The sequence below is a fragment of the Trichomycterus rosablanca genome, chromosome 2 (assembly GCF_030014385.1).
Source record: "Trichomycterus rosablanca isolate fTriRos1 chromosome 2, fTriRos1.hap1, whole genome shotgun sequence".
Lineage (NCBI taxonomy): Eukaryota > Metazoa > Chordata > Actinopteri > Siluriformes > Trichomycteridae > Trichomycterus > Trichomycterus rosablanca.
In genome coordinates this window covers 23,116,883-23,243,220 of record NC_085989.1, presented here as the reverse complement: position 1 = coordinate 23,243,220, position 126,338 = coordinate 23,116,883, and the positions used below count along the sequence as shown (strand labels likewise).

The 126,338-nt window shown below is 38.5% G+C and overlaps 1 protein-coding gene across 4 annotated transcripts; it reads left to right on the top strand.

The window, feature by feature from the left end:
- Window positions 1-27,763: 27,763 nt before the first annotated feature.
- Window positions 27,764-108,931, top strand: tnrc18 (trinucleotide repeat containing 18). Of its 4 annotated transcripts, none has more exons than XM_063012775.1 (30): window positions 27,764-27,926; window positions 30,517-30,842; window positions 46,317-46,475; window positions 56,648-56,752; window positions 57,686-59,287; window positions 62,884-62,977; window positions 67,050-67,255; window positions 67,707-67,853; window positions 68,106-68,293; window positions 69,764-70,181; window positions 71,407-72,342; window positions 75,271-75,419; window positions 75,796-75,929; window positions 76,700-76,843; window positions 76,931-77,114; window positions 77,208-77,574; window positions 78,305-78,559; window positions 81,322-81,555; window positions 85,065-85,444; window positions 85,768-85,884; window positions 89,562-89,703; window positions 90,255-90,372; window positions 93,191-93,266; window positions 95,806-95,914; window positions 96,464-96,580; window positions 96,807-96,965; window positions 100,460-101,721; window positions 103,248-103,484; window positions 103,598-103,672; window positions 104,338-108,931. In XM_063012775.1, the coding sequence occupies exons 2-30, from the start codon at window positions 30,632-30,634 to the stop codon at window positions 104,542-104,544; spliced, it is 8,532 nt and encodes a 2,843-aa protein (XP_062868845.1). In that variant the 5' UTR covers window positions 27,764-27,926; window positions 30,517-30,631; the 3' UTR covers window positions 104,545-108,931. The 4 variants fall into 4 exon arrangements, with proteins under 4 accessions (XP_062868845.1, XP_062868836.1, XP_062868829.1 ...); XM_063012766.1 differs by having other exon boundaries at window positions 89,559-89,703; XM_063012759.1 differs by having other exon boundaries at window positions 56,648-56,764.
- Window positions 108,932-126,338: the final 17,407 nt, after the last annotated feature.

The window sequence follows — 126,338 nt, the reverse complement described above, 5'->3', positions numbered from 1 at the left end:
TATTATTAGTTTGCTTCAGATCAGACAGAAAATATTTAATTTATTTATTTAATTATAGGGTATAAGCATTATGAAAATACAGAAAAAATTTTCTTGATAATTTGGAGTAAGATAAAAGAAAAAAAAAAAAAAAAAAAAAAAGGGTGTGACCTATCTAAATGAGGCAATAACTATAAAATAAGCAACACAGCTAAAATATTTAGAACAATTAATATAAGTTTACCACAATCAGAACTGTAAATTTCAAAATGAACCGGACGGCTCAGTGGGTAGCACTGTTGCCTCACAGCAAGAAGGTTCTGGATTTGATCCCCAGGTGGGGCGGTCCGGGTCCTTTCTGTGTGGAGTTTGCATGTTCTCCCCGTGTCTGCGTGGGTTTTTCCCGGGAGCTTCGGTTTCCTCCCACAGTCTAAAGACATGCAAGTGTGGTGAATTGGAAATACAAAATTGTCTATAATTGTGATTGACATTAATCTTGTAAACAGATGAATCAAACATAACAAGTAACTACCGTTTCTGTCATGAATGTAAGTGTGTAAAACATGACGTTAAAATCCAAATAAAGAAATACAGAAATAAAAATAAACCAAATAGTTCAAATGTAACAATGGTTTTAAGATTTTTCACATTCACAAAGCAAAAGGTAGACATGAAATCTGTTAATTGATATGACACAAGTCATGCACACATCAGTGTTGTTAAACATTCCTTGTTGCAGAGAGTTGGATTGGTTATTGTGAGGATGTCAGTATTGGATCAGTGAAGGGTAACAGGGAAAGTGGGTTTGGGACTGGCTACTCACAAAGAAACAAGATGTTTTTTTCAAATAACTATTGTACAGGGCTTTACTGTCTTGAATCTTTTGCACAAGAGGCTTGGCTTTCATTTTGTTATTTTATCTTCACTTTCAGTATAAAGCAGCTTTACAGATGTCTAGAACTCCTGTGGGAAAATTAAACTATTTAAACAAACACCAATCTGGAAGACTAGTATAAAGAAAAGGGCCTTAGGTCAGGTTTTTCAATGAAGTAAAAGACTGTGTGCAATATTGTGTAAAAGTCTCTCAGGGTGATGTAGACTCTATTTGCCGTGCACCATTTTCTCTACGTTTTGTTAGAGTAAAAGCAAGGTTAGTCTGACCCAGATTTAGACAGCTGTTTCTGTGATTTGAACTCTGTATATACACCCTGGAGAGGACAAGAGAGACAGCCATTTACCTCTGAGAGGCAAAACAATGAGATCAGCTCGTCTGGGACTGAGCTTTGGTGTCAGTCCCCAGAGAGTCCAGTGTGTCTTCCCAGTGCTATATGTGGCTATTAGTTACAACAATGACAATTTAATGTACAGCAAAACAGTGAATCTATTTCTGCTTTGTTAAAATAGCATTGTTTTCTACTGAATGTTAGCTTATAATGTTACAAAATACGCTGTTTGCATTGTAGCATCTAACATTGTGTGAATACTTATAAACTACAAATGAATGTTATGAAAATTAAAAGGTATTTCTACCCAAAGCTTTTAAATATGTTAACACTTATGGTTATGTACATGATTAATTCAACACATATTTTTATTGGTTGAAACATGATCCCTCTGGAGGGCAAAATTGCAGCTGTATTTACGTGCAAATATTTTACCCTTCAAATGTTTGTGTTGCTGCTGAATAACATAAATACAACAAGTTGACATTAAAATCTGTCTATACAAATAAAAAAAGAAATAAAAAGAAAAACCATTTCACGTGTGTAATTACGATTTCTACCTAGTCTAGTTCAGACCACTAGTTTACCACTGCCCTACCTGAGCTTCAGTCCTGAATCTTTTCACAATATAATGTATGGTAGATGGTGAAAGACTTCAATTATTTTTAATCTTGCATTGAGAAGTGTTGTTTGGGAATGGATTGACAATTCTCTTATTAGGTTTGGAAGTGTGAAACCGCAATCCATCATTGCACAGACGTATGATTTAGTAGATTCCCTCACCTGTTACAAATTCACCTGCTTATCATGGGACGTTTCAAACACTGTAACTTAAACATTCTATATACTTTTTTCATCTTATGTTCAGACCATATTATGTGTGCAAAGATGTTTAAATTTTTAAAAGATTGCAGAGTAATCTCATGGTTTCTCGTTAGTATGAACTCATTCGCCAGTCACATTAAAAGTGACCAATAATTAAGCTCAAGTGTGAATAGTTGGATTAATAATTTTAGCTTTCCTTACAACTTCGTTCATCTGTATTTTAATTTGTGCTTTTAAATGAGTTACTTGTGAGTAATGAGTACTAACACATGCACCACATGACAGTGCCCATTGTGGAGAGGCCAAATCCTAAGAGGGGAAAAACACACCGCAGGCACTAATTTAAATAGCTGCTGTGAAATATGTGTGGATGTTCGGATAATAAGCCAAAATTAGATAATGCCTTCTTGAATAAATATAAATAAATGCTGAAGTTGTAACAAGTCCCATTCAAATAAGCTCTACAGCTAGAAATAAAGGGTCTACTGTACAGTACAATGAAATTCTTTCTTTGCATATCCCAGCTTGTTTTTGGAAGCTGGGGTCAGAGCGCAGGTTAGCCATTGCAGAGCCAGGATTCAAACTCTCAACGTTTTGATTGATAGCCCAACGCTCTACCCACTAGGCTACCACTGTCCCAAAAGCTGCTCTGGTTCCTCTTCCTGATGTGGATATTCTTTAATGAACGTTAGTAAACGCGACGTGTTATAAAGTTGTTCATGGTGATGCATGACCCCTCTCTGACCAACAGCAGCAAACATGGTGACATTTCTGAGACACCGCCCAGGGACATTGATGATAACATGACCAATTATGATGCCTAATGGCCAATGATATTCCTTTCCTGCTGCCTGGTCTTCTGCATGTTGTACTCATCAGTGAGAATATATTCATAAAGAACACCACTGGCATTAAGTTAAAGCACTCTTTAAAAAATAGAGAATATTAGACAACAGGCCTACATACAGAAACGCTGAAGTAAATAGTAACATGTCTATTAAGAGTACAGAGAGGATGCTGTACTTATTTGCATATATTGGTCAGAGTGGCGCTCAAATGGAACACTATATACCTGTTTCATCCTCAGTTGGTGTTATTCAAGGAACAATTAATTGTGGACAGGCTGACAGGCGGACAGGCTGTTTGTAAAATGGACATTTTCTTCCAGAACTCTGTCTGTGATTTCCCCGAGGGTGATGATATTTTCCAAAACCGTGTTGACTACAGTTGTTCTCTTGCTTGCCTGTAAATTTCTGACATCTGTCACCTCTTGCTGACTGTCTTTCTGTTCCATGAAAAGTGTATACACACATTATATGATACACATTTTTCTGTATAGCTACATAAATGTAAAAACATTACACTATAGGGTACATTTCTCATTCTCAACGGCCCCTGTGGCCTGCTGGGCCTCCTCTTTTTCTCACTCCTGCTTTTCCTCTGTGTTCTTGCTGCTCCATCTTCTTTCCTAACACCTGTATAGGTCACTTGACACCTCTTTTATACTCTGACAAATGAAGTGTTCTTCCAGTTGAGTTTGCACAGGTGCAACATAAGCGAGACTAATTACTAATCTAGGTGTTGCATTTTGAAGGCTGGTGTTTCTGTATGAACAAAGTGTGCTTAATGATGCAAGTGTTCTGAGATTTGAAAACTGTGATTTAGAATGACATTTAAGTGATGACTAATGTAATTCTATTTGGAGTTTAACAGTTTTTCAGTAATATGTGCATAGTTCCATTTTTGTGTTTATCAAATGGGGAAAAACTGTAAACATGTGATTTTTATGCTTGGAAAAATAAATAAATAAAAATAAATATATCATTTGTAGCATATAACTTTTTCTCTTACCCTTTCCCACTGTATATAAATAAGGGTAAACTTAAAACAGAGTTACAATAAGATTTAATCTTAGTACCAGCACGACTGTTAAAGAGATGTGTTGTTTGAAGTATTCTAACCTAACAAAACCACAACAAAGTAATATGTCACGTCAAAAACTGGTACAATTTGCAGCAATACAACAAACCACATGTTCTGCACATTTTGCTAAGCTCTGCACCGTTAACACAACTGCAGCATGCATACAGGGTTGTGTTTAGCATATTTAGAAGAATTCTCTACATTAACAGACCATGGTACTCAAGATTCACGATTCAAGAGGCTTTATTTTTATTTCAGCTTTATAGAAACACAAGTACATATTAAAATGAAACAATGTTTTTCCAGGACCAAGGTGCAGTACAGAACACAAGTAAAAACAACACAATACAATATACACAGTGCGGATAAAAACAGTGTAATACAATATTAATCTACAATAAATACAAGTGACATTTTCTAATCAAAAAAGGGGGTACGGGACCAAAACACATTACCGGACCAAAAGACACAAATTTAGTTCACATAGTTTGGGGTGGTGACACTATGGGTCATTCTTTGATAGGTGCTGCAAATGGCTAGGACAAAGTCAATAAAGAAACTATATATACAGTGTATCACAAAAGTGAGTACACCCCTCACATTTCTGCAGATATTTAAGTATATCTTTTCATGGGACAACACTGACAAAATGACACTTTGACACAATTAAAAGTAGTCTGTGTGCAGCTTATATAACAGTGTAAATTTATTCTTCCCTCAAAATAACTCAATATACAGTCAATAATGTCTAAACCACCGGCAACAAAAGTGAGTACACCCCTAAGAGACTACACCCCTAAATGTCCAAATTGAGCACTGCTTGTCATTTTCCCTCCAAAATGTCATGTGATTTGTTAGTGTTACTAGGTCTCAGGTGTGCATAGGGAGCAGGTGTGTTCAGTTTAGTAGTACAGCTCTCACACTCTCTCATACTGGTCACTGAAAGTTCCAACATGGCACCTCATGGCAAAGAACTCTCTGAGGATCTTAAAAGACGAATTGTTGCGCTACATGAAGATGGCCAAGGCTACAAGAAGATTGCCAACACCCTGAAACTGAGCTGCAGCACAGTGGCCAAGATCATCCAGCGTTTTAAAAGAGCAGGGTCCACTCAGAACAGACCTCGCGTTGGTCGTCCAAAGAAGCTGAGTGCACGTGCTCAGCGTCACATCCAACTGCTGTCTTTGAAAGATAGGCGCAGGAGTGCTGTCAGCATTGCTGCAGAGATTGAAAAGGTGGGGGTCAGTCTGTCAGTGCTCAGACCATACGCCGCACACTACATCAAATTGGTCTGCATGGCTGTCACCCCAGAAGGAAGCCTCTTCTGAAGTCTCTACACAAGAAAGCCCGCAAACAGTTTGCTGAAGACATGTCAACAAAGGACATGGATTACTGGAACCATGTCCTATGGTCTGATGAGACCAAGATTAATTTGTTTGGTTCAGATGGTCTCAAGCATGTGTGGCGGCAATCAGGTGAGGAGTACAAAGATAAGTGTGTCATGCCTACAGTCAAGCATGGTGGTGGGAATGCCATGGTCTGGGGCTGCATGAGTGCAGCAGGTGTTGGGGAGTTACATTTCATTGAGGGACACATGAACTCCAATATGTACTGTGAAATACTGAAGCAGAGCATGATCCCCTCCCTCCGGAAACTGGGTCGCAGGGCAGTGTTCCAGCATGATAATGACCCCAAACACACCTCTAAGACGACCACTGCTTTATTGAAGAGGCTGAGGGTAAAGGTGATGGACTGGCCAAGCATGTCTCCAGACCTAAACCCAATAGAACATCTTTGGGGCATCCTCAAGCGGAAGGTGGAGGAGCGCAAAGTCTCGAATATCCGCCAGCTCCGTGATGTCGTCATGGAGGAGTGGAAAAGCATTCCAGTGGCAACCTGTGAAGCTCTGGTAAACTCCATGCCCAGGAGAGTTAAGGCAGTTCTGGGAAATAATGGTGGCCACACAAAATATTGACACTTCAGGAACTTTCACTAAGGGGTGTACTCACTTTTGTTGCCGGTGGTTTAGACATTAATGGCTGTATATTGAGTTATTTTGAGGGAAGAATAAATTTACACTGTTATATAAGCTGCACACAGACTACTTTTCATTGTGTCAAAGTGTCATTTTGTCAGTGTTGTCCCATGAAAAGATATACTTAAATATCTGCAGAAATGTGAGGGGTGTACTCACTTTTGTGATACACTGTATATATACTGTATATATACACAACCCTAAATCAGAAAAAGTTGGGACAGTATGGAAAATGCAAATAAAATAAAAATGAAGCGTTTCTTACACAAAACCACATGCTGTACACATTACAACGACATGGCTGTGGAAAAAAGGGGGAACAGGTACTGAACTGGCCTGCCTGCAGTCCTGACCTGTCCCCAATAAAGAGTATGTGGAGAATTTTGAAACGAAAAATGCGACAATGACCCTGTACTGTTGTACATCTTAAGACGTGTTTGCAGGAAGAACGGGACAAAATAAAAGCTGAAACACTAAATCACTTGGTTTCCTCGGTGCCAAAACGTCTTAAGTTGGGTGAAAAGGAATGTCAACATTACAAAATTATAAATGCTTTACTGTCCCAACTTTTTTTGGAATGTGTTGCAGGCCTGAAATGCAGGAATGGATGTGTATTAATAAATGAAATGAAGCTGAGCAGCCAAAACATGAAATATCTCAGGTTCATCCTGTCTGCAATCAAATAAAAGTCAAAGTAAATGTAAGAAACTCTTTTTTTATTATTTGCATTTTCCATGCTGTCCCAACTTTTTCTGATTTGGGGTTGTATATTGCAAGAACTACACACATACTAACGGCAGGGTTTAAACCCACATCATCAGGACTCTGGTGTTGTGTGGCACCCACATTCACCTGCTGCACCACTGTGCCACCAATTTATTCTCAACTTTTATTTTAATTAATTTATATAAATTTGTCTATTTTTAATTCATTCATTTGTTTTCCTTTTTCAAAATTTCCCCAATTAACTATACTGGTCATGCTGCCACAGACTATCACATTCCTCCTCTGGCCAGTGGTGCATTCTTACAGAGGGTAGCACTGTCGCCTCACAGCAAGAAGGTCCTGGGTCCTGGTTCGATCCCCAGGTGGGGCGGTCTGGGTCCTTTCTGTGTGGAGTTTGCATGTTCTCCCAATCAACAATCCAAAAAAATGCAAGTGAGGTGAATTGGAGATGCAAAATTGTCCAGGACTCTGTTTGACGTTAAACTTGTGAACTGATGAATCTTGTGTGATGAGTAACTACTGTTCCTGTCATGAATGTAACCAAAGAGTGTAAAACATGATGTTAAAATCCTAATAAATAAACATTCTCACAGATCCATTTTGCATCCCATGACAAACTGAATAAAATCTAAAAATTTCATTTCATTAAAACCCTTTATCCTGGTTAATATGTAGTGATTTATTTGATTTGTTTGTGATAAAAATTTTATTGTTTTGTTATTTAACAAAAGGTTATTAAATTAATCAACATTTTAATATGAAGTTTTTCTTTATTCTGTATACTGCATTATATCAAACATGGTTTGCAAAGCTCTAAAAGATCAACCCCAGTGTTCTAGTTTCTCTGTTGGACAAAAACCGTTATGTTTACTCTGTGAAACTACAATGTAATTTTAGGTGTACTGAGTGTTTTGTAATGAATTCATCAGTGTATATAAAATTAAATGTTAATACACTGTTGTCTCCCTCTGCCTTTACATTTTCTCTTTAAAATATTCCATGAAGCTAATTCTAATTCTAATTTGCATATTTATTAGTTTTGTAGATGCTAATTTATGACAGTAAAAGTGTTCCAAGTGCTTTTTTTCTTACACATTACAAAACAAAAGCATAACTAATTTACATTTAAAATTACATATTTAGGAACCTGTTTTAATAATGAGAAACAGTAATCATCCAATAATCAGAAAGAATTGAGTGGGAAAGGTCAAATGTAAAAGCAAGATGCTTTTAAAAAATGTGTTTGAATAATATTAATCAGACTGACCATGCCAACTCCACACAGAAAGGACCTGGACTGCTCTACCTGGGGATCAAACCTAGGACCTTCTTGCTGTGAGGCCCCTATTATGGGGATGAAATCACATAAATAGGTTCGTTAAAAACAATACAAATTATGTTATTTTAACATGTGTGTCTAGTCAACTCAGGTTGTGTGACATTTAACACAGCCAGTGTCTCATTTAAAGTAAATGGATTACTCATTTTACTTACACATTATAATCTTATAATGTTTTGTTTTTGTCTAACAGTACCATGCAAGTTTAAAAAATGAAATTATGAGAAAATAGTATTTTTATATTTTTTCTTTTATTATAACCAAATATGTGTTAATGCCACATGAAAACACTTGAATAGGGTTAATAAATTAAAGAAAAACCAGAGTGTTGCAGTTTTTTTAACAGAACCCATGTTTAGTTGGCTGCATGTAATTACAGATACATGAAAACACAAGTTCAAATGCTGGTATTATGCTCTAAGGGCGGCACAGTGGCTAAGTGGGTAGCACTGTCGCCTCACAACAAGAAGGTCCTGGGTTCGATCCCCAGGTAGGGGTGGTCTGGGTCCTTTTTGTGTGGAGTTTGCATGTTCTCCCCGTGTCTGCGTTAGTTTACGCCGGGTGCTCCGGTTTCCTCCCACAGTCCAAAGACATGCAAGTGAGATGAATTGGAGACACTAAATTGTCCATGACTGTGTTCAATATAACCTCGTGAACTGAAGAACCTTGTGTAACGAAGTGTAAAACATGATGTTAAAATCCTAATAAACAAACAATTATGATCTAAAATGCTGTATTTGGTTTTTAACAGACATGATGAGAATTTTAATGTCCAAAACCGAGTCTGTTTAAACAACATTCCAGAAGTTTTGGGATCATTCAGGAGCTTTTTTTGCAGTTGTCAGCAACCGGGTTTTTCTTAGTGCTCTCTCAGTATTCTAGCCTTGTGTCTTTTATCTTGTGGATATACTCAATGTGTGTGTGTGTGTGTGTATGTATGATTTGCATTTTCTACCCCACTGAGCCATATATACTAACTGGGAACAGTTAGATAACTTTGGAGTTTAGCTACCAAGACTTGAAATTAAGTATCCACACTGGCTGATAAGCTATACAGTTGATTTTGGTCCCTTAAATGAACCAGTATTAACTATGGCATTACTTGATATTGAATTGTGGGAGATTTAGCTATTAATATGATTTATTGGCCTTGGAATGTGTCCTTAATGTAGATACTGTTGCAGTGGGGTAGGTAGGCCTACTAAGAGCTTAGAATATTTCTTTTCACCCTTGATCAGACTTAAAAGAAAACAAGCGCCAATAAAGAAAAGACAGCAACAAACATTTTCAATTGACGCATCTAAGCTCCAACAATGACAGTTTCATTAGAGATTTCATACATTTGTCTTTCAGCTGTGTGCACTTGTATATTTTTATAGAGTGACAACAGCAGCTGGGTCTGGGTACATTTTCTGGCGGAGGAGTAGCTGATGTCATGATTAGAAGAATGCTGGGAAGGAAAAAGTGTAACTGAAGGGTATTGTTTTCCATAGTTGGACTTGTGACTCCTGTGGTGAGCGGTGGTTTTTATGCCCAGAAATGGCATGCATGTTGTGGTTTGAAAGAGAGGTCGACACGCCCGCTCTCCAGAGGCTTCTGACTCTCTGACTCACTACAAGAAACCACAAAGCCTGAAAAGAAAAAAAAGGGGTACATTACGAGTGTGTGTGCAAGTGTATGTAGCACACACTCGACTTGAGCATGCTAAATACCGCTTGTCCTTTTCTCAAATGTTTTTTTTGCACCATAGATTGAATGGAACGAGCAGTTTTTTCTGCTTTTAACACATACAAATACACAGAGGAAATCAAACACGTTGCCAGTTTTTAATCATAAAACAAACACGTTAGCAACCCTGTAACCTCAACAACATAGATTACATATTTTAAAGTTTAGACTATGATATACACCGATCAGTCATAACATTAAAACCACCTCATTGTTTCTACACTCACTGTCCATTTTATCAGCTCCACTTACCACATAGAAGCACTTTGTAGTCCTACAATTATTGACTGTAGTCCATCTGTTTCTCTGCATGCTTTGTTAGCCCCCTTTCATGCTGTTCTTCAATGGTCAGGACTCTCCCAGGACCACTACAGTGCAGGTATTATTTGGGTGGTGGATCATTCTCAGCACTGCAGTGACACTGACATGGTGGTGGTGTGTTAGTGTGTGTTGTGCTGGTAAAAGTGGATCAGATACAGCAATGCTGATGGAGTTTTTAAACACCTCACTGTCACTGCTGGACTGAGAATAGTCCACCAACCAAAAATATATCCAGCCACAGCACCCCGTGGGCAGCGTCCTGTGACCACTGATGAAGGTCTAGAAGATGACCAACTCAAACAGCAGCAATAGATGAGCGATCGTCTCTGACCTTACATCTACAAGGTGGACCAACTAGGTAGGAGTGTCTAATAGAGTGGACAGTGAGTGGACACGGTATTTAAAAACTCCATCAGTGCTGCTGTGTCTGATCCACTCATACCAGCACAACACACATTAACACACCACCACCATGTTATCGTCACTGCAGTGCTGAGAATCATCCACCACCTAAATAATACCTGCTCTGTGGTGGTCCTGTGGGGTCCTGACCATTGAAGAACAGGGTGAAAGCAAGCTAAAAAGTATGTAGAGAAACAGATGGACTACAGTCAGTAATTGTAGAACTACAAAGTGCTTCTATATGGTAAGTGGAGCTGATAAAATGGACAGTGAGTGTAGAACAAGGAGTTTTCATGTTATGGCTGATCAGTGTATTTTTTAAATTCTATTTCAGTAATTTTAGTATAGTTTTATACTATTTACACGTTCATTTTGCCTTGTTGACATTTTTATGATTTGCATTTACTTGATTCTTCATCATCTTCTAATTCTTTTTTACACTCCTAGACATTACTGCACATTTTTCTACTCAGTTGAACTATTTACTGTTGAATACAAATGTTACAAACATACACTTGTAAGGAATATGTATTTTACAGCAGTCTTAAGATTTCAATGCTATTTGTAACTTTTTTGTGAATTAATTATTGCATCACTTTTTGCCCAAAAAATAAGCTTTTCATAAAAAACCTTCTCAAAAAATGCATTAACAGGAATTATTAATATGGAGCAAAAAGTTGAATTATGTCCTTTAATGTACAATGTCTTATGAGTGAATATGATCTCTGTTCTTATTTAAATAGGGCTATTTTTTCTGCATCAAATAAAATGTACAAGAAACTGGAAACTAGCCCTGTTTTATACTGCAGTAAAGAAGTCAGCTATAGTCCTAATCACTACTGTGGAATTGGGCATTGCCACAAAGTTAAATAACTTTATAAGACTTTTTACACCACCACAATGAAATCAAATAAATCTAAATCTTTTATTTTATGAAAATGGAATGTTGGGTTCAGGGTTTAGCACAAAGTTCACATTGAAAATTCCTGCAATATTTACAATGTTATTCTGTAATAAGCAAGGAATTCGTTGCAAGAAGAAAAACTTGTGTAAGCATAACATGTTTCATACAAAATTTCAAGGGATGTTGGATCTCAAGCTTATTTGTGATGTACTGGTGCGAAGTAAACATGTTTGCTGTGGTTTGACAATTCCATCTTTTATAGTTGTTTTTTTAAATAATAAACACCATGTGCTTTGGGCCAAAGGCAAAATGAAACACCCCAATATCCGATTCTTGTTACTAATGCAATTTTTAACGTGGGTTTCCTCCGGGTGCTCCGGTTTCCTCCCACAGTCCAAAGACATGCAAGTGAGGTGAATTGGAGATACTAAATTGTCCAGGACTGTGTTTGATATAACCTTGTGAACTGATGAACCTTGTGTAATGAGTAACTATCGTTTCTGTCATGAATGAAACCAAAGTGTAAAACATGACGTTAAAATCCTAATAAACAAACAAACAAACACACCTGTCTAGGGTTTATATGCATTTTTGAGAACAATTGCTTCTATCTAGATCTTATAATTTTTATGGACAACTCTGCTTGTTTCAGCAAGACAATGCCACACCATATTCTGCATGTTTAACAGTAACCGATTATAGGTGCTAGACTGGCCTGTCTGCAGTCCAGATCTTTCTCCCATTGAAGATGTGTAAAGCATTGTGAAGTGCGATATATGACAATGGTGACCCAGAACAAGCACAAATAGGGGGCAAAAATGTACTTTTAAACTACAAGAATGGATATCCTCAGTAGGCAAAAGATTACAGACATTGTTTAAATTTTCCCATTTTATACTACTACTTTCTACTAGTAGTAGTAGTAGTAATACTGGTAGTATTGTTGTTGTTACTAAATATTAATGTGGGCTATATACACTGTGTAAATGGACTAAAAAATCATTAAAACTTCATCATTTGAAACTGTCTCGTCAGGAAGTTTAGAAAGTCCCAGAAGAATCAATAAGCTAAGATTATTTGTTCTCCAAATAACAGATTATTATCATCTTGTATTGTATGTGATGTGCCTTGATGACTAAGCAGCAGAACACAAATACTTTTCTAAAAGTATTGTATGTTTATCGATCCAAAGAGAAAGGCACAAATGACTGTCATTAAGGGCTTTGTTGTTACACTGCTTTAGTCCTGCTGATTTCTACTCATTGTGCTTGATGTTATCATTGAAACCCCAGAACAATGATTTGGTTTGATTTATTTACTTTTATACTTGGAAATGTTTAAAGAAACCATTTCTGAAAAACCACATAAAGTTATGGTAAACACAGCTTAAAGTAGTCAGCTACAGATGCTTATAAAAAGTATCTTTTCCTCCCATATTTAACTACCAGCACAATTCTTATCTTCTTTCTTCTCCCATATTTATCCCAGTCTAATCATTGCCAGTTCCCAGACTGCAATTCTCTTGCCACTTGTGCCACTTCTGTGTTGGCTAAGGAGCGCTGAGACTCCTGACACATTTTTTTCACCTCACAGAGGAACCCAAGACAGCAAGGGTCATGATTGTACAGCAACAGTGAAGCCTATTCGACCTTCCTTCCTCTTTTACTGTTTTAGGGCCCAGCCAGGTCAACCAGCACAATTTCTGGTGACTGAGCACCAAATCTGGATGCATAAGCATAAGTACAACACAGCTCTGGTAGGTGGTGGGTTAGTTTGTAATGTTTTTTCATGGCTTCAGGTTAAATTGTTATCCTCTATGGAAAGAAACAAGAATTTGAAATAAACATTGCCAGAGAAACATGATATTCCTCTTGGGGATGTAAAATACAAGCTAGAAGTAACATAGCAGACTTCTATGTGAAACATAGTGACTCAGAACTAAACGGTAAAAGGCCTGGATGTGAATTCTGGGAAACATTATGTGTTGATGTGCTTCAACTGTTTGCCATTAACTCAGTGACACCTACAGCAATAAGGTCGCCTCCTTTTGTTCATGTTAAACGATAGACTGGTGCTATTCATAAAATAGTTAGACGAAGGGCAGAATTGCTTTTGCACAGCGTGAGTGTATAGCACCATGCTACAGTGACCTGCAAAGCTAATGATTTATAATCCAGGGTTTTATTTGGTAATAAAAGCTCCCGTGATGGAAGGTGACAGCTCCTACCTCAGCACTAAATCACAGAAAATAGAATGCTTTTGCCTAGAGCTTAAATATAAAAAGTGTTACTTTGCACAATTGACCGCCTGAAAGCTAGGATTAAAAAAGGGACTTTTTGATTCTTTGTAAAGCTAGTTCATTTAAAAGCTAATAAATTAAGGTTTATTCTTATCAGGGTTGCAAAAGCATGTTGCAACCAGAACTTAGTGCAGGAGCCCTTTATTCTCTTACACCTAGTATTTAAAACTAAGTGTACATTCTGCATATTTCAGGAGTTAAAGAGTCTGTGAAGAGTTTCATGTGCGCAAGGTAAATGGGTTTTCTTTTACATCATACAGAAGTTAGATTTGCCACTCAGTAATGCTTGTAGACGTGAGTGATTGAATATGCCAGTGTGAGGTGCCTTGCGATGGATTGGCACCCTATACAGGGAGTGGTTTTTTTTGCATCCAGTGTTGGGGGCACTGGAGACACCACGACCATGTTTAGCTGTTAGTACGTATAAATTAATTTAGAATGCTTTAAGTACAACACTGGCAATAGTAAAATGCAATCTAATTTACTTTTTGACCAAAATGAGGTTGCTAAAATGTTGGTAAAAATATTATGTTATATTATATATATATATATATCAGCCATAACATTAAAACCACCTCCTTGTTTCTCACGCACTGTCCATTTTATCAGCTACACTTAACATATAGAAGCACTTTGTAGTTCTGTAGTGCTGGTATGAGAGGATAAGTCACAGCAATGCTGCTGGAGTTTTTAAACACCTCACTGTCACTGCTGGACTGAGAATAGTCCACCAACCAAAAATATAACCAGTCAACAGCGCCCCATGGGCAGCGTCCTGTGACCACTGATGAAGGTCTAGAAGATGACCAACTCAAAACGTAGCAATAGATGAGCGATCGTCTCTGACTTTACATTTACAAGGTGGACCAACTAGGTAGGAGTGTCTAACAGAGTGGACAGTGAGTGGACATGGTATTTAACAACTCCATCAGCGCTGCTGTGTCTGATCCACTCATACCAGCACAACACACACTAACACACCACCACCATGTCAGTGTCACTGCAGTGATGAGAATGATCCACCACCTAAATAATACCTGCTCTGTGGGGGTCCTGTGGGGGTCCTGACCATTGAAGAACAGCATGAAAGGGGGCTAACAAAGCATGCAGAGAAACAGATGGACTACAGTCAGTAATTGTAGAACTACAAAGTGCTTCTATATGGTAAGTGGAGCTGATAAAATAAACAGTGAGTGTAGAAACAAGGAGGTGGTTTTAATGTTATGGTTGATCGGTGTATATAATTGCATTTTAAATTGTACAAGCAAAACACAATGCAATTTTTGCATGCAATTAATGAGATAGTAAGGCATTGAGAAACTTTTTAAAGATCAAAAGTCATGCTGTCCTATAATATAATAGGTCATTAGATAATAGATCAATTAACCATATCACTAAAAATGTTTAGAAAGAAATTTAGCAGTAGTTTGGAAAATAGGAAATAGGGGAAAAAAAGGAAATTTAAAAACACTGTACTCAGTCGTCTGATTTCATCTTGAAGTCTCATCTTTAATAACCCATATAAGAAGTTAAATTGGACTTTGTCTTGAAAAGAAGATTTATATGCACCTCTGTTATAAAAGTATGAACCACTACCAGGTCACCACTGTTGGGCCCTTGAGCAAGGCCCTTAACCCAAAATTGCTCAGACTGTATATTGTAAGTCGCTTTGGATAAAAGCATCTGCTAAATGCTGAAAATGAAAACGAAATGAAGTATGATGTGCAAATAGCACATATATACATAAAATAAAGTTTAAAATAATGTATACTAAAAATGCCTTTTATGGAACATCAGTATTTTGTAACCCATGTTTTTAAAAATGCCTCAATGATGGATCCGTTTTTTCCATTTAGAGCTCAAATGAATGCATTTTAGTGTGTGCTTTGAAGGGCTTGCTCAAAAGGTGGCATTATCTTGTCAGTAAGTAAGGGTTGTCATAAATCAGAGCCTATTAAAACAGTGGTCGATGCGAGTAGCATGCCAAGGCACGTCTGCGATGAGGCTATTTTTGCCTTTTTTTTGAGGAGGTGGTGGAAGATATGGCTTCTTCACACCCCTCTGAGTGTGTGTGCGACTGTAAATATGTGTGAGTTTGTGCGGAGCGTATGGATCACTGGACTGATGCCTTTGGGGACAAGTAGGGATTTGAATTCTGATGTGGTCACAGAAAGCTTTGTTGGATGACACTTGATGACCAGGAGTCAGTGGAGGAGAGCAGAACACGAGAAAGACTCAGGGGGTTTAGTCATGCAGCCGTGCAGTGTTGCAGAGGCAGCCTGCTCACTTCTGTCAATGTGAAATCTGCCCTGGGGTAAGAATTTTTTTAACTGAAAGTCTCTGTTAATTAAAACAAATCAATACACATTGTAAATCACCTTTTACAGTTATGTTCTGCCAGAATACGACTAGTGTTAGCATCTTGCAATTATTCCTAGATTTCAATCTCAAGTCTGCTGAAGTCCAGTTAAATGTATGCTATTTACTCATATGCAATGCTTTATTCACTAATCATTTTTTTTCTAACATTTACCACTCATATATTTTATTTAAATAACAAAAAAATCCCACGTGGCACAACAGAAAAAGTGGCTCAAGCCCTGCAAGTGTTCAGTGTTTCCTGGTGGAACTGGGTCTATTGTGACTCTGACCACAATATTCTGCCTGTATGCCCAGACACCTGTACTAAGTGTTATTTTTATTCATTCTTATAATTTATAAAATGTTATAAATAATTATAAGTTGTTAAGTTATAATCATTTATAACATTTTACTTTTTTATATGCAGTGAATAATGTTCCATTAATGTGGTACAAAGCATAATTTATTTTAAAATTATTTTAAACTCTACTAAAATACAACTCTAGAAATACATGTCAAGTAACCTACCAGTTGCTGTTTTTAGTTCTTTGGGTAAATAACTGTAGATGTGTATATTTATAGTGTTTAACATACAGTACACTGTTGTTGTATAGTAATATAGCCAGTTCTGTATTTCACTTGCTATCTGTTTTTTGGATTCATATTGATAATGTTTATAGCTAAACATTTTGTATCTGGCTACCCTTACAAATACGAAAAAGAGACTACAGTCTAATAAACAGAAATATGACATACTACAGACATCAAGTCTCTAAGGAACAGTATGTTCCCAGTACATTCCCAGTACATAAAAGGCTCTAATGGTCTCATATTCCCCTGTTCAAAGTTATTAAAAAATTATGATAAAACATGCTGAATGCAATATTTTTGTAATGTACTGGTCGATATTTAACATGCTCAACATTTAACTTCTTAATTTATTGTACATTGTAGACAACCTAAATATCTACAAAACACCATAAAAAAGAACAGTTGAAACAATGAGATTAAAGTGTAATAAAAAAAAACAAGTTTATCAAAGTAACTATAAAATAGAATGTGAAATACACATTGCCAGGACAATCTCTTTACATTGCTCCTGTCATGTCTATTTTCCACTGCACAGTAACCTATGATACAGTATTACGTTTTTAAATATGTGATCCCACATTTAATAGTTGTTTGTATTGTCATTTAGCAGAATCCATGCTAAACTGCTGCAATGTTTGCAGCATTGCCATTTTATCTTACGAGCCACTGCAACACAGTACAGAACTGAAATGAGCCCTGGGTTATTCATACAGCCAGAGATAATTAAAATGTGAAACACTCCTCCACCCCCACAATCAGCAGCTCCAGTGGACCTCTCAATTCAATTGTCCTTCATTTTTATTGAGGTTATATTCATTCTCTTTAAGTTTTCAAGATGTACAAGCAAGATTGTAAAAACAAACAAGAAGGATGTGATAATCATGGATAATGTTATGGTTAATTTATTCCCAGATTATATTCATATGGATTCTTTAAAAAACATTGGTATACGTAAGTTGGTATACAGTTGATCTATTTATATATGTAAAATATATGAAAATGTAATACATGATATGCTTCACTCTTACAATATACGAAAATACTAAAATGTTTATATAATTAAACTATTATACATTATGCAGACAATAGCAGTGTTATCCAGTACAATATTTATTAAAAATAAGTAAAATATGATGTATTTAAAACTAGGTCTACTAGAATAGACCTGGATGGGAAAAGACTGAATATTTAAAAAGATGTTAATAGATAATGTGGGTATTGCAAATATTTTGTGGGTATAACAAAATATTGGACTACATTGTCAAACTGTTTCTATCTCAGATTTTTATAATGGTTACATTTTGTCAAATACGCATAACACACCCTACAAAAATATGTAATATTGGCAAACATCTTACATTTGTCATTATATGATTACCATACAAACAGTAAAGTTTAATTCTAAAATATCTATATAACATAATACATTATTTAATAGCAATTGACATGACAACCCTAAAATGGCAAAATACTGTATATGTATTACTGATTTGTGGTGGAAAGGAATTTATTAAGAAGAAACATCTATATTTTAAAGGTTGAATTATGTTATTAAAACATAAATCTCAATATTGGAAATCTAACATATGTTTGATAAGTACATTATACAGCATATATATATATATATATATATATATATATATATATATATATATATATATATATACGTATATATATATATATATATCATCATTCTCAGCACTGCAGTGACATTGACATGGTGGTAGTGTGTTAGTGTGTGTTGGTATGAGTGGATCAGATACAGCAGCGCTGCTGGAGTTTTTAAACACCTCACTGTCACTGCTGGACTGAGAATAGTCCACCAACCAAAAATATCCAGCCAAGAGCGCCCCGTGGGCAGCGTCCTGTGACCACTGATGAAGGTCTAGAAGATGACTAACTAAAACAGCAGCAATAGATGAGCGATCGTCTCTGACTTTACATCTACAAGGTGGACCAACTAGGTAGGAGTGTCTAATAGAGTAGACAGTGAGTGGACACAGTATTTAAAAACTCCAGCAGCGCTGCTGTGTCTGATCCACTCATACCAGCACAACACACACTAACACACCACCACCATGTCATTGTCACTGCAGTGCTGAGAATGATCCACCACCTAAATAATGCCTACTCTGTGGTGGTTCTGTGGGGGGTGCTGACCATTGAAAAACAGGGTGAAAGCAGGCTAAAAAAGTATGTAGAGAAACAGATGGACTACAGTCAGTAATTGTAGAACTACAAAGTGCTTCTATATGGTAAGTGGAGCTGATAAAATGGGCAGTGCGTGTAGAAACCAGGAGGTGGTCATAATGTTATGGCTATATGTATTTGAATTATAGGTTTGGAATTATAGGTTTGGAATTCCAATACAAAGAACAGGGATTCAGGTGGTTTATGATTTTTTCATTTTCATATGGAAATAAAAACATTTAATAATGTAATGTAAATGCATTAAATGTAAGTACAGCTATTTTAGCAGTTTTATTACTTTTAGAATTGTAGAGACGTTGTATATTTGTAACATACTGGCTGATTTTTTGTATTAGAAACAATGTATTCTAACATCTATTTAATGTTTAATGTTGTTGCATAAGAACTGCACCATGTGTTATAGTGCAAATACCATGATCCTGTCAATCACTGAGAGACACAGCACAGGCTAGAACGACCTAACATGAAAGGCAAACAAACTCATGAATAAATAAAGTATGAATATATGTGATGGTGTAAAGTGGGCCTGGGCAGTTTGGCCCACTATGTGAGTGTCCTGCAGTACATTTGATTAAAGGCCCATGACAGACAGTGCATGATGAATGGTGCCCAGAGAGAATTAAATTCTGTCAGGAGAATGGGCTGCCACACTGAGATTAAACCCCAGCAGGACCCTTCTTCCTGGGAGGGGCTGTGTGCGCAGTGGCAGCTTGTCTGGCCTGCCTGTCAAGTGAAGAGCTGTCAGACGAGAGACTAAAGGTGGGGTGGGACTGCAAGTCAGATTCCCCCAGGATTATTTCTAAGCTTTCCTTTGAGATGATTGGTTAGAGAAAAAGTTTCTGTAAAAATCAGTCTTCTGCAGTTGCTATTTTACCTAAGTGATGTACATAAAAAGTCATAAACATTCATATGACAAGATGATTTGTGGACTGTTTAGAGAAGTAAAGGGGAGGATTGGTCTTGGCTGTAAAGGCGACCTCACTGTGTAAAGTGCAGAAAGGCCAGTAAAGCAGATTGCATCTGATCCATGTGATTGCAGTGAAGGATTTGTGTAATGCATGTGGTGGGTAATATAAATAATAATGATTAAACAAAACATCCATTCAATTTACAGAGGAGACCCTGACTTGTGGGTTGAACTTTTGTACTAATATAAGAGAGTTCATCATAATTTAGACTTAAATGAAATAGAAAATCATTTAAAAATTAAATTTTTTTTAAATTATTAGTCACTTACAGGCTCTACAGCTAATGGTAGCTCAGTGGTTCACATACTGGAGTATGAATCAGAAGACTGCTGGTTCAAGTCGCCCCAACACCAAGTTTCCACTGTTGGGCCCTTGAGCAAAACCCTTAAAGCTTAATTGCTTGCACTGTCTTTGTCTTTGAAAAAAAACAACTAATGAATAAAAATGTTTGCTTAATGCTGTAAATGTAAAAATACAATTGCTCATTAACAGCATACACAGTTCTCAACAGACTCTAGTCTCTTCAGCTTTTATTCTGTCTTGCCATTTTATTTGAGGAAGAAATTACAACCTGTTTCAAAATGCTTTCACATTTAATTTTAGTATCAGATCTGTCTCCTAGTGAGTATGTATGGCCCTTCTTGAAGTATCAGAAAATTACAACCATGGACAATTAAAGTCTTAAATCAAGCAAGAATGGAGAAAATGTCCACTTGTAAACTGCATCAATCAGTGTCCTTACTTCCCAAACCATTAAAAAGTCTCATTAAAAGGAAAGCTGATAAAACACAGGGGTAAACATGCGTCTGTACCAATTTTTTAGTGTTGCAGGCATCAAATAAAAAAAACGCATTCTTATTTTTATTGCATTTCACAAAATGTCCCAACTTTGCCTGCTTGCCTGCTTGCTATTTTAAGGTCTGGACTTTAGATTTTTTGATATAAGCTTTTAATGTAAGCACCCACACTTCCTCTGTTAGTACTGTATAAAATGTTCTTACTAAACCCACCATAAAAGCTTTTTACTTTTTTTTGAAAGAACAGTAAACAAATGCAATAACAAGCCTCACTGTTGCTAACGGAGAGCAAAAGCTTCTAATACAGTGTTCCAAAGTGCTGTGTTTTTCACCTCACATGCACAGTAAGCAATGTGAGGTTGCTGGGCAGATGTGAGTGTTTCGCTTATTTTCTCTCTGACATTGTCATACAAGGGTACAATATCGTACATGCTCCCTCTGTTTCTTGGTCTGTTTCAAATTAGTACTGTTATTAGCCAATTATTAAAGTTTTAATATCAAAATTGTATAACTGTTTTTTTTCTGCATAAAAAGAAAGAAAACAGTAGTATTAAGGTTGTGTGTGTAAAAGTTTATTCAGGTGGGTCAGGGCATTTGCTCTTCGTTAAAACAAGCAACAAAATCAAACAACCCACCAAATTAGAAAGGCCAGTTGGCTGGTCATCAAGTAATGCTTCACATCATTAAAAAGAAGCAAACAAGCAAAACAAAATAAAATAAAACACAACACCAAAACTGTTAGTTGTATAAGAATTTAATTAGAAAAGGCTGTTTAATAAAAATGTAAGTTGATTTTACACTGTTGGACTGCTAGGGCTGAGGGCAACATAGTCTCCTGGTGTTTATCTGTGTGAACACAGTAATTCAGGTGTGTGAAGAACAATGTTTTAACTGTACATTTTCTTATTGTCAAAATAAACATATTTTAAAGATAACATTTGTTTTCATTTTTAAAACCACCTCAAATGATTGTTTTGCTTTTTAAAGGTAATTCAAAAGGCTGAAGATGATACAGGCAAATACACTTAATACAGTCACATAATATATGCAAAACAGTGTGAAAACACACTTTTAGCCATAATAATAGATTAAACAATATTTTGTATGACTGCAAGAGCCAGGAACACTTTAGTCTAATAATGGCTGTCCGTGTGAACATAGTAAGTCAGGATTATGTCATCTTATGTGAAAATGCAGTTTTTGTCTTCACCCAAACTATAATAATACCACAAGTGAGTGATAAAAGCAGCTATTAGAGACTTACTAAGCAATTTAGATGGTTCATCCAATACAATATTTCGGTTCACATTTGCATTTGTAAGTGGACCATATCTGTCATTAGTGTAAACAGATCTATGCACTCAACTGTCCGGCATGCACACTGTAGGGCAGTGATAGCTCAGTGGTTAAGGTACTGGATTAGTAAACAGAAGGTTGCCGGTTCAAGCCCCGCCACCACCAAGTTGCCACTGTTGGGTCCCTGAGCAAGGCCCTTAACCCTCAATTGCTCATTGTGTAAGTCGCTTTGGATGAAAGCGTCTGCTGTAAATGCACACATTTTAAAAATCAATAATGTAATTTGCACAATCTAAATGCGTCATAAAAAAATTAATAAAACATTTGCAAAACAATCCATTATTGATAGCAAAGAAAAAGAAACAAAGGAAGCATCAATCTAGATGAATTTAGAACAGATCAAATCTGTCACATTTGTTAATTTAGCAGATTGACTAAATACAATTTCAGCAATTTAGGATTAAGGGTTTTGCTCAGGGACCCAGCACTGACAGCAGTGGAGCTTAAACCAGCAACATTCTGGTTACTAGACCAGTACCCTAACTGCTGAGCTACCACTGCCCTAAAAGAAAAAAACCCACACATAACACAGCCTGTACGGATATGTGGTGTGTTTTGCCAGTAACTCATTGCAAACTCTGACATTATGAGAGTATAGTAACACTGACTACATTTGAATTTTACTTTACGTGCTTTTTTTTTTCTTTTTTTTTTTTACATATCATTGAACAGAAATGTTAAAAACATCTATAACTCTGCCTTAAATAAACTTATATTTCTATTAAACCCTCTGGGAATTGGAGGAAAAGATGATATTTTCTTACGCTGACCTTTTAGTTACACTGAATAGCTAAATGTACTTTAACTGTGTTGTTGCAGAAAACCGAAATGTCACGCAATAACTCATTTCCGCCCTATAATTATGGGATCTTTTTTCACAAGACATTGGTACAGCTTGTTTAATCATCCAAAAACTATCCTTTACTCAAGACATTCAGTATTATGCCAAAACACTCATAACACAGCAGAACCAAGCCAAATGTATCCAGCAAAATAACATTTAGAAATGCTCAATATTTCATCATTATTAGATCTGTGATTTTAGGCTTTTTGGGGTATTTTTAATGCCCACATAATGCATGTCAGCTGTCCAAATCAATATCATTGTTTGTGACTACTGGTTTGTCTAGAAAATGCTCTGCCAAAATCAAGAACACAGAATAATCCATATTATTTTATATTTAAAATAATATTTTAATCACTATTCACTAACCACATACAGACACACAAGCTCTTAAAAAGAATGGTTATGTCCCAAATTTTAAGGAACTAAAACCAATGCATTTCACATACTCCATTTTAAGCCAGTTGAATGATAAAGGACTGCAATTTTGCAATAGTATACTGCTGGCAGGGCCATGTGTCATGAATATTACAAAATATGTTTATTAAGCATTTTTCAAGCCACTAAAGCATAATGTCTAACTTGACCCATTTAAGGCAGACCAATTAAGTACAGAGAGAGAAAACAAAAATATGCCACAATACACAATCTGTAACTACTAACTGCTAAAATTCCTAAACTCTTGTGACATAGAAAACATAGCATGTACCATTTCATGATTGAGTTTTTACATACACAACACCATTCAGTCCAACCAAGACAACATGACCTTTCCGTTGATCTTCAGATGGCCTGCAGAATACTACGTTGTTTGTTTAATGCAGAACTATGGGTTATGAGGCAAGAACAGTAAATGTGCCTGGTCTCAGCATTAAGCTAGTTACAGCCAAAACTATGTTGCAAGCTATTAAAATAGTTAGTAGGTCTGGTTGCCATCTATTACTGGAAGAACCCACCAATTGACCCACAACACTGTGAGGAAACAATTTAATAAAGACCATTTGCACTTTTACTTAAAACAAAACTGTAAAAATATGTAACAACAGCCCTAAATTTGTATACAAATTGCAAGTTTTCTTCAACACTTAAACAATTACAGTTTTGTTTCACAACGTTCATGCTAATTCTCACATCCTGTTAGATACTTTGAGAACATCCATAATTATTTCACTGTAAAATACTTCATATTTCAGTTGACTTCTTCAATTTAAAATTGTTAAACCATAGAAGCCTATTTCAAACATTATTCTCATTTTCAGTCACCTTTTCAAGTGGAATTTACAGAAGTTTCCTCTTTAAATAAACAAATGTACAAGTGCATGTATCTGCTAATATAGCAAACTAACATCACATAAAATAAGTAACACACTTTCAGAAAATCAGATGTATACCTGTTTAATCTGTTAAAATAATTTGCATATTTTTGAGATATTTATATTAGTGTAGTGTAGACAAATAAACAAATGAAGTAACTTATTGACTCATTCTGGTCAGACATTTAAAAAGAAGATACATTTCACTTTTAGTCAGACATCAGAAAATCTTACAAAAAAAAAAAAAACTTTCCCAGTATAAAAATACAGTAACTTCACTTTTAGTTCTGTATTGAATCATGAAGGGGAAATTTCACTGTCATACTGTGGTCTATATAAAGATTTTCAGTGTGTCTAGTATTGTCGGTGAAAGACACATTGCATTTAAAGACTTAGGGCCTTAACACACTAAAATACTACTGTATAACTAAACATTTTAAGGCTAAAGGATTCTGTCCTTACAACGTCTGTAGATTTGCACATATAGGCTTTCAAACACATTTTGAAGTGTTCTGTAATTAAACCTAATCATCTGTACACTAGATCCTCTACATGAAACAAACTTAAATGACATTTTCCTACATTTTAATGTATTATTTTAATTTAATTTCACATACCCACACACACACATTATATTAAATGTAACATAATTTAAGCAATAGAAAATTATTAAAACACTGAATTAAGACTTGCAGAAGACTGTACACTGTTGGTGTGTACAGTATATTGAACATGTTTCAAATACATGTTAGACTCTAAAAGGTGTAGGAGCAATTTTAGACATGCTTTAGCTTACACACATAATAATCATGTATCTTTTTTCTTCTTATTAAGGGATATAATTCTATTAAGCAGATAACGACTGCTTAAAAACACGTTTTTCCACATCTAGTGCTTAATTAATTTCCACAGGACAAATTATTGAGTAATTTAGAAATTAAATTCAGGACAGAAATGAAAAAGAGAAGTAAAGAGTCAGCACAGCTAAATGTAGCTGTCTGAAGCTAATCAAAACTAGGTTATATCGTATAGGTTATATTAAATGAAGGTCATTTTTGCGCTTATTTATTTTAATTTACGTGCCATTATTTACCTCTATTCCAACTGTATGTAATTTTAATTGAAATTCACACCACACCTAAAACTGAAACATAACTGAAGTAAACAAACAAAAGGACACGATCATGTTGATAATGTTTATTGGTATGAAACGCGTTTCAGCACCCACCTTAACCAGCGCAGTGATTGTAATGGTGAACAATGGGCTAAAGTGTCAACATTAACCATCCAAAAGCGCTCAGCTCGGTCATTAGAACAAAGGCGTCTATCTCCGCGTCCAGCAAAAACAAAACATGCGTCTTTGTACGGCTTTCTGACTCACAGTTACATAAACAAATCAGTGAGTAGTAGTTTATTGTTGTTCCGTAGGTCATTAATAACTTGCGCAGACAGGCGTGAAGCTTCAAGACAGCCGCGAGTTTTAGCTAATCATTTCCAAAACAAAGTAGCGCGCCATTCCTTACTGAAAAAATGACAACAATCCGATACCATAGTGGTTATATTTCATTAGACGCGTACAAGTCGTTCATGAGGAAGTGAAGCGTTTGTAGAAAAGCGAAAGCTGTTCTGCAGAACCTGGAATTGCACTCATAGCAGTCGGGTCGTTTTGTTGCTTTTGCCCTAAACGCTGCCTTCCACAGAAGGAGGGGGAGAGGGGGAGAGGAGGAGATGGAGGGCTTGAAACCGACTCTCTGTGGTGCGACGGGGGCAGTTTGAAACCGAACCACACTGTCTTTTTAAAAACCAATATTTTAACCAACGTGAAACGTCCTTATACCTTGATCATCTTAATGTAACCACTATTTACATAGACGATCCGTGCGATTTTCAGATCACAGCAGTTCTGGTCATTGCCATATTGCCTAACCCTAGACTAGAAACCTGATTTATAAGCGTAAAATTGTAAAATTGTCACGGTTTGTTGAAAAATCATACAAAAGCTAACTTACTTCACTGACTACTGTTGGCTACACTAAGTACATACTCAGTTTATTTAGTTTTTGGCCAGTCACAAAATAAACTGAGTCTGTACATAATGTAGCTAGAAAAACATGGCATTTTGCATTTAGAAATACTGGGCTCTTTTCATTATATATACATTATTTCCAAGACTGTTTCCTGAAAAAAATTGTTTATGACACCATGTAGATTCTTAGGAATTAAGTTGTCCTTCACTTGAAATAATTACATCTCAGAGCACTTAAAACCAACTGGTTCAGGGGGTTAATACTGTGTTTGTTTTAAAGCCCTGGAATTATGCTGCATTTCACACTGTGTAAGTAAATAAGTGACAGCAGATCAGTCAAACCTCGTCTTGCTATCTCATGTTTTTTTTTCCATGTGTTTTCTCATGTCAGTTTTATTACCATAAGGAATTTATAATGTTTGGAATTTTATGGCACCACACACACACAGACTTTTGTAATCAACAGTAATGTTGTACAGACATCAAATTCTTAGTCAATAGGCCTGATATTTACTCATTGTATTTATTAAACAGATTTGAATGTAAAATGATATATGTGTATGAACTTAAAATGTTATGTAGGTAATGACAACCCTCTAAAACCTAGACTTGTGATACCATCACAACAATTTTGCACAACCAACAAAATGTATTTGCCATTAGGCCTTATACTATTTGCACAGTTCTTCTGTAGTTATATGCACTCATATGTTTATGCTTTTGTGCTGATGTGTATTGAGTGGCACACCCTAACTCATTCAATCACTAACTCACACCTAGAAAAGAAAGACACTTTGAAGTGGCATGATAATACAAAAAAAGAGCATAATAACTAGTAAAACCTGATATCCATACACTAGTCATTGTGTTGCCTAAACAGGTTTTTTGTTTTACACTTTTCATGCAACATACATTTCGCCATGTGCCTTGGGAAAATTTCAATCATATGAATCTTTTGTATAGAGCCAAGTCTTGTGAAATAGTGCTGGTAATCTGTGATTATGCATTGTTTTTCCTTTAACAATCAATGAGAAAAAGTAAAAAAAAAAAGTAACATTACTGTGTATTAAGCAGGGAAAGAAGTCAACCATACTTCCTATACTGCCTTTTTACTAATAAAGTTTGAACCTCCTAGTTGATGCCACTACTTTTACTACTTTTCCCCCTGTAGACATGGGAGTGTCATTGTTCTAGTTGTCTGAGACTTTTTCTTGCTAATATTTAGGGGAAATTTCATGGATTTTTCAAATCGTTTGCTTTTGTAAAAGTAAAATATAGCTACTTTGACAGCCCCCCTTTAATTGCCAGAACTTGAGCGGCCTTGAAACTGCCCTCTACAAATTCCCTGCTTGTTTTGATCACTGAAGGAGAGGAGAGGAGAGGAGAGGCGGCTTGAAACAGTTCGCCCTCCTTAGTCCATAATTGGTTTTATAGAACTGGCCGAGAGCCAAAGTGTTTACATGAGATGATTGACAGTCGCGGCGGCCAATCACAGGGCTGGCTGTAGAATTTGTCACGTACGGTTCGAGGGGGCGGGGCGTGTTAAACAATGCTTGTTTCATTGCAGAAGAGTTTAGTGAGATCTACAGTGGTTTGTGCAAGAGGCCTTCATTTCCCTTCCCCTGTACAAGCGAACCTCTGTCTCTGCCTACCTACATACGGATGGTCTGTAAATGGAGTATAGGAACTATTACAACTCGAGACTGGATTTTTTTTTGAAGGAACGGAATTTTATGAACTGAGTCGCCATTACAAGTAAGACGCAGTTGCCCGCTATACGCGGTTCGGTTGTGCGTCTGAAGCAAAACTGGATTGTTTGTGATATATTTAACGTTAGTTTGTCTTCGTCGCAGGGATGGATCTACTTTAATGTGGATAGATGGGTGTAAGAGTGCTTGAGTATAAATCCATCCGCGGACTACTTTAGCAAAACAATAATGTTTCCGTAAAGCGATACTTTGGTCGTTTAAACATGGAAACGCGTAGGCTAAAAGTTTGAAACGTGGCCGCCGCAGAGTCTCCCATAAAACATAGGTGCTAAAATATAGGAACAACTTTCAGTAGGATATTATTGAGCCGAGGCTTTAATAAGCGTAGTCATGGCGTTCTTTAAACTTTAAACCGGCGTTACTACAAACGTTTAAATGCTGTCGTTAGGGCAACATTGTTACTACTTGGCTATATAAACGTTAGCACCTATATTAACACTGATATCAATGCGCTGTGTTTACAAACGTAGATTTAATAGCATATATCGACTTCGAAAAACAAGTAATGGACAAGAGCATAAGTTAGAATTGAACGGATTTTAATATTTCAGTGTTGAGATTAGACTAGTGGTATGTACTCCGATCTATTTGATACAACATTGTCTGCTTTTATTACAGAAAACTGTATAAAATTGATATCAAACCGCTCAACGATTTATAGTAGACGTTATGCTTAGACTTGGGGACTGCTTTTGCTTTTAATGACTTTAATTGAGGCAGTCAATGCAGTGCTTTGCAAGTGTAAATGTTATGTACAATGCTCTAGTCTCAACGTTTTAGATTTAACTTTTATTATTAAGTTTGTGGTCAGCAATACGAATAAATAGCACTACAATATGTTTTTTCTCCTCGCTCGCCACCACCCGAGAGGGACTAAACACGTTAGCTTGTGAATAGTGAGTAAATATATAAGAAGTCTCAATGAGCCGTACAAAACAATTGAACGTTTATTTATTTTGACGATGCATGAAGTAATACACGGAACAAAATTACTCAAGTTACACATTAGTCGTCCATGAAAGTAGCAAATGACAAATAGTGTGAAATATTTAGCGCATTGATGGTGTAATGGAAAGTGTAGGATAAAAGGCATGTAAGTCGAGCTTATTCGGTGCAACTTTGTAATGCTCGTTGGACAAACGGTTAAGGCTTAAAATTAATAATAAATTAAACCACCAAGCAATTTAGCACGGTTTACTGTATGTAGACTTACGTGTATCACATAACATAACAGTTTTCAGACTCGGAGACTCTTAATTCATTCTAATGATTTGTTTATCCGCTCGAAACTAGTGTCCTACAAATGTAAAGTGAAGGTCGTGGTTTTGAGTACAGTGTGCAGGCGCCTCAGCGTTTATTTAGCGTTGAGTTTTATGTTAATTACACGCGGCTCAGTAAAATAAATACCACATATCTCTTGTTGGGTTTTCCATTACGTAAGGACTCTTTATAAGTAATAAAAGCAGCAGCAAGTGAGGTTTTTAATAGGAGAATAATAATTTTAGGTAAAGCTAAACAAGCGGTGTTTAATAAGAAAGCCACTGGCTGAAACGTTGTATCAGTATTTATCTTAAGTTCGCCAACGTTCAAAACCATTAGTCTGCAACTGCGTCGACACTAGTAGAAAAACAACAGTGATAAAATGTACGCACTACGACGACCTTGGTTATGCATTAAAGCCAAGTCCGAAATTAGCAGCTGATACTAAAACAAGCGGAACTGCCAACACATTGGTGTAATGGTAACAGTAATCGTATACTTACTGAGTGTACGCCGAGCATATTTGATCAATGTCTTACAACGTTGGGTTTGCACTTATGCTTCTGGGACAAACTGTTAATATGGTCTTTCGCACAATTAACCAGAGATTTTGGTTTAACAGCACATTAAACTGGATTTATTGTGGCTTTTTTTGTTAGCTGTCTAGTTGAAAATGTAAGTACCACAGTCCGTGTGTTAGGATTATAGTACAGCCCCAACAGCCTACTTTAAACTCATTCCCATATTTAGATTTGCGTCTTCTAATGATAGATGGTCTCAAACGTAATAAGGAATAATATTCGGTATAACCAGAACATTCTGTGAACAACCACGTGAGATGCATTAAAATAATAAACTAAACATCTAAACTTAATTGTGCGTAGACGTTTTAACTGAGCTCCTCGCACTAACTGTTAGAACAGAGCTGAAACACTGAACGGTTATTTTAGCCCTCTGTAACAGTGAGTCACCGCTTTGCATGTGGAAGCCGAAGTACAAACACTGGATCTCCTCTTTTCTCCGTACTGCGGTTAAGAGCAAACCAAAATGCCAAGTGTGTACATTGGGAAGGACAGCAAACTGAATTTTAGTGAGAGATTGTTTAGAATAGCAACGTTTCGCCGATATTCGTAATACATTTCCTGTTCGATTGCTGTAGGTATGTAACACAGCTTGAACTTGGAAGGCTACTTTCCCCCCTCATGTTTAATAGTTTGAATCAAACTGCGTCATAAACTGCCCCATATTCACGGTGGTTTTTTTAATCCAATTATTTCCCTTTTTATTAATTTAAGTCTTAATTTGTCTTTCTGTAGGTCGGCACAATGCCGGATAAGGACGCTGATTTACCTAGCGATATATGGACAGTATAGGGCTTTTTCAGAATAGCCGATCGAAGCAGTTTCTTTCCTCGAGTTTGCCAGTGGGTGGATGATGGATGGCCGAGATTTCGGGCCCCCCAGATCCGTGCATGTTCCCCCGCCACTGCTCTCAGGACTCGCCATGGAGTCGCACCGACTCGGAGCTTCCGCCGCGCCCGGGAGGATCCCATCGTCTCCCGGCCACCTCGGCGCGGGCCACCCGGCGACTTTACACTCGGGAAAATTCCTCTCTCCGGCCATAAGCATGCAGTCTCACCACAGTAAGTACAGCGCTTTCATTCTATTCCAGCAGTGCTTGTGTGGCATAAGAACAGCTGATTTTGTTGACGTGAAACTTCTTAAGGGCTCGACGTGTTGTTAACGTCTTCTAAATGTGCAATTAATTGTCTGTTTTCTTAAACTTATAGTATGCATTAATTTACATGTGTAATATAAAGTAAGCGGTTTATGCGATCGAGTTCTCGATTTAGTTTGTGCAGTATGTCTGTTTCAGCGCTAAACGTACACAATCAGATGATATAAAATATACTACTGTATGTAGCCTGTTCGTTTTATTATGTAGACCTGTAATATATAGACATTACGCCACATGGATTAGGTATGTCAAGTCAGAAACGAGGCAGCGAAAGTGTACATTTTACACACAAAATGAGAAGCGCAGATTTTTCGAGCAGTGTTCTCGATGGAAGAAATGAACCATTGCTCGATCTCAGCAGCAAACAGTGACCGAGGAAATGTGCTCGTACTCACTTAATCACTGAACACTGCCGGCGAGAATACATTTGATCTTTTATATGGGTAGCCCCACTGTTACATTCAAAGTTGTCTGTAGAAAATCAACCCTGGTAAAATTGCTTTGAGGCTGAAATTGTCCCTATTTTTCTTGTTCCCTTTACGATCCAAGCAAACCATTATAATCACTGTTTTACCATTCTCTTACTTATACTTATGGTAAAATTAGGGTTCACATTGAGAGCAGTATTTGCATTTTTAATATTTCTTTAATGGTTCCCTGTTCTCTGAAGTTACTATGATGCACTGATCTGTAATTTTTTTATATGAAATAAAAATATATCCTAGTCAGGTAGAAAGGTCATGCTTAAAAAAAGACTAGTGCACTAGATCGTATATGTAATACAGTATTTTGCTTTTGAGGCAAAGTTGTTGCTCAGACCATAAATGGTCAGTTTGGGAAATTTTACTGTAAGACTATTCTGAAATATTACAAAAATAAATGCATTTAAGATTACAGATTCAGACTGAAATACAAAAGAATCCTTTAAAAGTGTCTACAAACTTGAATTAAATCCTAGTGAATATGGGCCAGTTAGTTAAAATGGGCCAGGAAAAAAAAAAAGACTGTCGACTGAATCTGAAGTCTTGGCTTAAAAATAGGATAATCCTCATTTTGTGTTTTGCCAGGAGCTGTAGAGAGTTTTATGTTCTGTCTGATCATTATGCATGTTATCATTTTACTATTTTTGAATTGAGTATTTGCCTGCTGTGAAGTGTACTTTGGTGATAAGGTTGGTATTGTTTCTGTTTTCAGGCAGAATGAATTGAATGCATTTTTGTATTTATTCATTAGATATGCACATTCTTACTTATACAACTGTATGCAGATTGTGGTTTTAATACAAAACTGTAGTGCGGGTAGACGACAGAGGCTTTAACTGAGTGTTTATAGTTGACAGACCCTAATTGACTAAACCTAATATTGACAGGTGCTATCTAGGACTGCACCAAGTTGTGTTCAATACCATTGATTGTCTTTTGTAAAAGTGAGGTAATCTTAGGAAACTGGCATGCTGGTGAATTTAACTTGGTATTTTATTAGTTAAAGAATTAAGATATGTATTATTATCTTAGATCTATTCCAGCTTTTGCTAGATTTAGTTATTTTAAAATAGATGAAGGATAATGTACAGGACATGTGTGAGAGTGAGACTAACTTGTATTATTTGCTGCTTCTGTGCTTTGACTTGATGGGTGTGTACTGTTGAAAATGTAACTACATGTAGCTGTTCTGACATGTTATCTTAGTACTGTATGCTTATCCTGTATTTAGCTTTCCTTAAACAAACATTTGCACAATTGTTCAGTTGTTTTTGTAGCTGTCCATGAAAGGGCAGTTTAAAGTTCCATTTTCTAACTTATAGTTTAATAAAAGAGCCCTTCTAATTTAAATAATACATAAATTAACTTAAATATATATAATGGTCTCTGTACTTGCTTTACAACAAAATGCTTTATATGTTTGCTTAATGACTCATTTTTTAGAACTGCAAGAATTTTTTTTCACTTATAGCTATCCAAAAGAGAAGCAGATTTATTCTGTCATGTTCTTTCTTCAGGAACAAACCCATGATTATATTATTAAATATGTAATATCTCTGACACATTGGAAAGCACCAATCTGTTATTTTCCATGCGTTTTATGACTGTTTGATAAACATGGGTAAATCTGTAGTATTTAGGAAGAGAGGGAGCACTTGACTGTTATTACCTAAAACTGGGGGAAATGTTGAAATGGCACTTTGTAATTAGAAATTTAGAGAAGCTGTAAAAGCAGCCTTTCAAAGCCCTGCTGTGTAGGGCAGAAAAAAACCTTATGTTTGGAGTTGGATTAAAGCCAAGTTGTGTGCTAAAATAGTTGAGGGACAGGTAACTTTCTCAACTTTTAGATGAAGTTGAACTTTCTTGCATTTTATATTGCGTGTACTCAGTTGCCTGTGTTTTTCTCTTCTTTAGATACAAAAGTTTCTCTGTATAGTCTATTAACATGTTTTAGTGATTCATTACCATTTGAAAGGGGGTGGATGGCTGTACCTTTTATTGCCAAGACAGCTTATTCAGCCTGTAGGTAACATACTAGGCTCACTTTTTTGAACTGTAATCAGCAACATTTAGATTAATGATTTTTTTCATTTAAAATAGAGTTCTGAAAGAGATTTAAGTTGAGCATGAGGCAAATGTAAATTGTGGTAATTGCAGAGTTTTTATACATCATGGCTTTTATGATTTTAGTTTGTGACAAACAACCTACAACCTCACATCCCTGAGCTCTGCATTACCTAGTAGAGCAGAATGCATAAGCTGGCATGTTGTAGCTTCTCAAATAACCATCTCAAATAATATGCTCATGCAAATGTTCATGCATCTGCTCGTGCTACTGTGTAACTAGTTTTGTTGAACAGCTCATGAAAATGACTTGCTGCTGTTTCCTACTTTTGTTTTCCATGCCTGGCTGCTATTCACACAGTTGCTGAGATTTTTGTTTGTTCAGGGCTGAAGTGTTTATCCTGCTTCATAGAGTTCAGTGTTTTCTTTTTGTTCATTTCGGAAAAGATGTGTGTTTCAGGTAGGGATGCATCGATACCATTTTTTCCCAACCGAGTACGAGTACAAGTACATGTATTTTTGTACTTGCCGATACCGATACCGATACCAATACCTATTTAGAATACCGTTTTTTTTTAAACAAAAACACACGTGAGAAGTGACGAGAAGTTTATTGATACCACGTCCAAAAATGCACGTCAACAAGTAGCGAGTGATCAAAGTGTTTGTGTGCTGACGTGATGAAATCAAGGAGGAAAAATAAAGGAATCTGAGTGGATTTGGCAACACGAATAGCATGGATTGTTCTGTAGTGAGTTGGAGGTTAATAAATATTTTTGCAATGTTGGTGTTTTGTTGTTATGTTTTGTAGAGAACGATCAGGTCAGAAATACTGTAAAACGTGTGTGTGCCGGTGTATTCTGATATAAACTAGATTATCCCCCTGTCCCACCTGTTTACACTCCTCTCCTGTGTTTCCCCTCACACCGTATCCTGCGTTCTCATTGGCTGTTCGACATGTCACTCATTCCCAGTCGCACAGCTGAGATCAGATATCTGACGTGCTAGAAAACTTGTTGTTGGATAGTTCACACTTAGCGATGGAGAGCCGAGTTTTGATCGCCGAACGAACGCCGAGTTGCTCCCGGGCCGGCAAATCTAGCGCCGACCAGTCGCCGAGCGAAAATCAGGGCAAAAATCGTGTAGTGTGAACTAGGCATAACGCAGCAACGTGCACTAGGCACACGGTATCGGATGTTTAGTATCGGAGCCTCGTTTGCGGTACGAGTACAAGTTAATGAGCGCGGTATCGGGCAAATACCCGATACTAGTATCAGTACTCATGCATCTCTAGTTTCAGGCTCAGCTGCAGTGGTGCAGCTTTAGTAGAAATGTGCTTAATAATGGTAGTTTGAAAGTAACACTCAGTGATTGTAGGCCAGTGATTTGAAGAGAAAGTAAAAATACTGAGGTTGTATGTGAGTTCTCTGATGTTGTTTTCGGTGTAGCTGGGTCTACTGTCTGATTTGTGTTTTATTTAAAGATTTATTTTATTGACATGACTTTTATTTAGGACTTTTTGGTTTAGCTGTTTAGTTTGCATACATAACTGATGATAATTGTTTTAACCATTTTCCTAGTTCTTTTCATTATTTTTATATTTAGCCTTGCTAAAATTAATGACTGTTGGGAGATATGTGCTTAATAAATGTGTTTTGGAGCACATGAAAGTGCAACAAAGCACATTAATTTACCAGGTGTTCATGAAAGCTTCTACAAGCAAAAATATTGCAGTGCAGAGTGTAAATCTTATCTAAATATGCTTTTACAATAAAGTGCCTCTGGGAGTTGGCAATTGATCAGTTTTCATATGGAGCCTTAAGTGCCCTGCATTTCTTAGGAGGCATGTGCATAAGTACATACTTTGAGACTGAGTAGCTGGTGGGTTTACATACAGCTAGTTCAATAATAAGCCCTGAAAAGCTTTGTATGATGAGGATGCTTTAGAGCCATGTTCATTCAACACCAATTTAACATGTTTTTTGGCATTTAGAGAGACAGCACACTGACACGGATAGGCCTACTCAACTGTTAAGTAAATTACTAGCGAATATTTAGTCCCTTCTAAAAATGAGTGGTCTGGGTTTGGCTTCAAGTACTCTTGTGTTGAGACAGCACCATGTACAAAAACAAGTCTTTAAGTTTCATGTCAAGGAGTGGGACTTGCTATCATATTTCACACATATATGAAGAAAGCATTAAACAAAAGCAGCCACCACTCAAACATGAGTGGTTAATGTAGGGAATCATTAGGTAAATGTGTTATGCATATGTGTAGTAAGAACATTGCAACTAAGAATGCTTCAGAAATATTTAACACAGTGTTGGTGGTGATTTAGGATCTGGTTTCTATTTGAGGATCTGGGAGTTTGGCCTGCAGATAGTGCTGATGGATGACACCTTGCTTCTTTCCTTTCTATTCTCTTATTGAGTCCTGCACACTCCCTCCAAATCTCTGTTTGCCTTCCCTTGCCCAGACTATTTCTGGCTATATTCAGAATGTTATGTTTACCAAAGTAGTGTATTATCTATTTATTCTTTTGATTCTTTTGAGGCCATGGCTGTGACATTATGGTTTGTTGTGTAACCTTCACTGACACTAGAGACAAGCTTGCCCAAGGGCAGACTAGCATATTGGCAGACTAGCAGGCTGCCAGGATCAAGGCTTCACTTCCCATGAATCTGTTGGCATTGAATTTGTACTGCAGCTTTTTGTGACGGCCTGTTGTTAAATCTATTGAAAGCACTGGAGTGTTTGGAATAGTGCTCTACCCAGAGCACACATTAATACCTGGCTCTTTTCTATCCATTTTGTTTTTGCTTTGTAATTTATTATGCTGGCTTTTCATTCTAAAACATTTGAACTCTCCTAACAAACCAGAATTGCTACTGGGAAAAGGGGATAGATATTTGTAAAAATGAGCCCTGTAGTCCAGTGTTTGCTCTTGTCCCAGAGCAATGTCCTGAGGGTTAAATGCACCTTCTTATAAGGTGCAGGATGTAGGTGCTGAACTAAATGATTTGTTTGCGTTCATTAAGAAGTCAAAATAGAAAGTGATAAACATCTGGCCTGTCGGTTTTTGCTCTTAAAAGCACTGCTGTCTCTCCCAGCATGAGTCCTGCTATTGTATTAGATAGAAGATGAGTCTCTCATTGTGACAGACAGAGGGACTTTTTAGGCTCTTTACCCTATCCCATGTGGTAGAGAGAGTGAGAGAGAACACGGATGGGGGATGGTGCATCTCCAGTAGCCTTTATTTTCCTCTGAATTAGGTTTTGGTGTACACACACCAATTGGTCATCCTTCATTTGTTAAGTAAAATGAATCGCTTACTTGAATGTGTGCTTACGTAAATGTCATTTTGTGAATGGTGTCATCCCAGAGGGTATTTAAAACTATTCTGCTCATCTTGCTTTTGTTTTTCTGAATACATATCTATAATTATTAAGAATTGAGAGAGACACATTAATCATAATCTTTTACTTTTTTTAGTCTGTCCAAATGAATATAATTATTTTCCTCCTCCAAGTTTTAATCTTGACGTCACCCAGTTAAACTCGCTCAATGTGCAATATGTTGGAGATTGCAAGAAAAATGCTACATTTTTAAAACATGATTCCAGAATAGTATCTTGGCTTGATCTGTTATAGATTGCTAGAGAAAATCACTTGAACTTGCAATATGAACTTTAGTCAGCAGAAGGTGAATACGATCAGGATTCTGTGTTTTTACACAGCCCTGTAATGAAAAAAAGCCACAAAATGCTAGTACTTAATAACACTATTATATTGATATGATTTCTAAAAACTATAGTTTTTAGAAGCGTTAAATCAGCTACAGATTAAATGTTTGGCCCCGCAATATACATTAATCCAGCATGTTTTATGTTGTACGTAAAATTATAGTTTAACTTTTACCTTGTAGCCAGTATAACCCTCAGGATAATATTGATGCTTAGCAATAATTCCTGCAACTGCTGTTTCTCATGGTAAAATCTTGTAAATTTGTGTTTTTAGTAATCGATTAGTAATTTAGGACCAAATGCTGTGAGACACATGAACTGAACAGCAGGAATAATGTATGCCTTATTAAAAGTAAGGTAATTAGTACTGTATAAAGCAATCTGCATATTTTTGGAATTGATGGGACACAGTGGATGCATAATTAATTACTAATGACCACATGAAGGACAAGTTCAGTTTCAGATAATTTTTTTACTTGATTTATAGTTCTTAAAAGGCCACTTTACAGCAGATGTAATGTTTTTTTGGCTAAGTGTTGTGATGTCCTGCGCCCTATCAAAATGGCCAATTGGGAAATTGTGCTAAAGGATAGTTAGCAATGCCATCAACATGTGTATCTAAACTAAGCTACACGATAGGTCTGATAGCTTTTATTGTTTCATGTCTGCAACCCAAAGTACATATAAGTCAATCTCCCAAAGACAATTACCATTAAGAGCAGTGGACTAACGCCTATCCTGCCTTGACTAAACCTATAAATGTAAACATTATTCCCAGGTAAATAAAGAGGTTTGAAACAATAAGCTAGCACTCACAATGTTCTATTTAATACTGTATAAAATGAATATGATGCAAATTAAATAATGTCAGCCATTCACATGCTAATTTGTACCTGGCTGTGCTTAGCTTGATTCTTAAAGGGGAGTCAACACTTAAATAATAGTAAAACACTAGATTCTAGCTAGGAAATGCTTTTACTGCAGGTCACTACTGGTTACATCTCAGTGACAAGGCTTTTTCATTGAAAAAAGTGGCTCATACAAGAACTAAGGCAAAGCGTCTCATTGAAGAATATACAGATTCTTTATGTTCTGCCCTTTTTATTGTTTAAACAGTGTAAATTTTCCTGACCTGACGTTCCTAAACGATGGCTTTTCATTCTAACGTAAACTGAATACAAAGAAGTCATAAATTACAGCAGCATAAGTTCAGAGTTGCAAAATGACTGGGACTACACATAATGACATTTAGGCCACCAAACCCTGTGCAGAGTTGAACTGATGCAGGAGCTGCCTTTCCGCATGCTTTCATGTTTAAAAACAAATGAAGACATGTGCGGTTATGTAGGTTTTCAGCGACTGTTCTTCTAGAGCTTTCTAGAGGTCTGTGGAGATTTTGAGTAAATTTTCTGTAAATGTTAGCTAGCTCATTGGATTTTCAGTACAAACATATTTAAATTTATCTTAAAACATCTTACGAATTAGGGGATGGTCAGATAAATGCTTGGAAAAAGCACTTGGATAAACCAACAGGCCCTTTCTGAACTATCTAATTACAATGTGTCTGCTAATTGCATGAAAGTGCTGGAAAGACAACTGGAAATCCAGTTTAAAGATCCATGTTTGTACTACAAATGTAATTTTAGGTCCTAATACTCAACTATTAGTGTTTAATGACCAACTGAGTGTTAGAGGAAGGCAGAGAGCATATTTTAGCTGTGAAATGGTAATTAAGGGTAATGATCTTGTGACACCAGAACCCCCTCACCCCACAAATTTACTAAACAAAACAGGTTAAAAATACAATAAGAAGGAGAATTCAGTGTGGCAGCATAAACTAGTAGATGCATGTATGCAGCAAAGGCAGTCTGGAAAATGAAGGGATTTACAGTATCCAGTAGTTCTGTCTTATCCTAGTAGATTTAGAACTACCACGAAATATGAAACATTTAGAGGAGTAGACAACCAATAAAAATCTACTTTTTCAATCGAATGCCATTTGTCTGATGTGTGTCTGTGTCCAGAAAAGCCTTCCACATGAATGAGCAGTGACCTGGCTAATGAGTTTCACAAGTCATTCTTAGGCTAATGATAATGGAGGAGAGAGACCAGCTATTACTATTACTACAGTATAAGAGTCGCAGGTTCGACCTGAAAAGAGCAGAAATAGTTAAACGGTTAAATTGCTATTTTTTTTGTTACTACACCCCATATTAAACTCTTCTAAAAATGAAGTCCATAATATGAAGTAAGGAGGTGTGGCAGTGAGAATGGTTGATCTTGGAAGAAAGGTTTGGTCTTAACATCATCCCCACTATATTGAGTACTGAGCTTGAGGCTACATGACATGGGGCTGATTTTTTTGCAACTGGCACCGGAGCTTTACAAATCTTGTATTGGGACACATCACAAAAGAATTTAATCAACCAAATGGCCATGGCCTGGCTAAAGAGAATTCCACTTTTATGTAAAGAACATTGTTACATAACAGGCTGGCAACTATCAGCTAATAAATTAGCCTTTTTAAGTTTTTAGAGACCATGCCATCCTCAAATAATGTGAATGTTGGACGTGTACAGTCCTACTTAAATGCATTATTTTTATTTTGGGTCAGTTCATAATGAAAAAGTCTTATCTGTTATTTAGGCACTTGATCATTTTTATGGCTGTTTGCTTGTCCCTTTCTGTACATGTAGAAGCTGGCAACAAACAACAACATGTTTGTTATCATAATTTTAGATGGTGATGTGAAATGATTTTCAATTGAGTGATTTATCATGCAACTTGCAAAAAATAACTGTAGTTAGCCAGATGTTAGTTTATCAAGTATTGAATATGAGGAGTTATGGTATGAAAGGTTTACAAAAAACAGTGTTATGGTATTACCTTATTTTAGCGGTCATGGTACGGTTAAGCATTTAAGGCTGATGTGGCTTTTCAGTTTTTTGTACTGTACTTGATGCATCTCCCATCAGTGACAGTGTTTCTAGTAAGCTGCTCGTGAGGCCTGTTAAAATAAGAAGTAGTATCATTTGTTATTGTTAGGTCTCTTTGCTAGCATTTGCATTTGTCATCATATGACAATTATGCAGATGGGAGGGTCAGGTGAACTCGCAGCTGCCTGGCTGTCATGTATGCACAGGCCTGTATGAACACAGGCCGTTATTTACTGAGATTTAGCTCATCTAGACGTGCGTTCTGGGTGGAGAATGAAAAGGTGGTGAAAAGCATTTTCAGTCTAGTTATTATTGCTAGAAGGGCCTCATACAGTGTGCAGCTGTGGTTCAAAATTGATTTCTATAGCAGAGTGAGCTGACGAAAACATAAATCTAAGTCTGTATGTACTTCTTTCATGCCACACGTCGTTAAGCTTGGTCACATAATTGCAATTCAGGGCAGAAAATGTAAGTACCGTCCGTCTGTCCGTGTGTTTGTCGCTTGCTCTCTTACTCTCAGGCATTATATAACCATGTCTTGGCATCCCATAAAACACAGGACCATGGCAAATACAGCAGCAAAGCCTTGAGTAGACAGACTCTGCTGACATGCTTCTTTAGAACAAATCCACAATCCAGGATGTTCAGACTGGGGACAAATGATCAGGCATACACACGTGGCTTAAAAACCCTGATTAATTGTCCATTGTGTCAGGGAATTTGTGATTGCAAAATAAATGCAATGCAGTCCTTGTAATAATTGCTATTTTGTCTGTGCAGTATTTCTGCACTATATGAACAAGTAGGCTAAATGCTTTTACAAATAGTCTTTATGTAAATTACATGTAAATAGCATTACAAGTGTACCGCTACACATGTCAGAAAAAAATATAATATAATAAATTCTAGGTTAAAGCAAAGTAAATCCGTTTCTTAACATTACATATAAATGGCTTCCTCCGTATTATTTTACCCCCATTATTTTTGAACCACAAATGGAAGCTGATTTTGGACTTTTATGTTAGGACAAACATGCAGATTGTATGCTTTATATGTTTTACTATCCTAGGCTTTGTGGAATAATCCTTTGTTTATTAGAATCATTTTTGGTTTTGTAAATAAATTTAAAGGTTACTTTACAAATATTTTTCTTATTTTAAACTCCATCAAGCTTAAAAAAGATCTTAAGATCCTGCTGGTGATCTGTGATCTATGTTTAAGAAATAGGTCAGTGATAGTTTTCCTTTGTTCTAAGGCATGCATAGCTTACTTTGGTAAGCAGGAACTACAGTTGTATTATAGGTTTGTTTTGGCTCTGTCTGTTATTAGAGTGCAACAAAAGTTGCAGTTTGTGGCCTGCAGTGCTTAGAGAGGTGTGGAAAATTGACTTAATGTATGATGCACAGGTCAACGTGTTGGAAAGGTTATGTTTAACATGTTTACATCTCCTCTTTTTATCCTTATTGCATTGGTGTAATAAACCTAAGTGTATTCCCATGAATGGAAACACTGGCACAAACAATGATGCAGTGATCTTCTTTTTGCAGCGGCAGTAAGCCACCTTTATCCGGAGGTTATCTCTACAATCAAATTGTGGCAAGGCATGTATGAAAGCAAGGATACAGAACAATATCTAAGGCTTTGAGTGTTTTCAGGACAGGAGTAGCCCCAGTTTTAAAATGTAAGAGGCATGGTGCACACTTAAACCTTCCCAGAGTTGGCAGCCAGTTCAAATTGGGCATCCAGCCAAGAAGGTCTGGGAGGTAAGAACCCAACGGTCACTCTAAATAAGCTCAAAAAGTCTGGCCAGTCATCTCACTCTATAAATCAGGTCTTTGATTAAAGATTATCATTACAACTTTGCAATAAAGTTATTTAATTTACAGGAATAAGGAATTAATAGTAAGGCAATTAAATTATCACTGAGTTTGCATCTTCCTATCTTGTAGCATGAAGTTTATATATACATGGGTGCATATTCATTACTTCCAACCTTCTCTAGGAATCTCCTGTGAACCCCAATTGTTCCTGACGGATGTTCTAAATCTGCCTAATTCAGTTTTTCTTTAAATGTTTTTTTTTTCTTTTTTTTACATTTAGTAAATCTAGTAGACATCGTACACTGCTCTCTTTACTTCAGGTCTGAAGATCAAGAGAGTCTTAGCTGAAGGAATTGTCTCCTTTAAATCAGTAATAAAAAACGGTTGCCAGTTTATGTTGAATTTCCAGTAATGTGATTGCTATGCAGTGAGGAGAAAAAAAAAGAACTGAACTACTAGTAGTTATACCCCCAGTGCATTTTTTTCCTATTAAGACAGCTGTCTTTTGCCCAAACAGTTGCAGAATGAGCTAAACGATAGGCAAAACAAACAAAAATAAAACTTGCTCATGTAAAAGAAGCAAGGTTTGTATATTATCTCAAGAACAGCATACCTACAGTAAAATATAAATTATGATGTGACTGCTTCTCTGCAAATTGTATTGGGGACTTACATTACATTGAAAGAAACATGAATGAAGTACATCTAAGTAAGCATATTTTACACTTATATTTTAGGTAGGGTCCCCAGAGCTCGACTGAACAGGGTTTGATTATCACTGCTTGCCTCTGAGTTTGACATGATTTGTTCTGGTCAGCATGGGCTTCTTGGGGGTTTTCATGTGAATGTGTGTGGTGATTAGAAGTGATCATCGGTCTATGGTGTTTCCCACCTTGTGACTGTCTGGTCTGGGCCCACCTAATCCTTATTTTAGGTTAAATAAGTACTGAAGATGATAATAGAACATGTTCTTAATTTTGCATCACCTTTTCTGTCCACTAGTTGCCAGTAACTTTTGCGCTTACCCAAAGTATTTAAAGACACTCTCAAAGTGTGAGGAAAAATATATTCTCATGTGTAATTCCACATTATAAATACTTCTTGTAGAAGGATGAATGCCTTTATTTGTCATATATACATATACACATGTACAGTATAATAATTCTTTTTCCGCATATCCCAGTATGTCATTGTATGGCACCCCTGGAGCAGACAGGGTTAAGGGCCTTGCTCAAGGCCCAAACAGTGGCTGCATAGCAAAGGCTGAATCTGAACTGACGATGTTCCAATTGATAGCCCAAAGCTCTACCTACTAGGCTACCACTTTTCCAACCTACAGTAGATCCCTAGCTTTACTGAAGGTACATGAACACTCACCTCTCATACATATTCACTGGTTTATACTGCCTCACTCAAGCATGAGGTTTTCTCTCTTATCGTATCTCAATATACGTAACTGTTAATGTATTTTTCTTATCAATGTTTGATTTGCCATGGTAGTTGTGGTTTAGCTTGGTATTTTATAATTGCCTTTTATATTGGTAGCCTTTGTTGCATAGTACTGTTTGGAGCAGGTGTTATCTTTTGTAGAATCAGCTATGAGTGGGCTTGAGTTTTATTCCCTCAAACCCCACGCTTTGGTGTAAGGTCTTGAATTCTAATTAGTGTCTCTCTTTTGTCTAATTTACAACAGTTCCTTTGTAATTGTTTTAAGAGTCTGGCTTTAATTATAGGGGGGTGTGTGGCGGGGGGATTGCGAAAGCTTACTACTGGGTCTGTGGGTTGCAGGCGAGTTGAGCAACGTTAGCAATTAGGAAATTCCTGAGCCCTGTTCAGCATGTCTGACAGTGCTCTTGTAGCTCCAACACCCTCCCCCCCTCCCCTTCCCCCCAAAGTCCTCATGTTTAAGAAGCTGAACTGCTTGTGACCTGCTGAACTCCTCACTCTTTCTTATGTGGCCAAGACAACAACTGTGTCTGGTCAAAGACAGACTGATAGAAAAAGACAAAAGTGTGCTGGCTCTAGGGCAAGTGCAAAACATGTGCAAATGGGTTTTGAATATTTCAGAAGTCAGGCGAAACAAACACAAGTGGAAATTCTTTGCGAGGTATGTTTGGCTGTATATGTGTATAAATTATCCCAGCAAGCAGACTTACAAGCACAGGCTTAAAATAGGTTTTGTTCTTGCTGGGAAGGTGTTTTCAGGAGTGCCTGCTTTACGGGTTTGTTTCCATGATCAGTGCTACTACTCCTGCTTCAGACTGTGGAATGGTCACTGCTGTTGATGGGGTATTTAATTGGAAGCACTTTGGATTCAGACAAAAATGGCTTGTAGTGTGATGGTGAAAGAAAAATAAATAGCAAGAAGCTAAAATGGATCCTGAGTCGTTGTAGAGCTGTATGTTGGAGGAGGTGTCCCCCTGGTGTTCTGCTGTATAAAACATGGACCTATTCCTTATTTTGTAGATATTTGCAGTTTGGTCTAAGTTAAAGCACATGGCTGTGCTATCTGAGTATTCATCCCCCCTCTCAGGTAAAACGAAATGCTGTCCAGATTTGCTGTTTTCCCTCTAGGCCTGTGTGGGTAAAATAGAAAAGAAAAACATGCTTGTGGGAGAAGTGGGGTTAGAAATGCACTGCTGGGTTTTTATCATAACGCTGGGCCAGTCCAGCATGTGTGTTGACCAGTTGTGCCTTTAACTAATATGCTGCTGATGTGTGGTAGCTTTTTGTCAGGTATGTCAGGCAATGCTTATGTTCATGTGTGTGGATCAGACTCAGTTCAGCGACGACCAAGCTACCAGAAGTGGATTTCCTCTGAATCTTTTTTTTCTTCTTTGCTCCCACCGCGCCCTAATCTTACCCCGTGGTTAATGTTTAGATGCAGCCCTAAAGGTTCACATCTGCTGGCAGCAATAGCCTCTGCCCATGTGACCCAGGGGCTCGTCAGCGGAGCAGGACCTCTCCTACGGCAGGTTAATCACATGCTAACCTCTGCTACAAAGGCTTCATGTTGCTCTTGATGTCTTGTAGTCCTTCCTCCTCTTCTCATGCTAATGGACTGTTTACACATGCAGGGAAAAAAACAAGGCCATTGTGAAAAGCAGCCGTGTGTGTGTGTGTGTGTGTGTGTGTGTGTGTGTGTGTGTGTGTAAGAAGTGTAAATGCTCCTCCCACGCTCGAGGAGCTATGTGGAATAAGAGAGAAGCTACATCACAGCAAATAGGAGAAAGCCTCATTAATTTAGACCATGCTTCTTGTTCATTCGTCATGATCCAGCGCTTATAGCCACATATGGACCCAAGGGATTTAATTCACTGATAAAAATGCAGTGAATGTATTTTTGCTGAGCCTAGATATACTGTGTCCTTCTGCCCCATCACATACATTTAGCTGGGAAAAAAACATTCTCATCACAAGGCGCAGACACCTCCATCCCCAGTGTGTAAATGCCTTTCTTGTATTTTTAAAAGCTTTCCCATATCTCAGTGGAGTAAGCTGCTGTTTTTTTCATTTGTTGCTTTAAAAGCCTATAAACGGGGAGGGGGTGTAAACAGAATTGTCAATGAAAATATAAACTATAAAAGTTGATACTGCACATCTGCTGGCTATATTGAGTTAACATAACGTCCAGTATGGTTAATTATTGTTCATAGCATTTGTTAACAAGCAAAAGCCAATTTCTGCCTGTGGTCTCTTCATGCTTTTTGGCATTCTTCTTTGACAAAAAGACGAGGTTGCAGCCATTGGCTAATTATGTCCACACTGTTTGTGTTCTCACTGGAATCTTATCACACGGCAACAAAAAGTAATATAAAAAGTTGTATACAGTATTCCCAAAATACATCACTTTATTTTTTTATTTTTTTTTACTTTTTCTGCAATGGGGCTTTTACAGTTACTTTAATTACCCTATTGCAGCCTTGAGATTGCTAATACATTTGGTGTTCAATAGTGCATGAAAATGTTTTCTGGTGTAATCAATTTAATGTGCCATCATATTAAAATCCGTCGGTACAAGCCTTTCAACTGAAGATTATTTGTAACTTTTTTTTTAATTTGTTTATTTTTTTATATAGCACTTTATGATATCTAACAATGCATCATTATGTATTAATGTTATTATATGTCCAATTTGATGCAGTTCATCTTAAATTTATAAATAAAGCAATCTTTACATAACATACATACATAAGCCCTAAACCTAGTGAAAATGCTAGTGTGTTTCTACATTAAGCCATGTAACATGTGGCACCGTGTTAGTGATAAAGGATTTTGTGTGAATACTATCACAAGGACAGAATAGATCTGAACATGATTTTAATCTCCTGCAGGTGATGCTTTCCCTGGTGCCTCTAGCTTCCTTGGCGGCTACATAAATCCATCCAACTCACATGTAGGGCCCAGCGCTTTGACTTCTGACCCTGCTTTCAGAGCCCCCAACTCATCCGGCTTGCAAATGGCTCAGCTCTGGACATCAAACTCTCACGAAGGTAAGATTAAATCCCATTTTTCTACTTGGCACTGAGTGTGTTTACATGCACACTAATAATCTGATTAGGACAGGTTCTGGCAGTAATCTGATTACTCAAGTGGTCATGTGTACAGCATACATTGATCTTAAATCTTATTTGGGGGATGAGTAATCTGATTAAGCTACCTGGTTTTCTGGCCAATAATTGGTTCATTTAAATCTTGCTGTCGATTTTCTATATCTGCCCATGTCCTGCTGGAGACACGATTTCTCAGAAATAGTAAACACTACATAAGGTGTAAAAATAATCACAGACCCAATCACTATGTTCATTTGTATTATAATGTCTGAATACAATGCAGTCAGCACAGTCATACATCATGCAAACCAGCACCATTACCACCATCGTTAGTCATCGGTTAACCATTTAACCAACAAGCTTCCAGCATCCCATTAAAATACCAACAGGTCACATGTTTTATTGATAAAAAAAACTGAACAGTGAACGTAGCAGTAATGTAGAACAGTAAGATGAACAAATACTGACCTAAACAAGTTCAGCTTCATGAATATAGATTTTATATAGAGTCTATGGCGAACAGTTTATTACAAGTGCTAAATAACCATGCTTATAAAAAACTAAGAATGTAGTCAATGTTTTACAGCATTTTTACAAACATGAATGTAAGGATTATAAGATGATAAACTGATTTAAACTTTTATGCTGGAATGTTGCAAAGTGTCCATATTTTAGTAAAAAATTTTGCACACATTCACATGTGCAAAGTTGTGAAAATGCACTCAGATGTTACACTGATGCATAACAGCTCCTTGTTTGGAAACTTAATGTGTTCTAGTTTTAAGCAGAGCTGCTGCATAAGCACTTGGGTATGGTTCAGATTAGTGCATTTTCTCTGGAGATCTTTCTGTTTTGCTCTTATTGACATTATGTTGATGGGCCAGAATTGCTTTATAATGTCTGTATGCACTGTGTGTATGACCGTTACATAGCTACAGACTGAAATGTTTTATTTTAAAAAGTACTGCGGTGTAAGTTTAAGGATCCAGATTTATTCTTACTGGTAATAAATAACGTCCTACATGTTCAGTGTACACTGTTTTATTAAAACATTGAAATGGTACATGTATATTAAAATAGAAGTGCTTTGGCAAACAAGTGCTATGAAACAGTGGTACAGCTTGAAGAACAATCACTTCTTTGGTGTTCAGGACATTCATCAGGTCACAAAAGTTCACAAATGCTTTGCCACACTAACACAAATGCTGTTCCCTCCACTATCAGACAAGTCCTTGAGCACTGTTCTTTCCCCCCAGTTTTTACCCTAAATGCATATCTAACAGGCGCTGTTTCTTGTTTAGTGTAGAAAAAAAGAATTCCGTGTCCAAAAGAGAATGTCCACTCTATTAAAGCTAGTCTTTGTCTGTGGGTTATAACCAAGAACAACTGGATAATGCTTTTGACAAACTGTCTGTATTTTTACCTACCTCTTTGTTTACCCAATAATCTGGTTGGCTCATGTAAACTCTGAGGTTTTCCATAATCGGTTTACTAAAGTGCATGTAAACACAATTGTTGGATTATTGTCATTATCTGACTTTTTTGCAGTAATGGGACTTTGGTGTGCATGTGCACTCATGCTCACTGCATGTTAAAATAGTGAGTTGGAGCATTCTTTACATGAGCTTACTTACACATATTGATTTCAACTATTGGTTTTGTTGTAAGATTACTAGGCTTACACAAAGTCTGAGTCTGTACTAGGTGACTGGCTGGGAATGAAGACCCATGGGTATTTTTAAAAATAAATAAATCTTAAGCTGTTTTTGGTTTAAATTCACCAGAGTGGAAGGGTAATGTAAAAGTGAATGTATGGGAAGCTGTGTTGTTACTGAACACTTGATATAGCATTTGATGAAATGGGAGCAAAAATATCTGCTTGTGCATCCAGAAACTATCTTTCCCACTCTGGTATAAAATACGTATAAACTACATTGTGAGTGGTTTTCAACCGCCACAGCTGTTGCAATAAAATGGTCTGTACTATCCCCATAATTCCAATACATGTAGCCAGAATGACTGTTGTTCAGAAGTCCATTTGTAACCTTTACTTCTAGAAGCAGCTCTAAGGCGGTGAGAAATACTCAAGAAATAAGCACTGGAGTAGCCTCTGGTGGGAATAGTCTGACAATTTAGCTAAAACTGTTTTCACATTCACCTGAAAAGGCCATCTCCTGCAGTGTGTGACAAATCCACCATTATGTTTGAAGTAGTGTGCTGTGCCAAAATCACTTCTTCAAACCATAGAGGTCTCACTGCCATTTTAAGCAGACTGTGATTTAAGCTTCCCTATTGTAAGAGATGCTATGATAAAGGGTGTAGCAACTCAGCATAAGGAAGTGACTGCTATATAATGTTTCTTCAGTCACGGCCTTGTAACTCATATTGTTTAGGAACTAATGTCAAGCAGATTTTAAGGTTTTATGAAGCCAGTCAGCTGATAAAACACATTTGAATGGCATCTCTTTAAATGTATTATGCAATAAAATGCATTTATGTATTTGCTGCTATTTTGAGCAACAACCAAAAATGAATCCTGATGTCCCTAATACAAATACCTATACTCATCCTCATGTAATTCTATAACTAGTATAATTAGTTAAAACCTAAATATCTGTGAATTTGCATAGTGTACAACATAACATTAAAGTACAGTATCTGTGTAGCGAGTGTTGTACCTTCACAGTTATTCTGACACAAGCAGTTGTTTGTCATTGCTTGCTAGTTGCAAATATACAAAACATCATAATTCAATTCTACTGAAAATATGAGCTTACTAGCTTACAATGACTTACTACATTTTATACAACTTGCAAGTTTCTATGAATAAAAGAAAACATGGGTTGGATGTTACATTAAGGTCCTTGGGACCTAGGTATATTCTTGCCTACTACCACTCTCTATAATAGGTTTGTAAGTATGTTTTTCCTCCGTCCATGTGGGTTTCCTTAGGCTACTGTGGTTACTTTCCACCTTCCAAAAACAGACAAAAGGTTGATTGGCTGCCTTGATGAGAGTAGAGTTTTGTTTTAAATATAAATGAATAAGATGTAACTGGCTCGAATATGTAAATCCTGAATAAGGCAGTGGTAGGTCACCAGGTACTGGACTATTAATTGGATGGTTGCTAGTTCAAGCCCCACCACTACCAGATTGCCACTGTTGGGCCCTTGAGTTAGGACCTTAACCCTCAATTGCTTGGACTGTGCTGTTTATTTCTTTATTTGGAGAAGTATTTTAAAAATTGACCATAATGCTGTTTTGGTTACATTGACTCAACAAAAGTTCATAATGAAAAAATGTATCTTTGAGTTACTGTTATTCCTCTCAAGGTAAAAAATGATTAAAGAAAGAATCAAATTAATTCAATACGATAATACAATCATGAATAAGCCACTAATAATAAGTTGTTGAGAAACTGAGATTGAGTTTAGCCACTAACAAAATCCAAATGTTAAGTCTGTGCAAAAGACACCGTACCAACAGAGACTTGTCATATTAGAGTTGCAGTAAACTCTGAAATATGCATTGTTAATTAAAGAAAAGTTTTGCTTTGTGTTTGATAATAAGATATAAGATAAGATAATCCTTTATTAGTCCCACAGTGGGGAAATTCACATTGTTGCAACAGCGAAGGGACAGTAAAGCACTCAGTACAGCCAGTAGTGTTGCATAACTGCAAAACAGTGCCCATGGCAACCTATGTGTTGTACTCCTATTTGTATGCTGCTATGACAGCAGGTATTGCCCCCTCTATCTGCATGTGATTCCAAAGGTAATGCTGCTTCTATTTCTAGAGTAGTAATTAATGCTGATAGTTTAGTAACTGTTTGCCAAGTGCACCACACAAGATAGTTAGTCGGTAATCAGGCTGTTATGTGATGTTCACTTTTGAACCTTTGCTTTTACATTTTTTAGTTTTTAGTTTTTTTTTTAAAAACAATTATAAAACATAATTTGTAATTGTGATGTGCTTCCCTGATTGATATAAAAGTTCTGGTGCATCAAGTTAGTAAGTTTACTAGGGTCCAGTTGTGTGCAGTATATAGTATATACAGGGGTTGGACAAAATAACTGAAACACCTGTCATTTTAGTGTGGGAGGTTTCATGGCTAAATTGGACCAGTCTGGTGGCCAATCTTCATTAATTGCACATTGCACCAGTAAGAGCAGAGTGTGAAGGTTCAATTAGCAGGGTAAGAGCACAGTTTTGCTCAAAATATTGCAATGCACACAACATTATGGGTGACATACCAGAGTTCATAAGAGGACAAATTGTTGGTGCACGTCTTGCTGGCGCATCTGTGACCAAGACAGCAAGTCTTTGTGATGTATCAAGAGCCACGGTATCCAGGGTAATGTCAGCATACCACCAAGAAGGACAAACCACATCCAACAGGATTAACTGTGGACGCAAGAGGAAGCTGTCTGAAAGGGATGTTCGGGTGCTAACCCGGATTGTATCCAAAAAACATAAAACCACGGCTGCCCAAATCACGGCAGAATTAAATGTGCACCTCAACTCTCCTGTTTCCACCAGAACTGTCCGTCGGGAGCTCCACAGGGTCAATATACACGGCCGGGCTGCTATAGCCAAACCTTTGGTCACTCGTGCCAATGCCAAACGTCGGTTTCAATGGTGCAAGGAGCGCAAATCTTGGGCTGTGGACAATGTGAAACATGTATTGTTCTCTGATGAGTCCACCTTTACTGTTTTCCCCACATCCGGGAGAGTTACGGTGTGGAGAAGCCCCAAAGAAGCGTACCACCCAGACTGTTGCATGCCCAGAGTGAAGCATGGGGGTGGATCAGTGATGGTTTGGGCTGCCATATCATGGCATTCCCTTGGTCCAATACTTGTGCTAGATGGGCGCGTCACTGCCAAGGACTACCGAACCATTCTGGAGGACCATGTGCATCCAATGGCGGTGCCGTGTATCAGGATGACAATGCACCAATACACACAGCAAGACTGGTGAAAGATTGGTTTGATGAACATGAAAGTGAAGTTGAACATCTCCCATGGCCTGCACAGTCACCAGATCTAAATATTATTGAGCCACTTTGGGGTGTTTTGGAGAAGCGAGTCAGGAAACGTTTTCCTCCACCAGCATCACGTAGTGACCTGGCCACTATCCTGCAAGAAGAATGGCTTAAAATCCCTCTGACCACTGTGCAGGACTTGTATATGTCATTTCCAAGACGAATTGACGCTGTATTGGCCGCAAAAGGAGGCCCTACACCATACTAATAAATTATTGTGGTCTAAAACCAGGTGTTTCAGTTATTTTGTCCAACCCCTGTATAGTATAGTGATCTTATTGTAAAAGATGCTTATCATGGAAGATACTAGTTTGTTATCTAAAAATAAAAACATTATCATTAAGACCAAGGACAAATGTTTCATTGCCATTGGACCAAATAGGCTTGTTCGGCCTTTATTATAACAGAGGGAGACTGAACCTTGAAAGACTATAGTGGCAAAAATTAAGTGTCTTTCAAATGTTCCTACTTTAGCATGGATGATGACTTGTTGATGACTGTCCTCACTGTGTTTAATGGTGTACCATTCTCCTGATGGATATCTTTCAACAATGGGATCCATTTGATATTTTGCAAGCTCTTTGAGGACCATGGCTTTTGCTTTAAAATACAACTTAGTAAATGACAGGAAAATCTTACCAGATGAGCTGAACTGGTTAACTGTGGTTAATCAGAGTCACTTTTATTGATAGCAGGTACTGGCTACTATTTAATGTTTGAATGTGATTGGTTCATTCTGAACACATCCACATCTCCAATTATTAGAGGGATGTGCACACTTCCCTCTTAATGATTTCAGTTTGTTTGTTAAATGAAATGCACAGATGAGGTCACATTAAAGGTGGAAATAAATCTGAAATAATCTGTGTTGGTCTAATTATTTTTTAAAAACACAAAACCTGGCAGTGTATTAGGGGCTTTTTGTGTCCATTGTAGATCTTTAATTTACTGGCTAGTCAGACATTTAATAAGATGTTTGCTATTGTGCATGACGAAATGGTAATTGCAGTCATTTTAAACAAAATGCTGTTAATGGCAATGAAAACTAAATATCCTGCAAATATTTCAAAGACAAAGATTTTCTTTTCTTAATTGAGCAGAGTGAATGGAGAAGTGGAACTGCTTTGCGTGCTTGTACTTCACTCCTTAAAAGGAATATGGCAGAACACAGAAATAAACAGGATGGTTTACACTTTTGTCCCTGTTACTAGGGACAGGCTATCTTTTAATCTTTCCTTGGTATGGTGTCAGAATACCATCAACAGTGTAGCGCCATCGTGTCATTTGAAACGGGCTATAAAAAGAGACGGCCTTTAAACTCGTGTGCATGTTAGAGCTGAAACAGCTTGGGTGTCATTTTACAGTGCAGTATCTCGGTCAGATCTGGAATCAATTAATTGGCTACGGTCAAACCTTTAATGATATGTTTGTTGTTGTGCGTGACGAAATAGCAATCACAGTATTTTTAAATGAAATGCCATTAATGGTCATTTTAACAGTCACTGGATTACTGGATTTAGCAGGCTGTCTGATCAACTTTGGCCTAAGGGTACACAAACATGATTAGGCAGCACATTCATTAGATGACTATCATACTACATCCCAATCATAAATTCATAGTAATAAAACTACACACATTGATAGCTCCACAAGTAATCCTATGTAACTTGGCCTGTGTAAATAATGTAACCTGATATTAAAAGACTGACACCTGATCTCCCACTATTCTTGCTGGTCTAGCCCTGATTTTTAATGTTTAAATTATTTACTACCCAATAATTACAACATAACTGTGTACCTGATACATAGTGCGCACTGCACAACTTAAAAACAACACATGGCATTAATTACAAAATCATGACCAAAAAAAAAACCCCACAAACAACTGTGCACCACATGATGTCAGTAATGTTTTATGCCTAAATTAAAATAAACAATGCTTAACATAGCAGTACTGGAGAACAGTTACATGAATAATAAGGCCTTAACTTTAACTAGTTCAATGTTCGGAATATAGATATAGTTTTCTGGTGAAGATAAAGCAAGGTGTTCACTTGTGTCCTACTGCTGGGACACATAATAGTTTTTATTGGTGGGCAGACTTTATAATGCATACAAATCTACACAAGCTGTGTTTATCGCAATATCAGGTCTGACTGCATGGTGGAGTAATTAATAGTTTTCCTGTTTATGATTTAATGATATCAATGATTAAAGGAACTGCAGTTCTAATACCTACACAACTCCAGAGTTGTTGTGAACACATCATATTTCACAGACACATTTCAGCATTGCTTGCACTTTGGCACTGCTGATTGTGTGTGTATGTGATTAGCAGCTCAGTTTTAAATTCTAATCAACCGTCGGCAGTTGAAAATGAATTAAACTGACCTTTTTATCTGACAGTCTAAATGAAATAATGACTTTCTCGGTTATCCATTAATTATTAACATTGCTACTCCCTGGCTAATCTCTTCACCATGTATATTTTATTAATGCTTTTTCACTTGGGCATAGCTAGACATAGGCTAGTGATAGCTTAGTGGATATCAGGCGGAGGGTTGAGAGTTCAGATCCCAGCTCCACCATGCAGCCTCTGTTGGACCCTTGAGCAAAGCTCTTAACTAGCTTGGAATATGCAAAGAAAATAATTCTGTTGTACTGTTCCTGTTAAAATATGACAAAACAGCACAGAAAAAATAATCCTAAAAATAAACATGGTATAAAGCATCCAGGACAATTAATTACTGTTATTTACATTACAGTTGTCACCTGCTTCATAATGACAGACCTTTAAGATTTCATAAAATAAAGGCAGAAATGCAGTAGAGAAATGTTTCTTATTATACTGCTGTGTGCTAGGAACAAGAGTGTTTGATGCTTGCACCATACTGTCAAGTTTCTTTATAAATGGTTTTGGTCAGGGGGTTCTTTCCTTTCTGTGTGTTAAGCCTTTTATTCCTGTCAATAGACACCCACGTCACACAGTGACGTTTACACTGCGGCCTTACTTATTAGTACCCTGACCCCTTTCAGTTATTCATTTTGAAACTAACTGTTTAGGTCAATAAGAGATCAAGGTTTCTGGGTTGTATTTAACTGAGAGTTAAGTTTGAACACCATGCTGCTTCATCTTTTTCTAAAAGGTTTCTCCCCTGTCCTTAAGTCTTGAAATTTATGAGTGCAAGTGTAAACATGTCAAGAGCTGTTGGAAGCGAGTTTTTTCTGCTTTCCTTGTGGTGTCCATAATTTAGTTCTATGCTTCAGCCAAGGCGACATGTCACTCCAAGTTTAAAGCAGATTTTATTGCGGATTACTGCATCACCCCTGAGTAGAGGAGAGTGGTTGGGTCCCCCCCCCCTTCTAATTGTGGTTTTTCTTTATATTTTTTTCTTTTCTTTTTATTTATTTACTTATTTTTTATATGTGGTTGCTTTATTTTCTTACAATTTCTGTTGTTGAATGAACATGTCAATCTGTCTCTTATCTCTTGAAATGTACTGTATGCTTTGGTTTGACATAAGAAAATCTTAATAAAGAAAATGGTTATAAAAAAAGTTTAAAGCAGATTCATGAGTAGAGATTTAATCTTCAAATGTTCTCGTTTAAAAAAACAAAAAAATATCCTTATCGACAGGGTAGCAGATTCAGATAAAATATTTTAAGCTCTGTAGTCTATTAGTAGCTTTAAAGAAATATTTTTTGTTCTTTTTCTCTGTTTTTTTTAAGAAGCTCAGTGTACTTCCACTTACAGGGGTTGGACAATGAAACTGAAACACCTGTCATTTTAGTGTGGGAGGTTTCATGGCTAAATTGGACCAGTCTGGTGGCCAATCTTCATTAATTGCACATTGCACCAGTAAGAGCAGAGTGTGAAGGTTCAATTAGCAGGGTAAGAGCACAGTTTTGCTCAAAATATTGCAATGCACACAACATTATGGGAGACATACCAGAGTTCAAAAGAGGACAAATTGTTGGTGCACGTCTTGCTGGCGCATCCTTGACCAAGACAGCAAGTCTTTGTGATGTATCAAGAGCCACGGTATCCAGGGTAATGTCAGCATACCACCAAGAAGGACAAACCACATCCAACAGGATTAACTGTGGACGCAAGAGGAAGCTGTCTGAAAGGGATGTTCGGGTGCTAACCCGGATTGTATCCAAAAAACATAAAACCACGGCTGCCCAAATCACGGCAGAATTAAATGTGCACCTCGACTCTCCTGTTTCCACCAGAACTGTCCGTCGGGAGCTCCACAGGGTCAATATACACGGCCGGGCTGCTATAGCCAAACCTTTGGTCACTCGTGCCAATGGCAAACGTCGGTTTCAATGGTGCAAGGAGCGCAAATCTTGGGCTGTGGACAATGTGAAACATGTATTGTTCTCTGATGAGTCCACCTTTACTGTTTTCCCCACATCCGGGAGAGTTACGGTGTGGAGAAGCCCCAAAGACTGTTGCATGCCCAGAGTGAAGCATGGTGGTTTGGGCTGCCATATCATGGCATTCCCTTGGCCCAATACTTGTGCTAGATGGGCGCGTCACTGCCAAGGACTACCGAACCATTCTGGAGGACCATGTGCATCCAATGGTTCAAACATTGTATCCTGAAGGCGGTGCCGTGTATCAGGATGACAATGCACCAATACACACAGCAAGACTGGTGAAAGATTGGTTTGATGAACATGAAAGTGAAGTTGAACATCTCCCATGGCCTGCACAGTCACCAGATCTAAATATTATTGAGCCACTTTGGGGTGTTTTGGAGAAGCGAGTCAGGAAACGTTTTCCTCCACCAGCATCACGTAGTGACCTGGCCACTATCCTGCAAGAAGAATGGCTTAAAATCCCTCTGACCACTGTGCAGGACTTGTATATGTCATTTCCAAGACGAATTGACGCTGTATTGGCCGCAAAAGGAGGCCCTAGACCATACTAATAAATTATTGTGGTCTAAAACCAGGTGTTTCAGTTTCATTGTCCAACCCCTGTATATTTCAGTGTAAATGTTAATGCGTCTCTGGATAACTGATGCCAAAAAATGTGTTCTCTTCATTCTACCCAACAGTTTTTCCTCCCTTTCCCGGTGGTTTGTACCCCAGTCCCTACCTTCCCCTGGGTCATCTGGAGCATTCACAACTAGGCCAGCATTCACTGTTTGACTGCCAGAAAGGTATGCTTTCCGGTAAGTCATGTTGGTCCGTTAAGTCATTTAGTCTGCTCTTAAATTCTCTGGTATTTGCAGTGTTACATTTTCAGTGATCTTAAATGAATTTTACTGTATTAAAATGTTAAGAAATTTTGTGTTTAAATTAGGAAAAACGTTGTTGCACATGTTGGTTGGATTGAATTACATCTTAATACTTAAGCCTGAAGCTATAAGATATAAAGCTTTTCTCTTTTTCTCCTAACGGAATGTAAAATTTGCCAACTTCTGTTAACTGGCAAGGTTATAGCGCTCTGTTTTATACAAACAAATCATGCTTTATTTAATGAAAAAAACCACTGAACAGAAAAGCAAAAAACATTATGAGCAGCACTAGTATATTATTCTATATGTAAATTTTTAAGTCGGTAGGATGCAGTAGGATACAAAGGCTAAGTATCATGCTAATCAAAAAATATAGAAGCAGTCGGTATTGTAAATCTTTTCCTGACAACATTAGTGTGGATATTGTTTCTAATAATTCATTCTGGAGCTCAATAAATATCCACAATTTCTGCTGGGAAAAATGGTATACAAAGATCCAGTTGTGCAGAGTTTAACATGCAATCAGACTGCTTTCTTTTATGAGTGAGATATAATTAGGTTTAGTTATGTTTTTTTATCAATTAAAGAATGTAAATACATAAAGTAATGCATGCATTAATGTTGGGTAAGGGTGGGTCTTAATACTGCTCCTGCACTGTAGTGAATTCACCTTTTATATCCCTAATACTACTAAAACCTGAATTTTCTCAATGTTTCCCAGTGCTGTTTTAGCTGTTAAATATTCTTTGTTTCCATTACAATGAAAAAGTAAAATCTGTGTGTAATATTTGAGTAAATTACTGGCCATTTTTAATCATTAAGTTCAGTCTTAATTATTTTGACTTTCATTTTCAGAGGGGTTTTACCTGCCTGACTCGGTACACTCCCAGTCTGCCATAGCACGGAGCCTTGTGGCTCATATACCAGGCTCTCTCTCCAGGGAGAAGGAGGTCCTGCCTCCACACAAGAGCTCCAAAGACTTAGGCAGAGAGTTGGTGAAAGACAAGCCATGCAAGAACGAACCAGGCCACTTTGTCCATCGCAGGGAGCGAGTACGTGAGGATCCACATCCCCAAAGTGTGGTCGACCTCACCCAGGACACGAAGGCAGACGAAGAGCGGCGATTCCTTCAGCAGCATTCACCTGCAGCTGATGTTAAACCCAGATACCCATCCCAGTCCTTGCTTAGCAATTCCAGGAGCAGCAGTGGCACACAAGCCAGGCATCCAAGTGCAGAGCAGGACAAAAGAGAACGAGATGAGGAAAATGGGCGCCACGCAGCCTCCTTCTCTGCAGAGAAGCCAAAACGATGCGACTCGGTGGCACTTGGCACTTTACATGTTTCTTATGCCAGCCCCTCCTCCCTTCAGAGCAGCTCAGCACCCCTTCCTCCCAGGCTGGTGTCTTCTGCCACTTACCCTCCCCCTCACCACATGCCACCCAGCTTGTACCCACTTTACTCTTCCCCCAAAGAGCCATCCAAGGAACACAGAGTGACCGCTCCCACTTATGTGCCTTCTGTTGAGGTCTATGATGAGCGGAAAGGGCCCATACAGATTGCTTCACAAGCTAGAGATAACAATAAAACAGAAAAGAACAGGGACATGCACAGAGCACCCCTGCAGGTGGGGGGTGAGAAGACACCTGCATCCTCGGTCAGGAGTGAATCACCGGGTTATATTGATAGTAAGAGAGACATTTTGCGGGAAGAAGGCTCTGTAATCAGGACCAACAGTATGGCTGTAAAAAGGCAGCTTTCTTCGGATGTGGCTGCAATCAAATCCAGCCACAGCCCGAATCACAGAGAATTACCCAGCAGCAAACACACAATCAAAATGGGTCTGGAACAAGAGACCTGGTGTTTAGAGCGTGAAAATTCTCAAAGATCTGGTTCTTCATCTTCTAGTCTGGAATCCAGTGCACTACACTCGGCTGAGACCAAATGGAAGCCCTTCGAGATCAGCAACTACGCTACTAGCCACATGGCTGCTTTGGCAGCTCAGCATGCCCAAGGTCCAAGAGGAGAAGAGGAGAGTAAGCGTATGTACTTGGATCGCAGGGGCAGCCCAGGAAGCCTTCGTGATAGAGAACACAATGAGGTGTCCGCAATGCAGAACCTTATCAAATACAGTGGCAACTTTTCTGGTGATATGATGTCTAAGCATGGCGCCGACAGCCGCACTCCATTTGGGGGACTGGGCAGCTTAAAGCTGGAGGCTGCTCATCATGCAGGCTCCAAAGCTCAGCACCTGCTGGGCAAGCAGCTGAAGAGGGAGCCGGAAAGGCCCGAGAGTGCCAAGTCTTTCAGCCGGGATGGAAGCTCCTCTCAAGGGGAGGGTGAGGTTCGACACCCCCCAGTGGGCATTGCCGTGGCTGTAGCACGTCGAAGAGATAACAACAACAAGCTCAGCTCTGTATCAGAAAGAGACAGGCCAATTCTGGGAGGAGGCATCAAAGGTAAATTACTTGATTCTTATTAAAGCAAAGCTTCCACTGTGAGATGTCAATTGTCTCAAGATATAGTTCTGTTTGAGGCATGATTTAATGTTTAAGGTAGTTTCGCTTGGATTTTTTTTTTTTAGATATATTTTACACTTGGTCCAGGTGCGCTCTGGTCTACATACAGTAGACACGAGCTTGTTTTGGGGATGATGCTTCAAATCAACTGCAGCCTTAGTAAACCAATGTGCCGTGTGCCTAAAAGAGTGAACCACTTACTACTGTTGTTCATGAATCCTTGGCATAAATACATTTAGGACAGTACAGGACAAACTTGGGGGAAATAGGATTGGTTTTAATACTGGGAAGCTTACTGCAAGTTAGGGATTAAAATTTTGCCAGTTTCTTGAAATCAATAATTTGCATTAATGCTTTAATGCTTAATGCTTTAATTAATAAAAAAAACAGCTTAATGTAGTAAAGCCCATACCACTGTGAGCTAAAATAGTTTATGATATGAAGTTGGTAGAGAATGGTCACAAGGCCTAAACAATATACTTTTCATAAACAGATGCTTTTTTGGGCAATCTGGGAATTTGAAATGCGGACCTGGATTTTACATTTGGTCAAACTTTAGCTTTAAATGAACTTAAAAAAAACCATTATAAATGACTACATAAAAAATAAATGCCAACTTTGATGGAACACACAATCAAACAAACTGCAAGACATTCACCCCAACATCAGGAATAGATCAAAATACATTATGGAAAACATACAGACCAAGTTATATACACTAGCTGTAGAATAGGTCATTCCAGATTTACTCACCAACCTTAATACTAGGAGAAGACCCCACACTTTGCGAAGACTGTCACAGACCAATCACCATAAAACACATCTGAACAAATGCCCAAAGTACAACAGTGAAAGACAAAGTCTACATATGTCCAATACGTTAAAAGAAACTCTCACGCAACATAATATAGAAATAATAATAAATTACCTTAATAATATAAAACCTAAAACATTAAAAGAACTTAAACGCAGCTGTAAAAACACCTTGAAATCAGATTTCTATGATTAATATTGCGACCTCCATTGGTCTATTGGTTTATCTGTATGTAATGAGCCTGTTATCTTGGACATGCTTAGCAGCAAGGTCATGTTGCCCTTTTGAGTGGTGGTGGGGGAGAAGGAGTGGAACTGTTGTGTTCTCATTCATTAAGCCACTCAGCAGAAAATTCATGCCAAAAACACTGCGCGGGAGCTGGCCACGAGCCCCGCGGTTACTTTGGCCCAGAGCGTTTCTGCTAACACACAGTGTGTTAAATCTTTCAGTAGGACACCACCTGTCTGTCTGTATTAGAAATGTAATTTACAGGCCTGGACTAAAAGCTGTAAACAAGCACTGAATTCTAATAAGACTTTTGGATTTGTTGCTAAGCAATAGAATCATCTGAGAGAGAGAACAGGGCATGAAACAGAAGCATTAATATTTGTCTCCTGTGTGCTAAGAGATTGCAGTAATATTAATTTAGCTCTTTGACTCTATAAAATTTGAATTTACATGTTGCTATAAACAGGACAATACTGCATTCCTCTAATCTGCTTTATTTTTTTAGTTTTTTTGTTGAAGTAAACTGATCAGTTGAACAGGCTTTTGGTATCCATGGAAACAAGCTAAAACCTTTCCCCTCAGATATGAGAACACAGAGCTCTCTATGGTGCTAAGGTCAAGGAATGTGTTTTCCTTAAAGGCATGCTATTAAAATCACAAAAATCAACACACTCATGCTGAATCACTAGCAAAGAAGTCATGGCTGTTTACATTCTAAAGTAAAAAGAATCTGCATCTTCTTCAGTTATGTAAAGGCTTCTTGTTGGTTAGTAATTGGAAAGTGCTTTAATTATTGATTAATGATTAACCACTGTTGTTGCTTATTTAAACTGTAGTGTGCAGCCGTAGAACTTGTTTGAGGTCAATTTTTCTATTTTAGAGAAGCTTAACACTACTAATGACTCAATCTGACTCAAATAATAAATGTTAAAACTGTGTATCTACTTAGACAAAATATTGCAAAAGCAAGAATGTATTATTAATTCCTTTAAAGGAGAGATTATTGGCAGTATGCACAATTAAAGCTTGAACATAGTTTGCAGTCTAAGCCAAGAAATAAAATGATCAGAAGTGTTCCATACCATATGGCTAAGGAAAACCTAACATTACAGGTACTGCCAGTGCAGTTGCAAGTAAAAAATAGCTAATTAATCCATGCTGTTTTAGTACTGGTACCATGGTGGCTATCAGATGCCTTCATGACTTTTGACTAGTGGCCCTCACTCTGATCTTCATTAAATGCTTTGAGTCACTGGTACAATTGTACCTCAAAAGCACCTTACCTACCACCCTGGATACACATTGATATGTGTATTGATATCAGGCCAGTGTGTCTACGGGGGATTCAATTACCACTATATACAACTCTACTGCATCTTAAACATTGTGAAACCTACGTCTACATGCTCTTCATCGATTACATGCAGACCAGCAACTTTGACTGACTCAATCTGTCAAATGTCCAGTTCCTAAGTTACAGACAGGCTTGGAACACACAGGTCCTCATACTGTTGGTCAACATCATTGCTTCACAGGGTTGTGTGCTGAGCCCAATTATGATACTGTTGAGTTGTATATAGGAGAACAAAGTATGGAGACAGCACTATAGGGCTAGATGCTAACACAGACCTCACAGAGAGGAGTTGCAGTCCCTGTGGTGCTTAGAAAACAGCTTGCCTCAAAAATGGTCTAGACCAAAGAACTACAACCAAACAAAAAAACTGATCCAATCTTCATCAATGGAGAACAGGTAGAGGAACAGCTAGAGTGACGTGTCCATATCCATCATGGAGAATTGACCTTGGACAATCAATTTCACATCCTTGTTTAAAAATGGCACACCAGTGTTTATACTCCTTGAGATCACTCAAAGTTGTCCAGTAAAGTCAGGCTCACCACCTCCTACTCTTGCACTGTTGAGAGCATAATTAAATAACTCCTGCATCTCAACATAGTGCATCAGCTGCACTGGTACATGCTTTGTCAGCAGTGCTCAGGGGAAAAAACTTTTGTTGAAATGTTTACAGCTTGCTGCCTATGTGGAGTGACCACCATGTCTACAGATACCACCCACTCTTACAATCATCTCTTCAAACTTACCATCTGGAAAATGGTATACATACTTCATTGCCCACACTAGAATAGCTTTTTGCACAGAGCTATTATATCCTTGACAAATCAAAGTCCAATTCCCATACCTATGCACGTCTACCTTACTCAGTATACAGTTTACATAGACACTAAATTAGAATAAGTAGTAGTGCCCTACCTGGATTGCATAATTGCATTATATGTAGTCATACAGCTCTGCTTCATATTATTATTATACACCCACACATTTTTTCTCTGACATAACTTATGTATAGAATAGTTTGAATAGGAAATTGCACAGGCCTATCAGTCAGTCAGGTTGGTCTTATTCTTGAATGCTTATCTCAGTTTTATGGGTTAAGTTTGCGTTCTGTTATTCAAAACTGCTGCCTTTGCCATATAGGCCCAGGCCAAGAGGATGAGGAACAAGACGAGCGGGCACGGCACCATGATTGCAGACTCCTAGCTGGCCGTTTGGATCAGGAGAAAGTTTTAAGGTGAGCTATAAAATTGTAACAGCTGAAGTAAAGCTTCCAAAACTAAAAAATGGCAGGTACTGTAAGTGAGTTTAATGTAATAATGTAGCCCTGTGGTTTTAGATTGTGTCCTGTACTTTTTTATCATCAATTTTTATTTGGATAATTTTCCAAACACAATTAGAGTGTAATAGAAATACTTCCTGAGGAAGATTAATGGCTAGTTCACACTACACGATTTTTGCCCTGATTTTCGCTCGGTGACTGGTCGGCGCTAGATTTGCCGGCTCGGGAGCAACTCTGCGTTCGCTCAGCGATCAAAACTCGGCTCTCAGTCGCTATGTGTGAACTACTCAACAACTCGATCCGACCGGCTCGCCGAGCGCTCGGTGACCAGATCGAGATTTCTAACATGTCAGATATCTGATCTCAGTTGCCCGACTGGCAATGAGTGCTATGTCGAACAGCCAAAGAGAACGCAAGATACGGTGTGAGGGGAAACGCAGGAGAGGAGTGTAAACAGGTGGGACAGGGGGATAATATAGTTTATATCAGAATACACCGGCACACACGTCTTACAGTATTTCTGACTTGATCGTCCTCTACAAAACACCAACGTTGCATTGCAAAAATATTTATTAACCTCCAACTCTCAATAGAACAATCCATACTGTTCGTGTTGCCAAATCCACTCATATTCATTTATTTTTTTCTCTTTGATTTTACGCTGCACATAAGCGCACAAACTTTGATCACTCGCTACTTGTTGACGTGCATTTTTGGACGTGGTATCATTAAACCCCTCGTCACTTCTCACGTGTGTTTTTGTAAAAAAAAAAAAAAAAACAACGTAGTTTGGGAGATCAGAGAAGCTCGCCTGAGATTCCAGTTGGTGATAGATCGTGTAGTGTGAAACCCCCCTATCGCCGATCAGTCGTGTTGTGTGAAATATACACCGACTTAAAGACTCCCGAGTGCAAAAGATTCAGTCGTGTAGTGTGAACTGTACAGCGACCCGGCAAATCAGAAAGTTGTGTAGTGTGAACTTATATATATATACAGGGGTTGGACAATGAAACTGAAACACCTGTCATTTTAGTGTGGGAGGTTTCATGGCTAAATTGGACCAGTCTGGTGGCCAATCTTTATTAATTGCACATTGCACCAGTAAGAGCAGAGTGTGAAGGTTCAATTAGCAGGGTAAGAGCACAGTTTTGCTCAAAATATTGCAATGCACACAACATTATGGGTGACATACCAGAGTTCAAAAGAGGACAAATTGTTGGTGCACGTCTTGCTGGCGCATCTGTGACCAAGACAGCAAGTCTTTGTGATGTATCAAGAGCCACGGTATCCAGGGTAATGTCAGCATACCACCAAGAAGGACAAACCACATCCAACAGGATTAACTGTGGACGCAAGAGGAAGCTGTCTGAAAGGGATGTTCGGGTGCTAACCCGGATTGTATCCAAAAAACATAAAACCACGGCTGCCCAAATCACGGCAGAATTAAATGTGCACCTCAACTCTCTTGTTTCCACCAGAACTGTCCGTCGGGAGCTCCACAGGGTCAATATACACGGCCGGGCTGCTATAGCCAAACCTTTGGTCACTCGTGCCAATGCCAAACGTCGGTTTCAATGGTGCAAGGAGCGCAAATCTTGGGCTGTGGACAATGTGAAACATGTATTGTTCTCTGATGAGTCCACCTTTACTGTTTTCCCCACATCCGGGAGAGTTACGGTGTGGAGAAGCCCCAAAGAAGCGTACCACCCAGACTGTTGCATGCCCAGAGTGAAGCATGGGGGTGGATCAGTGATGGTTTGGGCTGCCATATCATGGCATTCCCTTGGCCCAATACTTGTGCTAGATGGGCGCGTCACTGCCAAGGACTACTGAACCATTCTGGAGGACCATGTGCATCCAATGGTTCAAACATTGTATCCTGAAGGCGGTGCCGTGTATCAGGATGACAATGCACCAATACACACAGCAAGACTGGTGAAAGATTGGTTTGATGAACATGAAAGTGAAGTTGAACATCTCCCATGGCCTGCACAGTCACCAGATCTAAATATTATTGAGCCACTTTGGGGGGTTTTGGAGAAGCGAGTCAGGAAACGTTTTCCTCCACCAGCATCACGTAGTGACCTGGCCACTATCCTGCAAGAAGAATGACTTAAAATCCCTCTGACCACTGTGCAGGACTTGTATATGTCATTTCCAAGACGAATTGACGCTGTATTGGCCGCAAAAGGAGGCCCTACACCATACTAATAAATTATTGTGGTCTAAAACCAGGTGTTTCAGTTTCATTGTCCAACCCCTGTATATATAAATAACTTATTATATATATATAATAACATTAACAGTAAAATTGTGCATTTACTTGTGGGAGACCAGACACAACTTAAAGGTAAAAACTGAGTTAAAAAGCTAATGCTATTTATGTACATTCTTTGTTTGGTTTCTCATATATGTATTTGTTTTTCCTTTCTGCTTTTGTTTATACCTTCCAATTTTGCCTATTTGAGTTTGACTTATGATTTTCCTTGTCATGTCAATATGAAAGATGACTGGTTCTTATGTATCTGAGTTTTGTCTGAGTTTTTGTGCCTCTTGGTTTTTGTAAATTGTCAAACATCAAATACATACAATAACCTCACTTTTTATTATGCTGTTTATTTATACTTACTCATTAGAAAAGATTTTACCCACTGCTAAAAACCTCAGTTGACAACTTCTTATAGGAGTCTTATAGGAAGTTTTACTCATCTAGGATGCATTATTTTCTCCCTAACAGAACCAAATCCCAGTCGACACAAATATTATGCATTTGAATTATGTTTAGGGTGGAAATCTGACCAAGAACCATATTTGTATTTTTCTTGCATTTTGTTAGTCTCTTTCAAATCTCTGCTTGAGCTCTGTCCTACATTTTAACATACAAAATGAAATGCATGCATTCATGTAATAGAAGGTGTAAATGGTACATAACATCTTGAGTGTTTTATACTGCTGATACAGATGCAAAAGCTTTGCTTAGTAAAGGTGTGAATGAGGCAGATGTTTTAAAAAACCGAACAAGCAAACAAGCTTTTCTTAAACTGAGTAGACTGTTTGTTAAAGATGGTATAATTATGTTTAATTTTTATTGCACAGATTTCTCTAATGAGGAGATGGATTTAGGGGTTTAAGCGTAGATATATGAGCCCGCTACAATTTCTTGTGGGATTGTGCCTGATGTTGCAGTTTACCTTAAAAGTAATTTACATCAAAAAGACCTGATTGTGTGTGCTTCTTGCCATATGTAGTCTAGTTAAGCTAAAAGTCAATTTAAAATATGTGCCACATTGTAAGGCAGTTTTATTTTATGTTGGTTAAGTCAGTCTAATGCACAGGTTTCTAATTCAAGGTAGACTTCTCAACCTTGATAGACCACCAAATGACATTACTGATTATTAATTTGGTTGGGTCAAAAGTTCTAAGTTGCTGTATTTATATACCAGGCATATTTAAACCCACAATAAACTTTTGAAAACTTTAATTTATTTTTTAAAGTAAGTAGTATTATGTTCCAATTGTTGCCCAAAAGAGTACAGGCTAATAGAGCTTATAATTAGATGTCCAACAAACCTATGGTCAGATGTCCACATACTTTTGGCTGTTTTTTTGTTTATTAGGATTTTAATGTCATGTTTTACACTTTGGTTACATTCATGACAGGAAACGGTAGTTACTCATTACACAAGGTTCATCAGTTCACAAGGTTATATCAAACACAGCCTTGGACAATTTTGTATCTCCAATTCACCTCACCTGCATGTCTTTGGACTGTGGGAGGAAACCGGAGCACCCGGAGTAAACCCACGCAGACACGGGGAGAACATGCAAACTCCACACAGAAAGGACCCGGACCGCCCCACCTGGGGATCAAACCCAGGACCTTCTTGCTGTGAGGCAACAGTGCTACCCACTTAGCCACCGTGCCGCCTACTTTTGGCTGTAAAGTGTACATGTCCCTTACAGGTCTTCGTAAACTTATATGTGCCTTATTGACCTAATATCCATATTTGATTTGCTTAATTCCCAGGGAGAGTAAAGACTTGGCAGATTACACTCAGATGCATCATCCCATGGTATCTGTAAATGGACTCAACCCAAACCTGATGGTGACTGGAGGTTCTGCACTGACTGGAGCAGGCCGCTGGCCTGCTGACCATACCTCCCATCTTGCCTCCCATCCCTGGCTGCCTCGCTCTGGAGCCCCATCCATGTGGATGCCTGGTTCTCCATATGGTACCCGCTTAAGCTTATGAATCTTACATGCTAGTTAAGGAAAAATATGGACCTATAGCTGTAAATGTGTAAATTCTGAGGAGGGAGTTTATAATGGTGTATTTCATATAAATCTCTATTGGAATGGCAAGCAGCTCAGGCCTTTTTGTATGGCAAATGGCACCACTATAGTGCCAGTAATGGCACCGCTATAGTGTCAATAATAATATGTTTAGGGCAGCTATAGCCTAATGGTTAAGGTAATCAAAAGGTTGCCGGTTCAAGCCCCACCACTGCAACTGTTGGGCCCTTGAGCAAGGCCCTTAACCCTCAGTTGCTTAGATTGTATACTGTCACAACTGTAAGTCACTTTGGATAAAAGCATCTACTAAATGCCAAACATGTAAATTGTGCAGTTTGGCAAAGTTCATCCTTATAACCAAACCATCTCTTTTCTCTATGCGGTTTGCAGGGCTGGGGGCCCACTCTCTCCACCAGACGCTGCCTCCTGGTTACCCTCCTACCTTACCCGGCTCCATCCCTCCTTCCTACCAGTTTGCTCGAGACCCACAGACTGGACAGCTGATCATCATTCCCACCGAACATCTTCCACACTACAGTATGTTTTCCCATCTTTGCTTTGAAACACACTACACAACATGCAGATTCTTTAAACAAACATTATTGTCTGCCAGCCGATGTACATCTAATGCACAGAACAGTATGTGTGATTACACAGTCCACGCCAGGTGTATGATGGGCATGCTGGCCTGTTCTTGTATTCTGTGCAGTATTGTGGCATATTGCTGGTACAGCCTTTACCATGTTCGTCAAGTGTTTTTTGGTGCTGATGTCTACCTTTCCCCTTTAGCGGCAGAGATGTTGGAGCACGGCCCCCAGCTGTGGCCGACTGTGTACCCACCAGCAGGCACCTCTTTGCAGCACGCCCACCAGCTGCAGCTCCTCTCGCACCAGCAGCTCGTACACCAACAGGAGCTCTACATGATTCAGCAGCAGGCTGCCCAGGTCATGGAGCTGCAGAGAAATGCGCAGCTTGTGGTAAGGGTTACCTCCTTCTTTTCCACCATATCCTTCGAAAATTTAATGGGCTCTGACATAGTGCCTTGATGTTCCCCTAATCTACATTTTGTGATTTATTTCTTTTGATTTACGAGACTAAAATGATTAAAAGTGGAAAACGGGTAAACAAGCTTGGCGGCAAGCTATATGAAACATAGATGTAAATGTAAAAGTTAATGCATAGTTACTTTTTATTTGACAAAATAGAGCTTTCTTTATTGTGATGTGCACAAGTTTGTCAAATGGGAGAAGTATGTAGGAAATTAGTAAGGTGCACAAATATTACAACGTGCTAATGCTTTTTGTAGCCGTTTAGGGAATCATTAATTTCTTATTTTAGGAATTTCTACCCACTCATCCTTGCAGAATGTTCTGGGGTAATCTTTGGTCAGTCTGCTTACACAGCATGTTTAACCTCTACCTAAAGATTTTTTATTGAAGTCTAAAGTTATATTGGGACTGTGTGAGCCAATCCAAAAGCTTCAGATTTTTTTTCTTAAAGAGGTTATGTTGTCATGTTGTCAGTGTCATGTTGTAAAAAACAGCATTTTTTAACGTTGTTTTTACTTCTTTCACCTCCTTGCCAAGCGTTACCACCCCAAAGCCTAATAGATTCACTCCTGCTTATTTATCAAATGCTGATCATTTTTTTTCTTCAAACATATGTTTGGTGATTGTTCCAAATAGTTACATTTTGAATTTTGAAATACAGTCTATAGCACGTTTCCATCATCTTTGTGAAAGCAATGCCATATATATATATGTGTGTATGTATACACTGTCTAGGCATAACATTATGACCACTGACATGTGAAGTGAATAACACTGATTATCTCTTGGCACCCGTTAGTGGGTGGGATATATCAGGCAGCAAGAGAACATTTTATCCTCAAAGTTGATGTATCAGAAGAAGTTTGACAAGGGCCAATTTGTGATGGCTAGACGACTAGGTCAGAGCATCTCCAAAACTGCAGCTCTTGTGGGGTTTTCCCGGTCTGCAGTGGTCAGTATCTATCAAAAGAGGTCCAAGAAAGGAACAGTGGTAAATAGGTGACAGGGTCATGGGTGGCCAAATCTCATTGATGCACTTGTGGAGTGAAGGCTGGCCCGTGTCGTACGATCCAACAGACGAGCTACTGCAGCTCAAATTGCTGAAGAAGTTATTGTTGGTTCTGATAGAAAGGTGTCAGAATACACAGTGCGTCGCAGTTGCAAGGCTGTTTTGGCAGCAAAAGGGGACCAACACAATATTGGGAAGGTGGTCATAATGTTATGCCTGATTGGTGTACACACACACACACACACACACACACACACACATACATTTTCACTTTAGTTGTGGATTAGTTTTTATACATTGCATATGCAGAGGACAGAGATTTGGTATAAAAACCTTGAAGTGTTTTTGTCCCCCTTAACTCGTCTCTTGTCTATAATCCGCTCTTACAGGAAAGACTAAAAGAACATAGGGCAGACCTGGAGGACAAGGCAGAAAAGCGAGGTAGCGAGGGCACCAAGTCCAGCCTTTCAGGTGTGCCTGTTCCTGTTCCTGTTATGCACTCACGCAAGCCCCCTGCACCCTCCCCGACCCCGTCCACCTCCTACAGGAAGGCGGTGACGCCAGTGCCTGTGACACCGCTGCCTTCTTCTGTCACTGCTCTTAAGACTGAGGAGAGACCCAAAATGGAGAGCACACTGCGTCAGCAGTCCTATTCCCATTCATCTACCCCAGTCCCACAGCAACTCAGCCCTGTATCCGCCTCACCTCTGCCCTCACCTGTTCGTCCCAAACAGGAGTCTGTGGAGGTGTCTGACAAAGAGGAGCTTGACCTGAGGAAACCAGCTCATTGTCCATCAATGTACCCTGGTGTGTAAATATACCTTAGTACTATACTTTCAAAGTTCAATGCAATTGAAAAACAAACTGAAATCTTTATTGAACAAATACAATAATGTGTATGAATAAATATAAACACCCTTAAACTAATACTTCGTAGAAGCCCCTTTATTTTATGACTGCATTTAGATTTTGGGTAGTTGTCTATTTAGCACGCACATTTTGACAGTCTTTGCCCACTCTTCCTTGCAAAAGCACTCCAAATCTGTCAGTGTGTAAGGATATCTGTGCACAGCTTTAATAAGGTCACTCCACAGACTTTCATTTGGATTCAGGTCTTGGCTCTGGCTGGGCCATTCTTTTCTTATCTTTTGTTAAAGCCATTTTTGTTGATGTGGGTGTGCTTTAGGTTCAGAAGCTAGAATTTTGTTTATAATTTTCTCCACCCTGACTAAAGCAGAACAGACCCAAGGCCATATTGCTGGTGTTTCTTTGGTGATGGAATACTACTAGAAGAGCAGAACTTTATATGGGGTTAATCAGATTCACTTTAATTGATGGCAGGTACTGACTACTATTTAATGTGAGTTTGAATTTGATTGGTTTATTCTAAACACAGCCACATTACTATAATATAGTGTGCACACAATTTTTTTTATTCTTATTTCCCCCATGTCAGTTTGTTTTTCAATTAAATTGTACAGATTATAGGTCACATTAAAGGTGGAAATAAATCTTTATTTATGGTTTGAAAGTGGTGAGTCTTAATGAGCAGGCTCCAAATATTTCCACAAATAGGATTACCAGCTGCCACTACTTAGATAGAAAGACTTGTGATAGCAGCACTTTTGTGCCCATTTCCCATGGTGCTTCTCCACACATGGGATGAAAATATTTATGCACTCTGTGCAGTACAAAGCTTATGAGTATGCATAAACCTATTGAACTGTGGGATGTGTATACATAAGGGCTTTTTGAATGCTTGTACTGGGACCATTTGGCTCATGAAAGTTTCATAAACCTAACAAAGCTTGGGAGATGATTAATCACTTTGTCACTGTCATGGTCAAGTAAGCTTCTCTGCTGCCTTCTAGACAAATCTTAAAAATAGACAAATAGAAATGAGAAATAATAAAAAAGAGCTGAACATAACACAGATCATGCCACAAATGACACTATCATGTGTTTAAAGTGGCATAAAACTCAGTAATCAATAAATAGACACATCTTTTACAGTTTTTTCTTGTTTTGACAGAAATGCCTCCTGGCTACGCGTACCAATCTATAACCACAGCATTCAGCAGTCATTACCCGTTCCTTCTTCAGCCAGCCGCTGCCACTGATGCAGAAGGACTGGCTCCAGCTGTGCCACTGCCCCCTGTCGAGAACTCAGACCATCTGGCCAGACCGGGCGACGTCAAGCCCAGCCACAACTGCTCCCCGGTTTCAGGAGAGGCTATGCAGACTTCCAGGCAGCCCAAGCACATGAACAAGAGGATTATTCCATTCAAAGAGGAGCCTGGCCTGGTGGACAGCGGAGAAGCTTTAAACCAAGACAGTCTTGGAGAGTCCCTCCATTCTTCTGGTCCTGTTTGCAGCCAAGAATCAAACAGTCCTGCTGATGCAGAGCTTCGCATCAGAGCTACAGCCTCACCACTACCAGAGGTGAATGAAGATCAGGATAAAAAAGCAGACCTTGCCTCCTCCAGCCAGTTAGAGTTGTATCAAGTATTACGACTGGAATCTGACAGGAACCCTGCAGTGGAAGCTGCAAATCGTTCCCATAGTCTTTTAGAGTCAGCCTACACACCTGTCTTAGATTACACAGATGTACAACCCATAGACTGCAGCATTCGTTCCTTAGACTTACCCTCAGCTTCCACAGAGAGACTTATCCCAGCATGTGAGGTTAAAGTATCCATTGTTGACACTCAAGAATCAATGTGTGACCAGGCTGTCACTTGCAGTGCTTCTCCTGTACTCCATCCTGTTCCTGTGCCAGCTACCATCCTGTCCGAAGACCCCATGGCAGGCATGCTTGCCTTAGTAAAAGCTAGTGAGATGCCTCAGGCTGGAGCCAGTCGCACTGTGGAGATCAGCCTTTTGGAGTCCAGCGCAGCTGAGGGTATGGCCCTGCTCAGCCAGATGGCTGAGCTGGAGATGCAGAGCCATCAGAAAGACTACACACTGGGTAAGGCTTATAACCAAAAAGCCCCAGGGGTTTGTACTTTAGTATACTCTGGCAGCACAGCTTTGTGGGAAGATTGGAGGGTGAAAAAAAGCATAGATTTGTCCACTCTAAAGAAGCTAGAAAGTACAGTGTGTAGAGCACAGTAGGGAGGCTTTCAGGCTCTAGTGAGTAAGCATAACACTCACTAGAGCAGAGGTTCGAAACAACTTGATTACTGGGAATTACTGACCCCCTCCTTAACAAAAACACATTGGGCAAAAGGAAATTAGGTTATTACTACAGTATGATGCATAGATATGAAATTATTAAACAAATACTTGAAACTGAAAATGAAACACTTGATCAACAACATCTAAAATTAGAACACTTGCGTGTGCAGTGGTCTAACATGGTGGCACACCACTGCAGAGTCTGAATCTCAGTAGAGCCACACAAACCCAATTGATTGTGTTTGGAAAAGGGAAAGGTTAACCTTTTGAAGCACATTTTGGAAACACTCTTCTACCAGCAGGCTGAGTGCCTACACGAACAACGATTGGCTTGTTCGCAACGACCTCTGCTGGTTGATCGATGGCGTCTGCACAGAGATGGGATAATGTGTGATCAGGGTGTGTCTCTCGGTGCACAAAGCTGATCCACATGTGAACTCACCTTGTGCAGGTGAAAAGATGCAGTCGGCTACTGCACAGGTGTTAGTCACCGCTCTCCTCAGTCGGAGTGGAGGTCAACATCAGTAGAGAGGAAGCATAATGCAATCGGGCAGTTGGATACGACTAGATTGTGAGGAAATTTAATGGAAAAATGCAAAAAAAAAACTGGGTGGAAATAACTCCTTGACAGAGCACAAATACATGGCAGTGCATAGCAATATAAATTGTGTTACATGTTTTACAGTTTAGAGTGACCCACTGATGACCATTTTTATAGGTCATTGTAAAACTATAGCTAAACAGTAATAAACAGTAATTTTAGTGGTGCAGTGGTAGGACAGTACTGGACTAAAAATCAGAAGTTTGCTGATTTAAGCCCCACCACTGTTAAGTTGCCACTGTTGGTCCTTTGAACAAGGCCCTCAACCCTCAGCCTGTATTTATTTGGTCACAGTTGCAAGTTGGTTTGGTTAAATGTATTTGCTAAATTCCATTAATGTATATACAGTGTATCACAAAAGTGAGTACACCCCTCACATTTCTGCAGATATTTAAGTATATCTTTTCATGGGACAACACTGACAAAATGACACTTTGACACAATGAAAAGTAGTCTGTGTGCAGCTTATATAACAGTGTAAATTTATTCTTCCCTCAAAATAACTCAATATACAGCCATTAATGTCTAAACCACCGGCAACAAAAGTGAGTACACCCCTTAGTGAAAGTTCCTGAAGTGTCAATATTTTGTGTGGCCACCATTATTTCCCAGAACTGCCTTAACTCTCCTGGGCATGGAGTTTACCAGAGCTTCACAGGTTGCCACTGGAATGCTTTTCCACTCCTCCATGACGACATCACGGAGCTGGCGGATATTCGAGACTTTGCACTCCTCCACCTTCCGCTTGAGGATGCCCCAAAGATGTTCGATTGGGTTTAGGTCTGGAGACATGCTTGGCCAGTCCATCACCTTTACCCTCAGCCTCTTCAATAAAGCAGTGGTCGTCTTAGAGGTGTGTTTGGGGTCATTATCATGCTGGAACACTGCCCTGCGACCCAGTTTCCGGAGGGAGGGGATCATGCTCTGCTCAGTATTTCACAGTACATATTGGAGTTCATGTGTCCCTCAATGAAATGTAACTCCCCAACACCTGCTGCACTCATGCAGCCCCAGACCATGGCATTCCCACCACCATGCTTGACTGTAGGCATGACACACTTATCTTTGTACTCCTCACCTGATTGCCGCCACACATGCTTGAGACCATCTGAACCAAACAAATTAATCTTGGTCTCATCAGACCATAGGACATGGTTCCAGTAATCCATGTCCTTTGTTGACATGTCTTCAGCAAACTGTTTGCGGGCTTTCTTGTGTAGAGACTTCAGAAGAGGCTTCCTTCTGGGGTGACAGCCATGCAGACCAATTTGATGTAGTGTGCGGCGTATGGTCTGAGCACTGACAGGCTGACCCCCCACCTTTTCAATCTCTGCAGCAATGCTGACAGCACTCCTGCGCCTATCTTTCAAAGACAGCAGTTGGATGTGACGCTGAGCACGTGCACTCAGCTTCTTTGGACGACCAACGCGAGGTCTGTTCTGAGTGGACCCTGCTCTTTTAAAACGCTGGATGATCTTGGCCACTGTGCTGCAGCTCAGTTTCAGGGTGTTGGCAATCTTCTTGTAGCCTTGGCCATCTTCATGTAGCGCAACAATTCGTCTTTTAAGATCCTCAGAGAGTTCTTTGCCATGAGGTGCCATGTTGGAACTTTCAGTGACCAGTATGAGAGAGTGTGAGAGCTGTACTACTAAATTGAACACACCTGCTCCCTATGCACACCTGAGACCTAGTAACACTAACAAATCACATGACATTTTGGAGGGAAAATGACAAGCAGTGCTCAATTTGGACATTTAGGGGTGTAGTCTCTTAGGGGTGTACTCACTTTTGTTGCCGGTGGTTTAGACATTAATGGCTGTATATTGAGTTATTTTGAGGGAAGAATACATTTACATTGTTATATAAGCTGCACACAGACTACTTTTCATTGTGTCAAAGTGTCATTTTGTCAGTGTTGTCCCATGAAAAGATATACTTAAATATCTGCAGAAATGTGAGGGGTGTACTCACTTTTGTGATACACTGTAACTCCTACTTCTCCACTCAATATGCATCATGTTTTGGTTATCGCAGGGTTCTCTTTTAGATAGACATGGTTCCTTCTTTCTTTTCACTACAACTATTGAGTGTTTGTATTGATTGTGTGTTTGTGTGCAGGCATGCATTGTGGATTAGAGAGTCTCCTTGAGGCTGGCAGGCAGGTTCTTTTGGAGGCCATCGAATGCCAATCTCCAGTCCATATTTGCCTCCCCAGAGAGCTCAACCCCAACAAGAAATACAGCTGGAGACAGAAGAAAGATGAACCTGTATGCATTTCATTCTCCTCATTCTTTCCCTTATGCATTGTTTGTACATGTGTAGGGCCCTTTGCTTACATCCATGTTGCATGTTTTATTGTGTACTTTGTAATTAGCATTTTGTTTTGTAACCAATTAAATGTAAAAAAAAAAAAAAAGTAGCTCTTTTTTTAGTTAAATAACTTGTGTGATTTCTATGAAAAGTTGCCATTTCTGTTTGTAGTGCAGAGGTTGCAGATGTGTAGAACAAGTCACTAAAGTTGCTCCTCTTAGTCTGGATTGAAAGTTGTCTGTCCTTAAGTGATAAGCGGAGGAAGACTGGAATACAGTACAGGGTTTTTAATGCTTCTAACTTGTTAAGTGACTGTCTTGTCACTTCTTTCAGATGTTCTCTAAATCCTCTCTGGAGGGTATGGATGCCATGGAGGTGGACTACAGAGTGAGACTGGCTGAGCTGCAGCGGCAGTACAAAGACAAGCAGAGAGAGATAATTAAACTACAGAGACGGAGAGATAAAGTGTAAGACTTCTACTTGAGAGTCCATAAACTTGGTTTATGCTACATTAATAACCTGTTTTATTTATTATGCACCACACATAATGGGTCAGGACAGAGTCCATTGATTTACAACTGAAAGAAAAAATCTAAAGGGCATGTTTATACATTGTGTCATCACGATCCTGTGATTTAAAATCTTAACTATACTTATATGTCCTCATAAATACTCGTTAAATATTTATGAATATGCAAACTGGAACAATTCTCACTTCTTAGAGTCTTGATTTTTACTGTCATTCTTTTGAGCAATTGAATAGTCAAGGCCTTAAAAATAAATTAATGCCATTTGGCTGACTCTTATTCAAAATGCAGCAGAGGTGCATAATTAAACCAGAATATTTATTTTTTGGTTGTCTCAAACCACTGTACCAAACATTTTAAGAAATATTTGCCAGTTAGTCTTCTTACACTATTTGTGTAAGTGAAAAGTGGTATATATTGGTGCCAGGTGATTTTAATATGTGTGTATGTAATCCTAGAAATGTATTAATTATTAACTAATTATATAAAACACTAATGTATAGCTCATTTCAGTCATTTTAAGATAAGTGGCCAATGTTGCTGACATAAAATCTTGGTTATCTCACTGCCTGCATGTTTACAGACCTCGTCTTTCTCATATAGTTTTAAAATTAAAAACGATTTGCTCACACCAGTGACACACTGTTACATTTCTTGTCATTTTTTGGCAAGTTAATGTTCAATATTGACTTCTAGTTTTCTGGTTGTAGAGAGAAACAGCTGCAGCTCCAGCTACAGCATGAGGAAAGGAGCAAGAACCTGGGCAGGCGAGGACCTGGTCGGCCTCGAAAGCGCAAACATAGTTTACCTACTCTGTCCCCATCTTCAGGCAAGCTGGATTCCAAAACTGCAAAGTAAGTGAGCCTGCATGCTGACAGAACCAGAGCTAGAATGCATCACTGAGGCTTTGACCTGTGGGTTAACACGGTGCTGTATCACAGGCTGGCCAGATGCTTTCAGTATTCTGAGGACTCGGAGAGTGGGGAAGTGAAAAAACGGTTCTGCAGTTTTAGCCGGGAAGAGGAAGAGGAAGGGGATGAGGACGTGGACGTTGGTATGCTAAAAGCGAAGAAGAGATGCAAAAGCTGGAGCGAGCACGAGGCTTCATCCAGTAACTCCCACGAGGTGTGTTACCAAATGGCATTCCTCATAAATCCACAACATATTTGGTCATTTCCCATCATTAGATGCACATGTCTAATCAAACTTTTTTAACAGGTTTCTAAAGCAGGAAATAAAAAGGGTCAAGTAAGTGATCAAGAGCAGTTGGCTTCTAAGCTTTACAAGGCCTTGTCTCTGAATAAGATGTGTAAACCAAACAAGTCCTCATGTAAGTTTGCGGATGGATCTTCAGGAAAGTCTAAAGCTCCATCTGGGAAAGGTTTACCCTCGGACACAGACTTGAGAAACAAGATGACGAAATCCAGCCTCTCCAAAGAGCTTAGTTTCTTTCATAAGTCCTCTAAAGGAGGTAAAAGTAAAATGGCCAGCAAATGGAAGCCCTCAGACTCATGCCTTAAGGGAAAAGGCCAGTGGAAAGCTCCTAACTCCCCAGTGAGGTCAGAGATCAGCAGCTCCTACAACAGTAAGAAAGACACTTGCACATTTTATTAACTGTACTTCTGGTATTTAATTTTTGTGTGGACTATATAAAGCAATTTGAGCTCTGACTGCGTGTGCTAATGTACGTAGGTTTATGCTTTAGTGATAGATATTGGTATTCTATTATTTGTATTTACTTTTTCCGCAGCATTTAGCAGACGCTTTTATTCGAAGCGGCTTACAGTTGTGATGAGCACAATTTAAGCAATTGTGAGTTAAAGGCAGATATGGTGATTGAACCAGCGACCTTGTAATTGCTAGTCCAGTACCCTAAACTGCTGAGCTACCACTGCCCTTGCAAACTATCTTTAAAAATTAATTACTGCACATTCACTGTGTTGAAATTAAATAAAATAAGTAAAATGGTAATTGTGCAGAGCTCCATTACTTGGTCTTTACACAGTAACATTTACATTTACTTAAAGATGTAATAAAGTGTATAGAGAAATAGCGCTACTGTAAACGTTACGGTCTGTGTCTGTATAGTTTGTACATCCAAAGAGAGATTTGTTATTCACATACAAGTGTGCCCTCGAGTTACACAGATTTCCACATGTTAAATGTTGAGTTCCTCTCAAAGCCCATCACTACAGTTATTATTGGGTGTAAGGTTTTGTTTTCCTCTCTTTGAACTGCTCACATTTATATTTCTAATAGACAATTGCATGCAGCTTAAAAGAGAAATCCTTAACACTGTTTTCTTTGTAACACAGACTCTGATTCAGAAGAGGAGGACTCAGTGAAGGATGTCTGGTCTCAGTCGATGTTGGGCAGATCAGGGCCTTGTATGCAGATTTCAGGCCAATACGGCAATTCATCCAAGAAGAAACGCTCGTCATCTAAGAGAACCTCTCCATCATCTTCCTACTCTTCGTCCAAACAGGCAGTGAAAGAAAGGAAACAGAAGCACTTTGCTTTATTGCTACAAGAGGCAGGAGTCAGCTCCTCCGAGGACTCATTTGACCAAGGTTATTGATAAACCTTTGCTATGCACACAATTGCTCTCAGGCCATTGAGCTTTTTGTTCACGCCGTGTCTGCTGGTGTAATTGTTCGAGAAGCCATAATTCTATAGTTTTGGTGGAGATTGCTACCTCACCTATTGTATGTTTGTATATAATATTATTGACTCTTTTTGGAGTCTTTTTTTAATGATTGATTTTATAAAGTTGTCTTGCTTTTTAAGGCATCTATGGCATTGTGCATTAAAATTCTGTGGCTGTGTGGAAAATGTTAATTGTATTGCAGTTTGGTACCCAAGCTTTATTAAACGTGCTGGTTTTAATTTGTATTCAATGTCTGTCTCTCGCTTCATCTAGAATATTAGATTGCAATGTGCTATACATTTCTAGTTTCCTGTTATTCAAATATCCCTTTTCAGTTTTTGCTCAATGGAAAAACAAAAAGTCCAGCAGATTACAAAATTACAGAAACAAAAATTGCTGTATGTAATTTACCCCTCCCCCAAAAGCTCATTATTGTATTAAAAATACAATGAAATTGTCTTATAGAAGATATGCCCATGAGTCCCCAGTGTATCAACACTTCTGTTTATAATGGGGATATTTGGAAAACGGGGTGTTCTCCGATTTTTTATTTTTACTAAAAATGAATTACACAGCCTTTGTAGACCGCTGGCTCTCTTCCTGCAGCTGCTTGAACATCCCTCCACCTCTGACCCCTTCTCCTCCCCATGATGCTTTTGAATATCTTTTGGCCTGTGCTATTGCTTGTCCTGCTGCAACTACAACCAAAAATAAAAGACAAGGCAAACACTTTGCTCGGAGTAGGGCAGCCAGCTGTGCAACGTGAGGTCACTATCCATGTCACCTGAACCATGGCCATGTTCTGTAAGTAGGATGCCACCCTCTTTTGCTGTGACTTCTTAATGAATCATTTCTACTAATTTGTGCTAACGTTGCCATACAGAAACAAAAAGGAAACTTGAGGAAACTTTTGATGGGGTAAAACAAGCAAAAATCCTTTTCTGACATGTTCTTACAAATTTACCTTATGTGCCCAGAAGCCATGGTTATGCCTTTAGAGCACTGAAATATCATTATATTGGTGCCACTTATTGGTTAGCTGTTTTTAAGTTTATGGTGTTATTTAGTGCGCTGTAAGACTTTTTTTTTGTGTGTGTGTGTGTTTCCACCAAAAACCTAATATATTTATTTGTAGTTAGAGCTGCTGGGTTAGATTGTTTTGCTGTACTTTTAAGCCTTGTTAATATTTAAAATGAAAATTATTTACTAGTCCTATGCTACATTTAAATTAATCTGTTATTATATGCAAGAACATACTTCTGTCAGGCGTGTTAGGGTGGCACAGTGGTCTATTACGCTGGCCCACTACTGCTAATATTCAGCTTTGAATCTTAATGATGCTGTTGGCCATTGACATGTACAGACATGATTGGCTGCGTCTGATGGATAGGGGGTATAATTGAATCCCAGCGATAGATTGATGTCTTGTGCAGGGTGTTTCTTCCTTGCGTCCAGTGTTTCTTGGTAAAGATGGGCTTGGCGCGACCCTGACTAGGATATAGTGATTGATTAAAAAAATCCAAATTTTTTCCAGCTCTGTGACTGTCCAGTTTCCTCCGCTATAAAATCAGAAGCATTGGTGGTTCATCACAACTGGAATCATTTCAAACTGCATGCAGTTCAGAAATCAACAGTGAACACAAAACAAAAAATCATTTAAGACTTAAAACCGTGATGGCTAAACCAGATTGATTTCAACTTTTGTGCTCGGATCTATTCTTTGACTATTTTATACTCTAAGCTTTATCTGTTGTGTAGTGCAGATCTCAGGCCTAGTAGAGAGGGATATAACCATGGCTTAAGAGGCTAACAGCCCATGCTCTTCTTTTGTCTTTAAACAAGTGAGGCTCAGAGCAAGCACAGAGCCCCAGGAGCCATGGAGGTCTGTCCTCACAGAGCCGGCATTATGTGCCCAGCCTACTTCTACCTGTGTTCATCCTCTGCTTGCTGTTGCTGTGTTACATGTCTCAGCTGCTAACACTTTTGTCAGGCATGTGCTTTGTTTCTAACCTTGTTTTTGTGTGCATTATAACCAGCTAGGGTTCTTGTGTGTCTGCACTAAAAAAAAAACCCATGCGCTTTTTCTCATTTAACAAGCTCACCTCTTGTCAGTAGCTCTAATGTTCTGTGCGTCTTCTGTCTGTCCGTGTCTTACAAAATCTTCCACACCGTCCCGTGAACATGCCCGTGGAGGCTCAGTTAAATTGGGTACCTACTGTTTTACAGTTAGAATTTGAATTGTCTCAACCGGAATCAGTTTGGACAAGCTCCATGCTGAGTGGCATGTGAATAATTGATAACTTTCAGAGTCTTTGGAGTGTTGCTGCCTCTAACCCACATCAAGCTTTTTGCAGTGCGTGTGGCTTATTCCTAGTTCCATTTTTTAGCAGTAGAGTCCATGCAGCAAAATGGCCAGAGCTGCTTTAATTCTGCTCTTATTTGACCAGTTTTTTTAATTAAATAAGCTGAAATATTGTTCATTTAGAGTAAAAAAAGAACAAGCATGCAGAATTAAACCCTGATCTTGCTGCAGTTTGTTTTGAAGCTTTGTAGGCATATTAAGCAGTTCCATGTTTTTCACAGGAACAAAAATTGTGGTGATTTTTATTTATTTATTTTGGTCATTCTCTAAACTGTACTCATTTTGAAATATGTATTTAATGCACCTCCTTTTACCACAAACAGAGTCATTTTCTGAGAGAGATAATTATGAAGACGACAATGACGAAGAATACGTACATGGATTGGATGAGCGTGATGGCTTCTGCTCTTCCTCCCTGGAGGAAAGTGGGCTGGGTCTGTTGGCTCGCTTTGCTGCTAGTGCCATCCCTAGCCCTGTTGTCTCCAGCCCTCTATCCATTGTTCAACTGGAGGCCAAGCAGAAAGCCAGGAAGAAAGAGGAGAGGCAGAGCTTGCTGGGTAAGCCTCACTGCTGTATTGCGCACACAGTAAAATGTACAAGCTTATTAAAGCTTAAGAGTTATTAGTATCCTTGTGTATGAACTGATCAATAATCATGTTAATAATAAAATCGAGACTCAAGCGGTTGACCATGTCTGTTGCGTGGAGCTGTTGCAAGTGCATAAACTGCGCTACACTTCACCCCAAAACGTTCTTAGATTGAGCCATATCCATGCTACGTCTGATAAGCCGTTAGTAAAATCATGCTAGACAGCAAGTTGTTGCATGGTTACCTCAACTGTTTTTTAAAGTCCCATTTGGAACAGTTGACATAAATAAAAAAGGAAATTCTGTTTTTGTTATGAGCCCATATATGCTCAAGTGATGGACACGTTTCTGCAATTACAGTTCACTAACATCCATGGCCGTCAAGGTTTTGGGAAGAATAACCAAGCAGTGCCAGGGAGTCTGGGGGATTGTAATAAATACATTTAAATTTGCAGCATTTAGCAGATGCTTTTATCCAAAGCTACTTACTCTTACTACTGAATACAGTTCATGCAATTGAGGGTTAAGGGCCTTGCTCAGGGGCCCAACAGAGGCAACTTGTCGATGGTGGGCCTTTAACCGGCAACCTTATGATTATGATTACTAATCATAATACTTATGATTACAGTGCAGTACCTCTAAAACTAACACAAATTTAAATACATATTTTAATGTACAGTAGTAAGTAATATAAGCAATATATTTCAATCTTTGTTTTATTTCGCCACCAGTCAAATCCACTTTTCTTGGATAAACAGCTTTTCTTTCCTTATCTAATCAGCAACAAACTTTTCTTTGTGCCCATTTTGAAGCAGTGGCTTCTTTCTAGCATGACAGCTACCAACATAGGGAAATATAAAGCTCACTTGACATAGTGTATCACAAAAGTGAGTACACTTCTCACATTTCTGCAAATATTTTATTATATCTTTTCATGGGACAACACTATAGAAATAAAACTTGGATATAACTTAGAGTAGTCAGTGTACAGCTTGTATAGCAGTGTAGATTTACTGTTATCTGAAAATAACTCAACACACAGCCATTAATGTCTAAATGGCTGGCAACATAAGTGAGTACACCCCACAGTGAACATGTCCAAATTGTGCCCAAAGTGTCAATATTTTGTGTGACCACCATTATTATCCAGCACTGCCTTAACCCTCCTGGGCATGGAATTCACCAGAGCTGCACAGGTTGCTACTGGAATCCTCTTCCACTCCTCCATGATGACATCACGGAGCTGGTGGATGTTAGACACCTTGAACTCCTCCACCTTCCACTTGAGGATGCGCCACAGGTGCTCAATTGGGTTTAGTCCATCACCTTTACCTTCAGCTTCCTCAGCAAGGCAGTTGTCATCTTGGAGGTTGTGTTTGGGGTCGTTATCCTGTTGGAAAACTGCCATGAGGCCCAGTTTTCGAAGGGAGGGGATCATGCTGTGTTTCAGAATGTCACAGTACATGTTGGAATTCATCTTTCCCTCAATGAACCGCAGCTCCCCAGTGCCAGCAACACTAATGCAGCCCAAGACCATGATGCTACCACCACCATGCTTGACTGTAGGCAAGATACAGTTGTCTTGGTACTTCTCACCAGGGCGCCGCCACACATGCTGGACACCATCTGAGCCAAACAAGTTTATCTTGGTCTCGTCAGACCACAGGGCATTCCAGTAATCCATGTTCTTGGACTGCTTGTCTTCAGCAAACTGTTTGCGGGCTTTCTTGTGCGTCAGCTTCCTTCTGGGATGACGACCATGCAGACCGAGTTGATGCAGTGTGTGGCGTATGGTCTGAGCACTGACCGGCTGACCTCCCACGTCTTCAACCTCTGCAGCAATGCTGGCAGCACTCGTGTCTATTTTTTCTGGATATGACGCCGAACACGTGGACTCAACTTCTTTGGTCGACCCTGGCGAAGCCTGTTCCGAGTGGAACCTGTCCTGGAAAACCGCTGTATGACCTTGGCCACCATGCTGTAGCTCAGTTTCAGGGTATTAGCAATCTTCTTATAGCCCAGGCCATCTTTGTGGAGAGCAACAATTCTATTTCTCACATCCTCAGAGAGTTCTTTGCCATGAGGTGCCATGTTGAATATCCAGTGGCCAGTATGAGAGAATTGTACCCAAAACACCAAATTTAACAGCCCTGCTCCCCATTTACACCTGGGACCTTGACACATGACACCAGGGAGGGACAACGACACATTTGGGCACAATTTGGACATGTTCACTGTGGGGTGTACTCACTTATGTTGCCAGCTATTTAGACATTAATGGCTGTGTGTTGAGTTATTTTCAGAAGACAGTAAATCTACACTGCTATACAAGTTGTACACTGACTACTCTAAGTTATATCCAAGTGTCATGTCTATAGTGTTGTCCCATGAAAAGATGTAATGAAATATTTGCAGAAATGTGAGGGGTGTACTCACTTTTGTGATACACTGTATTTCAGAAGCCTCTAGTTTATGGCAGACCTGTTTTAACACAATGTGTTGATCCTTTCCTTAACCCTTGCAAAGAGACCACCGTTCTAATAAGTACTTTGTACTTGGACGATTGTCTGTGCAACTGAGATTGCTTAGAAAGGGTTGTAGGGGGTTCTTGGGTGGCGCAGTGGTAAAACCTGCTTGCCCGTCACTTCTGAGATCTCGAGTTCGAGTATCAGCTCTGGTATCGGCTGGTCAGCTGTTAGGACAAGAAATAACAGATGGATGCGCAACTTTCTGTACGATATACTGATCCCTGTGTAAAAAAAGCAGCTGAAACACGTGTTAAAGGGGGCATGTGATGGGTACAACCCTTCTCGGTCAGGGTAGGGTTTACAGGGCACTGTATCACTAGAGGTGAAACAACTGAAGATTGGATACGACTAAACTGGAAGATAAAGAATATAAAAATATTTAAACTGCCAACCTTCCTACGGAGCTTTATACAGGGTTTGTTATGCATGTACAGTTTGTCTCTTCCAATTTGCTTCTTTGTTTTTATGAAAACTATAAAACTATTACTCTTATGGCTATTTCAGTGTAAGAACATAATACACAGACACAGTCAAGTATTTTGCTCCTACCAAGGATAAATTTAATGAAATGTTTCACTATGTATTTGAAAGTGATATTAATTTTAAATTTAACATGGTGCATGTGCGCCAAGACAGGCATGAAGGTGATTGCTTTAACAATGTAAATGCATTGTGCTTGCAGCAGTCACTTAGTGAAAGTGCTACTGAATATGGATAAGCATAACTTTTGAGCAACCTGAAGCCTAAACTATTTTCCCTTTTAGGTGTGTAATTTCATTGCAACACCTGTCAATAGATTTTGCAAATGTATAAACAGATTATCATACTAGTGAAGGCTATTAGCAGTCAGTATTATTTTCTACTGTAATGTGTTGCAATAAAATTTGCATTCCTGCTGATTATTGAAAGTTAGGTCTGATTGATAATGCAGAATCTTGTTCTCATCTCAAGGCACAGAACTTGAATTCACCGACTCCGAGAGTGACATTAAGATCAGGAAGTTCCCGTCTCTGCTGCATGGTAAGAGATCTGCTCCTGAACTGCCTCTACTGCCTCCGGCCAGCGTGCTGCGGGAAGACTCCAGTCCTGGCAAGCGTGGCCGCAAGCCCAAGCTCTCGACCGAGCTGAGCTTGGACTTTGCTGCAGATGGCAGTGATGAGGAGCCTTCCATCTGTCGCAGGAGTGAACGCATCTTTCTCCATGATGCTGCCCAGCCTAAACCAGCCTCCCCTACCAAACCGCAGATGCACAAACCAGCTCGTTCTCCTAAAACTCCTGTACAAGCTTCCAAAGAGCTTTTGAAAACTAAGGAGGCAAAAGTACTGGGAAAGGTGAGTTCTACTTTAACAACTGCCAGCCTGGCGCCCTGGCCAGTAGAGGGTGGCTGCTTTATATAGGACAAGAAAATTTCAGGCTGTAAATTTCATGTTGTTGGACACAATATGATGACTGAAATTTGCCAGGCTACAATTAGCATTCATTGCTGTTTCTTCATTTAGATCTTTCCTCACACTTTTATATTGCTAAAGATGGGTTGAGTTTTTACATTCTTGGCAATAGGCTAAGATGTTTAGAAAAGGCTTTGTTTTGTGCTGTCGCTGCTCTGTGCATGCTTGCTAATGGCTTTGCTGCTTTTCTGGTCTGTATGTTGCAGAAGAAGAGGTTAAAGGAGATCCCTCTGCATCTTCCTCCACTAACAAGCACCCCCTTAGCAAACAGCACCATAGTCCCTATCAACTCAGGACCCAAGGTCAAGCCCAAAGCCAGAGATGTAAGTGCCACTTGCTTACATTGCTAATTACATGATATGACATACTTCTTTTAATCTATTGGGGTTTGTAGCTGTGTAGTTGTAATGTGATGGTGTAGCAAGAAACATGTCTGGGGAAAGTCGGCGAGTTATGTGGAACAGTGAAATTACTACTGAACTGCTTCTTAAACTTACTCCCGTTTTAACACTGGACATCATCAGCATTAGTAAACACATTTTTAGTAACAGCCTGACCACATAATTCAAGATTTGCGCTAATCCATCACATTGCTTCGTCCATCAACCCTCCCACCTCCATCCCTGCCCTTTCAGAGGTAGCTAATCATGTCTGTGTAGACACCTGCTGGGTTGATAGCACCACTAAGATTCAATCCAGGATCCCAGCAGTGGTTGGCTAGCATAATTTACTGTTGCGCTACCTAGGTGCCCACCTTGATTAGTATTGTGCTTTATTTTAAAACTAACATTTATAAAATGTATATACACTGATCAACCATATCATTAAAACCACCTACTTGTTTCTACACTCACTGTCCATTTTATCAGCTCCACTTACCATATAGAAGCACTTTGTAGTTCTACAATTACTGACTGTAGTCCATCTGTTTCTCTGCATGCTTTGTTAGCCCCCTTTCATTCTGTTCTTCAATGATCAGGACCCCCACAGGACCACCACAGAGTAGGCATTATTTAGGTGGTGGATCATTCTCAGCACTGCAGTGACACTGGTTTGATGGTGGTGTGTTAGTGTGTGTTGTGCTGGTATGATTGGATCAGACACAGCAGCGCTGATGTAGTTTTTAAATACCGTGTCCACTCACTGTCCACTCTCTTACCTAGTTGGTCCACCTTGTAGATGTAAAGTCAGAGACGATCGCTTATCTATTGCTGCTGTTTGAGTTGGTCATCTTCTAGACCTTCATCAGTGGTCACAGGACGCTGCCCACGGGTGCTGTTAGCTGGATGTTTTTGGTTGGTGGACTATTCTCAGTCCAGCAGTGACAGTGAGGTGTTTAAAAACTTCATCAGTGCTGCTGTGTCTTATCCACTCATACCAGCACAACACACACTAACACACCACCACCATGTCAGTGTCACTGCAGTGCTGAGAAAGATCCACCACCTAAATAATACCTGCTCTGTAGTGGTCCTGTGGGGTCCTGACTATTGAAGAACAGCATGAATGGGGGCTTACAAAGCATGCAGAGAAACAGATGGACTACAGTCAGTAATTGTAGAACTACAAAGTGCTTCTATATGGTAAGTGGAGCTAATAAAATGGACAGTGAGTGTAGAAACAAGGAGGTGGTTTTAATGTTATGGCTGATCAGTGTATACTACAACAAAAAATTGTGGATATCCCAATATAACTGGCAGCAATGATACACATTACAATTATAATAGTCATTCTAACCTGCAGGTTTATTTTTCCTTTTTATATATGTATTTCTTTTTACCCTTTACAATAATATGTATTACTATTATGTATACATATCATGTAGTTTTATTGGCCTATATTGTTAAAAAAAAATAGGTGGTCAATTGTAATAAATGTGATTTTTCATTAGTGAGTGAAACTTTATGCTTTTCTTTCCTAGTATTTTTACTACTGCCAGTAACTTTCTTATTAATATTGCCAAATGCAACTACCTTTGATGCATTACCTCACACACTGCATACAGATGAAAGGCCAGAAGATAAATATTTAAATACTTAATATTTGTAAGAGGTGGGAAGGGTTTAATGGACATCGGAGTGAGGGATTAACAATTTGACCTGTCAGGTTGAATACTGCTGAAAAACACTGGGAATTTGAATGTGCTTAGTCAGGCGTGACCTGCTTTTCAGTGCTGTGCAGGTTTGCTTCTAATAAAAGCAGAATGAAATGGAGAAGCCAGTCTAATTGGACTGCACATTTAGTCTGAGGCTGAATGAAGTAAACCATTTCTTGCCCTATCCTTTTACCTGCTACCTTATTTATCTGTTTTTGTAGACGTTTATTTTTTTCCATGAAAAAGTAAATGTGGCCTGCAATTTATCATTTGACCAACTGGCACATTATTTATGTACAAATCAAAAGTTTCATTGTAGTTCACAAATGTTCTTCTGCTCCCTGGGTGGTTCTGGCATTTATGTAGAATTATTTAACTATAGCATTCGGGGCTTGCCAGTTTTTCTTAATAGGTTTAACAATCGTTTCTCACCCCAAAAGGTTTCATAGCTGGAAACCAGTGGCTCAGTGGCATACAAATCCATGATTTCCCATTTGGCGTGTCTTTCCATTGCTGTGTAATTTGTACCATATCAAAATGCACATGCTGAATGTGGCTGCTACTCCTGTGAAATACGAGAAGTCTCGAAGAAGGGCGTTTGGATGGAACTGGAAACAATGCAGAGCACGGGGAGGGCAACAGTGAGCTAAATTAATTGTTGTACTGCACAGTAAACACAGCAGTCTTTATTAATGAGGAGCAGAATTAAAGACCAATCACTTAATTATTTTAGTTGTAGAGTTTTTATTTTAATGTATTTTATTAAAAATGTTAGTAAAACCCTGGTACCTGAACAAATGTTTTTGGATGTACTGCAGACCAGCATATTAATTAAGATATATAATCAACACTGAAAAAAAATTTTTGCCACAAAATTAGCAACAACCCTGTGTTTTAAATTGGATTTGAAAGGAAAATTATGTAAATGGCAAGAAGTACAGTCCTAATTGATTTGAACTTTTAAGCAATAGAGCACGAGAGGGAGCGTGCTGAGGGGGGGTGCCGTAGATCATCACAACCATGGTGTTATTTACCATAACACACAACCTCGCGTGTTCTAATGCTTTCATAGAGATCTTACAAGATAACTAAGCTTTAATACTGGCAATACCTTCTGCCAAAAAGTAGTTTCACAACAAATGAGTTGTTGCTGTGCAACGGTAACAGTTCCCTAGCCTGTCTTAACATAGTAGGATACAAAAGCCATCTGGTTTATATAGCATACTACGAAGTAACAGTAGTTTGAAATTCTAAGTGCAAATAAAAGGACAAAAAATAAAATTCATTAGGAATTAAAAGAAAGAAATGAGGTTTTTTTTTTGTCGGGGTCATTGTGTTAATTTGTTTAGTAAGAAAAAAATGTTGCTCGGTTGAATGTGCATTGGCATCAAAGAGTCTGACTAGCTTCTCTGGGCTGTTTTGCATGGGTCATGTTCTACAATGAGCATTAAACTCCACTTTTTCTGTCAGCTAATGTCGGTCTCCAGTAGTGGGCTGCAGGTCAAATGCGCAAATACAAAACAACTAAGGTTTGTGTGCATAAAGCTCGTCATTGATTGGCAGTGCGTCACTCGTTACTTGGCAACATGTCAGCGAAGTTATACAGTTTCGGTGTGAAAAAGCTGTGCTGTTATCACAAATAATGACAGTTAGAATGCTTCTTAACCAATTACACTGTAAGTGCAAAAACTAAGTGTTGTATAAATCTACTTAATGAGTGCTTTACTTTTTAATGGTTCTGTCACAGGTACACATGTGAAATGAAGAAATAAAAACCTTACACAGTTTATTTAACCACAATATCAAAACCTCTGGATTTGGATTAGTAACTGTATGTTTTGCTGGTTCTGGTAGAAACTGAACTTTAAGTACTATGTTGACTGTTACTGCAAATTCCCCCAGCAGATCAGAGGAAAGGGTGGTGCTGTCAGTAAACTGATGGAGAGCATGGCTGCCGATGAGGACTTTGAGCCCAACCAGGACAGCAGCTTCTCAGAGGATGAGAACCCACTTCAGAATGTTCAGCCTGACAGACCCTGCACTCCTGGTGAATATACAAACACTTATAAGATCTTGTAAAATATCTTGGCTTTTGCTGAGATCTCGAGTTCAAATCAGGCGCCTGTACAGACACACGATTGGCTTATGTGTCTGTAAGGGGTAGGACATTGCCTGAAACAGGGATCCTTATTGCTGGGGCAGTTATGATCTCTGTTTACCAGTTAAGGACCTTCCCAAAGGGGCGTGTGTGTGGTTGGGGGGTGGGTTGACAAGATTGGTTCAAAAGGGGTAAAAAAAAAAAAATTGGTGTCATGTCGACCCCTCTAGACTGAATTGCTTTTTAAAAAAAGCTAAAATAATGGGTTTTTTTCCTTGCCCCAGATGGCTTTGGGGGGCAGTACATGGGAATCATTTCACGCCCACTCTTGTTTTAATCCAGCATTTAAACTCTACCATTTGAATAAAATCAATTCTCACACTCCATAGATTCCTGTAATTGCACCTGAAATTTATCTCATGAACTGTCCCCGGCTTTTAAATGGATTTAATTGTCAGTGTATAGATCCAGGTTGACTTTTTTTCCCTTTTTCTGTGCAGCTCCTCATAACTGTGTGCTTAATAAGGATGAGCTGCAGGACGGACTGCGTGTGCTCATTCCCATGGATGACAAGCTACTCTATGCTGGCCATGTCAACACTGTCCATTCACCCGACATGTAAGTGTCTTTCACCCATACGTGCAAACTTGCCTTAGTCACATTACCATGCTTTCCTTTCTTTTACTTTTTTTATCTGCTTTTACTTTGACCTCATTTCACCATTGCTGGTATGCAAATTAGTTTTGGAATAACATTCTCAGGTTAACGCACTCAGGTGGCGCAGCGGTAAATTACTCACTAACACTGGGATCCATGATTATGGGAACTAGAATAAAGCATTCATAACCAGGAAAAAGCAGTACTAAAAATGAAATGGAAAAACCCTGTTGACTAAGCCTATTTTTGAAAGGGAAATAACTCTTACATTTTAATAATAAATAACTAATACATTTTAGGGTTTTAAACTCACTGCATGCTGTACACATGGTAAATAACAGTCAGCCCTAATGTTATGTGGGTGGCATGGTGACTAAGTGGGTAGCACTGTCGCCTCACAGCAAGAAGGTTCTCCCCGTGCCTGTGTGGGTTTACTCCCGGTGCTCCGGTTTCCTCCCACAGTCCAAAGACATGCAAGTGTGGTGAATTGGAGATACAAGATTGTCCATGACTGTGTTCGATATAACCTTGTGAACTGATAAATCTTTGTGTAATGAGTAACTACCGTTCCTGTCATGAATGTAACCAAAAGTGTAAAACATGACGTTAAAATCCTAATAAACAAATAAAATAAATAAGTTACACAAGTCCACTAACATTGGGATCCATGATTCTGGGGACTAGAATAAAGCATGCCTAACCAGGAAAAAGCAGTGCTAAAAAAAATACAAATGAAATGTAAAAAAACTCCTGTTCACTTAGCCCATTTTTTAAAGGAAAATAACTTTAATTACATTATTAGGGTTTAAAACTCACTGCATGCTGTTCACATGGTAAATAACAGTCGGCCTTAATGTTATGTGATTTCACTGGTAATTAGATTATTATGATGTATAATCATTGTTTAAGTTAGTAATTACCATCATCTAAGGGCAATTATTGTTGGTTTTTGATTGGTGGGCAGGTCTGCATTTATTACTTATATTCCACTTAAAATATAATTAAGAAATACAATGTAGGGTTATACTAATTCTAAAATGTATGAATTGTTTATAAATGTTCTGTATGATTTATAATAAAAAAACAATTAAATTTGAGAGAAAAAAATGTTTTCTATAGGCCTCAGACCTTTTGGGGGAGGTTGATAAGAAGTGGCCGCAGATTGGACATGTGTTTGAGGGTGCGTGTGGTGACCAGTCTATCTTTGATTAGATCGCGGGTTGTGTAAGAAGCAGCAGATTCACAGTCGGAAACTGGAAATTAAGGGGGAAAAAATTATTTTAAAAAATCCTCCAGAAACAGTGATGCTTTTCTTTTTGACTCTATTTTTGTAGGATTTACTATTTATTCTATTTTGGAATCACAGTTTCCAGTTCTCTGTAGCATGATTTTCTAATTATAGGACATTATTAGACATTCTTCTGTAAAGCATTAAGGAACCATTATTTAACTATGTTAAGTAGAGCCTCATGCCCAGTGTGCACCCTTTCCTATTGTGGAGCAGCTGGTGTAAATTTTCCCTGAGCCTCCAGACACGAGCCATCAGTTGTTTCTAGAAACGTGCCTACCCCCTCAAGCTGGCTCTGGGGAGTTTAAGGGGGAGGCAAGGGCACCCATCACCAGGCAGGCCCATGTCTCAGTAATAGGACTGCCACTCACTGACAGGCAGGTCTGACAGCTAGCTCTGGGTCATGCTGAAGCTGTGAGTACCCTTATGTATCCAGATCCAGAATAAGTCCTTCTCTGACCATCAGAATTTTTAAACTGCTCACACTGCTACACACACACACAGGAATGATTTAAAGAGACCAGGAATCTCCCATTGTGTAAGCTGGCCTCTTGTACCTCAAAAATGAACAAAATCTAATTACTACATGAATACTCTTTATATTGCAAGACTGCCAAACTACTACTTGGTACAGGAACAACATATTTGAGGTCTAAAAACAGTCCTCTAATTTTAGAGTCTTTAGAATCATAACTGCCCACACAGTGACTCAGTCTGGTACTCATTTTTGACAGTTATATTAAAAATAATATAAAATCAAATATTTCCCCACTATGGTAAATTTAGCAAGTAACTAAATTCCTCTGATGGATGTGTTAACTTGTGCAAAGGTCAAATTTTATTTATCTATTTTTTTTTTCTTAAATAAGGCTGTAAAGGTGGCTATAAAGTCCACCTTTATCAGACTACATAAAAAGACAACACTGGTAATACCTTGCCTGTCTAAACCAGCCTGTTTTTCTAACCACAGAAGAGATCAGTTTCTTTTGCCAATGACTATTAGCCTATGTATTCTAAAAAACACTGGCAAAATGATGTTCTCGAGCTCAATGTTCAAGGGAAATTAGTGTAGAAAGCTAGGGTCATTGAATCTTTGAAATAAAGGCCTGCTGTGACTGTCTACTCCTTCTGTGTTGTTTGGATTGCTTCAGCTCTCCCATTCCCTAGTGGTTAAATCCTATTTGTTCTTCCAACATGCTCTATTTAGTTTTTTTCTCTCCTCCTTTAAGTACTTCATGTACCATAACATTCATGGTCTATTCCTGTGAACGGATTTATTTTTATTCTACTGTTAATGTTCAGCAGACTTGTGGAAAATAAATCCCCATGAGAGGTCATTCAGCAGTGTACTGTACTCAGATTTAAGTGCCCTATACGGGTTATTGTTTTCATACGCATGCGTGTTCTGTGTTGCTGGAGCTGGTCACTTAGCAGCTGTGTCTCAGCTGTCAGGCAGGATGCATTCTAATAACTGTGCCTTGTGTGTTGCAGATACAGCGTGGTGGTTGAAGGCGAGCGAGGGAACAGGCCTCACATCTACTGCCTGGAGCAGCTGCTGCAGGAGGCGGTCAGTGCTGCACACTGTCCTTAACACTCACTAATGAGTTCCACACATGTAGCCCCGCACTCTGCGTCCAATACAGCAAGGATTAAACTTGCAGCATGACTAAAAGCAATATCTTTTAGAAAAGCAACTCTGGGCTGTCAGGAAAACTACCATACTGCCAAAATGCTGCAGTGCAGAGAAGACATATTACATATTTTCAAATAGGGTTCCATTTCTTGTACTTTTTTAAGAAGTTTTAAATACAGTCCCATTTTCTGCTCTTAAACTTGTCTTAATTAGGCCATATTTTTATTTACCAAGTGGATGCAGATGGGTTGTGTTTCAGCCACAGGGGCCTGTACAAGCTACTTTTAACTAATAGAGGATGCACACTGTTCTCACCACTTAATAAAGAGCCCCATGCATGGGAGGGCATGCACACGCTGACTTTAATTATGGCCAGATTTACATGCTGCATATCCAAAAGCAGTATCCACTGGATAGGCATGTTATATTTTACAAATTTTCCAAAAATTTTGAGCCGTTTTCCAAACTTCATTGTACAGTACAAAGCAGTTTATTAAATGAATACAAAACCATACATATTCTTTACACTTTAACAACATATTTGATATTTAACTTTACCACCTGTCTTTTGCTATTCTGGGATACATAATAATTAGGGCTGTTGTTAATCGCGTTAATTAACGCGATTAACGCATTACATTTTTAATCGCGATTTAAAAAAATTAATCGAGAATAAAATTTTTAATCAAACGATTTTTATTGGGCTATGTAAATGCCACTTTAAACATGCGTTACTGTGGTAATTTGCACTGCTTTAACACAGCAACATTGTTTATACTGTATAGCGATAACATGGCTTTCTCCAGTTTGCGGTCATGAGTAATTACTCCAGCTGCTGCTGCGAATGTAGGAGTGTTTTGAATGATCATTTTTGTTTTCAAAAAGCGTGAGAAAATCATCACTAGACAAAATTACAGTTATTAATTGATGCTTTAATATCATCTTTGGTCAAAGCACGCCTTTGTCTTGTTGGGCATCTGCGCGAACAAATACGCGTTACAGGCAAAATGAGCTCAGACTCAGTCTAACTTTATTTCAGAGAAATTTGGATGGAAAGCCCATGAACAATACAAAAACTGGTGTTAAATGGATCGCAATGGACTGTAGACGCTTTAACATAGTTAACGATGTGGGTCTACATGACGTTATATGTGTTGCATCTAGAAATGGTTCATTGTAGTACCCTGAGCACCTGTTTTCAGTGGCAGGGTTACGAACAGGAAAAGATTCTCACTTTTGCCAGATAATCTAAACAGACTTGTCATTTTAAATAACTGGCTGAAAGATGGGTAGCTGTTAACAACTCTATATAGGCATTGGGTGGCTTTCTAAAAATAATTTAGATTTAATCATTTTATTATAATTTTATTAATTTTTTTATTTTACTAAACACTTTCTTGCAATAAAAATGTGCATAACTGTTCAAATTTTGCTTAGTTATTTTTGCACTCGATTATTCACGATTAATTTGGTTCTTTAATCACGATTAATCTCAATTAAAATGCTCGGACACTTTTGGGCATATGGTTACTTGACATTTTTAATTTGCAAATTGATAGTTGATGTGTACTGTGACTCTAACTGGGCAAAATACTTGTTAAAGCAAGTGTTAAATGGCAAATACTTTCAATCTAAATACCCAAATACTGATGAATGTGGGCCCTATTTTCAATGCAATTGTTATTTTTGCTTAAATACATTTCATTTCACTTCACAAATGTGATTTTCAGACAAAAGCTTAAACTATGGCCTAGATGTAGAACAGTTAGACTCAAAGTGAGTAAGTTTAATACATGAATACATTTTTCACACCAAAGAACTACTTCAAAAAATTTCAATGCTCTGGTCACTTCTTCTGCATGCCCATAAAAATGGACACCTCTCTAATCAGATGCTCAAAATTAGCTGTTTAATTTTTTAGAATTGAGTCACACAGTCCCATTAATGGACCATGTTTAGATGAAATCTCAAAAAGCTTGAATGAATAATTTTTGACACTTTGACTATAAATCATAAATTCTAACTGTCAAGGCAGGTATAAATGTGGACGTTTCTGGACATGCTTAATTTTGTTTCCTGCATAAAAAGGACAAGCATGCATGTTAAATCCATAATTATTTAAAATAGATTGCTATAATGATTTGTTATTTTAAAATACTGATTAGGCTGTCTTTCATTTTTGAAAGCCAATTACTGACAGACACTAAAACTGCCTGTTATTACTGAGTATGCGTACTACATACACCTAAGTCTGTATTCATGCTGCTCACATAGCAACTTAACCTCATGCCATAAACATGTTTAGTTTTCTTAGATTTACTACATCTATAAGAAATCTTTTAATACAAAAAACTGCTGTTGTGTGAGTTATTCAACTTAAAATAAAATAGCCGGTTGCCCATGTCCACTGCATATAAGCTTGTCGCTTGTACAAATTGGTTGCTCATTGTTTTTCTCTGGCCACATTGTGCAGATTATTGATGTTAAACCCCCCTCTGTGAGATACCTGCCTCAAGGGACAAGAATCGCAGCCTATTGGAGCCAGCAATACCGCTGTCTCTACCCTGGGACCGTGGTTAGAGGTAAAACAGTCTCTATCTCACTGATCAATAAAACACTTTACACTTACAAATATAGTACACTCATTTTATAAAGAGACATTCTTCTCCACGTGGTGCCAAAAAATCACAAATATTTCAGGTTCTCTGTGTACTCAACCTTTGAGGGCAGAGCCTTGTTTAATTTTCTTTAATCTGGAGCTTTTAGCAGAGGCCAGCAGGCCTGCTGGAGGGGGTGGAAGAGTTCAGGGGCCCAGGGATGAATAATGATGTGGTTAACTTCATGCGGACCTCTACTTCAATTATTATTTATTTTCCCTCCCACTATGACTGGAGAGAACTACATGCCTGTCCAAAAGCCTCGTAAAGAGAGCCTGTAACCGCTGCTCCTGTCAGGGGATGAGTATAAAAAGGACCCTGTATGGAGCATGAAGACCCCCAAGAAGCGTCTTGAGAAATTGGTGGTTTCTGCCACTGGATGCTTATGTGTGGGTGGATCTCACCCAGTGGAAATGTAAACATGAGATAATGTATGCTTCTGCACATGAATTCTTCTCTGTGCCTTGCCTTCAGGAAGCCCTGACACGGACGAGCTAGATGACTTGATCACGGTGGAGTTTGATGATGGAGACACTGGCCGTATTCCGCTGTCACACATCAGACTGCTTCCTCCTGACTACAAGATTCAGTGTAAGTATTGATCACCTTTTAATTAGATTGAACAGCCCATATGAACATGCTATCTGACCTAAAGACTCTGCAGCTACTGATCCTGTTTGCTTTTGGAGTATTATGAAATGGGTTTTATTAGATCATTGCTGCATGACGCTGTATTAATAGTGTATCAAGCATGTTTATTAAATATTAACATTACATGCACATAGTAAAGGACGTTTTGTTTGCTGTTTTTGTGCAGGTGCCGAGCCATCACCTGCTCTTTTAGTGGCTAGCACTAAAAGGCGTGTCCGGAAGTGCAGTAAGGATGTTTCCGAGAGCAAAGAAACAAGCGCCACAAAGACAGACAATCCTGCTCCGAAGAGCAAAGGCAGGGGGAGAAAACCAAAACCTAAACCTGGTAATTTACTCTACTCGAAACCTTAATTCTACTAATAGCTGATTAAGGTAGCTCTGTACTTCCAAACATAATTTTAAGTAACAGGATATTTTGTTAAAAAGGCATGTCACGATTACTTAACCACTACATAGCTGATGTTAAAACCTGCTGCTAGTCTGTATGACCTAAAGTTGGGTTACAACATGATTAAAAAATGGTGAAAGCTCCAGAGCTGTCACAAAAGCTGAGATCATTTAATTGCATTATTACAACTGTGCATTCTTAACAGTTGTGCTAGATGTCATGCATAGCCTCCCTCAAGACAAATCTGGGGTTTAAAAGTGTCGTTAACATTCATTTTCTTTTCTTTTGATTAATCACCACAGGAGACACCACAAATTCATAAATAAATAGTACAATACACTGATCAGCCATAATATTAAAACCACCTCCTTGTTTCTACACTCACTGTCCATTTTATCAGCTCCACTTACCATATAGAAGCACTTTGTAGTTCTACAATTACTGACTGTAGTCCATCTGTTTCTCTACATGCTTTTTGGCCTGCTTTTACCCTGTTCTTCAATGGTCAGGACCTCCACAGAGCATGTATTATTTAGGTGGTGGATGATTCTCAGCACTGCAGTGACGATAACGGTGGTGGTGTGGTGGTGTGTTAGTGTGTGTTGTGCTGGTATGAGTGGATCAGACACAGCAGCGCTGCTGGAGTTTTTAAATACCGTGTCCACTCACTGTTCACTCTATTAGACACTCCTACCTAGTTGGTCCACCTTGTAGATGTAAAGTCAGAGACGATCGCTCATCTATTGCTGCTGTTTGAGTTGGTCATCTTCCAGACCTTCATCAGTGGTCACAGGACGCTGCCCACGGGGTGCTGTTGGCTGAATATTATTGGTTGGTGGACTATTCTCAGTCCAGCAGTGACAGTGAGGTGTTTAAAAACTCCATCAGCGTTGCTGTGTCTAATCCACTCATACCAGCACAACACACACTAACACACCACCACCATGTCAGTGTCACTGCAGTGCTGAGAATGATTCACCACCCAAATTATACCTGCTCTGTAGTGGTCCTGGGAGAGTCCTGACTATTGAAGAACAGCATGAAAGGGGGCTAACAAAGCATGCAGAGAAACAGATGGACTACAGTCAGTAATTGTAGAACTACAAAGTGCTTCTATATGGTAAGTGGAGCTGATAAAATGGACAGTGAGTGTAGAAACAATGAGGTGGTTTTAATGTTATGGCTGATGTATGGCTGTATATACAAATAAATGTGGGAGCTCTAGTGATGCAGTGGTCTAATGCAGGGATTCCTTTAACAGTCAATATTTATGTCAGATTATGATGATGAAGTCACAAATTAGTTGTATTTGTCTCTATCCATTAGAAATGCAAGCGGATATAGTATAATAGCTGTTGGCTGTCAACAAGAGATTAATCAGTATCTTTAATCACTATACAGTGTATCACAAAAGTGAGTACACCCCTCACATTTCTGCAGATATTTAAGTATATCTTTTCATGGGACAACACTGACAAAATGACACTTTGACACAATGAAAAGTAGTCTGTGTGCAGCTTATATAACAGTGTAAATTTATTCTTCCCTCAAAATAACTCAATATACAGCCATTAATGTCTAAACCACCGGCAACAAAAGTGAGTACACCCCTTAGTGAAAGTTCCTGAAGTGTCAATATTTTGTGTGGCCACCATTATTTCCCAGAACTGCCTTAACTCTCCTGGGCATGGAGTTTACCAGAGCTTCACAGGTTGCCACTGGAATGCTTTTCCACTCCTCCATGATGACATCACGGAGCTGGCGGATATTCGAGACTTTGCGCTCCTCCACCTTCCGCTTGAGGATGCCCCAAAGATGTTCTATTGGGTTTAGGTCTGGAGACATGCTTGGCCAGTCCATCACCTTTACCCTCAGCCTCTTCAATAAAGCAGTGGTCGTCTTAGAGGTGTGTTTGGGGTCATTATCATGCTGGAACACTGCCCTGCGACCCAGTTTCCGGAGGGAGGGGATCATGCTCTGCTTCAGTATTTCACAGTACATATTGGAGTTCATGTGTCCCTCAATGAAATGTAACTCCCCAACACCTGCTGCACTCATGCAGCCCCAGACCATGGCATTCCCACCACCATGCTTGACTGTAGGCATGACACACTTATCTTTGTACTCCTCACCTGATTGCCGCCACTCATGCTTGAGACCATCTGAACCAAACAAATTAATCTTGGTCTCATCAGACCATAGGACATGGTTCCAGTAATCCATGTCCTTTGTTGACATGTCTTCAGCAAACTGTTTGCGGGCTTTCTTGTGTAGAGACTTCAGAAAAGGCTTCCTTCTGGGGTGACAGCAATGCAGACCAATTTGATGTAGTGTGCGGCGTATGGTCTGAGCACTGCCAGGCTGACCCCCCACCTTTTCAATCTCTGCAGCAATGCTGACAGCACTCCTGCGCCTATCTTTCCAAGACAGCAGTTGGATGTGACGCTGAGCACGTGCACTCAGCTTCTTTGGACGACCAACGCGAGGTCTGTTCTGAGTGGACCCTGCTCTTTTAAAACGCTGGATGATCTTGGCCACTGTGCTGCAGCTCAGTTTCAGGGTGTTGGCAATCTTCTTGTAGCCTTGGCCATCTTCATGTAGCGCAACAATTCGTCTTTTAAGATCCTCAGAGAGTTCTTTGCCATGAGGTGCCATGTTGGAACTTTCAGTGACCAGTATGAGAGAGTGTGAGAGCTGTACTACTAAATTGAACACACCTGCTCCCTATGCACACCTGAGACCTAGTAACACTAACAAATCACATGACATTTTGGAGGGAAAATGACAAGCAGTGCTCAATTTGGACATTTAGGGGTGTAGTCTCTTAGGGGTGTACTCACTTTTGTTGCCGGTGGTTTAGACATTAATGGCTGTATATTGAGTTATTTTGAGGGAAGAATAAATTTACACTGTTATATAAGCTGCACACAGACTACTTTTCATTGTGTCAAAGTGTCATTTTGTCAGTGTTGTCCCATGAAAAGATATACTTAAATATCTGCAGAAATGTGAGGGGTGTACTCACTTTTGTGATACACTGTATATTAAGAGTTTGAAACATTCTACTTGTGTCTTTGTGTTTCCTCTGTTTTTTTCTGATTTGGGACCCTGTTAAGGCAGTTTTCTGTTCTGCACCAGCTATTTCTATCTAAGCCCTAGAACCCACTGCTATTCTGATGAGAGTAAAGTGATTATACAGAATAATAAATAAATAATTTAATAATTTAATTACATTTTAATGATCAGTTAGGGATACATTAAAAATATATCAAGTCAGCAGTACTGGAATTAAATCAATGTATGTGACAGGTGAATGAAATAATAGTGATGAGGAAAATATCACAACAGGGACAAAGTTGTAGTTCATTACATTTATGTAGGTCATGTGTTGTGCTGACATATAACACATTTCCCTTATGCTGTGTTTCCAGATTCTGAAGTGGCTCCAAAGGAGCATGAAAAAGCTGACCACTCAGCTCATGTACAGGCCCAGGAAAGATCCCTATCCACCCAGCAAACTGGCCTTCTGTCAAACAAGAAGAGCCAGTCTGGCAACACAAGCAGCCCTTCCATACCCGCAGACAGCCAGAAGAAAACCAGTATATCTAAGCACCCTGCCAAAGTACACTCGCAGCCCAAGTCTGCCTACTCATCTGCACTTTATGGAAAAGTTTTGTCTGTGGACCTCTATAATGACCCCTCTGCTTCATTTATATCCAACAACGATGGCACCAAGGCGAAGGCTGTAAAACGAGTGCGGAAGAGCGAAGACGAAGGAAATGGGTTTGGGTTGAAGGCCCAGCGCAAGCAACCTCAAACAGAGATCCTTATCAAGTTGGACCATGAGGGGGTGATGTCCCCCAAGACCAAGAAGACCAAAGCTCTAATGATGATGGAGGGCCAGAACCCTATTAAGAGAGACAACAAATCTGTAATGGGTATAAGCTACACAACCGTCACCTGTTCTACCCCTACTGACAAAACACTTAAGCCTAAGATCAAGCCGGAACCTGAGGCCATAAATCCTGACAATGTGTCAACCTACAGCATCCGTAAGCTTGGCAGCAGCACAGACGGTCTGGTCAAAGTCAAGAGCTCAGGGGAGAAAGACGCTGAGTCTGGCAACTGCAGCAGCAGTAATAGTAGCAGCTCAGAGTCCGAGGGCGAAGAGGACAGAAAGACCCCACAGGAAAAGAAAACCAAACAGGACAGCAGCTCTAGCTGCTCCCGTGCCTCCAGCCCCACTTCCTCCAGCTCTTCCTCCAGCAGCTCCTCTTCTACTGCCGAATTTAATTCTTCCTCCTCATCCTCCTCCTCGACCACCAGCGATGAAGACTCCTCCTGCTGCTCAGATGAGGAGGCTTCTCCTGCTTCTCAGCCTCCATCTCCCCAAGAGCAGTCACCACCGGAAAATGACAAAGATGCTGAAAAGGTGGAAGTAAAGTCTGAACCCTCACCCACCTCAACCAATGTCCAAAAAAAACAAGCATCTTCTAAACAGCAGCCAAAGCAACAAAAGCAGCAGAAGGAAAAGAAAAGCGTTGGCCGACCTAAGAAGAGAGAGGGTGTTCACATGCCCACAACAAAAGAGCTGGCCAAGAGACAAAGACTTCCATCTGTTGAGAACAGACCCAAAATATCTGCTTTTCTTCCCGCTAGGCAACTCTGGAAGTGGTTTGGGAAACCTACTCAGGTAAGTTTATTAGTGCTTTTTAAAGGGGATACTGGTGGAAAAAAACATGAGGAAAACCTCTCTATGGCTGTGTCCAGTTCTATAATAAACAAAAGAATAAATACGGAGATGATTGGCAATATTTAACCAATCAAACCAAAGACATTTTGCTTACCTTTCAATCATGTTTGCATACATAAATGCATGTGGGTTTAAGGTGCACTTTAGATGGAACACTGGTGGGCGATGCTAAAATTGTTTGCAAAATATCAATCATTGGTGATGTTGAAATGTTTATGTCCAGTCCGGTGGCACTATGTGACTTAAAACTAGCAATTATAGGTAGACTAGCACACCTGCTGTATTAAGAATATAACTTTGTGGGTTCCTGCCTGTAGGATGAAACACTCACGCTTTTTAGTATGGTTCTGTACCACACTTGAAACAGAAGTGAAATGAAACAGCAGTTACAAGTGTGTTGAAGCTTATGTTGGTTTGCTGTGGGTAAAAACAGGGAATATCAAGGCTGTTTCCTAGTTGTGTTACAAGTTAAACAAACCTCCTCCTTTTTTCCAGTCTAGTCATTTCCTAATTCACATAACAATTTCTCTGCCACATGGCCAGGGGGAGATGCAGTCTAGCACCAGCCTGCTGTATCCATCAAGCTGGTTGTGCTGCCTTTGGAGGCAACAAATGCAACCACTTACATTTATGGAATTTGACGGATGCTTTCATCCAAAGCAACTTATGACATGTGTTGGTGCTGTTATATTAACACCAAATACAATAAAACCAATGTGCTTCTTTTGACTGAAACCTTGATCATCCTCAAGCCTTTTGGGTTGATGTGAGATTTTTTTTGTTTTTTTGTTTTTTGCACATGAGAATCCTTGTGTTTTCCCAGTTCGTGCCCCTTTTTGACTTTTGAATTTGCTGCTTGTTTTTTATGTAATGTTATTTTTGAATTAGGAATGTAAATGGTCGATAACGCTGTCATTTAAAAAGATCATTTTGATTCAACAGCTGATGGCTGATTCTAATTAAGAGGACAGTCACCGATTTCTACAGTGTCAATTTGAAACACTCCCCATTCAACGCTCAGTGCGCATGCGTCATCTGTTTACAGATGCGTTTCAAGATTTCAGTTAAAACAAGAAAACATTGATATGCATTTATTATTTGAATAATGAACGTTGGAAGTACTATGCATTAAAACCACAAACAGAAGCTGATTGGTGTCAGTATGGAACCAGACTGTTAATCTCTGTGCATGTAATTACCTCACATTAAGCTACAACTCTGCTCATCATCCTACTATACCAGTTTTGTCAGGAAGAGCTTTAATATACAGCATCTATATTATTCGATCAGCACGATTAGTTAGCACATGTAATAAATTTTGCATAAAATTATTATGATGTACCGGTTTTGCTCCTCATTTTATGTTCGTCTTATTGTTTTAAATTACTGTAATTTTTAAGATTTAGTCAAAAATGCATTTTTAATGCCTCTCAATCTTCTGATGATTTTCTTTGTCTTGATTGCAGAGACGGGGAATGAAGGGTAAAGCTAAGAAGCTCTTCTATAAAGCCATCATGCGTGGGAAAGAAATGATCCGTATTGGAGACACTGCCGTTTTCTTGTCGGCTGGACGACCTAATCTTCCGTTTATTGGTCACATTCAGAGCATGTGGGAATCGTGGGGAAATAACATGGTGGTCCGGGTCAAATGGTTTTACCATCCTGAGGAAACCAACCCAGGAAAGAAGCTTCATGACAAAAAGGTCATTACTCTTTATTTTTGTGGTTTATAAAAACTAATCCTGAAATAAAATAATTTGCCATTTAGATGAGCTTTACATACACTTTGCTTATCTTTCTGTATTTTTCTTGATAGAACTGGGATCAGATGTCTGGAAGGAGTCTTCCCGATCTCCTACAGATCTCCAATCAGAGAAAGGATTTTATGGAGGTGGGTAGAGTTCATAGACATAATACCATATGCAAAATGAACTAACTTGGAGTGTAATACAGGATAATTTAACACTTATGTTTGCCTTACCGCACCCCTTCACATCTGTATACTGAAAGTATTAAAAATGATTGTATATAATATACCAGCGTCCTTGGGTTTAGGAAGTTTTTCCTGTGAAGACTTCCTTTGTGTATTCTTGTTTCCTCCCTTTTCACAAAGACATGAAAATGGTGAATTGGCTGCCCTTAATTGCCCAATAGTGTAAGTAAGTGATTGGATGAGTGTGCAATGCCCTAAAATAGACTGGTTTCCTGTCCATGCTCAGGCTCAGTGTCTTTAGTGGTGCCAAACCCAAACCCCAGCCTCACTGAACAGCCTTGGAATGAACTGGAACATCAATTGATGCGCTTGACCAACATCAGTGCCTGGCAATACAAATGCTATTTTAACTAAATGGGCACAAGTTCCCACTACTTTAAAGTCTTGTAAAAAGAATTTTCAGGTGGCTGTTACATAGTAATACTATTAATACCATTTGCTTTAGAAATGGGATATCCAACAAGCGTTCAGATAATACTGTCATATTGTGTGTGTGTGTGTGTGTGTGTGTATTTGGACAAAAACAAGATTTATTTATTGACATTATGTTTTTTTTTGTGCAGCGGGCTCTGTACCAGTCCTCTCATGTTGATGAGAACGATGTACAGACCATCTCTCACAAGTGTTTGGTGGTTAGCCTGGAGCAATATGAACAAATGATTAAAACTAAGAAGTACCAGGACAGTGAGGATCTTTACTATCTGGCTGGCACTTATGAACCCACTACTGGTATGATTTTTAACACTGATGGTGTCCCTGTCATTTGCTGAAAAGCATCCTTTTTATCTCTGAATGTTTCAACCCATCAGCCAGGAGCTGCAATATAAATCATCTCTGTGGAAGATGACCAAGGGATGGATTTGACTTTGGAGCCCTACATGGAATGTCTATGCTAGAGTAGGATTAGAAAAAAGTCATTAGTGAAGTTACACAGGACCTCTGGACATCCTTACTGACTGGGATTATCAAGTTCCTGCTTCACTTAAAAAAAACAAAAAAACTTGTGTATTCATGTTGATGGCAGCTGTTGATCTGTCAGTATTTTTACAGTACACGTGTCATGAAACTTCTAAAAAAAAATGCTACGTTTGTGTTGCACCTGTAACTAGAGCACCGTTCGTTCCAGCTCAAAAACAGCAACACAGTTCAGGATTGAAGAGAGAGGGGGGTGTAGCTCTATTTTGAGAAAGAGATGTGAATGTTGAAATTGTCTTTGAAGTCATAATCTGTATCGCTGAGCTCACCTGTGTCTCAGCATCATGGCAACTGATGCAACACAACATGATGGAACTCGGTCTGCTGGGTAGGGTGCTCCTAAGAACTCAATTCCTGGGCTCAGCTTGTAATCAGAATGTAATTTAAACTGACAGGACATGTCACACTTGCTATTCCAATACACTCGGAAAAGCAATCTGTACCAGCACTCTGCTTTCCAGTGCCCTTCTGGTAAAACCATCGATGGGATGTCACTAGGACGACAGCCGGTAAATGAGCTCGGACAGCATGGAGCTGCGGCCGCACTAACACTGGAAATCTTCCCGCACTGCACACTGTTTACTCACAGGAAAGTGGGAGTTCCACAAATCAACCCAGGTCATCGATTGGAATATTTTTATGACTATGCCTTTTAGCCAGCATGGCAGGAAGAGGTTTTTTGTACGAGTTACGGGCTGGCATGTTCTAAAGTGTTGTAAAGACAAGATTTGTACATACACTATATATAAATATACAGTATATACCGATGTTTTATTTTCATGTACTATAGATTTATCTGCAAGTGATTTTTAATTGGTAAAAGAGGGAAAAAGAGCTTTTATTAAACTGTGAATACGATCAAAAACTTAACTCAGATTCCCACTACATTGGTAATGCAGTGTAAATTTGCTTACAATATTATACCATTTTAGTACAATGTGGTCTTTAGAACCTAACAGAAAGCACTTAATTCGGCCACTCGGGTCTCTCCTTTTTCTTTTGACAATCCCTAATGCAGGTGAACTAGGTATGTTTACTTGGGAGTATGTATTAAATTTTGGCTGATTCAGAATGATCACTAATTTGTTTATTGCTTGACTGACTTAGGGCTTTCTTTAGTCATGTTTTCCTCTTCTGCTTTAAAAAGCATTCCTGTAATCCCTCTTTCCAAAAAGCAATTACATCTCATGCATGAAAGCACTTTGTTAGAAATAAAACTAGCTGAGCAGCACAACAAAAGTGCTGGTGGCTTTTGCTGCAGCTTTTATGTATTTTTTCATTCAGATCTGTCCCTTACCTTATCCCTGCACCCCGCTGCTACAGCATATGGCCTTGATGTAATAAGTCGCTCACTGAGAAAGTGAACATTCATAAATTTTTTCTATTTTTCTAACCATGCGACTTTGACAGAGTAACGCACCTTTCTTTGGCCAATTACCAACTCAGAATTGTTCACAGTGGCAGTTCTGAAAGCTCATTTTTACAGAGAGTAGGTACATATATGTTGGATGATGCCTTAGAGCTTTTCCTTAATATTGTTGCAATAAGTTTAAATTTACTTAAAGAATCCTTTTCTTTCCTTTTTTCTTTAGAATCCTATTTTGTTTTCAGACTGCCCCCTTTTTTAACTGTCCCTACAGCGATACCTTATTTGACAGTTTTTTTGCTGGGAGCCCTTCATGATGCTACCTTCTTTACATTTATCCTGGCTTGGTACCGACATTGAGAGTGCACTGACAAGTGTGTATTCAATAGGCTGTTCCGAGCACCACACTTAAAGATCTTGTTTGCAGGTCGCTAATTAAATAGGCCTGTTATCCTAAGAAATTCTATGCAGCCTATAGAGGGATCTGCAGGGCTTTGTAACATAAAAATAATATCCAACTGTTTTGCCAATCATAGTCTTATTAGTGTTACTCGTGTCCTAACTTTTGGTTTCTAAAACAAACATTGTGAGGACGTCTGAGTCTGTACATTTCTACATTTCTCCAGGACAGCATTTTTCTGATAATAGCAGTGTTCACTTTCTCAACCAACTGAAAAGCTTAGAAATCAGTAAAACTGTCTTTTACCTTTGATCCCAACAGGCTGTGCAATATTAACTCAATCACACAGTTTGAATGTTGCTGTTAGTAAACAGGTCTAGTCAGTCACCAGAGGCACCTGTATACACCCATACTGGACCAGGCTGTTTATTAGTTCCTCCTCTGGATCAAGACCAGTCAAATGTATTTGACTCTTGATTTCCTAGCAACAATTAAGTTTATTAATTCTTGTGTTTATCTGGGTTTTGTTGTTTTGTGGTTCAAGAATGAATGTTGGCTGTGTAAATATTGGACATGTTTTTATGTCTGGCCTTGTTTTTTTATTTTTTTTAATGCCTGTTTTTTGTGCATTTGTAACCAGGCTCCACTGTATTATATGTGTTGTCCAATATGAGCCACTAAATGCTGCATACTGTTCCCGATGCATATAAAATTGTGAGAGTAAATTGAGGTAAATTGATAGTGTAATTAGAGGTCGAAGCTGGACTTTTCTTTTGTAATTGTTACATTTTTCGTTGTTAATCATCTTTTCATTGCCTTATTTCTTCTCCTGCCTTTCTTAAGTCTTCCCGTTCTCCCAAAAAATAGAAGCTATTGTTAAATGTGCATTTTTTAGTCCAGTCTTTGGTGTTAAGCATTGCCAAATTCTACCTTCTATCCTGGTCTCACCCATATCTAAGAATGTTTGACCAAAATGTTGGTTTAGGAGTATCTTCCATTTTCTTGATTTCATTTTTTTAGTGGAAGGATGGAAAGAACAAAAAGGAAATGGACACTAGAAACTAGGCTTCGAAACACAAAATTATTTAGGCCTACTCAGTATTTACGAATCTAGATTGTAGTACTTTGTTGACACTATTAGAGAGAGAGAGAGAGAGAGAGAAGGCAAGGGACTATATATATATATATATATAATTTGTTGTGATTTTCTTGTTTTATAGAACAGTGCCCAATCTCTCAGAGAGATGATACATTGTTGATATTCAATAGGTTATTTCTTAACAGCTGAATCATGGTATGTGCTGTTGAGGTAAACTGTATATTTTGTCTTTATCAGGTTCTGACTGTTTTTATGAATCTTCTGATTATTTTGCTCAAGAATATTTGTAATAGGCTTAAAGTTGAGTACAATGGTGCCAAACGATCTTTAAGTCATCTTAAATCAGAAACAATATTGAGCAAGCAATCATGGTCCAAACACTCTAAAATCTACATTTCTATTTTGTGTAAGATAGTTGTCTTATCGAGTACGATTTTAAGTGCCCCTTAAAACACGTTTACTTGGAGCTTGAGTCAAGCTGTAAAGCACTTTTTAGATGATTTCTGTCTGCATGTTGTAGAAACAGAGTTTATGCATTTAGATACATTATTAGAGCAAAGCAATCAACAGAATTCTATTTTGCTTGCTGTGTCTTTAACACAGTGTGAGTTGTATGCAGCTTAAGAGTTTGTCCTTTTGCCTCATGCTTAGGTCACTAAATATCAAAGTGGCCTCTGCTGGTAAAAGTCAATGTAGATGAGCTAGTTCTGCTAAGTCTTCAGGGTCAGATCCAGGCGTCTCTTTAGAATGGGTTACCTGGCTCATTAGTTTAAAAAAAAATTCTGTCTAGATGAGCTATATATATATATATATTAACAGGTCTTGTTTGCATGATTTTCTTTTGCATTTTGTTTCTCTGTTCATTTATTTCCCCCTCTCGGAACAATCAGCCTCCATACTAAATGTGCAATACTGCTGAATGTGGTTTTTTGAGGTAGCTGCTAGTAAGGGATAAAAATTAAGGGAGATAAAGAGAGAAAAGAAGAAACAGAGAGTGGATTGAAGGCTGGTCCTTCACTGGTCTTCGTCTGCTGGAATGTCAGCATTGAAAATGTCCTGTTACAAAAAAGCTATAGTTTTAAAATGATTTTTAAAGATTTAAAAAGCATCAATGTTTTATAAATCACTTATGAGAGGGGGGCATACTTTGTATACACATTTAATCCTGTATAAAAATATAAAAGGATACACTTTTGAAAACATGTTGCTGTTTTCCTGTGTGTAAAGTAACATATTTTTTTTGTATCTTAATCAGTGTTTGCAATTCTTTTAGAAATAAGAATTTTGTAGTCCCATCAATAAACTTCATGAAACACACTCTGGTCTTCTGTCATGTTTTGTGGCTTTTCTTCATGATCACAAGGTCACAGTGTGGTATTGTAGTGCTAATATGAAGATAGATCATATTTCTTTTTGGGAGTGGAAGGGGGTGGTGGAACTTTCTCTTAGTTCTTATTAGTTCACTTTCACTAATGTTGCATTTAAACATAAAACAGATTATAAACACAACATGTGATTTATTTGTGGCCTGTGAAAAACATTGTTGTGTATTATCATTAACTGAAGAGTCAAAAAAATAAAACCAACACTGACTTATAAAAATATGATTAAATCTTGTAACTGACGCTTTCACCGTATTAAATATAAGGTGAAAGCCCAGCCTAAAACGTTCACCTTTAGAATTTAAACAAATGAAAAATGTTCTATGCAGACTACGCAGGTAAAGCTCAACAGCAGTCACCAGCTCAACAACTCAACGTTATTGCCATGATTTTCTACAGTGGATCCTTACATCCAAGAGTTCCAGATTCTACTGTGAAAGTTAAAAATGTGTAAATATCACAATTTACTTTATACAAACCTGATTTCCAGAAAAGTTGGGACAATGTTTTAAGACAAAAGAACAAAAATAAAAGTCTTTTTATTGTTAATTAACAGCTAGATTTGTTTTGCTAATAAAATGTGCTGTAGATTTATTTCTAGTGAATAATAAATTGTCCATGTTGGCCTTGTCAATAAAATAACAATCTTACATCCCAATTACACTCGACACTAAATCACACCCCACCAGCTACAAGTACTTACAAATGAATGTCTTACCTCAGTGTTTTCTGTTTCTGTGAGCTGGAGACAGCAGTAATAATACAGGATACAGATACTTGCTGTCTGCAAGTACAAAAAGCTTTGTTTTTTTTATGCAAGGTATCCAACAGTGGTACTGAAGAAGTTTAGCACCACACATAAATACTGGGTATTTGTTTTTGGGAAGATACTCAGACAATGTCATGAAACGAGGATCAAATTCTGGTCACTAGGACCTGTGCGGCAGCAACATATTTTGCTGTGCCCCACTTTTTAATGCCAAAAAAATATATGCCAATACCGAATAAATGAATTTTTATAATATGAACATTGGAAATGTGTCCAGATCCTTTTCCCATCCCATAATATAAACCACAACATCCACAACAGATGTTAATCTGTACTAAACACTACATCAGATCATTGCATTACCTATGCTATTGTTAGTTTTTCCCAGTTTATATACACAAAATGTAATTATGTACACAATTTTGAAAACTTTAAGCTCATGTATCAACAAAATGATTAAAAACTGCTCTAAGTAGAACTTATTTTTTTGATTTTGCTAATCTCTAAACACAAACTGCATCATTTTGCACACTTTGGTCACTTAGAAACACTGGCCTGCAAAATGCAAGAACCTGATTAAGCAATTAGTCTCACTTGTGTTGCACTTGTGCAAACTCAACTGGAGGAACACTTCCAATAATTATTTGAGTATAAAAGAGGCCTCAAGTGATTTATACAGGTGTTAGGAAAGAAGATGAAGCAGCAAGATCACAGAGGAAAATGTTCTTTTGTTACCTTTTTGTATATGTGCACTGATTTTCTTTGTAGTGTTTCTCACTCTGCTTACCTAGGTGAAATGTACTGATTTTGCTACATACTATGTAAAATAGTGTGTTGCATATACATGTAGTACTATAAATGCTTTTTTGTCACAAAAACCTACACTTCACCAAAATAAGAAAAATAAAACGTATTTCCACACACTTGCATTTGATTATGTAACATGGCCTCTTGAAGTCAAAACGTACATCAACAGTTCTGATGGTGGTGTTTGGCATTGATCACATCAGTGTTTATTTGATGCTCTGGAGGAGCTAAGCATATGATAGCTGTGTGTATTGTTTTGGTGGAAGTTTTGAGAGGAGAGAACATAGTTCTGAGTGCTGTGTTTGATTTTGATTACTTTTGGCAAAGTAATTTACTTTTTTCAGTTTGTGTTTAGAGTTTTCAGAAACTTAAACCCAAGCCTCAAGCAACCAAGATTGTCTAAACATGTAAACAGCAAAAAGTATAAATAAAAAAAATCATACATAATCTATTTCATTGTGGGTTACTTTTATATGCTGTACTAAAATACAGGGCAGTGGTTTACTGGACTATTGATTAGAAGGTTGCTAGTTCAAGCCCCAACACCACCAAGTTGTTTGTGTTGGGCCCCTGAGAAATGCCCTTAATCTACACTTGCTTTCATTATTTAGTTACAATTGTAAGTCATTTTTGATAAAAGTGTCTTCTAAATGCCAGAAATGTAAATTTAAAATCCAATCTAATGAATCTTATATCATCAATAAACATTAAAGAGAATCACTAGAATAATGGTAGATTAAGTCTAGTGGCTTAATGACATTTCTGTAGAAGTGTCAGAAATTTTTCAGGTTCCATTTTCAAGTGTTTCAGGGGCTAAGACAATTACTAACTGAAAATCACATGCAGCCTTACTGAAATGAACTATTGAAAAGCATAGAAAAAGTGAAACGAATGAAATTGATTTTTTGCCGTGTCATCGAGCTAAATGAGTCTGTACTGTGTGTTCAGCGCTAATTTCTTTCACCTGCAGATAGACTAGTCAAGTCAACTTTATTTATATAGTGCTTTTTACAATAGACATTGTCTCAAAGCAACTTTACAAAATCCAGGACCAACAGATACAAAAACCCCTGTAGATAGACACTCTGACACAACAAATTTGTGTTTTTACGATATGAAGAACAGTATTAATGCAATTCATTTAGTCAAACAATGGTACATACGTGTGATTCTGACTGTTGTACATCAGGATTTCTTGTTGATTGAAATAACGAATGTTGTCTCTGGAATACGGTCCTCCACCTACTACTTTTAGGGTGTAACTACAAAGCACACAATTTTTTCACAAGTAATAAAACGTATACATTGTGATTATATAATATTTGGACTGTGTAGAATAGCATACGATCAAGAAAATGTCAGTAAATTAATAATAATACAACTATTACTGGGTTGGTTGTGCCTACCTACAGAGGCCACATACATGTGAGGTAGAAGGTATGAACATGATGGCAGGATGATTAACCAGGGTAAAAAAAAAAAACTGTGATTAAAAAGCCAAAAATATAAAGAAAACTACAATACAACCAGTCGCCAAAATACCAGACACTGAAAACAAAATCTGCGACCCAAAGCAGAAAGGCAAAAGAACACAGACAGAACACAGACTGGTGCTACCTGTGCCTGAGAGGGATATGGCGTGGCGGCAGATTTCTGAACAAAAAGTTGCCAGAATGCAACCTCATAACCTCATCGGCCTGACAAAATACATTTAAAATGTTTCATGCTGGATGCACTTGTTTTACTTTTACATGTTTTAAATGCCCACTATCCTTTATTCAATTATTTGCTGTTTCTAACAGTTGGGCAATACACTGTTTGCCAAGAATGCTAAACTTGCTGAAACATAACTGGGGCACAATGACTAATTAGCACATGCCCACTGTGCGAGCACTAGTCATGAACACATGCTGAGTGCAGTCAGACTGAAAACAATGTATTTAGAAGTGGCACCTTCATAGCACAATAGTCAAGACTTATGCATCAATTTTACTGCATATGCACCAGGTGCCAAAGATTTTGGAACACTGCCACAATGTAGAGTTAGCATGAAATTCTCAAAACAGCTCCCCAAATTATGTTTAGTACTCTATTTGTGATGAAATGGATGCCTCATTGTGTCACAAACTTACAAAATTGTGTGCCTCAATAATAATAGCCTGCTGTATAAATCAGAAGTTAATGGCCACTTTGGTGCAGGAGCCTTTCACACTCCTAACATAATCACAATGTGCAGTAATGGTTGGGTACTTACCATTTTTTAAATGAATGCAAAGCACATCGTGTGTAGTTTTTGGGCATTTGAACAACTTCTTGTTAAGGCGACTGGCCCTCCTTACAGTAGTGGTGAAATCAAGTACCAAATGCTTACCTGGGGGACAGCCATTGTAAATGGGTAATCTGTGGCATCCCTGAAACATGCGCATAAACACACAAACACACACAATTTTTATTTTTAAACACTGATGGCTGTACCAGCCCAAGTTTTGTTCAGTTCAGGTTTACACTTCTAGACTGTGCAGACAAAAACCTAGCTGCAACTAAGATTCATTTTTGCTGTCTGAAAAAATTGCTCTGTTGTAACAATACAAAGAGACATTTTGTAAAATGCAATACAGTTATCTACAGTATATTTAACTGAGAAAAATGACAGAGAAATAACTTTCAATGTTTGGCTGACCAACTGTATTTTATAAATAAACAATACTAACAGGTGACTGGGTATAAAAGTAGGATCACTTTGTGGAAAACTTCATGAGAGAATTGTAAATCAGTTCAACAAGATGAATGGATGGACAGACAGATAGATAGATGGATGAGTTTCAAAGACAAAAAGGACCATCCAGACAGTAAAAGGAGCAAAAGCCAACAACTGTCATGGTATGGGGTGCATCAGTCCCCATTACATGTGAGATTTCCATATGTGTAAGGGTACCATTGATGAGAAAGCATATTTTGGAACACATGCTACCATTAGGTTGACATCTTTTTCCACAAAGTCCATGGTTATTTCAGCAAGACAGTGACAGGCCTCGTTCTGCATATGCCAAAGCAGCGTAATTTTGTAGACACAGTGTTTGACTGGCCTGCCTGCAATGCGGATTTGTATAAGCACAATCTGCACAGACATAACATAAAGCATTCACTGGCATGCACACTAAATGAATTATTTTGGAAACTCCTCTAGAAGCAGTATGTAAAGTATTATTTTCATTTATGATGGTGCAGAAGGTAACAATGATAAATCACTGAACTGCAGCAGAATGTTAATTTTACATATAGGTTTTATCTACAGTCAGATGTGCACACACAGCAATGCATTTTACATTGTCATGATTGATCACTGTTGACAACCAAGGACTACACTGTAAGCCCGGATAAGTTCAATCTACTTAAAAAATTTTAGGAAACCGGTTGCCTTAAAAAAGTTAAGTAATGTATAATGAAAACTTGAGTTAGCATAACTTAAAACATTTATTACACCTAAAAGGCAAGTTGATTAAACTTTATTTTTTTGGTTATACCAACTGCTTTTCCCAATAATTCTACTTATTATCTTGAGCTCAATGGACAAAAATATTAATTTTTGTATTAATAAATATTAAGTTTCCATGTTAATTACATTTTAAATATCAATTAGAAATGTTTATAGAAAAACAGACAGAATAATAACATTATTTTTCTTTATTTCACTTCAGAAGTATTCACTTAAAATACAACATGTCAAGAAAACATCTTTAAAACTGTACAAGCTGTATATAAAGTTCTGATGAAACAAAAACAGCTCTGTACAGTAACCATGATGCTGTACTCAGTTTCACACAGTGAGCTGATTTCTTAACGTTTGGCTGCAGCTTTCTAAAACAAAACAAAGAAACAAGAAACAGAAGTATTAATATCAGCATTAATACAATTCATTAAAAATAAAGCAAGCCATCACACTAGCCTAAACACGGCAAATAAAGCAGCGCTGTTTGATTATTTATTTAGCGTCAACATTAATATTATTTATTTTAAACAAAATTGTTAAGTAAAGTACAACACTTACCAAAATTGGACGGAAGATGAAAAAGTCCCATCACACTGGTGTACATGCTACTCAAAAATAGCATAATGAGGAAGAAAATGTTCGTCCATTTAGTTTAACAAAGGTTCCACTTCACAAAAGACAAGTTTACTTTTGCAAAAAGCCTTAAATGAAAAGTAAAAAGTAATTTGCAACAACAGGTTACAAAAGTTAAAACAAATGGCTACCCGAACACAAGAAAATCATTTTTGCCTGATTCACCAACAGCAAGCTGAAAAGAGGCGGACTTACACGTATATGGGAGGCGTTTTTCTGTTTAATTTCCTTAACTTTTTTAAGTTAATCTGATAGAAAAGTATTTTTTTTTTGTTTAGTAAACTTAAATCTTTTAGCACATTTAAATGTGTACTCAAATGAGTACATTGTACTCTGCATTTTTTAGTAGAGCAAAAAAACTTATGTATGTTGTACTGAAAATGTTTGATTAGATATAAAGTCCGGGCTAACAGTGTAGGGCACACAAGTACTTTTATCTATCCCTAATACCTATCAGCAATACAAGCAATTTATAGAAATCTATAGCAAATGAAAAAACAAAACAAGCCAAAAAACAAACACAGACCTGAATTGCCATCTTTTGCTCCTTCTCCTAAAAGCACTTTAGTTCTGCCCCACACACCTAAATTAACACAGAAATTTAGTGTGAGAGATTATTTAATGGGGCGTGACATTTAAAGAGCTTTCTTAAGGTTACTGTGTCGTCTTTCTTTTACTGTGCACAATGTAGGCTCCAGAAATTTGCATGTGTATTTTAATGATTGCATTTTTAACATTGCATGTGCCACCAAAGCACTGCTTTTCATTACCCCAAACAGTTATTCATACTTATTTAAGACTAGACTGCTAATTGTTTTAATGTGGAGACTACAGTACATATAAAACTACCGTCCAAGTAAAATTGCCTTCGGCTGGCACAGTGATCTAGTGTTGAGCTCTTGAATTCAAATCTTAGCTGTGCAATCAACCTGGCTGAGCATCTAAAAGACACAATTGATCAAGCCTCTCTAAACGAGACAAGGCTCTCTGTAAGACTCCACCTCTAACAGGTGAAAAGAAGCGGATATTGGAGGAGGCCCATGCTAGTCCACGGTAAAGGAGATGCAATTGGAAATTGGAAATAAAATCAAAATAATTCAATACTAATTTCTAAAAAAACAGTCAAACATGCTTGTTCCTGACCTGCATCCAAATGCAGGCACTGTTTTGTTTACTTGCCACTGATGCAGCTTCTGATGTTTTTACTTCCTCAGACTTCTCCGGGTTTTTTTTTCACATTTTAAAATACTGTATTTGGACACTTGGCCATGAGCTTGTTGAACATCCCATTTCGAAAACAAACAATATTAAAATGGACAGACCTCTGTGCGATCTTTGTAGCTATAATAACACCCACTTTTCTGAGAAAGCTTCTCACAAGACTTTGAAGTATGTGTGTTGAAATTTGTGCCCATTGAGTCAAAAGAGCATTTGTATGGATGGCCATTTAATTAATTTCGTTCCAGAGCTGCTCAGTGGGGCTGAGATCAGGGCTCTGTGCAGGCCACTGGAGTTTCTTTAAACCAAGCTTTTCTCCATGTCTTTGTAGTCTTTGCTTTGTGAACAGGGTCACAATCATGCTGGAAAAGGAAAGGGCCCTCCCTAAAATGTTGGTAGCATATAATCTTCTTTATGTAGTTGATTTATTATACCTGTTAGCCATTGTTGTGGATAAAACACATGAATTAAAACATTTAAAAGTACTTTTGTCCATATAATGTATCATGCATAAAAATACTTTTATTTTAGAGTAATATGGGCAGTAAAGATGTTATAAAATGGAACCTCTTATGTACTGTGCTGAATTTTCTTTAAAAAGTAACTGACCTGAAGCAGTAGACTCACAAGGCACCAGGTTTCTCCCTGCTAAAGAATGGCCAATATAAGCACCCTTGTCTGTCACTGTTACCTAGGAAAAATGCACATATACAATGAAAGTGTTCAGCTCACTGAATATACGAGCTAACTTAATGAGCAATTCCAATGATTCCAATAACACTGTAATTGTAAACACACTCCCCCATCACCCATTCTTGTTTATATGCCCATTATAAGGTTCTCAACCATTGGCTGTTTGAAATAATTTGCTACTGGAAAAATAAGGTTGCTGAGCGCTGCACACGAGCAATTGTCCCAGGCATTCTCCACACCATTTGTTTGGAAGAAGAAGTGTGTGCTTTCTTCACTTTTACCTTATAGACAACGTCTGCATGGTTTAGAAACTCCTCTCTGATTAGGGTGACCTGGAGATGAGTACTGTCAGAGACTTCAGCTGACAAAAGAATGTCATGTATGCTCATCCAATCTACGAGAAAACACACACACAAACCATCTCTGTAAGTAGAACATGTTTTTGTTTTTTTTATTTTTTATTAACCAATCACATTTTTATTCTGAATCAAACTAATTCCTAAATCCATGTACTTATAATTGTCAGTGTGTGTGGTGCACACCTCGGGTGCTTTGTTTAAGCTGCTCATATGAAGCAGCTGAGATGCGAATGGAAAAGGAGTAGGAGCTGTTGCAATCCAGAAAAACTTCTTTAGGAAGATCAAATTCAGAGTTGGAGAAGGAAGGTAAGTAAGCATCCACTTCCACGATCACACCAGAGGATGACAGGCCATGACTATCCACGTACAAATGATAATCCTAAAATAGGCAACAAGCTATATTATTGATATCATTAATATATATTTTTACATTTAAAAAGGTTACAATCAGCACAGCACACATGTCTACAATACAGCACATAACATTTGCAGCCTTCAGCGAATATTTAATTGGTATTGCACACAACACAACTATCATTTGAAACATGCTGGAAAACATCTGCTCTGCCTCTGAAAAAAACAGCTTGCTGAGCGGTGCATACTACATGATCGCTTGTCACGGGCGCGGCCGTGAGTCTAGCTGCTGAGCAAGTGGAAACTCAGGCACCTCCACAAAATGAGTCAGTGACTTATTTCCATTTCTGGCTTCAAACTGCATAGTGTGCACAAGGCATTAGTAACAGCCATACACTAAGCATTTTATTTAGATTATACAATGCAGCTGGTAGTTATGCTGCACAGATACATGGGTCTTGCGGATCTGGGATTAATTCTCGTCCATTTCCTCTGTGTATTCCAAAAACATGCAGTGACAAGATTAGTTGATCTGAACTGGCCCAATTTGTGTGCAAGTGCGTGAATGAGTATGTTTGTGGTGTTCTGCAGTAGATTAGTGCTATGTCCACTGTGTGTTTCTCTAGTGCCAAAATAGCCACAATTTGAGTTCATTTATAAAACATGATATGATGTTACTTGATTTTGCTATTTAAAAATACAGATTGATTAGTCAAGGTCTGCAGGTGCAAAAAAAGTGACATGATAGATTGTACACTGTTACAACATACTCTGTATGAATCACTAGATGTGTAGCATTAATGACTTTTGAGTCTAGGATTAAAAAAGAGTACAACAATCTGTGTTAACTATAAGAAATTTTAAATCAGTATCACCTTGTCAGCTATGTGTTCCTTCTTCTGCATGCGTGAGATGGGGTCATGGATAAAATCTCCTGAACTCTGAGAAACACAAAGGCTGTGTTGAAGAGTATTGCAACATTTGTACACTTGTGAGGCTGTGTACACTTCAATGTGGGCAACGCTTTTACACCCACAGCTTTTATGCAAGAAAAGGTGGCCTACTTGTGGTTGGTGTTTTCTTCTATTATCTTCTAGAATCAAGGTCAACAAGTATTAGTTTAAGTACTAGTTAGGATTCATTCTACAGCATATACAGTATATCAGTGTCAGCGTTTTATTGCAGTCTTTGATTAGAATGTGTTTGTCTACCAGTAGGTAAGCAGCATGATGCCACAGTAGGTGCTGCACTAGATCACTGTAAATGCTGAGTGAGGCTGGACTACGATAGCCAGATGATGATCTCACTTGTGGTGGTCTGGCCTTGTACGCCTGCTTGCGAGTAAATGGTTCAGGCTGTGGAAGATCCTCAATATGCTCCTGGAAAAATGGGCATGATGACGAGAGATGGCCCTGATTGGACGACCTGAGATAAAGCAGAACATTTCAAATATAAAAATATGGGAATGTAATAAAGTAAAATTTAAGTTTACTATTATTACCTTATTGTTTTAAATGTAATCACCCGTCTTTCTGGTAAACCTAAACTAAACAAAAAGTTTTAGTACCAATCATGAATAATAAATATCAAATGTACTGTATATGGGGTACTCTAAGCAATTGACCAAGGATCTAAAAACAAAGCTAGGTACAGTGGGGCCAAAAAGTATTTAGTCAGCCACTGATTGTGCAAGTTCTCCTACTTAGAAAGATGAGAGAGGTCTGTAATTTTCATCATAGGTACACTTCAACTATGAGAGACAAAATGAGAAAAAAAAATCCAGGACATCACATTGTAGGATTTTTAAAGAATTCATTTGTAAATTGTGGTGGAAAATAAGTATTTGGTCACCCACAAACAAGCATAATTTCTGGCTCTCACAGACCTGTAACTTCTTCTTTAAGAAGCTCTTCTGTCCTCCACTCATTACCTGTATTAATGGCACCTGTTTGACCTCGTTATCTGTATAAAAGACACCTGTCCACAGCCTCAAACAGTCAGACTCCAAACTCAACCATGGCCAAGACCAAAGAGCTGTCGAAGGACACCAGGAAAAAAATTGTAGACCTGCACCAGGCTGGGAAGAGTGAATCTACAATAGGCAAGCAGGTTGGTGTGAATAAATCAACTGTGGGAGCAATTGTAAGAAAATGGAAGACATACAAGACCACTGATAATCTCCCTCGATCTGGGGCCCCACGCAAGATCTCATCAAAATGATCATGAGAACGGTGAGCATAAATCCCAGAACTACACGGAGGGACCTGATGAATGACCTGCAGAGAGCTGGGACCAAAGTAACAAAGGCTACCATCAGTAACACACTACGCCGAGAGGGACTCAAATCCTGCAGTGCCAGGCATGTCCCCCTGCTTAAGCCAGTACTTGTCCTGGCCCGCCTGAAGTTTGCCAGAGAGCATATGGATGATCCAGAAGAGGATTGGGAGAATATCATGTGGTCAGATGAAACCAAAATGGAACTTTTTGGTAAAAACTCAACTCGTCGTGTTTGGAGGAAGAAGAAGAACCCAAGAACACCATACCTACTGTGAAGCATGGGGGTGGGAACATCATGCTTTGGGGCTGTTTTTCTGCAAAGGGGACAGGACGACTGATCCGTGTTAAGAGAAGAATGAACGGGGCCATGTATCGTGAGATTTTAAGCCAAAACCTCCTTCCATCAGTGAGAGCATTGAAGATGGAACGTGGCTGGGTCTTCCAGCATGACAATGATCCCAAACACACCGCTCAGGCAACGAAGGAGTGGCTCCGTAAAAAGCATTTCAAGGTCCTGGAGTGGCCTAGCCAGTCTCCAGACCTCAACCCCATAGAAAATTTGTGGAGGGAGTTGAAAGTCCGTGTTGCCCAGCGACAACCCCAAAACATTACTGCTCTAGAGGAGATCTGCATGGAGGAATGGGCCAAAATACCAGCTACAGTGTGTGCAAACCTGGTGATGACTTACAGGAAACGTTTGACCTCTGTCATTGCCAACAAAGGTTATGTTACAAAGTATTGAGTTGAACTTTTGTTATTGACCAAATACTTATTTTCCACCATAATTTACAAATAAATTCTTTAAAAATCCTTTTTTTTTCTCATTTTGTCTCTCATAGTTGAAGTGTATCTATGATGAAAATTACAGACCTCTCTCATCTTTCTAAGTAGGAGAACTTGCACAATCAGTGGCTGACTAAATACTTTTTGGCCCCACTGTAATGCCCACCAAGCATAGTAAGGCTATAAAAAAGATATCAACGTCTTACCAGTTCAGAATTCTACTAGGATAAAGCCTGCAAATCATCACTGTTACTCCACCAAATATCACAGAGAGTGAGAGACACTGTGGCTTGTAGGCCTCTCTCTGTCTAACCATTCTTATTCTTCACATTATTATTTATTAATCTAATAAGTATTATTATTTTAACTTACTGGTATGCTACAAATTAAATGTAGCCATGTAAGTAGTGATATATGAAAAGCAAATAAATTAAAATTCCTTACAGTCGCACCAAAATTGTGTGTTAATTTATGTTGCATTGGGGTGAAAAACAATGAACAGATGCCACAAAAAATAGCAGTATGTGCATCAGAGGCATTCTGAAATGTTTCCTCAAGGTACTCCACCTCCCAAAAACATGTGTGAAGTCACTGAGGAAACGAGTGAGTGAGTAAATATTTGAGTGAGGCTTTAAATTTTTTGTACCCAAAACTACTGTAAGAAAGAATTTCAAGCACGGGCATCTTCCTCTTTATGATAGAACATTTTCCTTTGAAGTCCACAGTATAGACCAGCTACAAACAGAGACACACACACATTTATTCAGACACTGTGGTTGATGTTAGTATCAGTTCTGCATAACTGTAATAATATAATGAATGCATGTATTTTCATCTGTTTCATTTACTTTTGTGTGTCTGTTTGTGTACCTCATGCAGCTCTTTATCCCAGCTGTAGAAAAAAAGTAAGTAAACTGTGTTTCATAATGTAAGACTTGTAGCCTTGGATTCACTGCAGATGTAAGAAAACCTCCCAACCAACAGAAGGACTTACACATATCACCTGGTCCATGCCTTCCTGACCCCACCACACCTACACATACACATAAACTTACAGTCATGTTTATGTACTTACACAACCACTAACAGATGAATATAAAGACCCCCATCTCCCAAAATGTGCAGGGAAATGTCTGTTTCATTAAAATATATCTCTTAGGCAAGGTATTAAATGTTGGGCTGATTGCAGTTACTCGTAGTAAATGCATTAAATGCAGCAGACTAAGCAACTCTGATGAGATCCAAATTATTATGACCATGCGTCCAAAACAATGAAGCATGCTCAGAGGCAGCCAAGATTAACTGATGCAAGACAACATGAAGGCTACAGTGTCTGGTACAGACCGGTGGAAAGGCAACTGCGGCTCTAACTGCAAGTGCATGTGTCGCAACACATAGTGCATCAAACTCTTCTGTTTACGAAGCTACATAGTTGCAGGCCAGTCAAAGTGCCCATGTTAACTCCTTTCCACCATCAAAAGCACCTACAATGGGCACGCAGGTAACATAACTGAACATCAACAATGGAATAAGGTTGAAAGAAGGTTAACTGGTTGGAGAAATTTAGTTTTCAAGTACGTGTGCATGGTTTAGCCATGGAAGAGATGGCAGCAAAATGTGATTTACCTCTTAACAGACAAAAATTGAAGAACCTACTGCTAACATCCTGGTACCAGATACCAAGGAATCCTTTAGATGTCTTTTGGAGTCCATGTCTTAGCAGATCAGAGCTGTTTTGATTATATTAGGCAAAACTTCCTAATGTGTGTAATATTTCACAATATTATCAACCAAACTTGGCTGACTCAGACAGACTTATGGGGGTCTGTTTTATTAGTGGGGTTTTTTTTTGTGTCAGTTTGCAGTCACTGGTTTATACATAATTATCACTTTGTTCTGATAAAGTCTGTAGTGAAGCTCAGAAACAATGGGTGAGGGACAGGAATGCTTCCTGGACAGAGCACAAGCCCTGAGTGAAATTAGACAAACAGTAACCAGGATTAAACCTGAATCACTACAGCTCTGCAGCACCAACAGTATCTGCTGTGCCACTGTTCCACCTCCTTACAACATTAAATGTAACACCAAAGAGTTCTTCACACACATATCTCCTCAGTCTCAGTGACAAAGACAAATTCTCCATTGTATGAATGTGTGAAGTATTTAATCATCTTATCCAAACTGCAGACAAAACACAGACCAAAAGAAACAGTCACATATGAGTTACAATACTAAAGATATACATGTATTTAAACCCATATCAGAATAAGAAAACTATGTTTATGAATTATCATAAACTTTTTATTCAGAGTAATAATAATTAATTAATTCCACCATAAACTTTGCCACTGTGATGGCATTAATACTGGGAAGAGGTTGTCTAGCTAAACCTCTAATATTTGCCTCTCATATTTTAGACTTTGAGAGCACCATCACTCACACTACTTCCCAGAGTAGGCAATTATATCTGAAATTTCCTTAAGGGTTTAGAAACAGTCATTAAATTAAAAAAGATACCAGAGAAACCTCTGACAAACTGCAGATGTCTCTAGGCACAGCAGGAACTAGGCACTAGGCACAATTTGGATTAATAAGAGGGTAGCAGGGGGGAAACATGGCTAACTAAAAGAAACATCAGTGCTTTTCTGACAGCAGTTTTATTATGACATATGAAATAGCCTGTATTCCAAATGTGGACATTTACTTTTTTCACTATTGAGTAATCACATATTTTTCCAATTCTCGCTTGATGCTAGATTCTTGCCCTAATTTTTTAAATAATGTTATATACTGTATTACAGAAAATCTTTGCAATTGTGTTTACTGTTCCTAAACTGATGAACTATACTTCACACAGATCTGGCCAAGTGGTGAATCTGGAACATACTATGTATACTCTTCTTATACCCAACTGTCACCTATTTATCTATAAAGAAATAAATCCAAAACATGTGTTTTTATCATTCCATAACCACTGTTAACTCCACCACTAGAAGGTTACAGCACAAACCAGTGTTACAACACAAACATCTGACCACTCTAAGACAAATTGTAAGGCTTCATAACTTTATAACAGAAAAGTGTTTATGGGAAAAGTGTTAGTGTGCTTTGGTGCTGCAGGTCTTCTGTATTGAAAAGATAAAACATGGTCAACCAGCCTTTTAACTCTCGGACAGTTGGATATAAACCATGGCAGTAAAATGCCCCCACTTTATATAAGCCCCTAGTCCACCTAGCTGTGGCTTTATTGCCTGTACGTTTTTAAATATGTCACAGATGCCCATAAACGGAATTAAGCTAATCTTCTGTTGCCACTAACTTTTAAGCCAAAATTTTCACAAGATTCTCAAGACTATTTAGTTAGAAATAAGTCTGATCCCTTTCCTTTAATTTCGTGACATGTAAGTGCACGTTAACTTTATTTTTACCATTAGGACCATCTGCCTAATATGCTGTGAAAACAGCTCTGAACTCTTTAACTTCTGTATGTTGAGAGGTGAATTGTCCAAATGTGCATCCTGATGCCATCTTTTCCACGGAAAAGCAATGCACACATGTCTGGCCACATGATCTTGAAAAAATCAGGATTCATCAGACCAGTTTTTTGATCTTCTTTCACTGCTCTGACGTCCAGTTCCGATGCTTGTGTGACCATTGTGGGTAGTTTTAACAGCTGACAGGAGTTAGCATGGGCACTTAAGTGGCCTGCGACAACACTACCCCATGCAAAGAAGGGTTCAATGCACTGTGTGTTTTGACACATTCACCTTGTCAGTTATAACATTATCTGCACTTTAACCCACAGTAGCCCTACTGTAGGTCCATACTAGACTCTATAGCTGTCAAGTCCTTTGGAATCAGTAAGTTATAACAGCCCAACAACTTGTAGGATGGTTTGTTGTTTTTCCATCTTTGAACCATGGCTACCTGTGAGAACCCCTTTCAGTTTCAGATCCTTTAACCCAGTCATCTGGCCATAATAACTGGCCTTATCCAAGTCACTTAGGTCTTTATGCCTGATCACAACTACTGTATTTAGCACACGTAGCTGACCAGCACATGACCAAAAGTCAAGGGGTCTGAATACTTTCTGAATTTACTGTAGATTTGGTATGACAGTGCCTAACTAGCTCATGGTTAAGTCTCCACATAATCTTAGCTTAACAGTTCCAATTACAACCATTGTTTGAGAGATTTTTGGAATGATCTTCCTATTTCCAATCTGGTTACCTCTGGCTACTTCAGTTTCCTTTCAACTCCTTAAAAAATGGCAGTATGTGGATTGTCTGGTGTAAATTCCCCTAGGTGTAAACAACCGAGTAAGTAAGATAAATAGTGAAGAAATTGGCTCTATTTAGGGTGCATTTCTGCCTTGCGCCCAGTATTTCTATGTACCCAGTGACTCTAAATCAGGGTAAAGCTGTTATTAAACATAATAATAAAAACTATTCATTTTACTTACAGTATGTCTCTACTGCATTGGTACTTATTGTAACATATCAGAACCATGGACAGCACAGCAAACTAGCTATCAGACTGTGTTTGTTTACCTAATATGAGCACAGAAATGGCGGATATGTGCTCTGGGTGAGGCAGCAGCTCCACTAAGAAAATGTCAGTTAGGTTGTGCAAAGTGTTCAAAGTTGCCCACTTCACCTGGCAGGACTGAACTGTTGGTCCTTTAGTCTCTATAACAACAAAAAAAATCTGAGTGATACAAAACAAATCTCGTAACACCAAAAAAATGGTGTCTAACTTCATTCATGCAAATCAGTGGCTCACCGATGACATACTCACAAGCTCTTTGGTTAAACAGGTTTAACAGCTCAGTAAAGCTTACATCTCCTGCTAAAATGAGCACACAGGAAATCATTACTGCAGTAACTGTTAGTGGTCTAGTGAAACCCAAGAATACATGCCTAAAAAAAACTGTTAAAACTTTATAATGAAATATAGGCGAAAGAGAACACAAGCTATCACCACATATGACTGGTTTATACATTTTCAACTGAGCTCGTTCCAGCCTTAATATGTCTTTGTTTTCACTGACCTTTAAGCCAAACTCTTACATATTCTCTCCAAGTATCTTTTCAACACTGCAGATTCTCTTAACATGCTGTTTTGGTTCATCAGACAACACATGTGGTTTAGCTTAGCAAGACTGCATGATTACCAGCTGCCTGCTTGAACCTATAAAACCTATTATTTTTTAATGGACTATTAATAGTCCATTATAGTCCGTTAATAGTCCTTTGCAGCTCTCAAAGTTAGCAGTGATTTTATTTTTCATTTCAATCAACTGCTCTATCTTGGTGAGGGTTGTGGTGGATCCAGGTCCACACTGGGAAACACTGTGTGCAAGGCAGGAATTCCCTGGACAAGGTGCCAATTCATTGCAAGGCCATCCCAAACATAGCCAATTATGTATGTGTAGATGTCCAGCATGCAGACGATAGTAGCACTAAGATTCAAAACCAGATCCCAGATGTGGTGGGCTGGCATAATAGACTGCTGACCCAGCAATCTTTCCACAACCTTCTTGCTGTTTAGCAAAGTCCATCTCTGGCTTAGATGTTATTTACAACGTTAAATGGTGGACAAAATAACATAAACCCCACATGAAAATTTGATTACATTGACTAATAACTAACATCATGTATCAGGTATGAAAGCGCTCTGACAATTAGCACTTTGGGATTTGAAAAGCAACACGTGGCATCTAAAAGATTTCCAAAAGGTCTACTATTAAAAAAATAAAATAAAATGTAACAAACAGCCCCTAAAGGTAACCATAGAGTTGAATGAGAACCTTCCTGACCTACTCTGAGCAAAATCTACTTTAACAATGGCAGCATTTTTACCCACAATGTCTGGTGCCAGCTGCTCACTGTGGAGAATTCATTATGATACAGGAATCTTTAGAACCAATAATTACCTTGCATGGTACCCCAAACAGGCT

Coding starts and splice junctions, on each gene's coding strand:
- tnrc18 (XM_063012750.1), top strand. CDS start 30,632: ATGATGGATGGCCGAGATTTCGGGCCCCCCAGATCCGTGCATGTTCCC. Junction 62,978..67,049: donor GATCAGGAGAAAGTTTTAAG/GTGAGCTATAAA, acceptor CTTAATTCCCAG/GGAGAGTAAAGACTTGGCAG. Junction 96,581..96,806: donor TCCTGACTACAAGATTCAGT/GTAAGTATTGAT, acceptor GTTTTTGTGCAG/GTGCCGAGCCATCACCTGCT.